The 129,318-nt window shown below is 40.6% G+C and overlaps 2 protein-coding genes and 2 pseudogenes across 2 annotated transcripts in view; 2 read left to right on the forward strand and 2 right to left on the reverse strand.

Moving 5' to 3' along the window:
* PCDHB1 (protocadherin beta 1) overlaps positions 1–2,156 on the reverse strand; it is a 2,457-nt gene extending 301 nt beyond the window's left edge. Inside the window, exon 1 of the mRNA XM_055431363.2 lies at positions 1–2,156. This exon is cut by the window's left edge and continues 301 nt beyond it. Within this exon, the coding sequence (XP_055287338.2) occupies positions 1–2,156 (2,156 nt within the window).
* A 44,521-nt stretch (positions 2,157–46,677) lies between these two features.
* LOC129558417 (eukaryotic translation initiation factor 4E pseudogene) lies at positions 46,678–48,308 on the forward strand (annotated as a pseudogene).
* Positions 48,309–53,304: 4,996 nt separating this feature from the next.
* Positions 53,305–103,008, reverse strand: PCDHAC2 (protocadherin alpha subfamily C, 2). Its single transcript, XM_088838612.1, has 4 exons — positions 100,188–103,008; positions 88,737–88,795; positions 84,999–85,087; positions 53,305–56,002 (listed from the first exon to the last, which is right to left on the reverse strand). Exons 1-4 carry the CDS (start codon positions 102,738–102,740, stop codon positions 55,692–55,694), a joined length of 3,012 nt encoding a protein of 1,003 aa, XP_088694738.1. The 5' UTR covers positions 102,741–103,008; the 3' UTR covers positions 53,305–55,691.
* A 9,218-nt stretch (positions 103,009–112,226) lies between these two features.
* On the forward strand, positions 112,227–113,499 carry LOC129558169 (histone-binding protein RBBP4 pseudogene; annotated as a pseudogene).
* Positions 113,500–129,318: the final 15,819 nt, after the last annotated feature.

A 129,318-nucleotide genomic window follows, 5' to 3' on the forward strand; every position in this document is an offset into this window, starting at 1 on the left:
TTAATCTTCTGGCAGATATGTATAATGAAGATCACTGTGACAGAGAGGAGAAAGAGAAAGGAAAGTACAGCCAGAGAAATGACTAAATATTTAGTGGATGGATTTACCCTTGTAGGATGCTTAAATGTATCCCGAAACTGCAGATAGGGCTCAGAAAAGCCATCTACCAGGAGAATGTTAAGTGACGCAGTAGTAGAAAGAGCTGGTTGGCCATGATCCTGAACAAGAATGACCAGTTTCTGCATCATGGAGTCTCTCTCAGATACCTGCCGCAATGTACGGATTTCCCCGTTTTGTTGCTGAACAGAGAATAACCCAAGGTCAGTGGCTTTAAATAGATGATATGAAAGCCAAGAATTCTGACCCGAGTCACCATCCACTGCCACTACCTTGGTCACCAGATAGCCTGCCTCTGCAGACCTGGGCACCAGGTCATTGCAGGGCAAAGTGCCATTTTGCAATGGGTACAAGATCATTGGACGGTTATCATTGTCATCCAGGACAACCACTTTGACAGTAACCTGGCTACTCAGTGACAGGAAGCCCCCATCAGTTGCCTTTACCACAAACTGAAAATCTTGAATGGCCTCATAATCCATCGTTCTCAGTGCATAGAGTTTCCCATTGTCTGAATTTATGGAGATGTAAGCAAAGACTGATAGATCTCCACTTTTTGGAGGCAACAGGGAATACGTTACTTTGGCATTCTCACCCAAATCTAGATCCTCAGCAAGGACTTTGCCAATAAAAACTGCAGGGCTGTTGTTTTCTCTAACAGTCAAGATGTAGGAATCTTCCTGAAATACTGGGGGGTTGTCATTAATGTCTGATATTAGCACCTCTATCACAGTCTCCGATGACAGAGTGGGTGGTCCAGTATCCATGGCAACAAGGGTGATATTATAGCCAGAGACCTCCTCCCGATCCAAGCCTCTGTCAGTGACCAGTGAGTAGGAGTTACGGAATGTAGGTTTGACTGCAAAGGGAAGGTCTTCTTTGAGGAAGCAGGTGATTTTTCCTCCCACTCGAATGTCCCGGTCCCGGATAGAGAAAAGGGCCACGACAGTATGTAGTGGAGAGTCCTCAGGGAGAGGGCTGGACACAGAGGAGACTGTAACTTCAGGAGGATTGTCATTAACATCCACCACTTCCACCAGGACTTTGCTGTGGGCAGAAAGGCCTCCTCCATCGGTAGCTTGAATGTCAATGTCATATGTTTCAATCGCTTCAAAATCTAGGGGCCCTCTTAGTCGAACCTCTCCAGTTTCAGAGTGAATCTGAAATGTCTGGAGAATTACTTCTGGGTTTTGAGCTAAAGAGTAAGTTATCTCCTTGTTGGAGCCCTCGTCCAGGTCGGTGGCAGTCACCGTAGCCACCAGGGACCCGTTGGCGCTATTTTCCGGTACCTGAGCCCGGTACACCAGTCGAGAGAATTGGGGCACGTGATCATTGACGTCCAGAACCTCCACCCGGATGTGGGCGGTGCCAGACTTGGGTGGAGACCCTCCATCCACAGCTGTAATTGTCATGTTGACTTCTGGCTGCTCCTCTCTGTCCAAGGGTTTATCCAGCACTAGTTCGGCATACTTGGGCCCGTTGCTGCGGAAGCGTGTGTGCAGGTGGAAATACTCATTGGCGCTTAGGGTGTAGTTTTGGAGACCGTTGAGGCCGACGTCCAGATCCTGGGCGCTTTGCAGAGGAAACCGTGAACCCAGCGGGGTGCTCTCCGGAATCCTTAAAAGAGGCTCCTTGTTTAGGAAAACCGGGGCATTGTCATTAATATCAAATACCCTGACCTCCACGCGAAAGGACTGCAGTGGGTCCACCAGGACTACTTCAAAGTGCAGAACGCATGGGTCGGCTTTGCCACAGAGTGACTCTCGGTCCAGTTTCTCCTTCACGAACAGATCCCCTGTCTTGCGGTGGAGCCGGAAATGCAGTTTATTGCCCTCGGAAACGAGCCGCGCCCCGCGCGCAGCCAGCTTCCCTACCTCCAACCCCAGGTCCTTAGCCACATTAGCTACAAAGGAACCGCTCTCCATCTCCTCTGCCACCGAATAGCGAATGGTTGCCGCACCCCCCACAGATAAGCACAGAAAAAGGAGAAGAGTTCCCACTTGCCTGCTTTGCAGGAGTTTTCTGCATGCAGTTGCCATTCTTTCTCACAAGCTCACTCTCAGCAGCAGCTGCCACCTGTTAGGGGTACACTTTAAACTTCTCTGCCAACAGGTTCCGCAACAGCTGCCCTCGGCTTTGCTAGCCTCTAACCGCAGCGCCTCCAAAGGCTAACCGAGCTGGGTGAGCTGTTTTGAACTTGGAAGAAAAATTACCTTGAGCAACTTAACTCCCCAGTCTCCAGTCTATCGAATGTATTAATAGATATGTTCTCATTCTGGAGAGTTAGGTAGAGGTTGAAATTTGTTGCCAAAGCAACACCTAGCTCACCTTTCATTTCCCTTTCAGGGAAAAAAAAAGCCCTCGGGAATTGAGAAGCCAATGAGGATACTGGTTAAGCGAGTTTAAGGCTGAAGTCATCGTATCTGTGAGCCGGCTGGGGACGCTGCAGCAACCAGCCAACTGCGAGGTGTTAAGGTACTTGGCTCACCCCACACACTGCGCCTGGAGACCAAGGGAAAAGCAGAAAGATCCCGCAGAGTCTTCAGAAGCCTGAACCAGCTGAGTGGGGGTAGGGGCTTGGAGGAAATGATCAGTAGGAAAAGAGGACAGACAGACATCCTTAAGGAAACGGGTCCAGTAGGTACATTGGATAGGGCAGCTGTTCAACTTGCCTCATGATATGCATAAATCCATTCTTTTCCCCGGAATCCTCAAATGCTCAAATCCTCAAAAACCAGCAACTGGTTTGTTACTCATGATTATGATGGAATTAGTACTTAATTGGGTATATTTCTAAATACTGGTATGTGTTAAGTAATTCACATGCATTATCTCATTTAACCCTTGCATCAACAACTCTATAGGGTTCACATTATTTCTTTTTTACAGATGCAGTTGAGAGATTATGTTATTCCCCTAGGGCCCTCTACCTAGTAAATATGAGATAATAAATTAATAAAACTTTATTATTATTATTGTTAAGACAATTTAGTTTTGTCTGACACAATTCATGCTCATAATTAGTATGTTAATCTGCTTCCCAAATAATATAGTAGATAAACGAAGAGAAGATAAATGTTTGGCTTTAGATTTTAGAGGAAATAAAATAATAGACTACTTACATATATTGAAAATGGCCCAATAGAAATTGTGCAAGGTATTTGTTCAGAGTTTCTTTAATAGTCATAAGATCATAGAATGTTTAAGAATGCACCTCAGAAAAATTAGGTCCATCTCCCCACCCCCTTTTTAAAAATATTTATTTGATTGTATCAGATCTTAGTTTCAGGATTCAAACTCTTAGATGCAGCATGTGGAATCTAGTTCCCTGACCGGGAATCTAACCTGGGCCCCCCTGTGTTGGGAGCACTGAGTCTGAGGCACTGGACCACCATGTAAGTCTCTCCCCTTTTTTAAATAGATGAAAAACTAAGCCCCAAATGATTAAATCACTTGCCCAGTCCATACAGCTACTCCTAGCAATATAAGAACTAGAACCTGTCTTCTGACACTGTCTGATGCTCATTATTCCATTTGTGAAAAAACAACTATATATAGTGTATAGAATGTTTTTTAAAAATGCAGTAGGTAATCTTCAGAATTTGGTCTCTTTCTATTGATACTTAGTTCAGGACTTGTGGTATTTAATCGTGTGAAAGGTGATTTGGGGGTGGTTTGAAGTAGGACTTGAAGTATGTCAAATATCAACAAATATAGACTTAGCTAAGGAGAAGCTGCTTTAAAAGACCATTGCAATAACACAACTCACTCTTCACAAAATCTGCAAATGTCTCAAACAGAAGAAAAATGTTTTTTAAAATAAAATTAGGAGTAACTCAAAGAATTTTATTGTTGGATATATTAATAATTCTCATGCAGAAAGTGAAAAATATGGGAGGAGGCTAAAAGTGTAGTTAGTAATTCATATTAGCAGGATAGAGAGATACTTGGTCATGTTTGTGGATTGGAATATGTTCCTTTATGCCTGTTTGTGGCATCTTCTTGTTTTTCTCTTAATCCATCACCATCACAGAGTAGCCATGTCTAATATTGTTGTTCTGTGAACCTGTTTTTGTTCAGCACGAGAACAACACAGCCTAGCTCTGAGTATCAGGCTAGCTCCTGTCACAGATGGCTTTTTGTCTTTTTCAGCATGAATACAGCAAAAACTCATTTACTCATTCTATTGTTCCACTGTTCATAGAAGTTTGTCATTATACATGTTACTTTGCACACAAGTGTATACATTTGAAGGAGGGGGCATATACCTAGAAGTGGCATTGGCGTCACAGGGTTTGCTCTCTTCAGCTTTATCTGATACTGACAAACTGCTTTCTAAGAACTTGTACCAATTACACTCATCAGCAGGATAACTTCCAGTTATTCTAATTATTACCAATACTTGTCATTACTAATCTTCTTAAATTTTAACCATTTTTGCTATCTCATTGTAGGCTTTATTTGCATTTCTCTGACTATTAATTAGTGATGTAGTAGGGCACTATTTAAGAATATTTTTGGTTATCTGGATAACCTTTGGTTGGGGTAGGGTTGTTCAATTCTCTTGCCCATTTTTTTAATATGGAATTTGTTGTAGTTCTTACTATAGTCTAACTATGAGTCCTGAGTATCTCTTTATAATTAAGAAAAAGAGACATGCTTATCCTTAGTTGATGTAGAGCTTATTTTTATATTTAATATATAGCTACAGAGTTTTTATTGAAAAAGGAGGTATTTCTCCCAGTGATTAACTAATTAAGCAGAAGCTTATTGCATCCTAAGAAATTTTTAATCAAGATATAATTGATACAACATTATGAGTTTAAGGTATACAACTTGATTCAATGTATATTGCTAAATGCTCAGCATAGTAAGTCTAGTTAACATTCATCACCATAGTTAAAAGTTCTCATCACATGAAAGAACAGACTTATAAGACCTTTTCTCTTAGCAGTTTTCAAATATACAATTCAATGTTATTAACTATAGTCACCACCTAGGAATCTTAATACAGTCAATTTCTAAGTAACTCGTTCAAGACTCATAAATTTTGAAAATACATTCTTACAACTTGAAATACAAGAATATGCTGCTCTTTAATTGGATTCCTCTGAATCTTAATTTGTTTAGTTAGTTCCCAGGGTATGTATTAATATCTGCTTGATGGGATTAAATTACAAACTACTTTCTTTTTCGTCTGGAAAAACTTTGGACCCTTTAAACATTGTGGTATTTTTTAAGAAAGTTTTTATTTTTTCCAGTGAAGGTAAAATTAGGACCAAATAAATCTACAGCCTACTAGGCTGTAATGTCAGGGTCTTTACTCAGTCTGGTTACTGGAAAGAGAGGCAAAGTACAGCTAGTAAAATATCATGATGTTTTGGGAGAATAAGAAATGAATTCCAAACCTGTAGCTAAATACTAATTCTTAAGCTTCTAAAAAATCTTATTTTGAAATAATTTAAGCAGAAGAGTTACAAGAGTATTGACAGTTACCCATTACTTAACCTATAATTAGGTTTGACTAAATTTTAGTTAGACTCCTCTTCTCCTCCTCAGCCCCTGAACTTTAACTCATCTCCAAACTCAAGTCCTGAAATGCAGACATCCCCTACTTAATGGCTCATTCAGAGAATTGACCAACCATAGAGGGAAAAATACTCCTGTTCCATCACCCTGGTTATACCATCTGCTTGCTGTATCCCCTTGCCATACTCCCACACAAAGTTACTGTTAGCCCTGCCTACCTCTCCCTTCCCAGGTGGCTTAGATGGTCAAAAATCTGCCCACAATGCAGGAGACCCGAGTTTGATCCCTGGGTCAGGAAGATCCCCTGGAGAAGGAAATGGCTACCCACTCCAGTGTTCTTGCCTGGAGCATTCCATGGATAGAGGAGCCTGGCGGGCTATAGTACATGGGGTCAAAAAGACTTGGACATGACTGAGCGACTAACATATACACACACCTCTTCCTAGTTTTATTTTTAAAAAAACTTTTTTTTTTCTGTTTGAGACATTTGCAGATTTTGTGATCAGTGAGTTCTGGTATTACAATAGTCTTTTAAAACAACTTCTCCTTCAGTTCAGTTCAGTTCAGTTCAGTCGCTCAGTCGTGTCCAACTCTCCGCGACCCCGTGAATTACAGCACGCCAGGCCTCCCTGTCCATCACCAACTCCCGGAGTACACTCAAACTTATGTCCACAGAGTCGGTGATGCCATCCAGCCATCTCATTCTCCGTCGTCCCCTTCTCCTCCCGCCCCCAACCTTTCCCAGCATCAGAGTCTTTTCCAGAGAGTCAACTCGTCGCATGAGGTGGCCAAAGTATTGCAGTTTCAGCTTCAGCATCAGTCCTTCCAATGAACACCCAGGATTGATCTCCATTAGAATGGACTGGTTGGATTACCTAAGTCCAAACTTGTTGATATTTGACATAATAAGCAATAATAAGTAACCACCTAGATTCACCAATTTAGCTCCATTTGTTCACTTTCTCTCATATATATATATATATACACACACACACGCACACACACACACACACATATACATATATATCAGTTCAGTTCAGTTGCTCAGTCGTGTTCGACTCTTTGCGACCCCGTGAATCACAGCACACCAGGCCTCCCTGTCCATCACCAACTCCCGGAGTTCACTCAGACTCATGTCCATTGAGTCGGTGATGCCATCCAGCCATCTCATTCTCTGTCGTCCCCTTCTCCTCCCGCCCCCAATCCCTCCCAGCATCAGAGTCTTTTTCCAGTGAGTCAACTCGTCGCATGAGGTGGCCAAAGTATTTCAGTTTCAGCTTTAGCATCAGTCTTTCCAATGAACACCCAGGATTGATCTCCTACAGAATGGACTGGTTGGATCTCCTTGCAGTCCAAGGGACTCTGAACAGTCTTCTCCAGCACCACAGTTCAAAAGCATCAATTCTTTGGCTATCAGCTTTCTTCACAGTCCAACTCTCACATCCATACATGACCACTGGAAAAACCACAGCCTTGACTAGATGGACCTTTGTTGACAAAGTAATGTCTCTGCCTTTTAATATACTATCTAGGTTGATCATAACTTTCCTCCCAAGGAGTAAGTGTCTTTTAATTTCATGGCTACAATCAGCATCTGCAGTGATTTTGTACATATACATATTATTATTCAAAATGTCACTCTCCCTGTTAAATTCTATGGGAAGAGTATACCTCTCTGCTCCATTGATGTTGAATTTGGCCATGTGAATTATACCAAACCCTCACAATGGGTTTAGTTTAATTTTCCATTTTGGGCTTGACCCTATGAGTTCCTTTGGCCAATGGGATATTAGCAGACAGCACTGAATTGTGTCCTTCAGAAAGCTGTGTTTAAATCCTAACCTCTAGTGTCTGTGAACGTAACCTTTTCAGATATCATCAAGTTAAGATAAACTTACATGGAATTAGGATAAACTCGAAGTCTGATGACTGATATCCTTATAGAGATTTAGAGGCATGCAGACACACACAGGGAAGAAGGCCATATAACGATGGAGCTAAGAGACTGGGCTGATGCTGCTATGAGCCAAAGCATGCCAAGGATCACTGGCAACAACCAGAAGCTAGGAAATGGTAAGGAAGGATCCTTCCCTGGTCTTCGGAGGGAGCAGGGTCTTACACCTCGATTTCAGACTTTCAGCCTCCAAACTGTGAGAGAATTTAGGTTTGCTTTTTTAAGCCACCCAGTTTGTGGTGATTTGTTGTAGCAATCCTAGGAAACTAATGCACACAGTAAAGTAACCTGTGGCTTGAAATGTACTGCTGCAATAACTGTCCTCTTGTTCTTCTGCCACGTCTGTAAGAACATTTTCTGGATAGCCCACTGATTCAAGGATGAGGATGGAACAGCACTGGACACAACCTGTATACTAAAGCCAAGCACAGCTCATCTCAGCCTAAGTTGTCTTACCTCCAGAGGTATGAGTGAGAAATCATGTTGTTTTGAGCTATTAAATTTTGTGCTGCATTATGAGAAGGAAAGGGAGGGGAGGAGGAGAAAGCAAAAAGAAAGCTGACAGAATGGCAACCCACTCTAGTATTCTTGCCTGGAAAATTCCATGGACTGAAGAGTCAGAGACAACAGACCACACACACACACAGAGTATGTAAACATTGAATTTTGTAGTGAGCTAGTTACACACATTTTAACATATCATCCCTAAATATCTCAACATGTATGTCTTACAAACAAGGGCATTCTGCCTCGTGATTTCAAATACAGTTATCACACTCAGCAAATTTAACATGAACACTATTACCCATATTGTATTCAATATTCTGATTTCTTCCATTGTTTCAGTAATGCCCTTTGGGGCTGTTTTTTTAATCTAGGATATAATCAAGCTTTGCATATTGTATTCAAATGTCATGTGTTTCTAGTTTCCTTTAAACTAGAACGGTTTAAAGAAAATATTTGACTTTTTTTTATGACATTGTCTTAAAGAGTCATCTTACAGCATATCTCTCAATTTGGACATTGTGTCTTCATTAAATTCAGATGAAATATTTTGAAATCAATACTGCCTTGGAGATGTTGTATTTTCTATGCATTACATCAGAAGGCATATACTGTCATTTCATCCCATTACTGATGATACTGCTGCTACTGCTACTGCTGCTAAGTCACTTCAGTCGTGTCCGACTCTGTGTGACCCCATAGATGGAAGCCCACCAGGCTCCCCCGTCCCTGGGATTCTCCAAGCAAGAACACTGGAGTGGGTTGCCATTTCCTTCTCCAATGTGTGAAAGTGAAAAGTGAAAGTGAAGTCATTCAGTCGTGTCCGACCCTTAGCGACCCCATGGACTGCAGCCTACCAGGCTGCTCCATCCATGGGATTTTCTAGGCAAGAGTACTGGAGTGGCTTGCCATTGTCTTCTCCGACTGATGATACTAAGTGTGACATAATTTTGTTATAAAACAGTGTTCAAAAACCTTTCAATTTGAAAGGTACCACCTTTTAACTTTTCATGATTATTTATCTTTGAAGTGATGCTTCAAAACTATGTGAATATCATGTGAAGCAAAGGGAACCCTTCTGCATTGTTGGTGGGAATGAAAATTGGTACAGCCACAATGAAAACAGTATGGAGGTTCTTCAAAAAATTAAGTTTTCATATGACCAGAAATTCCACTCCTAGGTATTTATCTAAACAGAAACACTAATTAGAAAAGATATATGCACTCCTATGTTCATTGCAGCTTATTTACGGTAGTCAAGATATGGAAGCAGCCTGGATAAAGAGGATATGGTGGGTGGCTGGCTGTAAGGGTGTGACTTAGAATATTGGGGCTTCCCTGGTGGCTCAGATAGTAAGGAATTCGCCTGCAATGCAGGAGACCCAGGTTCAGTCCCTGAGTCAGGACAATCCCCTGGAGAAGGGAATGGCTACCCACTCCAGTATTCTTGTCTTAGCCATAAAAAAGAACGAAATCTTGGCATTTGTGGCAACATAGATGGTCCTATAAGGTATTATGCTAAGTGAAAAAAGACTGAGAAAGACAAAAACTATATGATTTCACTTACATGTGGAATCTTAAAAGTTAACAAACATAACAAAGCAGGAACAAATAGGTGATTTCCAGGGGGAGGGCTGGGGGATGAAAGAAATAGGTGAGGAAGATTAAGGAGTACAGGGAGATTAAGAAGTATAAATTCCAGTTACAAAGTAAATGAGTCAAAAGGATGAAATGTACTGTGTGAGGAATACAGTCAATGTTGTTCAATTGCTAAGTCGTCTCCGACTCTTTGTGACCACATGGACAACAGCATGCCAGGCTTCCCTTTCCTTCACCAACTCCACTATGTAATATTAAATCACTATGTTGTTACCAAGAACTAACAGTGTTGTAGGTCAACTATACTTCAAAAAACCCAAAGTCACAGAAAAAAGAGATCAGATTTGTGGTTACCAGAGGGCTGGGGTGAGAGGGGGAACTGTATTAATCAGAAGGTTCAAAGTTAGAAGCTTCCAGTTATAAGTAAGTACTAGAGATGTAATATACAACATGATAAATATAATTTAGCACTGCCTTATATATGAGAGTTTAGAGTTCTCATCATATGGAATTTTTTTCCTGTTTCATTTTATACCTATATGAGATGATGAATGTTCAGTAAACTTTTTGTGATAATCATTTCATGATGTAAGTCAAGTCATTATGCTGTACACCTTGAACTTACATAGAACTATATGTTATAAGACTGGAAGGGAAAAACTGGGAATATTCTGTTTCCAAACAATTTTAGTACTCAGTGCTTTCCAGAATCCATGGATGATACTTGCCTATATTAATATATACTTGTATTTATACAAGTATCTGTGGTGTGTGTTTGTGTATAATCATGGTATTTATATTTTCAGTCCATTAAAACAGGTTTTTTTCCTTTCCATCCCCCAGTTCATATTTATATTAGCCTTATACCAAAGTGAGAATCTTTTATTCCTAACACCATCAATATATTTACTCATTATGTGTATACTGAAACATGTTATTTTTACAGTAAGATTTGGCAGTCATGATCCTTAGTATTTTGCCCTAAGTAGCTGAAAACTTATGTCCACACAAATGTTTATAGCAGCTTTATTCATAATTGCCAAAACTTGAAGCAACTAAGATGTCCTTCAGTAGGTGAATTAATAAATTGTGATATATCCAGATAGTGAATTAGTCTTTATTATTCAGCACTAAAACGAAATGAGTTATCAAGCCTTGAAAAAATATGGAGGAAAATTAAGTGCATCCTATTTAAATGCATCCTAATAAAGTGAAAGAAGCCAGTCTGAAAAGGCTGTATACTATATGATCCCAGCGGTAATTCTAAAAATGGCAAAACTACAGAAACAGTAAAAAAAAAAAAAAAATGGTTGCCAGGGCTTAGGGATGAGGGGGGAAGACTGGGTGGAGCACACAGCATTTTTTAAAATGAACTATATGACTACACATGTGTAACTGCAATTGACTAATATGCCCATTGGCTGTTTCTATTATTCAAACTTGAAATAGTCTTTTAATATTTGTTATAGTCATAAGTGTATCAGTATCTGGGATACCCTCTATTTTCTTCATATATACTCCATAAGTTAAAAACAAAAACTTTCTTAGAACATTTTAAAACACTGAGTTCACACCTGAAGTTTTAGACTTTATTGTTATTTTAGGGTTATCCTTTTATTGTTTATTTTCACGCATTTTAGGTTTCTTATTCCATTTGGCAGGAACAAGAGGCTTTAAGGGTATAGATATCTATCTTAGGCAGCTCAGCTTATTGCAGCTGCCTTTGATCCACCATCTGTTGCTTTAAATGACAATACCCCTTATGGTTTACCATGTGTATGTACGTATAATGTTTCTGTCTTCCACAGTAACATAAGCTTTAATATAAACCAATACCATTTATAGTCCAGATTTATATTACATTCTTACTTTAAACAAATGGCTTTCATATCCATGTTGACTCTGGTAGGAAAGATTATAGGTCTCTTTCCATGAAATCTGACAGGTGTTTGAGAAACTTCCCATTTTAACCAAATGAAGTCTAGGTTAGAATGTTAATTCTTAAACTCTGACCAGTTTATCTCCTTTATCAATGAAGATAATTCACGTAATTTTCCCCAAACTTAATACCTAAATTTTTATTGAAATCAGTATTTTTTAAAAATGTTTTATGTCTTAAAACACATGATACCTGTATTTTCTGTGTTAAGATCCATAGAAGAGTACATGAGAAAACATAACAATACTAAATATTAAGTGGGTTGGCTGACAAAGCCAAGTGTGCCTCTTGGATAGTTCTTTTTCTGAGGTTGCCAAGTTTAAGAAAGAAATTCATTTTTACCTAGTTTGCTAGAAGTGATTTTACACTGTAACCCACAGATCTGAAGATAAAGTAAGCCTCTGGTTATAAAGCAGTGACTTGTTTCAGAATTATGGGGAGAGTGATATGAAATTAATAGGGAAGAAGAGGTTACCATCAAAAACATAGAAATTTTAAAGTCAGTTGGGATTTTGACATTACAACCTCTTAAAAAATACCCACCTTTCCATAGTATTTTTATAAATATAACATTTGAAAGAAGCATACCATTAACCTCTTTCTCCTGTTTTATTCTCATTATCAAAAGAATACTTACTCAGCAACCTGATTAATTTCAGGGTCTCCCCATCTGAAGTTAAATGTACAAATTTCACAGTGACTGTAAAAGTACACAGAGTGAAAATATACAGGGTAAACATAAGCATGCCATAACTTTCCTATATTGCCAAATCTGATAGTTTATATACTAGTCCTGGAAGAAAATAAGAAACATGTGTTTTTCTTCTGGAATTCTTATGACCTCTTAACCACTTCCTAGTTATAATTACAGTTGTTTTTTTTCCTTCCAGAAACTGAAATCAGAGCAGTACTCTTGGCTAAACTTTCTTGAATGTATTTGGCCAATAAGATGCAGCTTCCAAAGCATTTCTTTGTGTAAAATGTACCCTGTGAGTACTTTAGTAACTACTTGTAAATGTCTATAAAAACAAATACTTTTCTAATAGCAAAATATACTGAAAGAAATGATTGGGAAATTTTAAACATATTTGCAAATTATTTGGGAGATGGTAGAAGTGCGAGATCACTCTCGGAATTCTCAATTCTCCTATACTTCTGTAACTTTTAAAAATAGCCAGATCGCCCCCAAACCACTTCCTGAGATTCAGTATTCCAAAACCTTAAGGGTCTCAATCCAAAGTCCTTTTTGAACTTTATCAAAAGCATTTATCTTATGTACCACCAGATGGCAGATGGAGCCACTATTTGGAGAGCGAACCTGACCCCGCCCTACCGGAAGTTGTCATGCAAAGGAACTCTCTGGCCACGCCTAGAGTTCAGCACCATCGACGCGGACAGCGACACCGCCCAATTTAGTCCCATGACTCGCTGCAGAGATCTTCACCTGACAAAGGAATTGGCCAATCCCAACTGGTTCCAAAGGCTGCGTGACTGACTAATTTACAATGCCAGATATGGAGGGGGGAAACTCTTGATTTGGGACATAAAGGCTGGCAGAGGAAGCAGTTAATTTTAAATAATATTTCATAATGCAAAACCCTGGGTTTTCTTTCTCACTGCCCATCAGATTCTAAGTGCATTCTTGTAAATGCTATCTTGTTGTGCGAGAGACAGTAGATTAACCAACCTTGGTGTGTTGGTTTATTCCGACACAACGCGTAAGACAAGGCGGTACAAAAGTCCGTGTGAGTTATGGCGGCCAATCCCTTTTCTTGCACAAAGCTGCGTGTCAGCTTCCCTAAGAATCCGGCATGGGGACAGACTGCTTTTTCTGCACAGTTTTCTAGTTAGTCTCAAGAACCTAAACAGCAGCTCTTTTTCTTCACATGAAATTACTATTTTAGAGAGGTTGGACTGAAACACGAATGTGCTCTAGAAGGTGACGGTTTAGGTGTCATTTTTCCAGTTGCCTAGCAACAAATGAAACAAAAAGAGCACATTTGCAGGTTTTAATTCACATCTTAGAACAGCAAAAACCCAAGGGCAAATGAAAATGGGCTCAGGACAGTGTAACATATTAACTAGGTCTAGTGTTTAGAACCACTCAAGTCTCAGTGTTGGGGCAGCATGTAGGGCTAATGGGGAAAAGTAGCTGTTGAAGATGAGCAAATAAGCTAAATGAAGCTGATTTATAGCTATACTTTATTGGTGTGGTATGGAATGCTTTCTCTTTTCCCACTGTTTAGGCAGCAATAATTCATACCTTGAACCAGCAGAGGGCGAATCGACTGCATTTTTTGCCCCTAAGACACTCCCTTCCTTCACCCGCACCTCCTGTAATCCCTTACCCAGGGGAAATTAATTTACTAGGTTCTTCAAATATAGACCAAGGAAGGAAGGTGTGGAAGAGGGAGAGCAGCAGTGCAGAACTCACCAGGGCGCCTGCCCTGTCAGCTTTGGATCAGTGGCTGCTCTCCTGTCCCCTTACTTGGAGCTGCAGAGGGAATTGCAGGTTTTCCCAGGAGGCGGCAGGGATAAAAAGCAGCCCACCCTCAGAAGGCATGGATATTTGTGATTACTAGCTTCAGAGAATTGGGAAAGTCAGAGGTAACTGGTTACACGACAAATATAATCTATGAAGGTTTGAAAGAGAAAAGAACCAGTACCCTTCTCAGGGCCAGTAATAGCTCAGTGTGCTGGAACATGAACAACAACAACAAAAATAGGCTCTGCTCTTGTTTCCATACTCTAGGGACAAAAATGGGGTGGGGGTAGGGAAAGGAAAAGATGAAAGACTAAGAGTCTGACTGAGTCGTCTTTAAAACGGAACAAGCAAAGCAAGCCACTCAGGGGGGAAGACAATGAGAAAAAGCCTGCCAGAATGCAGGGCAGAGCAATAAAGCCTGCTGTACAAAGTTAATTTATTGTCAGGCGGAGCCCTCTGCATTCTGGACAAGCATACCACTGGCTCCAGAGGGGTGTTTTACCTTGTTTTGTGAGACTTTACAGAATTTTCTTGGGCAGGCTGCCAGAAATCCCATTAATTGGACATGCCCTTTCTTCTCCACGTATTTATGTCTCAGTCTCAAACTAGTAAAATTAATTTTTTCTGGAGGCCATTAAAACTAAATTTTATGTGGCATTGTATTTTCTCTCCTTAAGTCATTAAATTTCTGTCAGGCTTGTTTTTAAAGGACCATTTCATTAATAAATTCAATTCATGAGGAAGTATACTCTGTTAAAGCTGATGACGGGTAAACCAAGAATAAGGTATTTTAGGATAGATTAACATTTTTTAGAAAGCATGATTTGATTCTATTTCATCATTAATCTTACAGGTAAATTCCACTTTAATGGAGTTGTATTGCACACCTTTGTTTCTGTAGCATTCCCTGTGTATTTAAGCACTTATAAATTTTCTGTGCATATACCAAACTTCATTCATGTTACACTAGGATGCAAACGAGTGCTTAAAACTGGCTAATATTATCTCTGTATAGAAACCATCCCTGGTGGCTCAGATGGTAAAGCGTCTGTCTACAATGCTGGAGACCCAGGTTCGATCCCTGGGTTGGGAAGATCCCCTGGAGAAGGAAATGCCAATCCACTCCAGTGGATTGGAAAATTCCATGGACAGAGGAGCCTGGTGGGCTACAGTCCATGGGGTCGCAAAGAGTCGGACACGACTGAGCGACTTCACTATAGAAACCAGAATTATCTCTTAAAAACTGAAGTAGTAAGTCATGAACAAGTACTTAGTAAAAGAGAATGTTTGAAAAGCCAATAAACATGATAAAAGGTTTCAACATCATTGATTATCAAAGAAATGGAATTTAAAACCACACTGAAAGACCTTTAACCATCCAAGAGCTGACATTTTCAAGTGTTGGACAAGCATGGGACAACTTCAGCTATCACACACTGCTGGTGGGGTGTAAGGTAGTACAGTCACTCCGTAAAACTGTCAGCATTTACTCAAGCTCAGTGTATGCATACCTTGCAACTCAGTAATTGCAGTCTTAGGTATATGCTCAATAGAAATATGTGCACCCAAAGACACATAAAAGAATGTTCAGTTCAGTTGCTCAGTCATGTCCAACTCTGTGAGACCCCATGGACTGCAGCATGCCAGACTTCCCTGTCCCATCACCAACTCCCAGAGCCTACTCAAACTCATGTCCATCGCGTCGGTGATGCCATCTCCATCACATCCTCTGTTGTCCCCTTCTCCTCCTGTCCTCAGTCTTTCCTAGCATCAGGGTCTTTTCCAGTGAGTTGGTTCTTCCCATCAGGTGGCCAAGGTATTGGAGTTTCAGCTTCAGTCCTTCCAATGAATATTCAGGACTGATTTCCTTTAGGATGGACTGGTTGGATCTCCTTGCAGTCCAAGGGACTCTCAAGAGTCTTCTCCAACACCACAGTTCAAAAACATAAATTCTTCAGCCCTCAGCTTTCTTTTTAGTCCAACTCTCACATCCCTACCTGACTACTGGAAAAACCATAGCTTTGACTAAATGACCTTTGTTGGTAATGTCTCTGCTTTTTAATATGTTGTTTAGGTTGGTCATATCTTTTCTTCCAAGGAGCAAGCATCTTTTAATTTCATGGCTGCAGTCACCATCTGCAGTGATTTTGGAGCCCCCAAAAATAAAGTCCCTCACTGTTTCCATTGTTTCCCCATCTGTCATGAAGTGATGGGACTGGATGCCAGGATCTTAGTTTTCTGAATGTTAAGTTTTAAGCCAGCTTTTCTGCTTTCCCCTTTCACTTTCATCAAGAGGCTCTTTAGTTCTTCTTCCCTTTCTGCCGTAAGGGTGGTGTCATCTGTGTATCTGAGGTTATTGATATTTCTCCCAGCAATCTTGATTCCAGCTTATACTTCATCCAGCTCAGCATTTCACATGATGTCCTCTGCATATAAATTAAATAAGTAGGGTGACAATATACAGCCTTGTCGTACTCCTTTCCCAATTTGGAACCAGTCTTATTGTTCCATGTCCAGTTCTAAATGTTGCTTCTTGACCTGTTCATTGTAATTCAAACTTGGAAGCAATCCAGATCTCAACAATAGAATAGTTAGATTGTTATTGCTATATCCAGAAACATATATAGCAATGACCTTTTCAAAACTACTGCTAAATGCAACAATATGTGTAAATCTCATAATATTCAGCAGGAGAAACTCAAACATTTTTTATGATTCTCCTTATATAAAGCTCAGTTCAGTTAGTTCAGTCGCTCAGTCGTGTCCGACTCTCCGCGACCCCATGAATCACAGCACGCCAGGCCTCCCTGTCCATCACCAACTCCCGGAGTTCAGTCAAACTCATGTCCACAGAGTCGGTGATGCCATCCAGCCATCTCATTCTCCGTCGTCCCCTTCTCCTCCCGCCCCCAACCTTTCCCAGCATCAGAGTCTTTTCCAGTGAGTCAACTCGTCGCATGAGGTGGCCAAAGTATTGCAGTTTCAGCTTTAGCATCAGTCCTTCCAATGAACATCCAGGATTGATCTCCTCTAGAATGGACTGGTTGGATCTCCTTGCAGTATAAGGGACTCTCAAGAGTCTTCTCCAACACCACAGTTCAAAAGCATCGATTCTTCGGCTGTCAGCCTTCTTCACAGTCCAACTCTCACATCCATACATGACCACGGGAAAAACCATTGCCTTGACTAGACGGACCTTGGTTGGCAAAGTAATGTCTCTGCTTTTTAATATACTATCAAGGTTGGTCATAACTTTCCTTCCAAGGAGCAAGCGTCTTTTAATTTCATGGCTGCAATCAGCATCTGGAGTGATTTTGGAGCCCAAAAAAACAAAGTCTGACACTGTTTCCACTGTTTTTCCATCTATTTCCCATGAAGTGATGGGACCAGATGCCATGATCTTTGTTTTCTGAATGTTGAGCTTCAAGCCAACCTTTTCACTCTCCTCTTTCACTTTCATCAAGAGGCTTTTGAGTTCCTCTTCACTTTCTGCCATAAGGGTAGTGTCATCTGCATATCTGAGGTTATTGATATTTCTCCCGGCAATCTTGATTCCAGCTTGTGCTTCTTCCAGCCCAGCGTTCCTCATGATGTACTCTGCATATAAGTTAAATAAGCAAGGTGACAATATACAACCTTGATGTACACCTTTTCCTATTTGGAACCAGTCTGTTGTTCCATGTCCAGTTCTGACTGTTGCTTCCTGACCTGCATACAGGTTTCTCAAGAGGCAGGTCAGGTGGTCTGGGATTCCCATCTCTTTCAGAATGTTCCACAGTCCTCAATTATTGGAAAAACTAAGTCAGAATAGTAGTTGCGTTTAGTGGAGATCAGCACTGGAAAGTGGTCAGAGGGAGGCCTCAGAGGGAATTGGTAATGTTTTGTTTCTTGATTTGAGTGGTGGTTACTCGGGTTTGTTCACCCTTTAAATATCTATTGAGCTATGTATTATTGTACATGTTAATTATGTTATACAATCTGAGTTCCTTAATGTAGCCTATAAGGCCCTGGAAAAACTAGTCTTACTTAAATTTCCAATTTCTTATTAACTATTTTCTCCCTCCATTATCACACTTGAATTAGTGAGCTTTCATCAGTTCTAGAACTTTTCTCTTTTAAATCTTAAGGCCCTTGGGCTTGCTACTCTCTCTGGAATGCATTATCACTAGCTCTTTTTGTATCATGTTTCTTCCAATCCTTCAACTCTTAGGTTAATGATACCTTTTTAGAGAAAGCTTTCATTGACTCTTCTATCTGAGGTCCCCATGTCATTGTTTTTATTTGCTGCTATAGTGAATAATCATGGGAAATAGATGGGGAAACAGTGGAAACAGTGTCAGACTTTATTTTTGGGGGCTCCAAAATCACTTCGGATGCTGATTGCAGCCATGAAATTAAAAGACACTTATTCCTTGGAAGGAAAGTTATGACCAACCTAGATAGCATATTAAAAAGCAGAGACATTACTTTGCCAACCAAGGTCCATCTAGTCAAGGCTATGGTTTTTCCAGTGGTCATGTATGGATGTGAGAGTTGGACTGTGAAGAAAGCTGATCCCCGAAGAATTGATGCTTTTGAACTGTGGTGCTGGAGAAGACTCTTGAGAGTCCCTCGGACTGCAAGGAGATCCAACCAGTCCATTCTAAAGGAGATCAGTCCTGGGTGTTCATTGGAAGAACTGATGCTAAAGCTGAAGCTCTAGTACTTTGGCCACCTCATGCGAAGAGTTGACTCATTGGAAAAGACTCTGATGCTGGGAGGGATTAGGGGCAGGAGGAGAAGGGGACGACAGAGAATGAGATGGCTGGATGGCATCACCGACTCGATGGAGGTGAGTTTGAGTGAACTCCGGGAGTTGGTGATGGACAGGGAGGCCTGGCGTGCTGTGATTCATGGGGTCGCAAAGAGTCAGACACGACTGAGCGACTGAAGTGAACTGAACTGATAGTGAATAATCACAAACTCAGTGACTTTAAACAATACAAACTTAGGATCTGAGACTTCTAGAGGTCACCAGTCTGAAATGGGTGTCCCTGGGCCAATATCAAGGCACCTGCAGGAGCATCGCCTTCTGGAGGCTCTAGGGGAGGATCCATTTCCTGGCTGTTTCCAGCTTTTAGAGGCTGGAGGAATTTCTGGACTTGTGGCTGTTTCCACCTTCACCATCAGTAGTGCAACATTTTCAAATCTCTCACATTCTGATCCTCTCTTCCCTCTTTTCCACTCTTTCAACATGGTTGGGTCCAGCCAGATATTTCAGTAAACTGTCCTGATCTCAATGTCAGCTGATTTAGCAACATTAATTCCCCTATAACATATTCACAACTTCTGAAAACTGGAATTGTGGACATCTTTGAGAGGGGCATTATTCTGCCTACCGCAGTCCACCTTTTTGGTAACACAAATATTAGGAGCAGTCATCACAATTCTTACTCATGTATTTCTCCGTCCATTCCGTCTAACTGCCTCTACTCTAAGGTAAATTCTATGAGAGCACAGACCCTATATCTGTCTTCTCTGCTATTTCCTTGTGCTTAGCATAATGCCTGACATACTACAGAAATTCATTAAGTATTTGTGAAAAGAATAAACAATTATCAGCTTAGATCTGTGTTTTGACACTTAACAACTCTGGTTTTTAACTTTTTTTATATTTTCCTTTCATATAAATAAATAGTGTCTTGGGAGGAAGGGGAACTTTTAGTGGAATCACAGTATAGATTTTTCAAGTTCTCTACTCACTCACTGTAAAAAATCATTCCCACAAATAGAGATCTATATATGTCACATACATATCTTCATTTTTGTCATACTTAAAAAGTAGAGTTTATGTTATTTCCTTCTAGAAAACAGTATATCACAGGGCTTATATTCTAAAGAAAGGATAATCCAAGGTGAAGAATTAGAATTCTTTATTACAGTCATGTAAAGTTTTTTGGGGGGCTCCAAAATCATTGCAGATGGTGACTGCAGCCATGAAATTAAAAGATGCTTGCTCCTTAGAAGAAAAGCTATGACCAACCTAGGCCACATATTAAAAAGCAGAGACATTACTTTGCCAACAAAGGTCCATCTAGTCAAAGCTATGTTTTTTCCAGTAGTCATGTATGGATGTGAGAGTTGGACTATAAAGAAAGCTGAGTGCTGAAGAATTGATGCTTTTGAACTGTGGTTTTGGAGAAGACTCTTGAGAGTCCCTTGGAGTGCAAGAAGATCAAATCTGTCAATCCTAAAGGAAATCAACCCTGAATAATCATTGGAAGAACTAATGCTGAAGCTCCAATACCTTGGCCACCTGATGCAAAGAGCTGACACACTGGAAAAGACCCTGATGCTGGGAAAGATTGAGGGCAGGAGGAGAAGGGGACAACAGAGAATAAAATGGTTGGATGGCATCACCAATTCGATGGACATGAGTTTGAGCAAGCTCCGGGAGTTGGTGATGGACAGGGAAGCCTGTTGTGCTGCAGTCCATGGAGTCACAAAGAGTCGGACATGATTGAGTGATTGAACTGATTACAGTCATGTGAGAAAAAATGGGGTGGATGAGGCTCTAAGTATGATCCTAGCATGTAGTTACAAAGACAGATGTCAGATAATCATTGTATCTTTGTTTTACCAGGTTATAATATCTGATACCAAAGTTTAAAAAAATACTTGGAAAAATATACTCTGATTCACCTATTTACTCAGCAGATACTTATTAATCATCTGTTAAGTGTCAGACCCTCTTCTAGGCTCTGGGTACACAGTACAGAGTCTCTGCCTATAGGGAGCCATTTGCAGCAACATGGATAGACCTAGAGATTGTCATGCTGAGTGAAATAAGTCAGATATCATATGATATTGCTTATATGTAGAATCTTAAAGAAAAAAAATGGTAGACGTGAACTTATCTACAAAACAGAAATAGAGGGACTTCTTTGGTGGTCCTGTGGTTAAAAATTCACCTGCCAGTGCAGGGGACACGGGTTCCATTCCTGGTCTGGGAAGATCCCACATGCCTGTGTGCCACAACTACTGTCCTACAAGCTTCAACTACTGAGATTCCCATGCCTAGAGCCTGTGCCCTGCAACGAGAAGCCACTGCAAAGAGAAGCCAATGCACCACAATGAAGAGTAGCCCCCACTTGCCACAACTAGAGAAAGCCCATACAGCAACGAAGACTCAGTGCAGCATGAATAAATAAATGAAATTTTTAAAAATAGTTACAGGTGTAGAAAACAAACTTATGCTTACAGGGAAAAGGGGAGTAGATAAATTAGAAGTTTGGGATTAAAATTCAAACTATATTAAATAGATGACTAATAATGACCTATTGTATAGCACAGGGAACTCTACTCAATACTCTGTAATGTTTTGTATGGGAAAAGAATCTTGAAAAAGGGGATAAATGTGTATGTATAACTGATTCACTTTGCTGTAGACCTTAAACTTAACACTGTAAATCAACTATACTCCAATAAAAAATGTAAAGATAAAAAGAAGGGGATGATGAGAAACCCAGAGGGTTTTGAATGGAGATCCGAATGAAATTTTTAAAAAAGATAAGTCTGGTTGTTGTATGGGTATAAGAAGGGATCCCAATTAGAAGGCCATTGCAGAAATATGGGCAGAATTGAGAGACACATGTACCCCAGTGTTCATTGCAGCACTGTTTACAATAGCCAGGACATGGAAGCAACATAGGTGTGCATTGGCAGTCGAATGTGTAAGGAAGTTGTGGTACCTATACACAATAGAATATTACTCAGCTATAAAAAAAGAATGCATATGAGTCAGTTCTAGTGAGGTGGATGAAACAGCCTATTATACAGAGTCAGAAAGAGAAACACTAATACAGCATATTAATGCATATATTTGGAATTTAGAATGGCAGTAAAGACGATGCAAGGTAGCAAAAGAAACACAGATGTAAAGAACAGACTTTTGGACTATGTGGGAGAATGTGAGGGTGAGATGATTTGAGAGAATAACATTAAAATATGTACATTACCATATGGAAAATAGATGACCAGTGCAAGTTTGATACCTGAAGGAGGGCACTCAAAGCCAGTGCTCTGGAACAACCCAGAGGGATGGGGTGGGAAGGGAGGTGGGAGAGGTGTTCAGGATGGGGGGTCATGTGCACCTGTGGCTGATTCATGTCAATGTATGGCAAAAACCACCATAATGCTGTAATTATCCTCCAATTAATTTTAAAAAATAGTGTGAATTAGGGTGATAGTGCTGGAGTTAACATAAATTGGTTGGATTTGATTCATATTTTAAAGATAAAATTTGACATGATTTGATAATGGTCTTACATATGGAATGTTACAGAATAATGGCCCTCTGTTTGGGGTATTTCGGTATTGGTGGTGCCATTTACTGTTATGGAAATTCAGGGTTAGTTTTAGTATGGAAAAGATTAAGAATTGTGGACATGCACAATTTGAAATGCTTGTTAAACATAAGGTATGTTGATTGAGCTACTAGTTATTTGGGTCTGTGGACTTATGGGGAGATATCACATCTAGAAAGACTTGAGAAAAGATTAGGAAAACAATAAAGCAATGAAATTTAATAAGATCACTTAGGGAATTAACTAAATTAGAAAAGATGGCCAGTGCTAGGGTACATCAGCCTTTTGAGGTCTAGGAAATGGAGAGAAGTCAGCAAAGGAGACTGAGGGGAGGGGTAGCCAGTTGGTCATAGAAAATCAGAAGAGAAAGTGTTCCGAGAGTCATGTGGGGAAATTGTGTGAAGAAGGCAATACAGCTGTGTTTAGTGAGATGAAACTTGAGGTTCAAAGATGGAGGTCCTTTGTGACCTTGGCAGAGTAGATTCAATGAAGTGATTAAAACTTGATTTAATATGACAACCTATTATGAAAATATGCGGCTTGGATTTCTTTTAAATACTACTACTTGAAGTAGAGATTACATGAACTTCCAGCTTTGATGGCCTGTATACATGTAATAAATTCTAAATTCAAAATTCTTTGATATTAGATCAAAGTATATAGGTACTTGGCTGTAATGGTGGCTGCCTGAAGGATATACTGAGGCAGTTTCTTTGTAGCTCTGTGGACAGTATTTAATCCTCTGCCTATGACTTCCCTAATTGGGAAACTCTTCCTCTTTTGAGGTAATTACAGATGCCTACTGTGCCTTATACTGCAAGGAGATCCAACCAGTCCATTCTAAAGGAGATCAATCCTGGGTGTTCATTGGAGGGACTGATGCTAAAGGTGAAACTGCAATACTTTGGCCACCTCATGCGACGAGTTGACTCACTGGAAAAGACTCTGATGCTGGGAAAGGTTGGGGGCGGGAGGAGAAGGGGACGACGGAGAATGAGATGGCTGGATGGCGTCACCGACTCTGTGGACATGAGTTTGAGTGTACTCCGGGAGTTGGTGATGGACAGGGAGGCCTGGCGTGCTGTGATTCATGGGGTCGCGGAGAGTCGGACACGACTGAGCGACTGAACTGAACTGAACTGAACTGTGCCTCAAAATAGAAACAAACTTCCTTGATGTAGAGATCCTCATTTGACCTTTCTATTTTATCTGAACCAGTGGCTTTCAAAGCATTTTCTAAGACCTAGTTCACAAACTAGTTTTTTATGTTCACTTGTTTATATGCCATGTTAAGCTGTTTCTGATCATTGCGATCATAATCACTAGGCTTCCTATTCTTGCAAATTGTCCATGCCACAGAATTTTTAAATCCTTCTCATCGGCCAAATAAAGGAGCTTTAGAATTCAATCACTAAAAAAAAAGCCTAAGCCACAAAAACAGAAATATAGACCAATGGAACAAGATAGAAAGCCCAGAAATAAACTCACACACCTATGAGCCCCTTATTTTTGACAAAGGAAGCAAGAATATACAATGGGGCAAATAGAGTCTCTTCAGTAAGTGCTGCTGGGAAAACTGGACAGCTACATGTCAAGAATAAAATTAGAATACTCTATAACACCATACACAAAGATAAACTCAAAATGGATTAAAGACCTAAATGTAAGGCCAGAATCTATAAAACTCTTAGAGGAAAACATAGGACACTCTGTTACATAAATCACAGCAAGATCCTCTATGACCCACCTCCTAGAGTTCAGTTTAGTCGCTCAGTCGTGTCTGACTCTGCGAGACCCCATGGACTGCAGCACTCCAGGCCTCCTTGTCCATCACCAACTCCTGGAGTTTACTCAAGCTCATGTCCATTGAGTCAGTCCAACCATCTCATCCTCTGTCATCCCCTTCTCTCACCTTCAATCTTTCCCAGCATCAGGGTCTTTTCAAATGAGTCAGTTTTTCGCATCAGGTGTTCAAAGTATTGAAGTTTCAGCTTCAGTATCAGTCTTTCCAATGAATATTCAGGACTGATTTCCTTTAGGATGGACTGGTTGGATCTCCTTGCAGTCCAAGGGACTCTGAAGAGAGTCTTCTCCAACACCACAGTTCAAAAGCACCAGTTCTTCAGCGCTCAGCTTTCTTTATAGTCCAACTCTAAACATCCATAACATGACTACTGAAAAAACCATAGCTTTGACTAGATGGACTTTTGTTGGCAAAGTAATGTCTCTGCTTTTTAATATGCTGTCTAGGTTGGTCATAACTTTTCTTCCAAGGATCAAGTGTCTCTTAATTTCATGACTGCAGTCCCCAGCTGTGGTGATGTTGTATTCCTCCTTAGAGTAATGGAAATAAAACCAAAAATAAGTAGGATCTGATTAAACTTAAAAGCTTTTGCACAGGAAAGGAAACCATAAACAAGGTGAAAAGACAACCCTCAGAATGGGAGAATATAATAGTAAATTTAACAACTGACAGAGGATTAATTTCCAAAATATACAAGCAGCTCATACAACTCAATACCAGAAAAACAAACAACCCAATCAGAAAGTAGGCAAAAGTCCTAAACAGACATTTCTCCAAAGAAGACATACAGATGGCTGATAAACACATGCAAAGATACTCAACACTTATTCAGTTCAGTTCAGTCGCTCAGTCGTGTCCGACTCTCCGCGACCCATGAACCACAGCACGCCAGGCCTCCCTGTCCATCACCAACTCCCGGAGTTCACTCAAACTCATGTCCACAGAGTCGGTGATGCCATCCAGCCATCTCATTCTCTGTCATCCCCTTCTCCTCCCGCCCCCAACCTTTCCCAGCATCAGAGTCTTTTCCAGTGAGTCAACTCGTCGCATGAGGTGGCCAAAGTATTGCAGCTTCAGCTTTAGCATCAGTCCTTCCAATGAACACCCAGGATTGATCTCCCTTTGAATGGACTGGTTGGATCTCCTGGCGGTACAAGGGACTCTCAAGAGTCTTCTCCAACACCACAGTCCAAAATCATCAATTCTTCGGCGATCAGCTTCCTTCACAGTCCAACTCTCACATCCATACATGACCACGGGAAAAACCATAGCCTTGACTAGACGGACCTTTGTTGGCAAAGTAATGTCTCTGCTTTTCAATATATTATCAAGGTTGGTCATAACTTTCCTTCCAAGGAGTAAGCGTCTTTTAATTTCATGGCTGCAACACTTATTAGAGGAATGCAAATCAAAACTACAATGAGATATCACCTCACACAGGTCAGAATGGCCATCATCAAAAAATCTACGAACAATGCTGGAGAGGGTGCGGCAAAAAGAGAACCCTCTTGCACTCTTGGAGGGAATGTAAATTGATACAGCCACTATGGAAGATGGTATGGAAATTCCTTAAAAAGCTAGGAATAAAACCACCATATGACCCAGCAATCCCACTCCTAGTCATATACCCTGGAAGGAAACCAAAATTTTAAAAGATTTGGTTTGTATCCCAAAGTTCACTGAAGCATTGTTTACAATAGCTAGAACATAGAAGCAACCTAGTTGTCCATCAACAGATAAATGAATAAAGAAACTCTAATCACTGCGGATGCTGATTGCAGCCATGAAATTAAAAGGCGCTTGCTCCTTGGAAGGAAAGTTATGACCAGCCTAGATAGCATATTAAAGAGCAGAGACATTACTTTGCCAACAAAGGTCCATCTAGTCAAGGCTATGGTTTTTCCCATGGTCATGTATGGATGTGAGAGTTGCACTGTGAAGAAAGCTGATCGCCAAAGAATTGATGCTTTTGAACTGTGGTGCTGGAGAATACTCTTGAGAGTCCCTTGGACTGCAAGGAGATTTAACCAGTCCATTCTGTAGGAGATCAATCCTGGGTGTTCATTGGAAGGACTTATGCTAAAGCTGAAACTCCAATACTTTGGCCACCTCATGCGACGAGTTGACTCACTGGAAAAGACTCTGATGCTGGGAGCGATTGGGGGTAAGAGGAGACGGGGACGACAGAGAATGAGGTGGCTGGATGGCATTACCGACTCGATGGTCATGAGTTTGAGTGAACTCCGGGAGTTGGTGATGGACAGGGAGGCCTGGCGTGCTGTGGTTCATGGGGTCGCGGAGAGTTGGACACGACTGAGCTACTGAACTGAACTGAACTGATACATCATACAATAGAATATTACTCAGCCATAAAAAAGAATGCATTTGAATCCATTTTAATGAGGTGGATGGACCTAGAGCCTATTACACAGTGAAGTAAGTCAGAAATAGAAAAACAAATGTTATATATTAACATGTATATGGAATCTAGAAAGATGGTACTGATGAACCTATTTGCAGGGCAACCATGGAGACACAGAGAACAGATTTATGGACGAGGGGGGATGTATGGAGAAAGTAACATGGAAACATATATATTATCATATGTAAAATAGATAGCCAGTGGAAATTTGCTTTGTGACTCAGAACTCAAACCAGGGCTCCGTAATAACCTAAAGGAGTGGGATGGTGGGGGAGGTTTAAGAGGGAGGGGACATAGGTACACCTATGGCTGATTCACGTTGGTGTTTGGCAGAAACCAACACAATATTGTACAGCAATTATCCTTCAACTAAAAATAAATTTATATATATATATATATATATATATAAAACGTAAGCTAGCTCTTTTTCATGGATGTGTTAAATCAAGGGACTTCTAAAGTTTCATTTCACCTAACACTCAATCGGCACTATAGCCTTTCAGTTACTAATTATTAAGTACCTTCTATGTGTTTGGCCTACTCAGGGCCAGAAAATATGATGAAATGGATACCATTTCAGCCTCAAAAAACTAGGGTCCTAAAGGTAAGATAGGCAATTAAATTGTTAACAGTAAATATGTTACAGATATCATAAAAAGAATACAGCATAATAGAACTCAAAATTCTAGGTGGAGGATGCAAGGTTATGAAAGACTGGACTCTGAAAGATGAGAAGTTATCCAGGAAGGGCAATAGTGACTTAGGAACAGGGAAGAGCATGTACACAGGTTTAGAGGCCATGGAAGAATGGAAGTCTAGTGCAATATTTAAGAACACTGTGAGAAAGGGAATAAACTTTATCGTTTTTTCTGTCTTTAGGATGATCTGTCTCAGTACTACTTACTGAATTTCAAACTTCCTTAGAAATTGATTATTCATTATTATGGATAAATGTCAAAAATTTTAAGTATTTTTATGTAATAATCAATATTCATTAGTTATATATAATAGCTAATACAGATTATTACTTCAAATTTTATTAATATTTTTGAAATTCTTTTCAGGTAATTTTAGATACATTTTACAATAGACTTGTTGCCAGCGGGGAGGGGATGGAATGGGAAGCTAGGGTTAGCAGATACCAACTATTATACAGAGAATGGATAAACAACAAGGTCCTGCGTATATTCAGTATGCACAGGGAGCTATATTCAATATCCTGTGATAAACCATAATGGAAAGGAACATTTTTGTGTGTGTGTGTATATATACATATATATGTATGTATAACTGAATCACCTTTGCTGTACAGCAGAAATTAACACAACATTGTAAATCAACTCTACTTCAGTTAAGAAATTAAAAGTGTTGTTCCCGAATCCTTCCAAGATTGCCTTACTATTCCGATTGTTCCTTAGTTCACTCTCATGAGGCTCTGGGGAATAGTTGTACATATTAAGCATTTCTGCTTACCCAAATTCCACAATAACAGTCATGAAAAATTAATAATATATTAATAAATATGTATTAAATGATGCCTCATTTCTGATATGCTCCAAATATGACGAAATTAATTTCTAAAATTTAATAAACTCAAGATAACATGTCACTGATGATTCATCCTCTTATTATTTCTGGACCTCTGGATATTGAAGAGGCAAATGAAAAGAGAATAGATATGGAGAGTGAAAAGTGTAGGTTTTTTCCTCCTGTGAGAAATTGAGACAATACCTAGCATAGGTTTCATCTTATATGTAAAGAAACTTGAGGCCCAGAGAAATAGGATGTCTTAACTCCAAATTAGAAACAAATTGTCGTAGAAATCAGATTCCTACTCCAAGTCTACTACTTTTCTTTAGACAAAGATCTTTGGTACTCATAAAAATTTTTCTGATCTTTAAAAGTTAGCAGGTCATTGCTTAATTCAGTCAATTAGCCAGTATTTATAGAGGTCCTATAATATTTTAGGACTGTTCTATGTTCCAGGGATACAGCACTGAATAGACAAAAATTGTTGCCTCTAGTAATCAGACCACCCATATCAGCTTACCCTGAGACATTCAGAGATGTAAGTACGTTTGACCTTTAGGGGTATGTGTGTACATGTCTATTTGTGTGTGAGTGTATAAGTAAGAAAGGGAGATGTTTCATTTAAAGTCGGTTTTATTGAGATATAACTGCCATGCAGTAAAATTCACTGTTTTAAAGTATACAGTTGGATGAGTGACAAACATACACAGTCACTTAACTACCAACAAAATCAAGGTATAGAATATTTCCATCATCCCTGAAAGTTTCCTCATGCCTATTTTTATTCAGTCTCTCACCCCACCCACAGCCCCTGGTAACCACACTGATCTGCTTCTTGTTCGTGTATAAGTAGAATCATCACGCAGTATGTGGCCTTTTGCATTGAGCATCCTTCATTTAGCATAATGCTTTGAAACTCATCCATGATATTGCATGTAACTGTAGTTTGTTCGTATCCATTTGTCTTTAGTAATTGAGCTTCAGTTTTCATAGCTTCTTAGCACAAGGACTAGGTGAAAAAGTTTTACAATCAACCAACATGAAAAGTCTCATGGGAGATTTATCCATCCCATCAAAGGAGAGACCCTGAAAGTGATACCCATCACCAGTTCAGGAGCTGCATGTAACTTCCACTCAGGGACTACAATAAAAACTGCCTGAAACACTAGCCCTGAGCCTGGAAGTAGGGCAAGGAGGGTGAGGGATAGGAATCACTACTAAGAATTTGGAACCACTTCTAACCCTCATTAAAGTTTGTATCTTGTGTGCACTGGACCTGGACACTTGGTAAAGCATGGTGGTGAAGGAATGAAACCGTCAGAGAATTATAACTTTATATTGATATCAAACTGGTAGTACCCCTGGAATGTGGTAAAAATAAATTATCTCTAGAATAACCCATCTTCATTCTAGGCTTCAAGTTATTTCCAAATATAGAATTCCAATGAAAGTGAGCAACTTAGCATTAAAAAGAAAAAAACAGTTCAACATACAGGGAAACAAGATACCAGAGTGAGAACCAGCAGAAATAAGAATAGCTCCAGTAGATGAAGCAGACATGCAGTGATGTCAGATAATGGAATTATCAAACACAAAATTTCAGCCATGAAATTAAAAGACGCTTACTGTGTGGATCACAATAAACTGTGGAAAATTCTGAAAGAGATGGGCATACCAGACCACCTGACCTGCCTCTTGAGAAACCTGTATGCAGGTCAGGAAGCAACAGTCAGAACTGGACGTGGAACAACAGACTGGTTCCAAATAGGAAAAGGACTACGTCAAGGCTGTATATTGTCACCCTGCTTATTTAACTTATATGCAGAGTACATCATGAGGAACGCTGGGCTGGAGGAAGCACAAGCTGGAATCAAGGTTGCCAGGAGAAATATCAATAACCTCAGATGTGCAGATGACACCACCCTTATGGCAGAAAGTGAAGAGGAACTAAAAAGCCTCTTGATGAAAGTGAAAGAGGAGAGTGAAAAGGTTGGCTTAAAGCTCAACATGAAGAAAACAAAGATCATGGCATCTGGTCCCATAACTTAATGGCAAATAGATGGGGAAACAGTGGAAACAATATCAGACTTTATTTTTTTGGGCTCCAAAATCACTGCAGATGGTGATTGCAGCCATGAAATTAAAAGACACTTACTCCTTGAAAGGAAAGTTATGACCAACCTAGATAGCATATTAAAAGGCAGAGACAGAGACATTACTTTGTCAACAAAGGTCCATCTAGTCAAGGCTATGGTTTTTCCAGTGGTCATGTATGGATGTGAGAGTTGGACTGTGAAGAAAGCTGATCGCCGAAGAATTGATGCTTTTGAACTGTGGTGCTGGAGAAGACTCTTGAGAGTCCCTTGGACTGCAAAGAGATCCAACCAGTCCATCCTAAAGGAGATCAGTCCTGGGTGTTCATTGGAAGGACTGATGTTGAAGGTGAAGCTGCAATACTTTGGCCACCTCATGCGAAGAGTTGACTCATTGGAAAAGACTCTGATGCTGGGAGGGATTGGGGGCAGGAGGAGAAGGGGATGACAGAGAATGAGATGGCTGGATGGCATCACCGACTCGATGGAGTTGAGTTTGAGTGAACTCCGGGAGTTGGTGATGGACAGGGAGGCCTGGTGTGCTGTGATTCATGGGGTCGCAAAGAGTCGGACACGACTGAGTGACTGAACTGAACTGACTCCTTGGAAGGAAAGTTATGACAAACCTAGAGGTGAAGTTGCTCAGTCGTGTCCGACTGAACTGACTCCTTGGAAGGAAAGTTATGACCAACCTAGAAGTGAAGTTGCTCAGTCGTGTCCGACTCTTTGCGACCCCATGGACTGTAGCCTACCAGGCTTCTCTGTCCATGGGATTTTCCAGGCAAGTGTACTGAAGTGGGTTGCCATTTCCTTCTCTATGGGATCTTCCCGACCCAGGGATCGAACCCAGGTCTCCCGCATTGCAGGCAGATGCTTTATCCTCTGACCCACCATGGAAGACCAACCTAGACAGCATATTAAAAAGTAGAGACATTACTTTGCCAACAAAGGTCTGTCTAGTCAAGGCTATGGTTTTTCCAGTGGTCATGTATGGATGTGAGAGTTGGACTATAAAGAAAGCTGAGTGCTGAAGAATTGATGCTTTTGAACTGTGGTGTTGGAGAAGACTCTTGAGAGTCCCTTGGACTGCAAGGAGATCCAACCAGTCCATTCTAAAGGAGATCAATCCTGGGTGTTCATTGGAAGGACTGAGGTTGAAGCTGAGACTCTAATTCTTTGGCCACCTGTATTGGAAAGAGCTGACTCATTTGAAAAGACCCTGATGCTGGGAAAGATGGAGGGCAGGAGGAGAAGGGGATGACAGAGGATGAGATGGTTGGATGGCATCACCGACTCAATGGACATGTGTTTGGGTGGACTCCAGGAGTTGGTGATGGACAGGGAGGCCTGGTGTGCTGTGGTTCATAGGGTCGCGAAGAGTCGGACACAACTGAGCAACTGAACTGAACTGAAGGAAATAAGTGTTTGAAAATAAGTGGAGGTAACAAAAATCATGAAGAATGAGCAAGTATAGTTGAGTAAAGAACAAACAGAACTTCTTGAAATCTAAAGTTGTAAAACATGAAAATTTAAAATTCAATGAATAGGTTTTATTTTTTAATGGGTAGTTTTAAGAACACATCAGCAGATGAAGACAAAAAAAATGTAGTAAAAAGGTAAATGACAGATCTAGACATACTGTTTCACTTTATTCTAACTGGAGTCCAAGAAAGATAAATAAGAAAGGATGAAAACAGTATTTAAGGAGATAATTAGAATTTTTCATAACACGAAGCCATTAATTCAAGAAGTGAAATGAATCTCATGTAAGATAAAATAGACACATATATAGATCATAGTGAGATGGCAGAATACTGAAGGTAAAAAGATTATAAGAGATTGATTTCTTTTTAAGTAATGGCAGAAAACTTATTTCCCGGAAGCAACAGTGAAAGACAAAATACAATGAAATGACATTGTCACTGTCTGATATAAAATTACAGTTAACTCAGTTATTTAAAATTCTAAGTCTAAAAAACAAGGGCCTACTGTATAGCACAGGGAATTATAACCAATCTCCTGGGATAAACCATAATGGAAAAGAATATAAAAAAGGATATATAAACTGGCAAAAAGGTTAATATTTTTTTAAAATGCATAGAAGTTTACAACTGAGTCAGTTTGCTGTACAGCAGAGGTTGACACATTGTAAATCAATTATACTTAAATAAAAAAATTCTAAGCCCAGCATAAATATCTCTCATGACCCAGTAGGACAAGAAGATCAAGATGGTAGAGTAGGAGAAGTTCACCTTCCTCCACAACACTTCAAAAACATGTGGAACAATTCTCATAAAAAACTAGCTAGAAACTGGCAGAATAACTCCTAAGCAATGGGATTCCCTGGTGGCTCAGAGAGTAAAGCGTCTGCCTGCAATGCAGGCAACCTGGGTTCAATCCCTGGATCAGGAAGATCTCCTGGAGAAGGAAATGGCAACCCACTCCAGTACTCTTGTCTGGAAAATCCCATGGACAGAGAAGCTTGGTAGACTACAGTCCATGGGATCGCAAAGAGTCAGACATGAAGAAAGCGACTTCACTTTCTTTCTTTAATGAAAACTGCAAGAAAGATCTCCAGGTAACTGGGTAAGATGGGGGAAAAAAGTTACCAGGTCAGAACTACACCCTGGGAGGGATCCATGATGAAGAGAAGGTCTACACAGGCAGATCCTTGTCCTGGGGAGCCACCAGGACATGCCACAGCCTGGGTACCCCAACCGTGGTGTCCTGTGCAGAGGGGTCAAGCCCTCTTCCCCACTGAGATAGAAGGGCTGCCAAAGCCTAGACCCTAGAAGTGCACACATGCTGGCTTGCCAACAATCAGGATGGAGAGAGCCATGCACTAGTGTCTGCATACTTGCTATGCGTCTCAATTCTAAGGGACTAACAGCCCAGTCCAGCTCGCTCCACACCCCATCCTGGCGCACGATCTGGGCAAAGACGGGGTCAAGCAGAGACAGACTGGGGTAGGGAGGTTGTGATCTGGCTGGAGCCTGGGAGGACGGTCACAGCATGCACAGGGCAGTGCCACAAGGGCATGAACACCGAATCTTGGGCAGATAGGCCCTGGAGAGGACGCGTTTTAGCCACGCTTCTGCATAGGGTGTGGTCCGGGCGGGATGGCTAGTGGCCTTGTCAGCGCTCTAGCGCTTTCAAAAGCAGCCCTCCCACCCCCCGGCTCCGCCCACTCCACAAGGCAGCCTCGCGCTACATCTGGGGTAGCCAGGTCCTGGGAGAAGACTGCCACAGAGACAGCCCAGGCCTGGGGGCAGTGCAACTGCCTCAGTTCCTGCAGTCACGACGCCCTAACCCCCAGCTTACTCCACACCACAGCCTTGCACTGGACCTGGGAGGAACGCAACACAGAAAGGGACATGACCTTGGGCTGCTTCTGGGGAAACCGCTGCGCCAACCCAGGCAGTGCACAGGCCTCACCTGCTTCGGCACACACCTCGGGGCGGGCACTCAAGACAATGGAGCCTGCCTGGACCCGAGCCTGAGGGCTTCTAATCCAACATCTAGGGAGCTAACTCCATCCCTGACAGGGAAGCCTCTGTCGTGGAGCAGAGGGGAAGCCTTGCCTCACACCCTGCACAGGCTCCTAGGTGCTAACCACTCCTTCCCTTGCCACCTGGGGGATAACAGCCAGGGAAAGGAAAGATGAGGAAAGATGAGGCTAGCGTCCATACCGAAACCAGCCCTCACACCAAAAACGCTGGACACACAGCCTACATGGGGATGCTTCCACATAAACACCCCTTCAAGACCACAGTAGATAACTGTTGTTTCTCCTAAATTCATAGAGACAGAGATTCCCTGAAAGAACGAATAATGAAACAGAGTTCAGTCTACCAGACCCCGAGTTCAAAAAGGTGGTAATATAGCTCCTTGAAATTAAAAGGACAAAGAGAAAGACTGGGTAGGCCTGGGGCACTGGCTTCCAGGATAAAGTTCCCCTCAGGGAAATACCTCCTTAATGATAAAAATACTAATGCAAATTCAATAAACTTGGGGAAAAAAAGGTGGTGGACTTCCTGGGTGGTGCTGTTGGTAAGAATCAGCCTGCCAGTGCAGGGGACATGAGTTCCCCTGGTCCAGGAAGATTCCACATGTTGCAGAGCAACTAAGCCAGTGCGCCACAGCTACTGACCCTGTGGGCTGCAACCGCTGAAGCCCGTATAACTAGAGCCAGTCCTCTCTGCAACAAGAGAAGCCAATGCAACGAGAAGCCCACAGACCACAGCTAGAGAAAGCCAGTGTGTAGCAACAAAGACTCAGAGCAACAAAAATAAAATGAATAAAATTTTTTAAATGCTCACTGATTTAAGAAAGTTTATGAAAAGAAATACAGATCACCCTAACAAGGAACTAAAAATTACAAAGATGAACCAATCAAAAATGGACAATTCAACTGCCAAGATAAAAACCAGTCTAGAAACAATGAATAGAATAAATGACACAGAAAAGCAAATAAATGATCTGGAAGGTAGAGTAATGGAAATCACCCCATCAGAACAGAAGACAGGAAGACAAATGGAAAAATAAATAAAAGCAACATTTGAGATATATGGAATAATATAAAGCATGCCAAACTATGCAAAACAGGGATTTCAGAAACTAACACATTGTAAATCAACTATACTCCATTAAAAAAAGAAATGAAAGGAGAACAAACAACTGATACCACAGAAACAAAAGAATCACAAAAATACTATTAACAGTTACAAGCCAACAAATTGGACAACATAGAAGAAATGGACCCTTTCTAGAAACTTACAGCCAGCTAAAACTTAATTAAGAAGCAGATAATTTGAACACAATAATCACTAGAAGTAAAGTAAAATCTGTAATTAAAAACAAACAAACAAAGACTCCTAGCAAAGAAAAGTCCAGTACTAATGGCTTCACTGGGGAGTTCTACCAAACACACAAAGAAGAACTTGTATCTATCTTTCTCAAGCTATTCCAAAAAACTGAAGAAGGAACACTCCCAAATTCATTCTATGAGGCCACCATCACCCTGATGCTAAAACCAGATAGGGATACTACAAAAAAAGAAAATTCAGGCCAGTATCTTTGATGAATAGCAATGCAGCAATCCTCAACAACATATTAACAAAATGAATTAAAAATACATAAAGAATCATATACCATGATCAAGTTAGATTCATTCCAGGGTTGCAAGGATTATTCAACATACACAAATCAGTGTGACACACTGGATTAAAGAAGGAAAGGCAAAAAGCCACAAGATCATCTCAATAGACATAGAAAAAGCATTTGACAAAACTGAACATCCATTGATGATTTAAAAAAAAAAATCTTTCACCAAAGTGAGTATAGTGGGAATATAGTCCAACATAATAAAAGCCACTTACAACAGAAAACTATTAGGACTAATAATGAATTCATCAAGGTAACAGGACACAATATACAGAAATTTGTTGCATTTCCTCATACTAACAAATATCAGCAAGAAAAGTTTTTAAAATCCTGTTTAAATTCGAGTCAAAACACCAAAATAATTAGGAACAAACCTAAGATACACTGAGGACTATTAAACACTGATAAAGGAAACTGAATATGATTCCAAGAAATGGGAAGATCCATGATCTTAGATTGGAAGAATTAATATTGTTCAAATGTCACCCAAAGCAATTTACACTTAGTCTTAATGCGATCCCTATCAAATTACCCATGACATTTTTCACAGAACTAGGGCAAATAATCCTAAAATTTATATGGAACCACGAATTGCCAAGCCAATCCTGATGGAAAAGAACAAAGCAGGAGGTGTAACACTTCCAAACTCCAAACTGTAATGGGAGTACTACAAGATACAGTAATCAAAACTATGTGGGACTTCCCTGGTGGTACAGTGGATAACAATCTGCCTGCCAATGCAGGAGGCATGAGTTTGATCCCTAGTCTGGGAAGATCCCACATGCTGCGGAGCAACTAAGCCCTTGCTCCACAACTACTGAAACCCATATGCCTAGAGCCTATGATCTGCAACAAGAGAAGCCACTGCAAGGAAGAGTAGCTCCTGCTCGCCACAACTAGAGAAAGACTGCACCCAGCAACGAAGACCCAGCTCAACCAAAAAAATAAAAGTTTAAAGGGATAATAAATCATGGAGACTGAAGACTATCTCCACATCTCATTCAGTTATGATTATCTTAAAGAAAAAAAACAACAATGTGGTGTTGGCACAAAAACAAGCATATAGATCAGTGGCACAGAACAGAGAGCCCAGAAATAAGCCCACACAGCTACATTGATCTATGACGAAGGAGGCAGGTATATACAATAGACAAAAGATAGTCTCTTCAGAAACTGATATTAGGAAAGCTGGACAGCCACATGTAAATCAATGAACTCATAACACTCCTTCCCACTATACACAAAAATAAACTCAAAATGGCTTAAAGACTTAAATATAAAAATGATACCATAAAACTCCTAGAAGAGAACAGCTGAGCTGAGTTGGTGATAGACAGGGAAGCCTGGCGTGCTGCAGTCCATGGGGTCGCAAAGAGTCAGATACAGACAGGGGTTCGATCCCTGGGTTGGGAAGATCCCCTGGAGAAAGGAAAGGCTACCCACTCCAGTATTCTGGCCTGGAGAATTCCATGGACTCTATAGTCCATGGGGTCGCAAAGAGTCAGACACAACTGAGCAACTTTCACTTTCACCTCTCTATTGGAAGGCAAAGTCTTAACCGTTGGACCTCCAGGGAAGTCCCAGGGTTCTCTGTTTAAAGAGAAGAGAAGAGAAAAAAAAAAAGAGAGAGAGAAAATAAATAAAGAGAAGAGAATTTAGGGGCTATAGCCTCTGTCACAAAATAGATGATTTTTAAAAAATCTTAAAATGGGGAAAGATTTTCTAAGTATGATAGAATACTAAGAAGACAGAAAAAATATTTTGTATAGGCAAATTTTTAAAAATACATTGTGAAAACCACTATGAACAAAATCAGAAGATATCTTTCCACTAATGTCATAGAAAAGGGCTAATTTCTATACATATAAATATCTCCTACACATTAATAGATAAGAACTCTCAAAGTTAATAGAAAACTGTGCAAAGGACATTTCACAGAAAAGGAAAATATAAGTGTTTTGGTTCAATAAAATCAAAATAGAACTCCAGTGAAATAACATTTTTTCACCTATTGAAGAAATGGTCAAGGCATTTAATGACACATTGTTGGTAAGGCTGCAAGTCCTGTGCCACGTTCAGATACATCTTGCGCCTCATCTCACAGATTCTAAACTTCACCTCTGATTCCAGCTGTTGCTACAGAAGAAAAAAATCCTCTGTAGGCTTAGACTCATTTCTAGCTGACAGTGTATTGCTTCAAGTATGCATCCAAGCCTTTTGCTTTCTTTCTTAGAGCTTTTTTGAAGTCTCATCATGGGTCTGTGTTGGTTGAAGGTACAGGTTTATTCTAGAAGTATGGGACTTAATACCTCTGGGCTAACCTTCAGTCCATGGAGAATGAGGACTGATGGACCTATGTTTCTCCTGTTGACGCTTGTGTGAACAATTACAAGAGGCATCTTACACCCTCCTCTGAAGTTCCTGGCTGGCTGTGGCCCCAGATCCCCACAGTGGTGTTCTAGATAATGCAGCCTTGCATTGGCTCTTCTCTATTTTGCTTTTCTTGGTCCTTCACTTCTGATCCTTTCGATCGCCTCTGTATGATCAGGCCACTCAAGATGGCTGTTCTCTTGCTCTTTCTGCATCCCCTGCTCAACCATTTCCTGGTTCACCTGCACCCTTCTCACATGACTGACCTTCCCTCTTAATTATAGAGCCTGATCAGTAACTGCCTGCGTGTTTGTCCCCTGCCCCGACTGGTGATTGTTCTAATCCTTAGACCAGAACAGCTCCACTCCAGGTTATCAAAGAGAAGAGCTTGCCCCTCATGATGATTGTTAACCTGAGGGGCTCTAAGGAACAGTCTCCTCAGCTGGTTTCCCTGGTAACCAAAGAGCCAAATTCACTAGAGGGACTTCAGTTCCCCCTATGAATGGTAAACCTCTTTCTTTTCCCCAGCAGCCATCTTTGTTGCCAAGTCCTGCCAGCCCATCTGCTACACATGGTGAGGTGTCACTACAGGACTTTGCTTCTGACTTGTAAGTTTCCCTTTTCAACAAATTGTTGATGTATCTCTGTCACTGCTTCTAGGCATGTTCTTCGGTCTTGTGGCTAAGCAAGTATAAGGTTTGCAGACCTTCAGGGTGCAGCCCTCAAACATCCCAAACTAGTTGCCTATACACAGCCCTGTTTCAGGGTTTGCTTTTGAAAGTAATTTGAGCTCAGACATATTGCTAATGGAATATAAATTAGTAAAAATAATTCGACAGTATTTACTAAAATTTTTGCAGAAACTAATTTGACAGTATTTACTACAACTCAAAAATATTGACCTAACAATTCCACTTTAGGAATTTATTTTAAAGATAGCATTCTAATGGTTTAGCAATGGGTGAAATGATGGTTGCAAAAGAATATGCATTGCAACATTGTATATCAGTCAGGAATTTTAAAAAACCCCACTAAATTCCCCCAAATATGGGCTTGTTAATGTATCTATATAATGGAATAGTATACAGCCAGTATATAAGGTACCTGAATATGAAAAGATCTTACCTGTCCACGTGTACATATATGCTGGTGTATGTAGAGACTATTCCTGAAAGGCATGAGGACTTGACATCAATGGGTTATTTCTGAAGAGGACATGGTGGCTTTGGTCAGTGCATGAGACAGAGGCTTATCTTCATTTTATGCAGTTTTATAGTTTTACAATATTGTGCCATGGGAATACATTACTTATTCAGTTTTTATGTCAAGCAATTTTGTTCTTTTGGTTATTAATATGACATGATTTATTGTTTTCTGTTTAGAATACTGGACCCTGTCTGGATGCCTGCCTGAAATATTTATTAATGTTTTTTAAAATTTCCCAAATCAGAACCACTCCTTGGAAGGAAAGTTATGACCAACCTTGATAGTATATTAAAAAGCAGAGACATTACTTTGCCAACAAAGGTCCGTCTAGTCAAGGCTATCGTTTTTCCTGTGGTCATGTATGGATGTGAGAGTTGGACTGTGAAGAAAGCTGATCGCCGAAGAATTGATGCTTTTGAACTATGGTGTTGGAGAAGACTCTTGAGAGTCCCTTATACTGCAAGGAGATCCAACCAGTCCATTCTAAAGGAGATCAATCCTGGGTGTTCATTGGAAGGACTGATGCTAAAGCTGAAACTGCAATACTTTGGCCACCTCATGCGACGAGTTGACTCACTGGAAAAGACTCTGATGCTGGGAAAGGTTGGGGGCGGGAGAAGGGGATGACAGAGAATGAGATGGCAGGATGGCATCACCGACTCTGTGGACATGAGTTTGAGTGAACTCCGGGAGTTGGTGATGGACAGGGAGGCCTGGCGTGCTGTGATTCATGGGGTCACGGAGAGTCGGACACGACTGAGCAACTGAACTGAACTGAACTGAATTCATAGCTAGGATTGAGAACCACTGCTCTGCTGCTGCTGCTGCTGCTGCTGCTAAGTCACTTCAGTCGTGTCCGACTCTATGTGACCCCATAGACGGAAGCCCACCAGGCTCCCCCATCCCTGGGATTCTCCAGGCAAGAACACTGGAGTCGGTTGCCATTTCCTTCTCCAATGTGTGAAAGTGAAAAGTGAAAGTGAAGTTGCTCAGTCGTGTCCGACCCCTAGCGACCCCACAGGCTGCAGCCTACCAGGCTCCCCGTCCATGGGATTCTCTAGGCAAGAGTACTGGAGTGGCTTGCCATTGCCTTCTCCAAACCACTGCTCTAGAAAATGCTAATTTATGGTGAATTAATTAGCAAATTGGTATCTGAAAATTTGATTGGAGGTGAAACGGTATGAGGTGAACTAACTCCCCATCATCACCTTTGCATGCTTCTTACAAAATATTGTACACCCTCCTTGGGCATTTTGTCCTTCTAAATATCTAATCCATTTTCTAGACATTACTCTCTGGGTCTCCTTTAAATTTGGCATCTGTTTCTGGCTCTCCTCTTTGCTTATGTGAGGTCTCTTCTGAGAAGAGCAGTTCCCATTCCTTGCCTATTAGTTAATAAGTTCTGGACCTGAAGATGTGAACATTCTCTCCAAATTTGAGGTTGGAACACCCTGGTCTCAAGTCAACAATGTTTCAGAAATCCCCTTTGACACTTTGGGACAGTTTTATTTTTCATTTGCAGACAAAGAAACTATAAGTAACTGCTAAGTGTTAGGGACATAACCAGAGGCTAACTCCAGTATCCAACTCAAGTTGATTTAAGAAAAAATGTCACAGTGAAAGTTTCCAATTTTGCTTAGTGTTGCTCAGAAAAACAGATCAGACGTGCACGTTTCCAGACTTTTTCTAAAACAGTCACCTGAAATCTTTGTCTTTGTAGCTAAGGTGCTATCTGTCTCCCTCATCAGCTCCCAATGACCTCTGTGGCAAAGAAGAATGGGCTGTTATTTGATGCCAAATTGAATCTGCAGAGATTCAGTGAATGAAGGCTAGAGAATTATTACAGTGACTCAGTATGGTGCGTCTATTTGTGATTTTTAACACTGATAGCAAGCAAGACTTACTTTTAATTTCCTCTTAAATATTAGGATATTTCAAAATGTCCACAGTTTCTGATTAGACCATTGTGTTTCTGATCTTAGTGATAGAAAGTAGCCAACTTTTAAACTTAAAAAGTCTTCTAGTAGGCTCTAGCTAAACTTCCCATGGCTCAAGAGTACCCATCTTGGGCACAGGGAAACATGACTACCCTTCAGCTTAAGTGTTACATTTTAGACATTCTTATCTCTTTTGGTTTTCACAATACCTAGTCCCATGTGCTTCAGCAATATGTGAACTGTGAACTTCCAGATGTTCAAGCAGGTTTTAGAAAAGGCAGAGGCACCAGAGATCAAATTGCAAACATCTGCTGGATCATGGAGAAAGCACGAGAATTCCAGAAAAGCATCTATTTCTGCTTCATTGACTATGCCAAAGCCTTTGACTGTGTGAATCACAATAAACTGTGGAACATTCTGAAAGAGATGGGCATACCAGACCACCTGACCTGCCTCTTGAGAAACCTGTATGCAGCTCAGGAAGCAACAGTTAGAACTGCACATGGAACAACAGACTGGTTCCAAATAGGAAAAGGAGTACGTCAAGGCTGTATATTGTCACCCTGTTTATTTAACTTATATGCAGAGTACATCATGAGGAACGCTGGGCTGGAGGAAGCACAAGCTGGAATCAAGATTGCCAGGAGAAATATCAATAACCTCAGATATGCAGATGACACCACCCTTATGGCAGAAAGTGAAGAGGAACTCAAAAGCCTCTTGATGAAAGTGAAAGAGGAGAGTGAAAAGGTTGGCTTGAAGCTCAACATGCAGAAAACAAAGATCATGGCATCTGGTCCCATCACTTCATGGGAAATAGATGGGGAAACAGTGGAAACAATATCAGACTTTATTTTTTTGGGCTCCAAAATCACTGCAGATGGTGATTGCAGCCATGAAATTAAAAGACGCTTACTCCTTGGAAGGAAAGTTATGACCAACCTACATATATATTCAAAAGCAGAGACATTACTTTGCCAACAAAGGTCCGTCTAGTCAAGGCTATGGTTTTTCCCGTGGTCATGTATGGATGTGAGAGTTGGACTGTGAAGAAAGCTGATCACCGAAGAATTGATGCTTTTGAACTGTGGTGTTGGAGAAGACTCTTGAGAGTCCCTTGGACTGCAAGGAGATCCAACCAGTCCATTCTAAAGGAGATCAATCCTGGGTGTTCATTGGAAGGACTGATTCTAAAGCTGAAACTTCAATACTTTGGCCACCTCATGCAACGAGTTGACTCACTGGAAAAGACTCTGATGCTGGGAGGGATTGGGGGCAGGAGGAGAAGGGGATGACAGAGAATGAGATGGCTGGATGGCATCACCGACTTGATGGACATGAGTTTGAGTGTACTCCGGGAGTTGGTGATGGACAGGGAGGCCTGGCGTGCTGTGATTCATGGGGTCGCAAAGCATCGGACACGACTGAGCAACTGAACTGGTGTCCCATGTGAGAACTGGCAGCATTAGCAGCACAATTGTCATCACTGTGTTCTGATCTCCTGAGAGGCATGGGCTTCAGGAGTGGGTTTGTCTTCAAAACAGGTAGAACGTCAGAACCTTGATTGCTCCTGCTGTGGATAATACCCAAGGCAGCTGAAGGAAGCTCTCATGCCAGATGGTACTGCCCTGGCCTCCAGCCTCCAAACCTGCACTGGCATGGGTCAGAGGGGTCTCTATGTGGCCCTGTGCTTAAAGAAAGAGATCAGTTGTAGCTAAATGAGAGCTCCAGAATTCTGAATGTTTTTAGATCACTGTTCAGTCATTAAGTCAGATCCAACTCTGCAATGCCATGGACTGCAGCACACCAGGCTTCTCTGACCTCCACCGTCTCCCAGAGTTTGCTCAAATTCATGTCCATTGAGTCGGTGATGCGATCCAAGCATCTCATTCTCTGTCATCCTCTTCTCCTCCCCGCTTCAATATTTCCAAGCATCAGGGACCCCATGTTACTCATCTGCATTTCTTGAAGATTTTAGCTGCTGGTATTTTGTCATCCTCTCCAGTGCTACTCCAGTCAAAATTCTGGGTGATTTCAATATCCAGTTTTGCTTATCACATTTGTTTTATTATTGACATTCAGTCTTTCAAGTTAGAATGACTCCCTTACGTTATCTGTTTTTCCACACAATTGACTTTTTTTTTAATTTTTAAAATTTTAATTAGAGGCTAATTACTTTACAATATTGTATTGGTTTTGCCATACATTGACATGAATCTGCCCCAGGTGTACATGTGTTCCTCATCTTGAACCCTCCTCCCACCTCCCTCCCCATATCATCCCTCTGGTTCATCCCAGTGCACCAGCCCCAAGCACCCTGTCTCATGCATCGAACCTGGACTGGCGATTTGTTTCACATATGATAATATACATGTTTCAATGCCATTCTCCCAAATCATCCCAACCTCACCCTCTCCCACAGAGTCCAAAAGACTGTTCTATACATCTGTGTCTCTTTTGCTGTCTCGCATACAAAGTTATCATTACCATCTTTCTAAATTCCATATATATGCGTGAGTATACTGTATTGGTGTTTTTCTTTCTGGCTTACTTCACTCTGTATAATAGGCTCCAGTTTCATCCACCTCATTAAAGCTGATTCAAATATATTCTTTTTAATGGCTGAGTAATGCTCCATTGTGTATATATACCACAGCTTTCTTATCCATTCATCTGCTGATGGACATCTAGGTTGCTTCCATGTCCTGGCTATTAAAAACAGTGCTGCGATGAACACTGGGGTACACGTGTCTCTTTCAATTCTGGTTTCCTCGGTGTGTATGCCCAGGAGTGGGATTGCTGGGTCGTATGGCAGTTCTATTTCCGGTTTTTTAAGGAATCTCCACACTGTTCTCCATAGTGGCTGTACTAGTTTGCATTCCCACCACCAGTGTAAGAGGGTTCTTCACACCCTCTCCAACATTTATTGTTTGTAGATTTTTGGATAGCAGCCATTCTGACCACTGTGAGATGGTACCTCACTGTGGTTTTGATTTGCATTTCCCTGATAATGAGTGATGTTGAGCATCTTTTCATGTGTTTGTTAGCCATCTGTATGTCTTCTTTGGAGAACTGTCTGTTTAGTTCTTTGGCCCATTTTTTGATTGGGTCATTTATTTTTCTGGAATTGAGCTGCAGGAGTCACTTATATATTTTTGAGATTAATTCTTTGTCAGTTGCTTCGTTTGCTATTATTTTCTCCCATTCTGAAGGCTGTCTTTTCACTTTGTTTATAGTTTCCTTCATTGTGCAAAAGCTTTTAAATTTAATTAGCCAGACTCATCAAGAAACAAAGGGAGAAGAATCAAATCAGCAAAATTAGAAATGAAAATGGAGAAATCACAACAGACTACACAGAAATACAAAGGATTGAGACTACTATCAGCAACTATATGCCAATAAAATGGACAACTTGGAAGAAATGGACAAATTCTTAGAAAAAGTATAACTTTCCAAAACTGAACCAGGAAGAAACAGAAAATCTTAATAGACCCATCACAAGCACAGAAATTGAAACTGTAATCAGAAATAAATCTTCCAGCAAACAAAATCCCAGGACCAGACGGCTTCACAGCTGAATTCTACCAAAAATTTAGAGAAAAGCTAACACCTATCTTACTCAAACTCTTCCAGAAAATTGCAAGGAAGGTAAACTTCCAAACTCATTCTATGAGGCCACCATCACCCTAATATCAAAACCAAAGATGCCACAAAAAAAGAAAACTACAGGCCAATATCACTGATGAACATAAATGCAAAAATCCTTAACAAAATTCTAGCAAACAGAATCCAACAATATATTAAAAAGATCATACATCATGACCAAGTGGGCTTTATCCCAGGAATGCAAGGATTCTTTAATAACCACAAATCAATCAATGTAATACACCACATTAACAAATTGAATGATAAAAATCATATGATTTATCTCAATAGATGCAGAGAAAGCCTTTGACAAAATTCAACATTCATTTATGATAAAAACTCCAGAAAGCAGGAATAGAAGAAACATACCTCAACATAATAAAAGCTATACATGACAAACCCACAGCAAACATTATCCTCAACGGTGAAAAATTGAAAGCATTTCCTTAAAGTCAGGAACAAGGCAAGGGTGCACACTCTCACCACTACTATTCAACATAGTTTTGAAAGTTTTGGCCACAGCAATCAGAGCAGAAAAAGAAATAAAAGGAATCTAGGTTGGAAAAGAAGTAAAACTCTCACTGTTTGCAGATGACTTGATCCTCTACATAGAAAACCCTAAAGGCACCACCAGAAAATTACTAGAGCTAATCAATGACTATAGTAAAGTTGCAGGATATAAAATTAACACATTGAAACTTCCCTTTAAAACCTCGTCCTCTAACCAGCAACTTGGAGATGATCTTAGGACATTAGTCCACCATCATCCCAGGTTGCTGGCTTCCCAAATAAAACTTCACCATTTCCACTAACACTTGTCTCTCGAGTATTGACCTTTCAAGATGAATAGTGAGCAGCTGAACTTGCGTTTGGTTACCAACCTCTTCCAGTTACACTAAAACCCATACAGAAAAAGGCTCCAAGTCTGCTTCTTGGGGAGTTAGTCAAACTTCTATCAATGTGCCCAGAAAATCAGGATCAATAACACGTGGGCTCCTTTTCAGAAAAATGGAAGATAAAATCTTGTGTGCTCTGGTTTGGCCTCCAGTCACTATGAGGACTGAAGGGTGGAGTTCTGAAAGCAAGGCATTCAGCCCACTGTTCTGGATGATTTCAAAGCTCCTGATCCATCAAGCCCTCTGGGACACAGGCCTAATGCACTATGTTCCTTCTATTGAATTGTCAAGTCTGCATTTATTACAGTAATTGTCCATCGCACAAATATATGGACTGAACATCGATTCTGAGATCACACATTGTAATCTACCTAATACATCTGCTGGGCCAAATAACACCATCAATTTTTCACTCTGTTTTGAAGCCAGATTTGCTGCTCAGATTCTTAAAGGCATCTCATATTCTGGTAAATAATTGACACCTGTTTCGTGCTAGTCTCCGCCTATCAATAACCACTGTTGTGGCTGGACCGGTCCTTATGGTACTTACTATGACTACAAGACACCCTCAGCAATAGTCACCAGGAAACCTTGAGGGGGAAAGGCTTAATACTTACAGATCCTGGAAATCACATAACTAGGGCCACAGTGAGGACAAGGGGAGAGAGAGAAAGCAAAAAACATATGTGCACCTTAGCATCCTGATTTTATTGGAGTCAAGGGTGGGGCCTAGGGTTTCTGAGCTTACTCATTATTGGTAAATTTAAAACGTAAGGAGGGAATTGAAAGCACAGAGGTGGAGAGGAAAACTAGGCCCAAAAGGTCATCTATCAAAATTGACCAAGATCTCAAAATCAAAAGAGGTAGGGGGCAGCCTGTCTCTATTGAGTCAAGTGGCTGGTGCTGTGCTTACTCGGGACAGGCATCTTCAAAATGGAGGCCCCTTTAAAGTGGATGCCTTTGCAGTCAAAGCTGAAGTCAGGCAACTGTCAGGGTTTATACCATAGTGCAGTAAATCAGGCCAGTCAAATCATCATCTTCTGATAGAAGAGATGGGGGAAAATTGCAACTTTATGGTAATCAAAGAAATACAGGTTAAACAACAATGTTTTGCTTATATTTTCAAAAAAACGGATCTAAGATGGCTACTGTGGAATCGGAAACCACCCCTACTCCGAATCCCCCGCCTACAGAAGAAGAGAAAACAGAATCTAATCAGGCGGTTGCTAACCCAGAACACTATATTAAACACCCTTTACAGAACAGATGGGCACTCTGGTTTTTTAAAAATGATAAAAGCAAAACTTGGCAAGCAAACCTTCGATTGATCTCGAAGTTTGATACTGTTGAAGACTTTTGGGCTCTGTACAACCATATCCAGTTGTCTAGTAATTTAATGCCTGGCTGTGACTACTCACTTTTTAAGGATGGTATTGAGCCTATGTGGGAAGATGAGAAAATCAAACGAGGAGGACGATGGCTAATTACACTGAACAAACAGCAGAGACGAAGTGACCTCGATTGTTTTTGGCTAGAGACACTGCTGTGCCTTATTGGAGAATCTTTTGATGACTACAGTGATGATGTATGTGGAGCTGTCGTTAATGTTAGAGCTAAAGGTGATAAAATAGCAATATGGACTACTGAATGTGAAAACAGAGAAGCTGTTACACATATAGGGAGGGTATACAAGGAAAGGTTAGGACTTCCTCCAAAGATAGTGATTGGTTATCAGTCCCATGCAGACACAGCTACTAAGAGTGGCTCCACCACTAAAAATAGGTTTGTTGTTTAAGAAGACACCTTCTGAGTATCCTTATAGGAGACTGCGTCAAGCAATCGAGATTTGGGAGCTGAACCAAAGCCTCTTCAAAAGCAGAGTGGACTGCATTTAAATTTGATTTCCATCTAAATGTTGCTAAGATATAAGAGAAGTCTCATTCGCCTTTGTCTTGTACTTCTGTGTTCATATTTTCTTTTTTTTTTTTGGCTAGAGTGTTCATTATCCCAATCAAAGAATTACAGTACACATCATCCCCAGAATCCATAAATGTGTTCCTGGCCCACTCTGTAATAGCTTAATAGAAATAACCATTACAAACACATTTGACCCATCTGCAATATTAAAAAAAAAAGAACTTGCATTTCTATACCTTACACGAAAATGATTTTGTTTACGTTCCATTGTATGCAGGAACATATTTTGCTGGTTTGAAAGAGTATGATGCATACAGTTTTCTGGCAATTTTCTTTGTTTCTTTTTACAGCATTATCTGTGCTGTACTCTTGCTGATGGCTGCTAGATTTTAATTTATTTGTTTCCCTACTTGATAACATTAGTGATTCTGATTTCAGTTTTTCATTTGTTTTGCTTTAGTTTTTCTTTCTCATGTAACATTGGTGAAGGATCCAGGAATATGACACAAAGGTGGAATAAACATTAATTTTGTGCATTCTTTGGTAATTTTTTTTTTTTGGTAACTTAAAACTACAACGCTTTGCTACAAATTTATGCATTTCATTCAAATCAGTGATCTATGTTTGTGTGATTTCCTAAACTTAATTGTGGATTATAAAAAATGTAACATCATAATTACATTCCTAATTAGAATTAGTATGTCTGTTTTTGTATCTTTATGCTGTATTTTAACACTTTGTATTACTTAGGTTATTTTGCTTTGGTTAAAAACTTGGCTCAAGTAGAAAAGCGGTCCCATTCATATTAAGACAGTGTACAAAACTGTAAATAAAATGTGTACAGTGAATTGTCTTTTAGACAAAAAAAAAAAACAAGGATGACTGATAATATTCAATGTTTACCAGGTGCAGAAATTCTTTTTATGTTAATTTTTAAAACTTTATTATTTTTTATACATGTTGTTGTTTAGTCACTAAGCTGTATCTGACTCTTTACAACCCCATGGACTGTTGCCTGCCAGGCTCCTCTGTCCATGGGATTTCTCAAAGAATACTAGAGTGGGTTGCCGTTTGCTTCTCCAGAGGATCTTCCCAACCCAGAGGCTGAACCTCCATCTCTTGTGTCTCCTGCACTGGCAGGCAGATTCTTTACCACTGAGCCACCAGGGAAGCCCCAGAAATTCTTATAACTGTTGGTGGGAGTATCCTGCAATTCTAAGAGCCAATTTTGTAAAATATATAAGAAGTTTCATGTGTATATTTTTTACTTAGTAATTCCACTTTTTGGAACTTGTCCTGAAGGAAAATTGGACAATATGCCAAATGTGGTAAAAGAATATTCATTAGAGCTCTGTTTACAGTAGTAAAACTGAAAAACATTTAATATCTATTAACAGAGACTGGTTAAATAAATTAGTGTAGTTATATCATAGAATATATGCAAATAACTTAAAAAATTTATATGTGGGAAAAAGCAAGCTACAGAAAGACTGGTATGACCCTCTAAAATATACATACATATTTATGGGAAAAAAATGCATCTTTCACTCTGAGTGTTCCCTTCTGTGCAAAGGGAACCTAGTTGCAGTCTTACCTCTCTATACTCCTGTATGTATGCTTCCTCGTCGAATTGCAGTGATTCACTTGATTGGCAATGTGGGGAAGTTAAAACTGACAGGAATCAAACTTTGGTCCGCTGATCAGTGAGCAGGAACGCCAGCCTACAGGCACCAGGTTGTAGTGAAGGAAAGAATGATGCTCAGCAAAGACACAGAGCAGTTAATGCTCAAAAGACGTTTCTGGAAAGAGTTTTTAAAGGCAAGGTAAGGGAGGGGAGCTGCAGGGTGCACGAACAGCTCGTGCACAGCTCTCTGATTGGTTGATAGTGAAGTTACAGGATGGTGTCATAGGTGTTTAACATTATCAATCTTTGGTTCCAGCCAGCCTAGGGGCCAGTGGTCATCAGGCAGTTAACCTCTCCCATCTGGTGAGGGTTTCAGTAGCTGTACAATAACTCAGGAATGTGCATCCAACTGTTTTCTGTGTCCTTCTGGGGCAACAAAAAGATCCTGTGACCGCTATTTGGCTGATTTAGTGTTTAAATGGTTACTCCTGACCCCACTGCTATTTTTTATTGTTACTATCTGTTCACATTCTTTCAATCATTAACTCTTGAGCCAGCCTCTTGTGACTCAGGGGAGGCCTGGGAAAGGAAAACTTTTTTACAAACAGGAGGCCGGCGGAGGACATGGTGGATCTGTCCTGAGAAGGCCCTGTAATGTCCAACTAAGACACAATACTTGACTCAGCTGTGCCCCTTTTCTTATTGGAACTGTGCTGCCTACTGGGAATACCACCTCATTTGCTCCTCCACGTTGTCTCTCCTGCCTGATACTGGTAGGGAAACCCTGAATAATTCCAGAATTCATTTAGCAGTCCCTACTCTGGCTCCCACACTAATCAACATCCTCTAATTCATCTTTACATGAAGAGAGTAACATTTTTGCCTTCTATTCATCTTATTTATAAGTTTATTCATTACTCTGGACAAGGAAGAAAGCCACTATTTATCAGGTACTTTCAAGCACCAATATGCATTGAAAAAAGTGTGGAAGAACAAACTTCAAATTGCTTAATGGTGCTCTCTGTTGATAATTTACTTTCTAAATTCTTGGCTTCTGCATATTTAAAAAATATATGTATATATAATTGTGTTCTATTTTCAGAACCAATAAAATCAGTATTAATGTTTCTACTTTGATTAAACAGAGGAATAAAACATATATAAGGATATACTACTCTCTATGTGAAATGAGCTTTCTATGAGCTTCCCAGGTGACTTAGTGGTAAAGAATCCACCTGCAATGCAGGAGACACAGGTAGAGTCAGGTTCGATCCCTGACCCGGAGAAGGAATTGGCAACCTACTCCGGTATTCTTGCCTGGCAAATACTGTGGACAGAGGAGCATGGCGGGCTACAGTTCATGCGTTGCAAAAGGGTTGGACATGATTTAGAGACTAAACACCAACAAAAGTGAAATAAACATGGCCTCCCTAAACTATACTACTTATGACTGTCAAGAATATAATGAAATAGATGTTATTCACTCCTGGAGGCCTCTGGTCTTGCAATCCATGGTAATAGAATAATGACTTTCCTTTGTTATTGACTTTTTGAAAGAGTCATTTCCCTTCTTCAATTTTCTCATTTATTAAATAAGTTCCCTTTAGGCTCTAAGATGCTATACACTGATGTTTAGTATACATTTGGGTAATTAATGTCAGCTATTAGCAAGCTATTAAAATTGTGTCTGAGTGTCTGACTCTTCATTATGGGGAACTATCTTTCCTATCCATAACACACTGGCCCATGACTGATGGGTCCAAAAGTGGCCACCTGACTGAAGGTGATCCAATCACGTTTTCTCACCATGAAGAATTTAGAAAGGGGATTTAGAAAGAGAAGGTAGATTTTTGTGGACCACTAGAATCAAGGGCAAATCAATTTAGAAGCTGTGGAAAAGAAGAAAAAACTGGTCTGTAGAGATAAGGAAGAATAAAACAGACTATGAAAAATAATTAAAGAAAGTTTAAAAATTTTTTTTAAATATTTCTTCTGACTTTCTAGTCTCTGGTCCCTTCTGGAGGTCCAGCTGCCTTCCTGTTCTTAGTTTCAGTGAGGCAAACTTGTAGCTTTATACTAGATAGTCCTTTTCAGCTTAAGTTATTAATAGAGCTAGTCTCTTTAACTTGCAATCAAAGAATCTTTCCTATAGTGTACATCTAGCCAGCAGAAACAGACCTGATCTTTAGCCTCTTGGCCCTAGCATCCCAAATTTATGCAAAGAAACTAAAATTACTATCAGATTTAAACTCAGTCTATAAAAACCCACCTCCTTGTCCTACAATCAACCCTAGGCTTGATCCAGTACTGCTCATTCCAGCTATACTGTGTGCTCAGTCGCTCAGTCATGTCCGACTCTTTGCAACCCTCTGGACTGTAGCCCACCAGGCTCCTCTGTCCATGGGGATTCTCCAGGCAAGAATACTGGAGTGGATTGCCATGCCCTCCTCCAGGGGATCTTCCTGACCCAGGGACTGAACCCACATCTCTTAATGTCTTCTGCATTGGCAGGTGGGTTCTTTACCACTAGCTTCATCTGGGTAGCCCCCATCCCAGCTACTGCTCCCTAACAAGCCCAATATCAATGTTTCACAACTGGTGCAGGGGACAAAATTTTCCATCCAGAATGCATCTCTTTGGCATGAGGATTAATTTATTTTTAAGAAACTGAAGACTCAGGAAGTCTCTCTTTTTACTTCCCACTTAGCTGCCTAAAGAGTTTAGATATAACACAACATTGTAAATCAACTACACTTCAATTTAAAAAAAAAGAATTTAGATAAAGGGCCTGTTTGCAGAATAGTGCTGTCATCAAACATATGCAAAGAAAAACTAGGGGGAAATTGGGCAGGGCCTAGATAGAGATTAGAGTCCATTCTGTGTCCCATTGTCTCTGCAGGCCCAGCAAACATTTATTTACCAAACATTTGCTTTTCTATCTCCATGTGAATTGCCTTCCTATCCTTTAAAGTCCCAAACCGCTACCCTCAACATCCTCTTTTGTCTTTAGCTGAAGATGGTGTTTAAGGTGAGGGTTCTGGACATTTTATTGAGTTACTCAGTTTTCCTGGGTCTCTCCCACATAGACCTGTTATTAAACTTCCCTTTGACTTTCTCCTGTTAACCAGTTTCATGTCGATTTCATTCTTTGATCAGCCAGCAGAATGTAGAAGGATAAAGGAAAATTTCTTCCTCCTGGACACATGCATCTCAATCTACAATTGGAAGAAGAAAAATCTTGGGGTGAAATGGAGCTCCTAGTAAATGATTTTGGATAAGTAAATGAAAACAAATCTTTCTCATTTCTGTCTTTCTTGTGAACATCTATTCTGTTTTTCATCAGTCATCTATATAAACAGAGCCATAATCGACTGCTCAGTGCTAAAAATAAGTGTATGTTCAGATAGAGGACTGCGGTTATTGCAGAAGGAGTCGCGTAACGTTCATAAAAGCCTTCCACATTTCCTCTTTGGGATACACCTAGACCAGGTTTTATAAAGTTCGGCAACTGAATTTATCATTGCATATAAGTGCTATTTGTTGTTTCTAGTAGCAAAAATCTGGATATAACACAACTGTCCATTAATAGAGAAAAAAATGAGTACATTATGACATTATGATCTGGCTATCATATGAGATTTGTACAGGAATTAAAAAGAATGACTTAAGAGTTGACCTGGAGGAATCTCCATGGTATTGTCAGTTATTTTTTTGTTTTCTTTTTAAAAAGCACATGCTCATAAAATTTTAACTACAGAAGGAAAATATCATCTATTTGTTACAGAACATGTACTATGAGCCTACCTATTACACGGGCTGGCATACACCTGTACTCAATAAAAGTTAATTTCTTAGGGGCATTATTTGATTTCCCAGTTGTGGAGAGATGCAAGGGCTAAACAAAATATGAACTAGATGACTGGAGGGCTCTAGTGATTAAAAGTGGTTTGTTGGAATTCTTATTAGAGAAGACTGAAATGGTGTACAGGGATGTGACCCAGAAATCTCCTGGCTGCCTGTTCTGGTGATATTGTGGAATTTGATTGTTGATTCCATTGGGTGTCGTGCCTTAGTAATGAACATAATAGCCAGGGAGACAGCCAGAGAGTGATACAGTAAGTTTCACACTGCAACCTTCTTCAATAATAGTAGCTAATGATAATCAGTGTTCTATTTGCTCCTACTTTTATACTTAGAAATGACCACCATTTCTTTCATACCACCATTTTCCATTTATTAGCAATACAGAAGAAATACCAATAGCACCAATCAAAAATGAATCCACATGATGTGTTTTATCCTTACAGCTGTAATAACTAGTAACTAACATGGATTGGAAAGCACTTTGCAAATGTAAAAAGTGCTGTACACATACATTATAATTATCATCATTAATAAATTAGCCCGATTCTCCTAGTATTCAAAAGGCACGTAAGGTCAGATACATGGGTTTCAGTGGGGCAAAATGATCACAACCTACAATGTAGCAATGATTCACATGTGTTAGCAAGAAGTTTTACCCCATGCAATCCTGCAGAGCTGAAGTTACACACCCTTCAAAAAATGGGAGAATGAAGCTAAAAGTAGATAAAACAGGTTTTTTTTTTTTAAGATTTAATGCTTTTGCTTTAATAACAGACTCCTACCTCTTTTATGTTAACTTTTAAAAGATAATATAGTTAATCAAACTTCTTAAACCGTACATTTAAACAAAATTAAAATTTCTTATTTAAGGTTGGCAGTAAATTTTATTATTTTCTATGAGCTGATATTCTAGGTATTGTTAGAATTTCAAAGCATTCTGCAACTTCAAAGAGGTTCAATTGGTAAATTTTGTGCTTGCACACACCCTCAAGGAATATCTTCAGTATGTATTCCAGAATTGTTACTAGAAAAAAACAGCTTTATCCATTCCCTTGCCAGCCAGAGTCTTGGCAAGAGATGGCTCTTGGCTGACCATAAATAAAATTCCTTGAATCACCAGTATCTTGATTTAAGAAAGAAATTTTACTGTGTCTTTCATACACAAAAGCTGATTAACAATGGTTAAAAAAACACTACTCCACTTTTTCACAGGTGTACAAAAGGAAATATAATGGAATTACATTCAACAATAAAGCTTAAAGTTCACTCCAGGGAATAGTTGCAATAACATTCACATACACAAGCACAGAGTAAATACATTTCAGGAGTCTTATAATAGCATACAGCATACATATGGGAGACTGAGTTCAGGTAATATCATAGGTGTTAGCAAGATTAGCAATTCAGAGTGTTATAGAAAAGGAAAACTAAACCAAAGAGAAGGTGTTGGCTAGCACTCCAAGACAAATCACAGAATTCGAGGATTGAAAAGTCTGCTCACTGTTATGTACGAGAAAACAATATTTTTCTTCAATTTCTGGGTCTTGATAGAGTTGGCTAGAGAAGGTTGTGTATTCAAAGTGCACATAATTGTTTTTTAGAAAAGAGAGAGAGAGAAAGATCCTTTTATTTAGTAATTAATACATGCAAGAGGCAGCCCCAGAGTGACCTGAAAGAGTAAAGCTGTGATTGGCAGGTGGCCGGTATAATACAGATGTTTCAGGCAATTCTCTTAAAGCACTTCTGTAGCAGCAATGATCATTTAAATGGCTGTAGACGGAATTCTCTTTCAAGGATAGTTTAGGAGAGTTGTATTAATCATATTTCTCTTTAAAGATTTATAGTTATAGATTTGCTCTTTTTTAAATAAATCTATCAAACAACAAACAGCATAAAGTGAGGTGTTGGGGTTTTCTTTTGCTTTTGCATATGTGTTGTTGGAAAAGGATCTGACCTTTTCATAACATTGTGTGCAAAAGAATTTTTAATAAAGTGAGCACAAGGACATATACAGGAAACACATCAGATCTGCTTCTGTTGCCCTGGTTGGCCCCTCATGGAACACTCAACTACAGGCTTGAAGGTAAAAATGCAGGTTTTAGGTATAATGACACCACAGCCAAGAGACTTAGGGATTCCTAAAGCCTTGTCACTGGAGGGAATTTTGTCTGCTAGAGGGTGGCCACCACCTCTTGAGTTGTAAAGATTTAGAAAGTCTGGTCCTTTTTCATTTCATACTTCCCATTGTTGATTTGCCTTTGTTTCCCAACCCTGCTACTCTAACCTGGCCCATCCCAGCCAACATCTGACACTCACCTATCCCCGGTGGCCACACATACCCAGTAGCCACAGACACTCAAGCTGCTCAATCTCAAAACCTTTCAGCCTGCCCTGCAAGTGTCATCAAGACAGGATCCCCGGAGCACAGGGCAGAGAGTCCAACCTCTCACTGGCGGGGCTGGGAAGCCTCTCCTTTGCGGCGGAGGAGAAAGGAAACTTGGGTCTGCTTTTTAGGTTCTGCAAACAAGCCAGAGTGGAGAGAAAGAGTTAACACCAGACTTAGCAAAGCTTTTAAGACAAAAACCTGTTAAATGTGATCTAGACAGACACAGGGAACTTTCTGCAGATTTCTGAGGTCTATAAGAGAGGGTCTGTGTGGAAAGGAGAAAGGAGTAGGGAGTTGCTACATGGGAGAGATCTGCCATTATTACAAAAATTGGCTAAGTGGCTTGTTTCCATTAGATGACCTCACTGGTCACTGTTGTCAGTCGTGCTGTTCCCTTTCTCTTTTTTCTCCTGGGTCTTGTTACCCTTCTTCTTTTTCTTCTTTTTCTTGGTCTCCTCCTTTTTGCCGAAGGTTATGAAGTCACTTTTGTCAATTTGGCTGTTAGTAGGCTCCTGCCGGATGGAGATGATTGCAGGAGATCCTGGGATAATGAATTTGTCTGGCAACTCACCGGGACCAGATTGTTTGGGGTTGCCTGGTCCATATTTAAAGGTCCAGCTGTTGCTGTTGACACCAGCCCCGACTGGAGGGGACACCTCTCCTGCCTCTGGTTCTGCAAGACAAAACACTGCAAGTCAGTCACAGAGTCAACATATGTCTTACATGTGCCACACTGAACACAGGAGAGGCTGCACAGACAGGCACAGCACCCGAAATCATGGGTTATTTCTTCAAGCCTAGGGCAAGGCCAGTGTTTGGAAACAAGCAGGAAAGCAGATTTTTTTTCACCACAGGGTCTATAAATCTAAGTTTCTAATAACATATTTTTGGTTCTTTGTGAAGAATTCCCTAAAGGATATCTGTTTGTGATTACCCTGCCTGTGAGTGGGGCAGGAAATGTACTGAATTAAAGTAGAATATGCAATAAAATAGCTAGGAATAAACTTAACCAAGAAGATTAAAGACTGGTACACCGGAAACTTTACAACATTTATGAACTAAGTTGAAGAAGACAGAAACAAGTGGAAAGATATTCCATGCTCATGGATTAGAAAAATTAATATTGCTAAAATGCCCATACTACTCAAAGCAATCTATAGATTCAAAGCAATTCTTATCAAAATTCCAATGGCATTTTTCACAGAAATAGAAAAAACAATCCTAAGATTTGTATGGAACCACAAAAGAACCCAGTAGCCAAATTCTTTGTCTTTGTTTGTATTGTATTGTTTGTATTGTTTTTTGCATTGCGTGGCATGCAGAATCTTAGTTCCCTGACCACAGATCAAATTCGTGCCCCCCTGAAGTAGAAGTACAGAGTCTTAACCACTGGACTGCCAGGGAAATCCCAGCCAAAGCATTCTTGAGAAAAAGAACAAAGCTGGAGGCATGAAGCTTCTAAACTATATTATGAAGCTAATTAATCAAAACAGTATGACATAAAAAGACACATAGATAAATGGAAGAGAATACAAAGCCCAAAAATAAACTCAGGCAAAAATGGTCAATTAATGACAAACAAGCCAAGAATATACAATGGGAAAAAAAACCCAGCATCTTCAATAAACAATGCTGGAAAAAATGGATAGCCACATACAAAAGAATGAAAATACAAAAATTAACTCAAAATGGATTACAAATTTGAACATAAGACCTGAAACCATAAAACTCCTAGAAGAAAATATAAACAGTAAGCTTAATGATTTTTTGAATCTGATAATAAAAGTAAAAGCAACAAAGTAAAAACAAACAAGTTACGTTACATCAAACTAAAAACTTCTACACAAAGAAGGAAGCCAACAAAATGAAAAAGGCAACCTATGGAATGGGAGAAAAAAATTGCAAATTCTACATCTGATAAGGGGTTAGTATCCAAAATATATAAAGAAGTCATAGAATTCAATATCAAAATAATCCCAAACTATCTGATTAAAAAGTAGAAAGAAGATCTGAATAGACATTTTTCCAAAGAAGACATACAGATGGCCAGCAGGCACATGAAAAGGTGCCCAATGTCACTACTCATCAGAGAATTACAAATCAAAACCACAATAAGCTATTGCCTCACACCTGTTAGAATGGCTGTTACAAAAAAAAAAAAAACAAAACAAACTAGAAATAGTGAGTGTCAGTGAGGTTATGGAGAAAAGGGATCCCCTGTGTACTGTTGGTGGGAATGTAAAAAATTAAAAACAGAGCCAGCATATGACCCAGCAATTCTACTTCTGGGTATGTATCTGAAGAAAGCATAAACACTATCTTGAAAGTATATATGTACCCCATGTTCATTGCAGCATTATTTACAGTAGGCAAGATATGGAAGCAATTTAAGTATCTACTGGTTCATGAATAAAGAAAATGTGATGGACATATATAAAGTTCAGCCATAAAAAAGAATAACATCCTACCCTTTGTGACAACATGAATGAACCTCAAGGGCATTATGCTAAGTGAAATAAATCAATATTTAAATATTTGACAAAATAACACAGAGAAAGACAAATACATATGATCTCAAATACATGGCATATAAAAAAAAACAAAACAACTAACTTACAGATACAGAAGACAGACTGGTGGTTGCTAGAGGTGGGGTGTAGTGATGGTGGTGATGGTGAGGGTGCCCAAAGGTACAAACTTACAGTTATAGTATCAGTTAGTCGTGGGGATGTATGTACACTAACTATAGTTACTAACACTGTATTGCATATTTGAAAGCTGCTAAAAGATGATATCTTAAAAGTTCTCATCATAATAAAAGTGTTTTTGTAACTATGTGTACTGACAGAGGTTAACTAGTCTTATTGTGATCATTTTCCTACATATACAAGTAGTAATCCATATTGTACACCTGAAACTGATACAATATTATGTGTCAATTATATCTCAATTAAAAATAAAAGATATACATGGGTGCTGTGCTTAGTCACTCAGGTGTGTCCGACTTTTTGTGACCCCATGGACTGTAGCCTGCCAGGCTACTCTGTCCATGTATGTTCTCCAGGCAAGAATGCTGAAGTGGGTTGCCATGCCCTCCTCCAGGTGATCTTCCCAGCCCAGGGATCGAACCCAGGTCTCCCACATTGAAGGTGGATTCTTTACCAACTGAGCCATAAGGGAAGCCCCAAAGTATTATTGGACTGAGAGGAAATCATTAATCACACTTGAGAAACTCAAACAAGATTCCAGAAGAGAAGTGAAATTTGCACTGAGATTTGAGGGAAAAGATTATGCATCCACAGGGGTTCCCAATGCAAGAACTTCCCAAGAGTCTTCTAATGGAAAACACACCTAAAGTATACCAAAGACATCTAGAAGAGTAGAAGTCAGAGCTGGAGAAGAAGAGTAATGGTCTGTCTTGGCAAAGTGATCCCAAGGGCCACGACACTGGAACCCTTTGGCATCACAGAAGGCACATGTATCTGACACTGCTCCTTTGGAGGAGCCATGAAAATTTCTGCCAGACAAATGGTTTATGTTTGACTGTAGTTTGGGATTCTCTACATGTGCTATCTCCATCTCCCTACCTCCCATCACATGTCAATCTCCTCTAATTTGGCATCCTTGAGCACTGCTTTTCTAACACTGCTCACAGCAAGCTCACTAATTGTATTATTTCCAAAGCCAGTGATCACATTTTAGTCACATCTTATTGAACTTCTTGGCAGCATTAGTATCAAACCTTCTTGAAATATTTATTTATTTATTGGCCAAGGTGTATGGTATCCAGGATCTCTGTTCCTTGACTGGGGTTCAAACCCGTGTCCCCTGCATTGGGAACAGAGACTAACCACTTTCCCACCAGGGAAGTCCTGAAAGACTTATGTTTAATGAGTTGCTGGTAAAACTATTCTCCTGACCCTTCTCTCTGGCTGTTAGTTTCCTCACAAGATCCTGTTCATCTAATGCATTGAAGCTTCCTTGGGTTTGGCCCTAGAATTTTTCTGCTTCTTTCTCTTCACTCTCTCCTTTTGGGATCTCAGCCTGTCCATGGGTATACACACCATCTAAATATGCTGATGAGATACAAATTTAAAGTCCACAGGTCTCTCCAATCTCATGTATCCAACTTCCTGTCTGGTATCTCCTCTTGGCAGTCTCATAGGCATCTCAGACAGAAGCAGTCTGAAATCAAACTCATGATTCCTCTCCTCTGTTCTCTTCTAAATCTCTCATCTCAGTCGATGATACTCCATGCACTCCAATGCTCAAGGCAGAAACGCCAGAATCACTATTCATTTGTCTCTAGTCTTCATTCTTCATTTATAACATACCAACACTTGTCATGTCAGCCTCCTAAATGTAACCAGTGTCCTCTCCTCCCCATCGTCACTCTGCTGCCTTTTTTCACGATACCACTACTATATCTTGTTTGTGAATTACAACGATTACAGCCTCTTCCTTGCTCAAACTGCTTCTACTTCTGCCTCTCTCTAACCTTCCACACAGCCGGAGTTACCTTTATTCCTTTAAGTCTTTCTCCCTTTTAAAAGTACTGAAGTATATAATATACACACAGTAAAATCCTTTAAAAATAGACATTATTTTATATCACTTCCCTTACTTAAAATTATTTGAATGTTTTCTATTGCCTTGAGAAAAAAAAATCAAACTCCTTAACATGGTATATAAGGCCCTTCAATAACCTGTTATTTTTTTATTCTCCAATTTCATCTACAAGTCTCCCTCTTACCACTATCTTCCGGCCACACAAGTTTTCTTTCAATTCCTCAATACCCCTTGGGATTGTTTTTGCCTCAAGGCCTGTACACATATGGTCTCTTTTTGCCTGAATGATCTCCCCTTCATGCTTAGACTCTCATTCTTCAAGGCTGCGCTTAATTGGAACCTCTTCAGACAGGCACTCTACAGTCATCCTAGCCAAGCAGCACCTCTCTTCACCTCTATCTCTATCGCTGTAAAGTCCAGAGAAGCAGAAAATATGTCTGTTTTATTCACCAGTGTGTAGCCAGTGTCTAGCACAATTCCTGGCCCATAACAGGTATTTGATAAATACTTGCTAGATGGATGAGTGAAAGGACTGATGTGAGAAATGGAAGTGGTGCCAGTTCCTCAGTAGCTCAAACAACTTCCCTCTGCCGCACTTCGGAGTCCCTAAAGACAATCAGGAAATGCATGTGAAGTGCCGAGGCTATCTCCAGCCCAATGTAAGAGCCCAACAAATGGAATCACACACAGGCAATACACAAGGCACAGTTCTCAGGGCTAGAAGGGCAGGGTAAGGAACTGCAGATTTAGTCCAAATACCAGCAGACAGTAGGGAAAGGGGATAGAAGAGTTTCTTCTCTCCCATGAACTCCTGTGCCTCACCATGCTTCCCTGACAGAGCTAACAATACAGCTCTTTGGAAGAGGGCATGTGTGTCTGTGCAAAGTCACTTCAGTCATATCCGACTCTTTGCCACCCCATGGACTGCAGCCCACCAGACTCCTCTGTCCATGGGACTCTCCAGGCAAGAATACTTTAGTGGGCTACCATTTCCTCCTCCAGGGGATCTTTCTGACCAAGGGATCGAACTTGTGTCTCTTATACTGGCAGGCAGGTTCTTTACCACTACTGCCACCTGAGAAGCCCGTTGGAGAGAGAGCAATAGATATTTTGTCCCCAAGACTGATTTCTTTGATTCACCTAAGATAATCAGATCTGCAATTGTGCTCAGCCAGAATCTGCCTGTTGACCTCTCAATTACAGGCCTACCTCTGAGAGACTGAGACAGAAGTGGGAAATGTATTTAAAAGCCCCCGACTTACTGTTTAGGAGAACTGGGTTTCAACACCACTTCACAGTCCTTCAGTTGTTCTCAAAGCCTAGGATGGAAATTTTTTCTGACCACAGCCAGGACCCTGCATGAGGTCTTCAGGATGGTCATCTGGAGAAGCCAAGCTCAGAGATATTTTTATGTTGTAGAGTTAAGCGACCTGAATGACCATGCCTATTGGCAGAGACAGCCCCTCATAGATGGACTGCTAAGAGTTAATGAGCTTCTTTTATATGTCACTGAGCTTCTGCACCTGTGCTAGGAGTCTTGGTTGGGTCTGACTCAGCCCCCACTCTAAGACGCAAACAGAGACCCATTCAGGTACATCCTCCCCACATTCAACTTCTGCAGAGCAGAACAGGATCTGGTTTCTCCAGCGTTGCCCAGATCCTTGTACTCAACCTGTTCAGGCCAATGTATGCACAAACATCTCTGAGGATTCATTTGGATGAAATAACAGCTTAAAGGATCTGACAAACAACATTTACTGACCTCTTCATTTGAGTCCCTTTTGACCAAGAGCACTGAAACCCTTGGCTGACTTTGTTTATAAAATACTGTGACTTTGGGGGCAGAATCAAGGAGATACTTGAGGAGAGTATCTCATGAGACAGATGAGAAAGGAAGAAGAGTAAAATATGAGGAAGGAAAACACACCTTTTCTGCCCCTAACCCAACTCAGGGTCAGTCCCAGGTCAGTCAAAGGAATGTTTCCTCTTTCTGTACTATCTCCCTTCCCCTTCCCGGGACCTCCCACAGGTCCCCTCCCCACTGCTCCCAGGAACCCAGCACACTGGCTGGCAAAGACAAGACTGAGACAAGCCACAAACCAAATTAATGGATCTACTAGAGTCTTAAAATTCTTAAAGAGATGGGAATACCAGACCACCTTACCTTCCTCCTGAGAAATCTGTATGCAGGTCAAGAAGCAACAGTTAGAACTGTACATGGAACAGATTGGTTCCAAATTGGGAAAGGAGTATGTCAAGGCTGTATATTGTCATCCTGCTTATTTAACTTATATGCACAGTACATCATGCAAAATGCCAGGCTGGATGAAGCACAAGCTGGAATCAAGATTTGTGGGAGAAATATCAATGACCTCAGATATGCAGATGACACCACCCTTATGGCAGAGAACGAAGAGGAACTAAAGAGCCTCTTGATGAAAGTGAAAGAGCAGAGTGAAAAAGCTGGCTTAAAGTTCAACATTCAAATAACTAAGATCATGGCATCCAGTCCCATCACTTTATGGGAAACAGATGGGGAAACAAAGGAAACAGTGACAGACTTTCTTTTCTTGGGTTCCAAAATCACTGCAGATGGTGACTGCAGCCATGAATTTAAAAGACGCTTGCTCTGTGGAAGAAAAGCTATGACCAACCTAGACAGCAGGAGACAGGAGAAGAAGGGGACAACAGAGTATGAGATGGTTGGATGGCAACACCGACTCAATAGACATGAGTTTGAACAAGCTCCTGGAGCTGGTGATGGACAGGGAAGCCTGGTGTGCTGCAGTCCATGGGGTCACAAAGAGTCAGACATGAGTGAGTGACTGAACTGAACTGAGTCCTCTAAAAAGGGCTTCTGACAGACATCAGCCATTCCCTAACATTCAGATTACAACCTAATGGAATTTAAAAGTTTAATAGTGAAAGTGAAAGTGTTAGTCCACTCAGTTGTGTCCAACTCTTTGCAACCCCCATGGACTATAGCCTGCTAGACTCCTACTGTCCATGGAATTCTCCAGGCAAGAAGACTGGAATGGGTTGCCATTTCCTTCTCCAGGGGATCTTCCCAACCCAGGGATTGAACTCCAGTTTCCTGCGTTGCAGGCAGATTCTTTACTGCCTGAGTCACCAGGGAAGCCCCCAAAGTTTAACAGAGTATGATCATAATTATACATTAAATATAGGTTTTGCTTTTTTTTAAATTGACTGATTTATCCACAATAGGTAGAGATACTTTAAAAAATCCAAACAACACACTTTTTTTTTTTTTTACACAAAGACATATAGATCTGCAACTTTTAAAAAACTGCCTTCTAGGGGTAGCTGACCACTTCATTTAATTCAATAATCCATGTTAGACACTCCCCTTAGGCAAGCATTCCCAACTTTCTTCTTTCATGCTAAACTAACTCTGACTGGAGTTTAGCCTCAGTGACTAGGAACGAACGATTAAGCTGGAGGCTTTGCCAATGCAGATGCCAGGGAAGGTCCTAAAGATTGTGAAGCAAATGCCAGACTTGTAAACTCACCCCCGACTCCCATTCTAATCTGTTTATACAATCAATTAAGGCCAGGAGCAGTTTATCTAATTTATACTGACTTTCAGTTCAACTCAGTTCAGTTCAGTTCAGTCGCTCAGTCATGTCCGACTCTTTGTGACCCCATGAATCACAGCACGTCAGGCCTCCCTGTCCATCACCAACTCCCAGAGTTCACTCAAACTCATGTCCATCGAGTCGGTGATGCCATCCAGCCATCTCATCCTCAGTCATCCCCTTTTCTTCCTGCCCTCAATCTTTCCCAGCATCAGGGTCTTTTCAAATGAGTCAGCTCTTCGCATCAGGTGGCCAAAGTATTGGAGTTTCAGCTTTAACATCAGTCCTTCCAATGAACACCCAGGACTGATCTCCTTTAGGATGGACTGGTTGGATCTCCTTGCAGTCCAAGGGACTCTACTTAACAGAACCACCCAGTCATTTTGACTAAGGATATTACTTTCAGGAAAGTTCTTAGAAGGGCAAACCTGGAAAATGTTGGAGGGATTTTAGTTCTCTTTTCCTCTCTTCCTCTTGTTTTGCTCTTCTGAACTTGAGGACTTGCCCTGGTTCTATCACTTAAGGGTACGTGTGTGTGTGTGTGTGTGTGTGTGTGTGTGTATCACTCAGTCGTGTCTGACTCTTTGCAACTCCATGGCTTATAGCCCGCTAGGCTCCTCTGTCCATGGAATTCTCCAGGCAAGAATACTGGAGTGGGTAGCCATTCCCTTCTCCAGGGGATCTTCTCAACCCAGGGACGGAACCCAGGCTCCTGCATTGCAGGCAGATTTCTTTACCATCTAAGCCACCAGAGAAACCCTTAAGGGAACCTGCTGCTGCTGCTGCTGCTAAGTCGCTTCAGTCGTATCCGACTCTGTGCGACCCCATAGACGGCAGCCCACCAGGCTCAGCCATCCCTGGGATTCTCCAGGCAAGAAGTCCTAGGCAATTTATAGAAATAACTCTGAGCCTCAGTTGCCTCAGGCATAAAATGGAGGTGATCATCTTTCTGTCTCCATCAGAGTCATGAATTAGTTAACATTTACTCTGCCTTCCTCTGTGTGTGGCACCCGGCTAAGCATATTTGCATGCAATATAATTTCTACTCTTCACAAGAATCACACGAAGTAGATACGACCAATATCTATGTCTGCTTTATAAAAATGTCGGTTTTATAAATGAAGATACTGAAAATCAATCAAGAGTTACTAACCGTGGAGCCTGGGACTCAAATCTAGGGAGTCTCACTCCAGTCATGAGACCCACATCCTGAGCTGTATACGAAGGCTCTGTGAAAACCCTAAGGCATTATACAAGTATAGCAATTTCTACGGCTGTATCTGTTTAGTCACCCGCTTGGGAGATGGCGATGCAGGCAGGAGCTTCTCTCTCTAAGCGAGCATCGGAGGAAAGACTTGTGCAGTTGGGGGGAGGGGTGCCTGGGGCAGGGAGTGCTCAGCTCAGGAAAATCACCGCCCAGCCTGCAGCTTTCAGCCCCACCCCCCGCGCCCCATTCATCCTTTTGTTACCATCTCTGGGATTCTGGTGCTGAGGTTAATAAAGAGCTTCCAGGAAACCCATCATTTTGATTAAAGCCAGGGACTATCTTGCCAGACAGCACTCTGGAGCTTGCCTACCGCCCACTCCGTTCTGCCGGTGCAGCCAGCAAAGGCTATTAGATGATTACAGGCGTTTCCGGCTCCGCTAGACAGCTCCCCTGGATTGTTTGTTCTCCCGCGGGCTCAGGCTGCTGCTGCTGCCTCTGGCTGCCCAGGGAAGGGTTGGGGCACAGAAGGCTGCGCAGATGCTGGGTTTGCAAGTGAACATCCAGGCTTTCTGCAGCACAGCGACATCTCACTTCTCCTGGACTTCTTTCCCACCCTGCCAGCCACTGAGGCCTTTCAAGCAGCTCCAATTTCATTGGAGCCTTTTGCAGCTTTGAGCAACCATTCCATCTCCCTCTCTGTGTGTGCCTGTCTTTCTGTGTGTGCGTGTGTGTGTGTGTGTGTGTGTGTGTGTGAGAGAGAGAGAGAGAGAGAGAGAGAGTCGGCTTGTCTGTCTGTCTCTCACTCTACCAGAACTTGGCAGATTGCAGAGTTATACACGCCCGGCCTGAATACATGCTCAGACCAAAAGTCAAAAAGTATCTGCCAGCAAACCCACTGGAAGATTGGGACGTAAAACATCTCCAGCTCCCTCCCCATCCCCTACTCCACCGTCAGTGGGGTCTATGAATTGCTTAGACAAGCTCCACCTCCTCTCCCTTGTTGGATCCTTTATGAATTGGACAAAGTAAATCCGAGTAATTACAGCCCACAAAACACAGGAGAATGACGGTTGGAAACTCAAATCCTGTCCAGGTTCATAGAGAGGGGAAGAAAGCTGAAACCACCTGGGCTAGCACTAACAGCATTTCCCTGCAGCTTCTTCGTCCTTCAGTTGACAGTGGAAAGGATTTTCCATGGAAACTGGAGAATGTAAAAATATTCTTCCCTCTTCTCTTTAAGACTTTAGGCTCTATAATCAGAGTCCTAGGTCTAAATCTGGCTACATCATGTAAATTATGTGATGTTTAGCAAATTACTTAATTACCTCTGGGCTTCAGTTTTCACGTGTAAAGGAGTAATAGCATCTACCTCATAGGGCTGTTATAGGATTAAATGTAATTATCCTTGTATGTGTGTTTAGTTGCTCAGTCAAGTCTGACTCTTTGTGACTCCATGGACTATATACCCTACCAGGCTCCTCTGTTCATGGGATTTTTCAGGCAAGAATACTGGAGTAGGTTTCCATTTCCTTCTCCAGGGGATCTTCCTGACCCCAGGATCAAACCCTCATCTCCTGTGTCTCCTGTGCAGGCAGATTCTTTATCTGCAGAGTCATCAGTTATCCTTAGCACATAATACAGTGCCTGACACAAACTAAAAGTTCATCACCATTTTACCTGTTAGTAAGACCAGAGTAACAGAAGATTGATGCGTTTCAGGAATATCAATTGATTGCTTATTATGGGCCAAGTACTTTATTAAGTACTTTGCATATATATATATATATATATATATATATATATATGGGCTTCCCTGGTGGCTCAGAGGTTAAAGCGTCTGCCTCCAATGCGGGAGACCCGGGTTCGATCCCTGGGTCGGGAAGATCCCCTGGAGAAGGAAACGGTAACCCACTCCAGTATTCTTGCCTGGAGAATCCCATAGACGGAGAAGCCTGGTAGGCTACAGTCCACAGGGCCGCATAGAGTCGGACACGACTGAGCAACGGAACGGAATATATATATATATTTAAGATTCCCAATTTATAGATAAGGAAACTGAAGGCTTAAATTACAGCAAGATTATTTGCCTTAACTCAAACAGCAATTGGGTAACAAAGCTGAAAAATTATTCTTGTACTGATTCCCCAGCTCAATAATAGAATTATTAATGTTTTTACTTCTATTAAAGCCTTGGGGATGGGGGAGAAGACAGAGCTGAGCTGATTCACAGGTCTAGCATCCTGATCCCCACAGCAGCTGGCAAAGGATGGTGCGCTTGGTGATGGAGAACTAATCTGATAGCCACTCCCCAGAGGCTGCCACTTCTGGGTGTTTCAGCTGCTTTGGGTGGATTGAGTGATCTGGAAGAAGACTGTGTGGCTGTTTGGTGCCTCAGGCCACAGCTGGGCTAATTTTCAGTAATCTTGAAGCGGAAGAGATAAATACAGTGGCATATTTTTAAAGCCACAGCTCTTGCTTTGTGCCCAAAATAACTCTGCCATTTCTAGGTTATGACTATAAAGACATCACGTGCTGAGAACCCAGATTCAAAAATTGGAGTGGCTGGTCTCAAATCTCCCTAGCTCTCCACAGTCAGCTAAAAAATAAATAAATAACATTTCTTCTGTGACCCCCCCCTCACCTAAGAGGGCTCAGACTACATGGTTTTCTCTACCTTATTTTCTCATCACTAATGTCCTCCAGGTTCTTGGGAGAGCAATTTCTTCTTAAAATGCCCCCTGCTTCAGCTTCTCTTATGACCAAGGCTAGCAGAATGCTTGAAATGAATGTTTGGGGGTCACACATTTTGAGTTGAATCCTAGTTTTAGCACTTATTTGTTGTATAACCTTGAGTAAGCCACTTGGCTTCTCAGTATTCTTTCACATGTAAAACAAAGATAACAATATCCATCTAATGGGACTGTGATCATTAAAGAGACACTGCTCATAAATCACACAGAATAATATTTAGCACACAGAAACTGAAATAAAGGATACATATTATCACTACATGGTAGTCCTCTAAGGAACCTGACTCTTCTAACAACTGATTCCCGGATTCAGGGCTTCCTGAAACTCTTTTCCAAGGGCCTTCCTCTCATCAGGCTCTGCCCCTTCCAGGGATCATTAAAACCAGCTAGCTGTGAAGTCTTCCAGCTTAGAAACGGTTGCTAGGTAGGGAACCATTCTCCAGAGCCCTCTGAAACAGGCAGAATGGAAGCAGCTTAGACAAGGTGGATGGCACCTTGGATTCGGTATCAAAAGCCTTGGGTTCACATTGCAGCTCCGCTATTCTGCTTCTTACTATTTTCTACTACACTATGTGGGTGAAACTGACTTGTAATTTCATCTATAAAATGGAAATAGCAGAGACCTCCCAGAGGCACTGTTATCCATTCAACTAAATGTATTTATTACATACAATAAAGAAGATGTGGTGCTAGACATTAGGGTATAGGGTTATGAATAATACTTGCACAGGTACCCTCCCCTCAGAGAGTTACAGTGTAAAACAAGACAAGTAAATGAAAAAAATACAATATTGTTTTAAGGAAAAAACAGTGTAGAGAAACTCTGACATTGTTACAGCATTAAACTCTCTAGAGAGAGTGTGTGTAGAGGTTAAGCGCACAGGCTGAGAAGTCAAACAGCCTTGCTTTAGATCTCGGCATTTACTAGGCAGATGTGTGACCTTAATTAACGCTAGGTGTCTCAGTTTCCTAAGTATTAAAATAGGTGTAATCTGCTATATTTAAAATCGATAATCAACAATGTCCTACTGTATAGCACAGAACTCTGCTCAGTGTTACCTGGCAGCCTGGATAGGAAAGGTGTTTGGGAGAGAATGGATACATGTATATGTATGACTGAGTCCCTTTGCTGTGCGCCTGAAACCAACATAACATTGGTAATCGGCTATACTCCGATATAAAACAAAAGGCTTTTAAAAAACAAAATAAAATGGGTATCATAACAGACTTATCTCCGAGGTAGTTATACAGATTAACAGATGTAATACATATAAAGTGTTTCCTGGTAGCTCAGCTGGTAAAGAATCACCTGCAATGCAGGAGACCCCGGTTTGACTCCTGGGCTGGGAAGATCCTCTGCAGGAGGGATAGGCTCCAGTACTCTCAGGCTTGCCTGGTGGCTCAGACATTAAAGAATCCACCTACAATGCAAGAGACCTGGGTTCAATCCCTGAGTTGGGAAGATTCCCTGGAGGGGGGCATGGCAATTCACTCAAATATTCTTGCCTGGAGAATCTCCATGGACAGAGGAGCCTGGCAGTCCATGGCGTAGCAAAGAGTTGGACACAACTGAGTGACTAAGCACAGCACCAAATATTTAGAACACTACGTGGCTTGAGTGCATAAAACATGGTTGAAGTGCTCAATACAGGTGAGCTGTTACTATTATTAGTAAATAATAATAAATATTTAATAAATAAATTCTCTTCTTTCTCTGCTCCAGGAATCTCAACCCTGAGGGCTAAGTTCCTGGAAGATGGTACCAGGGAGTTAAGTGACATAGAGGTAGGGGTTAGATGGAGTGTATAACAAGTGCAGTCAACCCCAGATATGAGAGTGCCAATTTGATGTGTTCATACCCTATCCTATATATACTAGGAGCACAAAAAATATGCATAAGAAAGTGCCCTCTCAAGAGGGAGAGGATATATGTATACATACACATATGTGTGTGTGTGTGTGTGTGTGTATAGCTGATTCACAATGCTGTACAGCAGAAACTAACACACCATTGTGAAGCAATATCTCCAATTAACAAAATATTCTTAAACTTAAAAAATAGAATGTGTACTGCATTGTTTGAAAACATATATACCAAAGGGAAATTTGATAAATAACTCGTAATATAGACATACAACACAGTATGCTCTTATTAAAGAAGAAGGAGACAGGTCTATATGTAGTGACTTGGAAAAGCATTTGTTAAAAAATAAAAACAAGCTACATACTCATATGCATAAAATTATCCCAGTTTGCTTTCTGAAAGCCTACCTATTTTTAATAAACATAGAAAACACATTCATACATCAATTATGTAACTAAAAATTGATTTGAAAAATATTTGGAAGACTGAACTCTAGTATTAATATAAACTATGGACTCTGGGTGGTGACAATGACCTGTCAGTATAGGTGTGACAATGCACGGCTCTGGGTCTGGTTGTCAATAGTGGAGGAGGCTGTGCAGTGCGGGGACAGAAGCATTTGGAAACCTTCTGTACTTTCCACTCAGTTTTTCTAGGAACCTAAAATATCTCTAAAGAAATAAAGTTTATTCAAAAAATATATCTGGAGCATACAGACAAAACTGTTAATGGTGGTTGCCTCACTGAAGGGGAGTGGGTCTGAGGGAAACTTGAATATTTTCACATAAATGATGCTGTGTTGTTTAATATTTACATCAACAATGTAAATGCATATTGTTTTATAACATAGTACTTTATAGTTAACAAAAAACATGGGGGATACACACTAAAGCATTTTTAGTGGTTATTTCTGGGGAGAAAAGGAGTGAGGTGCTACTCATTTTATTTCAGTTTTTACAGGTTTAATTTGTTATCATTTTTGTCCTTTTATAATTAGAGAGAGAGAGATTAAACAGAATACTAGGGCTTCCCTGGTGGCCCAGTGGTAAAGAATCTGCCTGCGAATGCGGGAGACACGGGTTCAATCCCTGACCTAGGAAGAGCCCACATGCTGCAGAACAGCTAAACCCCTGCACCACAACTACTGAAGCCTGAGGGCCCTAGAGCCCGTGATCCGCAACCAGAGAAGCCACTGTAATGAGAAGCCTATGCACCGCAACTAGAGAGTAGCCCCCACTCGCTGCAACTAGAGAAAAGCCCATTCAACAACAAAGACCTAGCATGGCCAAACATAAGTAAATAAGTAAAAAAAATTTTAAACAGAATACTAACCCAGCCTACTTGATCAGTTGCAAGTTCAAAAACTAGCTCAAAAAACTAGCTGAGACACAATGTCCCTGCCCCAGGTAGCCTGGACCCAGGACCAGCTACATAACTTGCAGGGTTCACTGCAAAATGAAAATGGGGGCCCCTTTTTAAAAAAAGATTAAGAACTTCAAGATGGCAAAAGCAGAGTATTAAACCCAACAGGGCTTTTTCCAAGTGCAGGGTCCCATGCAGCAGCCTTGCCTGGACCCGAGTCCCTTACTGGGTTCCTCCTTCAGCACCACCACCTGACAGTGACCCCTCACAGTGCGTGTCCCACCTGAAATTGTGTGAGCCATCATCGTGTCACTCAGCAAGAACGCTGCTTCTGGTTTTCAGATTTTTCTTCTCTGCCTCCCTCCCTCCCTTACTTTGTCACAATCTGCGCTTCTTAAAACTTGGCATCTATCCCAGGCTCTATGTTGCTGTGTCACTTTGCAGCCTTGAGCAACCATTTCTAGACAAGCCGTGGTCTCTCTGCACTGAGGGTGTAAAATGGAGGTGCTGTCAGAACACTGCAGGGAGGAGAGCAGGGGGATGACTGTCATCGGCGAGAACCCTCTCCTCTATCACCATCTCTTATTCTGTGCACTCCAAGACCATTCCCTTTCCTCTAGCAAAGACACTGGGAATCCTGTTACCTGTGCTAAGTGCCAGGAGTATTAAAACTGAGAAAATGGTAACACTTTTGAGTGCTTACCATGAACTAGGCACTGTGTGAAGCATTTCACAGGCATCATCTCATTTAATCCTTACAGCAGCCTACTGTTCTGTTCCGTCGCTCAGTCGTGTCCGACTCTTTGTGACCCCGTGGACTGTAGCCTACCAGGCTTCTCCGTCCATGGGATTTTCCAGGCAAGAATACTGGAGTGGGTTACCATTTCCTTCTCCAGGGGATCTTCCCGACCCAGGGATCGAACCCGGGTCTCCCACATTGTTTAACTTTAACCTCTGAGCCACCAGGGTTTATTACACATTAATACATCTGAAGCAGAATGACGAAGTGGTCCCACAGGGAGCAGAGGGACTATGCAATGCCACACTGCCTCCCTTAAAAAGCTAACACAAGGCAAAATTTAAATTAGCCTTCCCTTCATTACACATTTTCTTAGACATGATTAAACCAAGTCCAGGAGAATTACCTAAGAACATTTCCAAGGCCAGTCCCCTTTACAAAAATGCTGCATTCGTTACCCTCTTGGTCCCACATTTCTAGACACTCAAGAGTTCCTAACTCCTGGTTTAGGTGGAGAAAAACATTAAGTTGATAGCTCATGAGTTTGTCTTGACGTATTACAGGATGGTTTTTGCAGATTCAGCAGAACTAAGAGGCTCAATAGAGACTCTGTTCTTCAAAAGAAAAAAACAGACCTTGAGGCGGCTCTCCACTGCTAGCAACTGAATGAAAGTTCTCTTTCTTTAGCAGGATTGTGGAAGCCCAAGAAAAGCTGACTCTAGTCTTTCTGATCTCATTTCCCAACAGTCTTCCATACCACCCTTCCCATCAAATGTATTCATTCTGTTCACCAATGTTATGCATTCTGGTTTGGGGGCACATGTATTATTTCCTTTGTCTGGAATTTTCTCCCCACAATCTATGTACCATCCTTCAATACAGTGTTGAATGTCACACACTCTCTGACCTGGTCCCCTAAATTCCCAATTCCAGCTTCTGGGCTCCACAACTTATCTGCTATTCATGGTTGCTGAGGGAGTGTTTGGGCCCTGTTAAACAATTAGGAGGTCCCTCTCAGGAAACAAGAACCAGCTGACCATGTTTACATAGGGTTTGTATGGATTACAACACAGGCAGACTCGGTCCCATCCTGGACTGACAGGCCCTGGTGGTTTGTCCCAGCTTCCTTCCCCTCATTGGACCTGCCTATACAAGGCACTATTACGGTCCTGACACTGTAATATTTCCATTTTATTTCTTTACATTTCTGTCTCCCCCACGAGATCATGAGAACAGGGCTGTTATGTTTAGCACTGTATCTACATTACCTAGCACAGAGACTGGCCTTAAGTAGGTACTTAACAAATGGTTGTTTAGTGACAATATAGGAGGTTCCAACCAAATTCTATATTAAAGCCAAGCCAAGGAAAGTTTCACTGGACATGATAGTCTAATACTTCTTTACGTGTGTGTGTGAGAGAGAGAGAGAGAGAGAGGGGAAGAGAAAATATGAATGCAGGAATGGATGAATGAAAGAATGGGCATTTTAAAAGAGAATGCCGATAGTGGTGGTGGTCAATGGTAAAGTTCTAGGGACCTGTCAGGTGGGTTTTGTAAGGACCTTCCTAGTGCCCTTCAAATCACAACCATTTAGAACATTAGTACCCTGGAGGAAAGGTTGTGACCTTGAGTGAGAAAAGACCAAGGAAGCTAATTTATACCTCTAAGTGCCTAGAATTAGAGAGAGCACACCGAAAAGCTCATCTTCCCTACAGAGATTTCCCCCAGGCAGATATTTAGAATGAATTTACACTTGGTTCAACAGAGGGAAACTGACAGGACACTGATCATTGACTAAACACAACCCCACTGGCTGCAGATTGAGGGACAGCAGTCAGATCAATGGCAACCCACTCCAGTATTCTTGCCTGGAGAATCCCAGGGACAGAGGAGCCTAGTGGGCTGCTGTCTATGGGGTCGCACAGAGTCGGACACGACTGAAGCGACTTAGCAGCAGCAGCAGCAGCAGTCAGATCAACATCTTAGTGACACAAGGAGCCTCCAGGGGATGCTGGCCTCCAAGGAGGCTCCTCCATGGGTCTCCTGGATAATCACTGTCAGAGGCAAGAGGCTGATTTATTCTCCAGTCAGAGCTGCTAAGGGTGCTGGGACACTATACTTTGGAAGTGCTTAGCCTGTTAGGCTCTCAAGGAGGTAGCTAGTGTGAGAATAGATTTGTTATGCAAAATGCTCTTAAAAAACAAACAAATCCTGAGTGCTTGTGTATCCATAGAATTGGCCTACAATCACCCTGACCCCTGTTCCTGACACAGGAGGCATCCCTGAGGAAAGGTGACATTTAGAAATAGTGACTAAGGTACCCCTTCCCGCCCACAACCCCCAACACGTACATATACACGGATCAGGCTCTACACGTTCTTCAAGAAAGTCCTAGATATATATTTTAATCTGCTTTCACCTAGACACAGATGCTAGACCCATACAGGACATGTGATGGGCAGTGCCCTGCCTCCTGGCATCACCCTGGGGACAGTGACTTTTCTGCCAGGCCTTTAACTGACTCTTTCCTGTGAATGACCCAAAGAGGCCTGTCTTCTGCTGACTGCTCCACGACTCTTGGGAAAATACTCTTAAGCCTGGGACAAAACAGTACATCAAATCCCTTCATATAACAATGGAGTGGGTACTTTCCTCCTCTCTCCACATTTCCAGCTCTTCCCACAGAGAGGGAAACACCCACCAACCATCCTTCCAACCTCACAGCAATGTGCTAGAAGGGACTTTTCACGTTTAGCTCTACTTCCTTACTTACTCTTCTCAGAAAAGTTGTCTCATTGGGGAGATTATCATAAGCCAAAGTTTAAATGCATTATATTTCCTTTTTTTTTTTCGGTTGTGCCGCAGGCCTCAATGCAGGATCTTAGTTCCCCAAACAGGGATCAAATCAGGCAATGAAAGTACCAAGTCCTAACCACAGAATTTCTGGGGAATTCCTCAGATTGTGTTTCCTGATTGGGCCAAGTTAACAGTTATTGTTCTTTCATGACATAGTGAAGTGAAGTGAAAGTTGCTCAGTTGTATCCAACTCTTTGGGACCCCATGGATAGATAGTTCATGGAATTCTCCAGGCCAGAATACTGGAGTGGGTAGCCTTTCCCTTCTCCAGAATCTTCCCAACTCAGGGACTGAACCCAGGTCTCCTGCATTGCAGGCAGATTCTTTACCAACTGAGCTATCAAGGAAGCCCTCTTTCATGACATAGCTCTTACCTAATTCTTTATCTGCTCCAGCTCAGCCTCTGTTTGGTAATCAAACCAGGACAGGTGCCCATTCTCACCAAGGGACAGTTCTTCCATTCTTGACCTTCTTCCCTTGCACTCAGGAGCTTGGAAGCCCTGTCACAGTCTCCAGAACTTCTTTACCAATAATATACCTGATTCTGAACTTTGATTCTCTCGGTTGGTCCCATGCATCTATTCCTAATTAGCTAAGATTTGGAGAGGGAGGGGGTGATAAATTCATCTCCAGCACACTGTTGACAACTGACATCTTTCAAAAGGCCTTTAAAGTCTAGTTCACACTGACTACACCCTCTTCAGGGTCCTAATTTGCACCTAACTCTACCTTCACCTACACTGAAATTTACACACACACAGACACACAGAGCCACCTCTGCCTGCACATGGAAGATCCTGAGATAGGCAGGATAATGTTTCCCCAAAGATGTTCACAGGCTTCCTCAGTGGCTCAGCAGTAAAGAACCTGCCTGCAATGCAGGAGACATGGGTAGGAGATGAGGGTTCGATCTCTGAGTCAGGAAGAGTTCCCTGGAGGAGGAAATGGCAACACACTCCAGTATTCTTGCCTAGGAAATCCCAATCCATGGGGTCAAAAATGAATTGGACATGACTGGGCAACTAAACAACAACAAAGATGCCCTCATCCTAATTCCTGGAACCTATGACTGTGTTATGTTACATGGTTAAAAAAAAAAGAAAGAAAAGCACTTTGCAGATGTGATTAAATTAAGGATCTTGAGCAAGAGTGGTTATCCTGGATTATCTAGGTGAGTCCAGTGTAGTCACAAGGGTCCTCACGAGGGAAAGAGCAAGGTAGGAGAGTCAGAGAGTGAGGTTTGCAGATGCTCTGCAGTGGTCATGAATATGGCAGAAGGAGCCACTTAGCCTGGAAATGCAGGCAGCCTCTGAGAGCTGGAAAAGACAAGGAAACATATCCTCCTTTAGTGCCTCTGGAAGGAATGCAGCCTTACAAATCCATTGGTTTTAACCCAAGGAAACCCATTGTGGACTTCTGGTTTCCAGAACTATAAGGTAATAAATTTGTACTGTTTTAAGTGACCTAGTTTGTGGTCATTCGCTATGACAGCCATAGAAACTAATACAGATTTTGGGATCTGGAAGTGGGGTGTTGCTGTGAAAATTACTAACAATGTAAAAGTGGCTTTGGAACTGGGAAACAGAGATTTGAGGATTTTGAGGAGCATGGAGAAACTGTCTTGATTACCTTGAAAAGGCTATTAGTAGAAATATGGACATTAATGACTCTGCTAGAGAGGACTCAGAAGTGAGGACGATGGTAGGGAAAACATACATTGTCTTGGGGAATGCCTAAGTGTCACTAACAGACTGCTGTGGAAATATGGTCTTGAAAGATGCTGCCAGTGAGGGCTCAGGTGGAAATGAGGAACATGTTATTGGAAACTAAAGAAAGTAGATCCTTGTTGCATAGTGCAGGAACCCACCTACATTGTGGCATGGTAAAACCCATTTTGTATGTCTGACCTCTGGAACTGTAACATAATAAATTTGTATTGTTTTAAGTCACAAAGTTTTTGGGAACTTATTACAGCAGAAATGGGAAAGTAATTCAGACTCCTACAGTTTGCCTGGAGCTCAGACAGTGAACAGTTTTCTCCAAATTACCAAACTATTTCCTTTATCTGGCATGTGGGACAAAGTAACTGTAGTGTGTCATTTAAATGCATAGAGTTCAGCAGCAGGCAGACATGGGTTCAAATACTGCCTTAGCCATTGTTATTCACTGATGAGTTCAACAAACATTTAGTAAGCAGCATCATGTACTAGACAGCTAGCTCAACACTGGGAATATAATAGTGAGCAAAAAACATTAGATGTAAGAAAGGATGAATATAAGGAAGTCATTTAATTCCTACGAGCCTCAATTTTCCTAATCTAGAACAAGGGAATAATAATTTCTGTCTTGTTTAAGTAGGCAAGGCATATAAAGTGCTTATCACAGTTCTCAATAAATAACAGCTATCATATCAAATCTTCCTTTCTCTTGTTCTAAAATACTATTTCCACAACACAAGGGGGCAACAGGATGGGATTTAAAGACTTTGAAACTTCAACGACAAAGACCCTCCAAATGACCCTCCACATCTCCTTACAAATAGGCATTAGTTGAGGGAAGGGGACTTCTCCTTGGCTTATCAAACATGGAGCCAAGCTCCCAGGCTCAAGGGCATCACCTCAGTCTGTTTACACACCCAGTGATGCCCTTCTCCCCACAAAACTCTGATGTGGAGCTTGGTGTGCATCTAACATAAGTCAATTACACTGAAGCTTCTAGCCTTGTCACAGACCTTTGGGTAACAGCAGGTGATCAAGGGAACATATATACCATATGTGTGCTTGGGTAAGACAGGATCTATGATGAAGAGTCAAAGAAAATAAGAGCGGGAATGTCACTGGACTGCTCAGTGTGGCCCATGATGTCGCCCTAGAGCAACAGCTCTGGACACGGGGCTGGTCCGATGTTGGAAGTAGACCCAAGCTGGCGGGCTTTCTTGGACCATCAACAACAAACTTGTTTGTTCAGATCTTCCGTACAGGACAGGCTGTACTTACTTTTGAAGTTTGTTTGGTTGTTTTTCACATGCAATTGCAGCTATAATCTGGAGGCTTAGGGTACTCTGTTTGGTATTCAGTACTTAAAGGACACAACTCTAGTAACAACAGACTTCTCATTATTCCTGTCATGTTATGGATTCGAATTTGGTTTCATGAAAGTTACCTTTTCCTACCCTAACCTTCTATAGTGAACCTCTTGAATCTGACTTCTACAAAGCTCTCTATTTCCTTTTTTAATACTAAGCACAAGCACCTTTTCCCCCTTTATCTCCTTTAGTATTGCTATCACGACTGCCTTCTCCCATCCTTCACCTAGCCCACTGCCTTGGAGTCAGACCCTTCTAGCAGGGAGCTGCCGAGGAAGCTCCTGGTCTCACTGAGCTGGGAGTGACACGGCATCCATCTCTGCTCCTTGTCCTTTCTCTGACTGTGGGTAACAAGCTCTGAGGGCTGAGGCAGAGAGGGGCTCCTCTCCAACCCACAGGCTTACTTCCAGGTCTCCTGGCACTGAACTCTATTATGACCTTCCGCTAGAGGCCCCTGGTCTCCAGCCAGTGCTTGACCTGAATGTGTTTCTCCAGATTAGGCAGTGACCTTCTCAACTGCAAAGTTGACTGCCTCTGAGAAAATGAACTTTTCAAGTTCTTTTGGAATCTGGGCTGAGTTGCTCTGAAAATATTTGTCATTAAAGATCCATGCTGTGCTGGGGACTGGCTTTCATTTCTAGTTCACTAGAATCAGTGAGGCTGAGGGCAATGCCTGCTAGAACTGCAAAGCTGAAAGGCATTACAAGTTATTGCTACCCATCTGCTCTCAACCCTGGCCGTAAATAGGTCTTTCTTGTCCAAGCACCTCCCAGGGAGAAGCTCCAAGCCCACCAGTTACATATAATCCAAGAAATCTGTCCCACAGAATGAAGTGTGGACTCTTACGCAACACTTCTGCTTCCCCACAAAGCTCTCAAACACACAGGTGGCCTGTCATCTTTGAGCCAAGTCAGGCAGCGGAGTTGGTGACATCCCCCTTCCTTGTGGTCTTCTGATATCTCCCCAGTAGAAACTTGAATTTCCCTTTTGAAAAGGGACTTAAAAGTTCAGCCACCAAGGACAGTGTGTAGGAAAAGCTAGAAGGGAAGGTTACTCAGAAACTCTCCCGTTCCATGCAACACTCAAATAAAAGAAGAATGAAGTGTATTATTTTCTAAAGACATATGCAAAAATTGTTTCTCATGATGAAGTTTGCAGGGACTCCTCCTGAGGCTCGTTAGATGGATCGATGATAACCAAGGGAGCTGTCATGAGTCTCCATTTCCTGGCCCTGCATTAGCTGCTTCTCCACATCTGTGGGGCTGAAGGAAACTGTGGCCTAAGGCAACAGTTCCTGCTGCTCCTCCCTCCTCACCACTCTCTCCCTCTCCAAAATACATGCTCAGGAGCACACATCTCAGTGCACAAGGGATTCCATTTTCAGGAGGCACAGGATCTGTTGTGGGCCTCTGACATGGAAGAAATTCTTTTACTATGTATCACGGCCCCAACCCTAACTGTATACTGCCTACTGAGCCTGGAAGAATGGATGTAGGAAAAATGAGAGAGGTGTGGGGAATACAGAGTGGAGAGAAAGAACTATCTCAGAATCTATTTATTCAACAGAAACTTTTCAGAAAAAGCAGGAAGTCCTCCTTCTAGTTTTTTTTTTACATGACCATTAAAAATAGAAGGTGCCAAGTACGGTGCCAAGTGCTCTTTAAGAAAGAGTTGAAGAAAGTCCCAGACAGATGGAGCTAGCAAAGACAAACTTCCTGGCTTCTCCTGGGTAGAGGATTCTAATTCCCCTTCTCACAACACTTTGCTCTGGCCCTCCAGGCCAGGTCAGAACACACAAGATAAGCTACACAGAGAACTCCAACAGACCTGATGAGCGCCATACCACCAAGAGAGTAAAAGTGTATCTTATACAAGGACTTATTTCTCTACTAGACACCCTAAGGCAATCTGGCACTCCTGGGCTGTGAGATGCAAGGTGAGGGTGGAGGATACTGATGGGAGGGAGCTGCCCCACCCACATAGATCTCATTTTTTTTCCCTCCCTGATAAAGATATGCACACATCTCCCAGGACTATCGTTGCCATGACAACAGCAGAGGTTGAGGGTGAGCAGGTTAGTGGAACAGCATGCTTTTTAAATTCTCGGACAAGGCCTGAGGCTGCAGTCACTTATGAAGTGGAAAAATTCATGCTGGCTGTGCTCCTAAATGGATTCCCCCAAATTTAAGGATCATGACTTCTTTCTGGGGAAGAATCAAAGATGAAGTCTCTGTAGAGACCCTCCGTGGGGAGTTGATTTTGTCAGGGAGGTGGGAATCCCTAAGATAAATAAGAGCATGAATCTCCCTATGAAACTAGGGCACGTTAACTGTCCATTTTCCACAGAGTAAAGAGATGCAGCAAACCAGGGCAAAAACAATCCCCCAAGGGCACAAAATGGTGCTTTTTAAAAAGTCTGCTCTATAATAAAGCCTTCCCACAGAGACTACTCAGAACAACTCAGACCTAAATTCAGATGTTGAAAGGTAGATTCATACCTTGAAAAATCCTAAAAATAACCATTGTTTACTAAACATTGCTCTCCAGGCTCTGCAAATGTGTGTACTGTCTCATTTAATTCATGCATCAACCCTATAAGGTAGACACTATTATCTCCATTTCAAAAAGAAAGAAACTGTGACTCAGAAAAATAATGGTCCTAGGAACATACAACCTCTGAGTGGAAGACTGAGATTTCAAATAGGGTTACTCTGACCCAGAGCCTGAGCTCTTAGTTATTGTCTCTTTGATATGCGGAAGGCTTCCTGTTTCTAGTAAGAATCATAAACAGACGCATAAACAGAGGCCTTCAGTGCATGGTTTCTGAGCCTCCAAAGGTATGAGACAACCTCAGGAATATTTACCCTCAACTCTCGACCAGTCCTCAACCTTGGAGGGTTCATCAGGGTCACTTAGCTGCTACTGCTGCTAAGTCACTTCAGTCGTGTCCGACTCTGTGTGACCCCACAGACGGAAGCCCACCAGGCTCCCCCTTCCCTGGGATTCTCCAGGCAAGAACACTGGAGTGGGTTGCCACTTCCTTCTCCAATGTGTGAAAGTGAAAAGTGAAAGTGAAGTCGCTCAGTCGTGTCCAACCCTTAGTGACCTCACGGACTGCAGCCCACCAGGCTCCTCCATCCATGGGATTTTCTAGGCAAGAGTACTGGAGTGGCTTGTCATTGCCTTCTCTGAGGGTCACTTAGAGGGCCCCTTAAAACACAGATGGCTGGGCCTCCACCCAAGATTTTCGGATTTGATGGGTGTTGTCAGTGTGGCTCTGGGAACCATCCTTGGAAAAGCCCTGTGCAGTCACTCTAAACTAAGCTTGTCTAAAGAAGCCTCAGGGCCTGAGCTGCCTCACCTACCTAATTAACCTTTCACTGTTCAGCCCCAGGTCCCCGGGGGGATGTTGTTTGAAAAGCTATACTGCTATCTTTGGCAGTGCTGTGCCTTTTGGAATTCCCTGAGCTCTTTTGGAAAACAGTGAACATCTCCCACTCCAAAACCAATGTACTGTTGTTGCCTTGAGTAAGTCCTGAGATCCCATGAAATGTGGAAAGAGGAGCCTGGAAGCACCAGTGTGAGAGCAAAGCAGCCAGGGACCCTGAAGGCAGACTGGCTCTCTGGAAGGTACAGACAGTCTTTTCATAATCTCTTGGGATTCCCTCTAGGACCTGTCACAAGAGGGCACTCATTAAAACCTCTTCAGAGACTGCACACTAAGAACCTTAAAAGAGTGGAAAGTGTGAGTGGCTGGCCCTTCAATGCCCCTCCCGCAACACACTCCATCTGAAGAGGAATTGAGAGCTGTGCGCTCCCCACCTCAGCTCCTTTTCTTTCCCTCATCAGTCTCACTGAGCCGCTAAGGAAATAAGAAGCCTATGGTCCAGGTCTGCCCACACAGAGGTGAGGCTGGAGAAGGCGGCCAGGAATTGGGATTAGCAGATTTAATGCCTGGCTTGTTTATCCTGTGGGAAACATCACCTGGTGATGTCCCCACTGACCCTTTTAGAGTGTGGCATTTTAGCCTCAGCTTCTGGGGACTGTGACAATAAATGAACAGCTTGATGACAAGGCCAAAGAATTCATCAGTGGAGGAAAAACAACTACAAAGAACATAGGCAAAGGAGGACTGGGTCACAGCAGGCCTCTCTCTATTCCCATGGCTGTTGCCGGGATTGGTGTGAGAGGGTGCTATTTCCAGAGAAGTTCTCAGACGCAAGTGTGAGGGGACTCGGGCACCAGGAGGAAGCCTTTCAGAAGCAACTACACCATCATCATGAAGCACTAAGGGCAGCAGAATCCGTGAAAGGCAAGCTCTACTTAGGAGTGAAAACAACCAAGTGTTTTGGAGCATGTTGATGAATTCTCCAGGAGGGTGGCTGGGGTTGGGGGGCGAGGTGTAACGGGACTGTACAGATATCAGGATGATCCAGACTACCTTAGAGGGTCTGTATCTGGGCTCAGAAGTGAGAACTACTGAATGCTGACCACCATGCTACCTACCATCTAAGGCCACAACAAAGACTGCAGGAAACAAAAGTATGCCAGAAAAAAAAAAAAGAGTGAAAAGATTAGACATTTATTAATACCACATGTCAAGCGCTATATTCAGCTCTTTCTTCTTCAGTTATCACGGCAACTGGATAAAATTAGTGTTATTATTATACCCAATTTACAGATAGGGTAACAAAGAAAACATTAATTTAACCGATTTGTTTACGCTCACCCAGCAAGTAAGTCTGGAATTGGAATTCAATTCAGATCTGACTTTAAACCATAATCTTAAATCTTTATCCCGTATTCCCTCCAAACAGTGCAGAACATATTTTGTGTCCTAAAACTCTAAAATACCAAAAGAACAGAGCAGAACACAGAGGAGCATCTCTCTAATGTCCCATCACTGGTGTAGAGGTATGCTGAAAAGTATGGGGAGGTCACCCATGGAAGATGGAAGCTCTCTCCAGCTCAGTCCATGAAAACTGTGACTCATGAGTCAACAGCCAGGGATAGCCCTGAAGAGAAGGGATTATACAAGAGGAGTCAGGACAGCAGGGAAGGGGAGCCATGGTGACTCCTTCTCTATCTTCTGTGAAGAAGATGGGTTCCTTCCTCCTACACTGCTGGTGGGAATATAAATTGGTGCAGTAAGGCAGTTCTTCAAAAAACTTAAAATAGAGTTACCATGTGATCCAGCAATCCCACTCCTCGGCATACACCCAGATAAAACTATAATTTGAAAATATACATGCACCCTTGTGTTCACAGCAGCATGGTTTACAATAGTCAAGACATGGAAGCAACCTAAATGTCCATCAACAGATGAATGGATCAAGATGTGGTATATATATACAATAGAGTACTACTCAGCCATAAAAACAAATGAAATAATGCCATTTGCAGCAGCATGGTTGGACCTAGAGATTATCATACTAGGAGAAGGAAGTCAGAAAGAGAAAGACAAATACCATATGATCTCACTTATATGTGAAATCTAAAATATGACACAAATGAACTTACCTATAAAACAGAAACAGATTCACACACAAAAAGAACAGACCTGTGGTTGCAAGGGGGAACAGGGCTAGGGGAGGAATGGATTGGGAGTGTGGGGTTAGCAGATGCATACTATTATATAGAGAATGGATAAACAACAAGGTCCTACTGTACAGCACAGGGAACTATATTCAATATCCTGTGATAAACCATAATGGAAAAGAAAATAAAATAGAACGTATGTATGTGTATAACTGAATCACTTTGCTATACAGCAGAAACAACATTGTAAATCAACAATACTTCAATAATTTTTTTTAAAAGATGGGTTATTAAGATTGTTTTGAATTTGAAGGAGAGTCCTGGGCCAGATGCAGATAAAATAATCTATAAACAGTTCCTATTTCCCACTTGCCTAGGAATATATACCAACTAGCATCATCAATGAAAGGGAGAATGTATTCAAAGTTAGTTCTGGACTCACCAGCCTGATCTGCAAAGTCTCTATGAGAACAAGAAAAACCCTGAAATGGAGGCAGGATGCTAGGGCGTGATTTCATGGCACTGCTTTGATTGAACAGTTCTCACCTCTCAGATGCCTCCCATCCTGCAATGCTTGGCAGTCTAAAACCACTTCCTCCTCCACCATGTTATGCCATCACTGGCACTGGGGTTGCAAATTTGTCAATGAACTATTTTATGTTCTCCCCCTTGCCATCTGGAATATTAGCTCTCTAATGAATTGCTTTAACTTAGGCATTTGTTTTTTTTGACAAATGTGACTTTTAGTTGAATTATACAACATTTATAAATAGCAAATGCTGGCTGATTAGAATCAAAGAAAACTCTTAAAAACTGCCAGCAAAAATGGGCCCTTAGCTGCACATGTTACTTGCACAGCCAAATCATTTGAAAGGCACCAGATTATTTTTGGAAAGAATTTTTTACACATACACTTATATAATCTGTTATGTATGTGAATATATATATATATATATTTATTTATATATATGTTCGAATTTGGGTGGATTCTTGCAAACCAGCCATGCTATGAAGAGAAGAACTAGATACACTTGGATTTGAAGTTAGACACACTTAGGTTTGAAACCTACCTCTGCAACAAACTACGTGAACTTGGGTATGTTTCTTAACCTCTCTGTGTCTCTAGTTCCCCTTATGTATGACAGAGATAATAAATCCCACGCAAGACTGCCTCAGGGAGTAAATGAGATCATGCACAGCACAGTGTCTGGATACAGTGTGTCTCAAAAATTAGTAACTATTATCACCACAATGATGTTCTATTTATAGAGGATTATGCTAGACAACATTTATAAACTCTATACTTGTTCCTTTCTGGAAATTGCCACCAGAATGGGTCTCCAAAGCCATATTTACATTATATGACAGTGATTTAGTGACTGGGCAAGATAAGGAAAATAAGGAAATGTGAATTTCGGAAATTTTTTAATGCTCACCCAGCCACTGGGTTCTTGATGTCATCTGGCAGTTTCTCTTTCCTGAAAGTTTGAATTAGGAATCAGTTTCCACTGGTCCTCTGCACTAAGAAACTGCAAGACTGGTCACATTTGGGAACGTGCATGTCAAGGCAATAAAAGTCAGTCTACTGAATGATGCAGATGTCGGGAAAGGAGGCCTGACTGTGACTTGAAGTCAGACAGAGTGGTGCCTTGGTTCTGACAAGTTTTCCACTTCCACAAGAAACTCCATTTCATCAGTCTATCTATTAATCAATCTATCAGTCTCCCTTTTGTTTACTACTTGGAGTGGATTTCCAACATCTTTAACCAAAAGATCTTTGCTAACAGTGTCATCTTTTTACATGAGGCCACTAGATCTTGTCTGTGTAGCTCAGATAGACTAAGTATTTGACATGTACCTGGTTATTACAGAAAAGAAGTTTATGCACACACACGCCCTTATGTTACCTGTTTCCAACCATTGAGGTACATTAAGAAGAAAATTAAAATACTTGTGTATAATCATGTACATAAGGAAGTCACGCATGTAAGGAAAAGAAGAAAGAATTAAAAGAGAGCCACTGATATTCCTGGTCTTACCAAAACAGGTCATCTGATGACTTTCCAGAACTCAAACAAGAAAGGAGAGACCCTGGGTCTTTACCTGGTGTCGCACTGGATACTGTTGGCCACTGCTGATCAGGTCCCCCTGGACCAGCCCGTAGAATGCCAGCCTCCTCCAGGTGCACAGAGCTGAGTAAACACATAGACCCAAATAAAAGTTAGACCATAAATGTCTTTCCAGCTCTCCTTCCACCCTCAGAAAGTGCTTATATCTCTGGAGGCAGGATTGCAGCTAACAATTTCTGCTGCTGCTGCTGCTAAGTCGCTACAGTCGTGTCCGACTCTGTGCGACCCCATAGACGGCAGCCGACTAGGCTCCACCATCCCTGGGATTCTCCAGGCAAGAACACTGGAGTGGGTTGCCATTTCCTTCTCCGATAAGTGAAAAGTGAAAGTGAAGTTGCTCAGTCGTGTCTGACTAGTAGCAACCCCATGGACTGCAGCCCACCAGGCTCCTCTGTCCATGCGATTTTCTAGGCAAGAGTACTGGAGTGGCTTGCCATTGCCTTCTCCGAACAATTTCTACTCGTGCCTAAACTGAAGCAATTACTATTGAGCAGTCACCTTGCATAAAATGCAAAAGCGTGGCTGACTTACTGCCTGCTACACCATGCAGGAGATAAACGTGTTTTATCTTTATAGCAATTTTGGTTTTCATTAATGCCATGTGGTGTTCATTAAATCTAACAGGAAGCCCATCAGAGGGCTAAAAAATGCCATTTTATCATCTTAATGCTGAAGCAGATAAAGAGAGCTTATTTTCAAAAGCTCCAAGTTTCTTTTGCTGGTTCTCTGATTTCTGGGTTTTCTGTAGGACAGAGGAAAGAACAAACATTATTTGCTGGTAACTATAGTATCATTCCAGTTTTGCCTAATTATTTCCTAACTTTATTTTCTGTTTCATCACTCTTTATTTTTTCCTCAAAGAAAACCCACCCAACATATCCTGGGACTAGAGAAAGTTTATCATCACCATTCATGGACCCCAATTCAGAAGAGATTAACTCCACATGAAATACTGCAAAGGAGTGAGACGTGCCCTGGGAGACCCTTAGAGGCAAGCGGAGATAGAATGCAGACGGCTCATGCGCAGAGAGAACATCATAGTCATTTATGTATGTGTGGATGTGAGAGTTGGACTGCGAAGAAAGCTGATCGCCGAAGAATTGATGCTTTTGAACTGTGGTGTTGGAGAAGACTCTTGAGAGTCCCTTATACTGCAAGGAGATCCAACCAGTCCATTCTAAAGGAGATCAATCCTGGGTGTTCATTGGAAGGACTGATGCTAAAGCTGAAACTGCAATACTTTGGCCACCTCATGCGACGAGTTGACTCACTGAAAAAGACTCTGATGCTGGGAAAGGTTGGGGGCGGGAGGAGAAGGGGATGACAGAGAATGAGATGGCTGGATGGCATCACCGACTCTGTGGACATGAGTTTGAGTGTACTCCGGGAGTTGGTGATGGACAGGGAGGCCTGGCGTGCTGTGATTCATGGGGTCGCGGAGAGTCGGACACGACTGAGCGACTGAACTGAACTGAACTGAACTGAATGTAAGCACATATGAAACTCCCAAATATTTTTTGGATGAAGAAAGGAATGAATGGGACCCTAGGAATAAAGATCACCCAAGAAAACCCTCAGCAAAATAAGAGAACTCTCTGAAACTAGACATTGATTCACCTTGGAAATTAAGTTACTGAAGTAAAACTTAAAGGACGACTGCCTGAAGGGGTCATGTGACTCAACAGAGAAGGCAAACTTGAAATATTATGGGGGAAGTTCTCTAAATTCAACATTTTTTTCCATTTTTTTTTTCCCCACATCATGTGGCCTGTGGGATCTTAGTTCCCTGACCAGGGATTCATGCGCCCTTGGCAGTGAAAGATTGGAGTCCTAACTACAGGACCACCAGGGAATTCCAATATCCTCTCACTCTTTGACTTCAAACAACATATCTGGTGGAAATTCACTCGATAAGCTCTACTCTATTGCTGTTCTTCCCTTCATCTATATCCTAGAATCTTCTCTTTTTTCCAAATATTAATATCGTTCAGGTACTGCTGAAGGTGTTGCTGGAGCCTACCAACAAATTATACGGATTCAATTAGATTCTCTCTGAAGATATAACTACCCTTGGAACCAGCTCAGCTCAAGCAGAATTTTCAAAGGACAGGGACACATTATCTGAGGCTAGAAAGGTCAGGAAGCTAAGCATATGCATGAAAAAGATGAGTATTACTTAAGTTCACAACTTAACATATGTTCCATGTACTACACTGTGAGGAATAAATAACTTTTAGTTTTAATTTTTATTTCCTTTCTTATCCTACTTGAATCTTATGACATCTTAGTTGAAACCTGAATAGAAGCACATATGGCTTTTTTCATTTGAAAATGGAATAAGGAAGTGATATGTTTTAGCATTTTATTTTAATATAGTTTTAAAGGTGAATCTTATAGCTTTGGTACTTTTCAAATAAAGTACTAATTCAACTGGGAGATAAAGAGTTGGTAACACAAGCCATAGTTTTTCCTATCATATAGTCTACCACAATAGCTCAGATGCAGGAAAAAGCATAAGATAGCTTCTAAAAAGTAGAGAGAGTATTTATGAAACCTAGTATGCTGGCATCTGCCTGAGTGCTTCTGGCTTAAAATTATGACCAGATTCTAGTGCAATGTCTCACCAAGCCAAGTACTGATCTTCAGTTTTCAACTGATCACTTCTTGTTCAGAAAAAGCACCTAATATAATGATTTCTGCTCAATTGATTTCTGCTCAATGTGAAATAAAATGGTTGGGAATATACTGGCTTATTTGAATTTAATACATTTTTAATGGGTTAAAACCAATTTTTCATTAACTCAACACATACTTTGTAAACTCTCTCTTTAGAAATTGATCAAGGTTTGGTTAAAGATCTACTCAAAAGTTGCCCAGATATTTTGAGGGGCTTAACTCTGGAGTTTATTTCCTCTTTAAAACTAAATTATTCTGGTGGTAGTGAACATTAGTTGCTTGGTGCTCTCCATTTGGTTTCCCAAAGACACTCACAAATAATGAATCTTTTATTTGGCCCTGTAGCATGAATACTAGATCAGGTCTGGGAATAATGGTAGCTAATCAATTACTGTCAAAGAGACAAAGTAGAGAAGGCAAAATTATATTTAATCTGAGTCTTAGAGTAATGCTATTACTCTAGGTTAATTGAAAAGTAAGCTTGATTTGGTCTCCAGATATTCAATAAAGGCCCTTCACATGGCTCATCCTCTGGAGTCCATGCCACTGAGGGCAGGCAGTAAGACAGCAACAAGATGGAAAAGATAAGGAGATGATAATAGGGGTGAACACGGACAAGAATAACAATTATGTGGCTAATAGGATACAGCAGTCAATGTGTGGACAACACGAGCATATATCGTACGATATACTCAAGTCCCAAAGCATCAGTATTAGCTATCATTTTATGGGTGGCTCAGAAGGTATAGATGGAAAAAGGATAAAAGAAGTTGAAACTACTTCCTTATAGAAATTTTCATGAGAGAAAGTACACAGCCGCCTGTCTGTGACTTTACAGAGCACTCTTATTTGGCAGCACTTGATAAGCATTTGGCACTGGCCACTTCCAGATACGGAGACAAAAATAAGTGCATTCCCCTGGCAAAGTATTTAGGCACCTAAGTTTTGACAGCTGCTTCCGGTCTGTGAAGACAAGAGTTTATCTGAGTCACACAGTTACAGTAACTTCCGACAAAAGGAGGAGGGAAAGACATACCTGTGCATTCCTGCTCTCAGGGAGGCAGAGTAACGCCAGTCAGGGTTGGGCTGTCGTGGCTGCAAAATCACAAAGGGAGTTTCTGTTAATATGGCAAAACAATGATCTCCTAGTGATGATGATCATCGGTAAGTTGGTTCTTAAATATCTCCATGCATCTATTGAAAATATTGAAGTTGCCAGTTCATATGCAACTCTAAGATAATATCCATACAGCACTTCAGAAGAAAATTGAACTAGCTCATCAGGGTCCATGCACAGATTAAATATCATGGAAAACTGAATTTAATGATGCTGTGAGGATCAGCTTTGGCTTTGCCTTGCTCCAAACAGGTCTGTGTATTAACAAATACAGACTACTGTGTATATATAAAATAGATAAATAACAAGGACTTACTATATACTACAGGGAACTCTATTTAATATCTTGTAATAACCTAAAACGAAAAAGAATCTGAAAGAGAATACATATGTATAACTGAATCACAGTAACTTGAAACTAATACAATATTGTAAATAAAGTATTCTTCCATTAAAAAACAAAACACAGGTCTATGTTCCGAAGGCAGCACTTATGGAGGGACAGTTTGTTCTGAAACAGGAAAAGCTTTCATTGCTTTTGCCCTCAAATGCCCCATTAAGGCAACATCCCCAATTTGGTATTCTAGTTTATAACAGGGCACACGACTACACAAGTTCTGCTGGTCTGGCTGGACTGCAGAGCACTGCAATCTGCTGCTGGCTTTGCAGACTGCAGCATGTTTGACCCTAGACGGATGTGCCTAGTCATAATGCCAACAACTGATAACAGCCTCTTCTGCTGATCGAAGAGGAATACAAGGGAGAGGAAAACAAACCGTGGCAGGGTTTGACCTTGTTGTGCTGCATAATCCTTTTCATAAAATTGTACTTGTTTCCTGCTCCTCTGAGTGCTTTGCCTTCTCATTCAATTACTGTTTGCTAAGCTCTGCTTAACAGGGAGAAGCTGAGACCTAAGAAGAACCTGACTCACTCTGCACCACCTATGTGTTGGAAAGATGTATTGCCCTGTGTCTACAAACTGTCAATTCAGAGCAAAGGGGACACAGAGGAAAATGTGGGTATCAGAAGACTGTTCTGGGAGTTATGTGCTGAGTTGGAGCTACTCAGGAGTCACTCAGGACAAAATCAATCACCACCACTATTCTGGTAACAATTAGCAAAATTTGTATTAAGTAAAACCTGTGACAGATGTTCCTCTTGATGTGTTTTCATAAACAGAGATTAAAGTACTCCTGTCAATCTATAAACAGAGATTAAAGTACTCCTGATGAACCTGTTTGCAGGGCAGGAATAGAGATGCAGATGTAGAGAAAGGACTTATGGACATGGCAGGGGAAGAAGAAGGTGGGACAAATTGAGAGAGTGGCACCAACATGTATACACTACCATGTGTAAAACAGAAGGCTGGCGGGAGGCTGCTGTACAGCACAGGGAGCCCAGCCTGGTGCTCCGTGACGACCTAGAGGGGTGGGATGTGAGAGGGGAGGGAGGCTAAAGAGGGAGGAGATATACATAGATGTATACATATAATTAGGGCTAATTCACGGTTTACAGTAGAAACCAACACAACATTGTAAAACAATTCTCCTTCAATTAAAAGTAAATTTTTTAAAAAATATTTGGAAAAAAATAATAAAGAGGTCCTGTCACTGAATACTGAAGTTTATTTGAGTGAAAAGATGAAGAGATAGAGGTTGTATTTTGTATTTTCCTCTGGATTATAATTATCATATTTGGTAGACACAAGGCCACAGTAATGCCAATGAACTATTTCAAAATGTCAGTAAGTCTTGATCCTGTCATTCTTATAGTTCATTCAAGGGATACACAATTTTTCATAAACATATTTCTTCACAACATCCAGCAAAGAATGATCAGAATCTCAACTTCCAGGCAGACTTTGGGATGGTCAGATGATATTCTGAGATTTAGCCAAGTCAAGGCCGGGAAAAAGCTACAACTCTAGGATATTTTTTCCTCAAATGTCCCCAAACACTAACTGCCCTCTCTGGTCCCTTCCATTCTGTTGGCAAGATACAAACATACAAGCAGCTTCACCCTTGGTACTTGAGTTCACAAACTGCTATTGATGTTCCTCATAAAGTAGCATAAAACTATCTACAGATGAAATGAAGGGTTCACATTTTCTATCAGTGGTAGTAGAGGGAGCAACAGAGAAAATAATTGCAACCATTTGGTAAACCTGAAAAATGATCAAAATACTTTTTATTAATCATGTCATCACCAGCTTTTGTCTGACAATCGGTAGCACAGGTGTCAGCTTGTCAGCTATGAGACCCTTCCTTGAAGAAAGACTTGACATCTGTTGAGTAAATGCTGCCAATTTTTCTATGACCGGTAACATCCATGATGAAAATTGCTGATCTTGGAAACAAAATCACCAACTTCATTTTGCTGAAAGGCACAGTTCTAGCAAGATTGACCAGGAAACTCAGTCCATTATATAATCTCACTTCCTCAGCAACGTGTAATTTGTCATGCTGCTATTTTCTATACTAATTCTTCAGTGACACGATGCTTCTGAGATTTATTTGCCAGAATCATAGTTATGACACATCTTACAGCAATGAGATCAGGCAGGGAAAGGGTAAGGAAGAAAGTGCTTAATATATTTTATGTATCCACACAATACTAGGCAATGGGATAAGCACTTCATACATATTACTGCATTTATCCTAATACCTTTGTTAGACCATAATCTCTATGAAAGGAATTATATCTTTGTTTATAAAACATACAGATAGTCTCAAATATTCATAATAGCTATATCCTCAAAAACTAGCAAGGTTCAGATATTGGATAGGCTTTTAAAATTCTTTCAAATAAATTAACTACCAAGCAATGGCAACGTTATCATGCTTAAATTACAAAAATTAGAAACCTGTAATTTTAGAGAGATAAAATTGCCTGCCTCATAAGTAGGTCTGGCTGATAGTCATGTTTAGGTACCCCTAATGTGAAAGTCATTATACATTATATTATACAGTGGAAGTGACAAATTTCAAGATTTAGATCTGATAGAGTGCCTGAAGAACCATAGACGGAGGTTTGTGACTTTGTACAGGAGGCAGTGATCAAGATCATCCCCAAGAAAAAGAAATGCAAAAAGGCAAAATGGTTGTCTGAGGAGGCCTTACAAGTAGCTGTGAAAAGAAGAGAAGCAAAAGGCAAAGGAGAAAAGAGAAGATATACCCATTTGAATGCAGACTTCCAAAGAATAGCATGGAGAAATAAGAAAGACTTCCTCAGTGATCAATGCAAAGACACAGAGGAAAACAATAGAATGGGAAAGACGAGAAATCTCTTCAAGAAAATTAGAGATACCCAGGGAACACTTCACGCAAAGATGTGCACAGTAAAGGACAGAAATGGTATGCACCTAACAGAAGCAGAAGACATCAAGAAGTGACAAGAATGTACAGAAAAACTACACAAAAAAGATCCTCACAACCCAGATGATCATGATGGTGTGATCATTCACCTAGAGCCAGACACCCGGGAAAGCGAAGTCAAGTGGGCCTTAGAAAGCATCATTACGAACAAAGCTAGTGGAGGTGATGGAATTCCAGTTGAGCTATTTCAAATCCTAAAAGATGATACTGTGAAAGTGATGCACTCAATATGCCAGCAAATTTGGAAAACTCAGCAGTGGCCACAGGACTGGAAAAGGTCAGTTTTCATTCCAATCCCAAAGAAAGGCAATGCCAAAGAATGCTCAAACTACCGCAAAATTGCATTCATCTCACACACTAGCAAAGTATTGCTCAAAATTCTCCAGGCCAGGCTTCAACACTATGTGAACCGTGAACTTCCAGATGTTCAAGCTGGATTTAGCAAAGGCAGAGGAACCAGAGATCAAATTGCCAACATCCGCTGGATCATCGAAAAAGCAAGAGAGTTCCAGAAAAGCATCTACTACTGCTTTATTGACTTGCCAAAACCTTTGACTGTGTGTATCACGATAAACTGTGGAAAATTCTGAAAGAGATGGGAATACCAGACCACCTGACCTGCCTCCTGAAAAATCTGTATGCAGGTCAAGAACCAACAGTTAGAACTGGGCATGGAGCAACATACTGGTTTCAAATTGGGAAAGGAGTACATCAAGGCTGTATATTGTCACCCTGCTTATTTAACTTATATGCAGAGTACATCATGACAAATGCTGGGCTGGAAGAAGCACAAGCTGGAATCAAGATTGCTGGGAGAAATATCAACAACCTCAGATATGCAGATTGCACCAACCTTATGGCAGAAAATGAAGAAGAAATAAAGAGCCTCTTGATGAAGGTGAAAGAGGAGAGTGAAAAAGGTGGCTTAAAACTCAACATTCAGGAAACTAAGATCATGACATCGGGTCCCATTACTTCATGGCAAATAGATGGGGAAACAGTGGTAGACTTTCTTTTTGGGGGCTCCAAAATCACTGCAGATGGTGATTTCAGCCATGAAATTAAAAGACACTTGCTCCTTGAAAGGAAAGTTATGACCAACCTAGACAGCATATTAAAAAACAGAGACATTACTTTGCCAACAAAGGTCCATCTAGTCTAAGCTATGGTTTTTCCAGTAGTCATGTATGGATGTGAGAGTTGGACTATAAAGAAAGCTGAGAGCTGAAGAATTGATGCTTTTGAACTGTGGTATTGGAGAAGACTCTTGAGAGTCTCTTGGACTGCAAGGAGATCCAACCAGTCCATCCTAAAGGAAATCAGTTCTGAATATTCACTTGAAGGACTGATGTTGAAGCTGAAACTCCAATACTTTGGCCATCTGATGCCAAGAACTAACTCATTTGAAAAGACCCTGATGCTGGGAAAGATTGAAGGCGGGAGAAAAAGGATACAACAGAGGATGAGATGGTTGGATGGTATCACCGACTTGATGGACATGAGTTTGAGCAAGCTCCGGGAGTTGGTGATGGACAGGGAAGCCTGGCGTGCTGCAGTCCATGTGGTCACAAAGAGTTGGACATGACTGAGCAACTGAACTGAACTGAATGTGAAAGTCTGTGTTTTAAATAAATTTGCATGGAATGACAGATATACTTTTTTCTCTTTTTTACTACTGACTTCCCCCAATATTGATTAATTTTAAAATGATATGAAATTAAAAGTTAAAAAATGTACATGGGTTTCATCTGAACTTGGTTAAGCTTGGAAAAATTGAAGCTGAGTGGCTGACTACTGATACACCTGATACAATGAGACATTTGTTTAGTTCTCTAATACTCAGATGGCACATCCCTGGACTTCGCTTAAGTTCTATAGGTAAAAAGCCCCAGTATGTTGTTTCAAAGAGTAGTCCTTCAGTAGAATAAGTCACAAAATTCCAGAAGTGGAAAAGTTGAATTAAGTAGTTCATTCAGGTGATGCAGTATTGAAGAACAAGAATCCATTTAAATTTCTATCAAAATTTTAGCTGAGATTTGATTTATCCTGTAGTGGTATTATTTATTATTTATACTATGGAATATTTGAGCTACAAAAGGGTGAATCACCTCTTCCAGGACAGATACTCTATGCCATTCATAAAATCACAGGACTACTCAGTGAAGTAAATGCTATCTTCTTATCATGGAAATCCATGAAGGTATCAATAAATGGTTGTCTGAGAAACAAGTCTACATGTAGCATCTCCTTTTCCTTCCTAGTAGGAATCTATTAAAGATGAATCCACTGCAAATTTTTCAGTGATATTTTACGAAGGTTGGGGGTGGGAGGAGAAGGGGACGACGGAGAATGAGATGGCTGGATGGCATCACTGACTCTGTGGACATGAGTTTGAGTGAACTCCGGGAGTTGGTGATGGACAGGGAGGCCTGGCGTGCTGTGATTCATGGGGTCGCGGAGAGTCGGACACGACTGAGCGACTGAACTGAACTGAACTGAACTGAACATAAATTATGATAGGCAAAACCCAAAAATGGCCTCCAGGACCCCTACACCCTGTGTGAATGCCCCGTATAATCTCCAAGACTGAATATGACAGGCCTTACTCCATGATTAAGTCATACTATATGGCACAGTTGGCTTTGAAAAAGGGAGATAATATAGGTGGGGATGATCTAATCATTCCAGTCTTTTAAATCTGGGTGTAGAGATCAGAGACAGAAATCAAAGACATCTGAAGCATGAGAGGGAGTCCACAAGAGAAAATATTTTCCACTGTCAAAATATTCTCCAGCTCTGAAGATGGAGGGGGCCGTGGAGCAGGGACCTAAAGAAACCTGTAGGAACTGAGAGTGACCTCCAGCCAACAGAAATTAAGAAAACAGGGAGCTCAGTCCTCAAGGAACTGCATGCTGCCCAACAACCTGAATGAACTTGGAAGCAGATTCTTCCTTGGAGTCTCCAAGAGAGAACTCACCCTGGCAGACATGTTGCTTTCAGCCTTGTGAAAACCTGATCAGAGAAGCCAGCCACAATGGGCAGGTAATAATTGAGTATTAGTTTTAACCACTAATCTGTGGTGACTTGTTACAGAGCAATAGGAAATGAATACATAAAACTGTTGGTATTCAAGGCAAAAAGAAATCTAACATTTAAAAATAATCATTGTTATGTTGCATATTAGTCTTCTCATAAATCAAAATTAAAAGATGATAAGTATGAGATTTCTAGGTGAATTGTGATCATGCTCAGTGGCTCAGTCATGTCTGATTCTGCAACCCCATGGACCATAGCCCGCCAGGCTTCTCTGACCATGGGATTCTCCAGGCAAGGATACTGGAGTGGGTTGCCATGCCCTCCTCCAGGGGATCTTCCTGATCCAGGGATTGAACCCTCCACTAGTGCCTCCTGGGAAGCCCCTCTAGGTGAATAGTTACTTCTAAAAACAGTCATTTATAACCTTAATCCACAGAGCAGGAAAATAAAGTACACTTAACTTTAAAACATACATAATGGTTCCAGTACAACAGAAAATGCTAGGTCTGCTTAACTCTGGATGCACAGCCTGCGAGCACAGCAGTTACTTTTTCACTCACAGTTTCACTTCACTGGAGCCCAGAGTTTTGACCCTGCAAGGCCAGAAAGGAACCAGTGTTGCTTATGAGCCAAGGAACTAATATTCTTCTTCAATTTTTGCAATTTTGGAGATTTCTTCGCATTTGTCAATTCAAATCCTCGAAAGAAAAAAAGCTGCATAATTTTTAGGCTAGCATATTTAAAACACTGCAGAGGAATTCTCTTGACCTTTGATTTTTGAAATCATGCTTTCAGATTAAAATACTCAAAATATTATCATACGAATAAGCTGAATTTATATTCATACTATAATATGCACAGGAACATGGAGCCAGGTGAAATTTACAAAAGTCACATTCGAAGACATCTGTAAATCCCCACAGTTCATCTAAACCTCTGGCTTGCTGGTGGTAATTTTTCCTCAAACATTTGCAAACCGACATCATCCTGACCTCTCACTGAGAGTAAAACTTGGTGGCCAACCAAGGCAAGTATCCAGAACCGACTCTGCTATTCTGTCAAACAGACAGCATGCCAATAGACAATTTATAATATGCCAGGCTGTGTCCCTGCAGAGTGTTCTGAGTTAGACCAGATGCCCGTGTGCAGGCTCACTCCTGGGTCAGTACAAAGGGTAGGCCAATGACATTCAAGCTACAGTAAACAGATATCTTCAACAATCAGAATATGTGCAAGATAAAAAGACAGAGAGGAGCTCAGCCATAATTCCATCTGGCTCAGCTGATCTGTAGAAAAGGGGAGGAAGGGCATAATGTGAATAAATTATTGTTTTCTTAGACCAAAGAAACCTTTTCTCAGAACAGCCCTATAAGCAAAACAGAAATAGCAAAACAAAACAGCCCCACCCATTCAAAAGTGACCATATGAGGATGAGACATTGAAATGAAGCTCAGATACAATTTCTTTGCCTATTTTGACCATTGTGCAGTTTTTAATGAATTCACTAAAATGGCACTTTACATGAAGTGTACATTCTGATCCAGGGCAGAGTCAGTCACCAGCTAGAAGAGTCAGTCCTGTGGGAAATAAATTAGGTGCCACTGAAAGGAGGATTACTTTCCAGGTTACTACATCTGGAATTAGAGTGAATGTACACACAGCAGCAAAAATAACTGAAGATTTGGTTACCCCAAATTGCTTTAAAATAAGTGAAAGTGAATGTAAACATACCTTGTTTCCGCTACTATCTTGTGATTTCTACATCTTGGGCCAACTAGTCCCAGTGAGGCCCAGCTGGACAATTCTGACCAGAGCACTCAAAGTGACTCATCAGCAGTCACAAGTGCAAGGACCACAAGTGCACAGAATCCACCATAAGCTTTGGTTTCTTTTCTTGATGATTCTGAAGAGGGTGCCAACTACATTCAATACTAGGTTTTCAGATCTCTCCAAAGAAAAATTCTGCCCCATTGTCAAACAGTTACTCCAAAATCCTCACTGCACAAGTGGCTCATGAAATAAACTCACTGGGGGATAAAATCTACCAAAAGATTAGTCTGATGTTAAGTCCTGATATTTAATAAGCAACAAGAGAAACTAGAGAAAGAATGAAGATAAAAGATCTGTTGAACAGGTTGGGGGCGGGAGGAGAAGGGGACGACAGAGAATGAGATGGCTGGATGGCATCACCGACTCTGTGGACATGAGTTTGAGTGTACTCCGGGAGTTGGTGATGGACAGGGAGGCCTGGCGTGCTGTGATTCATGGGGTCGCGGAGAGTCGGACGCGACTGAGCGACTGAACTGAACTGAACTGAAAACAAATAAAAAAATGCTAGTTTGGTAGTAACATTTTTTACTCACTGATCCTCCCATTGGTGACCTACTTTTATGCAAAGAATTCCTCTTTTTCCAGAGCAGTTAAGTGACACTACTAGGTGAATCAGCAGTAGCCTAAATGCCTGAGTATCCCATATCAACAGGAATATAAACAATGAGACTTCTATCTATAACATTTCAAACAGCACAGTCTTTGGAGTTAGACAGATATGACTTAAAATACCACTAGTAGAGTGACTGTGTATGTTACTTAACCTCTGTTTCCTCATATGCTACATGTTGATAAGTATTTGTTTAATGTATGACTTACAGGTAATGAAACCATACATATATTGCAGTGCAGAATATTTTTATATATAATGAGGTGGTCAGTGAGCACAAATTCCTTACTCATCTTTTCCAGTCCCCAACTAATTTTAGGCACATGGAATGAATTGCACCCCAGGACTCTCCTGCCATCTGAAGGACTGGATAGAGAAGACAGAAAGCCTAACATAAGAATTTAACAGGTTGATGAGGTGATGACTTTCAGAGTTGAGTGGTTTCTGTCCCCATGACAGAAACCACTGAAAACCTAGTATTGACATGCTATGACAACATGACTCACTCTCTCTGTGTAACTGCAAGTATTCCAGGAGCTGCAGATAGGCACTGAATTTCCAAAAATGTCTGGCAAAAATTTGCCATTATTAAAATCAAGCACTCTCCTGGCAAAATCCCACAGGAGTAAGCACTTTTCTGACATAATTTTCTCCCTAGATTAAAGGTTTGTGAACCAAAGCACATATTAACACACAGGTCAGTGTGAGACAGAAATAGTTCACATATCAAATTGTCCCAAGCTTTGAGTCAGGAGAGGGAGGGTAACAGTTCACTCCCCTCACTTCTGGCTCACAGCTGGTAGTACAGCTCTCCTGCCCTGCTCTCTGTAGAGAGGCCCATGAGGACTTCTCAGGAATTTGTTCAGCAAATGTCTACAGCATCCTTATTTAAAATTAAGCCCTTCTTCTGCTGCTGCTAAGTTGCTTCAGTCATGTCCGACTCTGTGCGACCCCATAGACAGCAGCCCACCAGCCAAAAGCTATGATCTAAAGAATTCTAGAAACTCCTTGACTCCCCACCCCCTGTTCTTAATCTGCAATCTGCCTCCAGTGACTGCTCAGCATTGACTAACACCAGGCTCTTCAGATAAATCTACCTTCAATGTACATGGAAATTCTCTCAATCCATCTCTGTTCTGTTCTGTGCTTATGTATTCATTTCCTGAAGATGAGCATGAATTTAGAATGTGAAACTATGGACGATAATAAAAAGACAGCACCTGGCCACAAAGTAGTTGTTTGGGAAGAAACAATTTATCACTATTTATGAGATAAAATTTTGACTTTTGAAATCCTATTTAAAGTGTCACAGAAAATGAACGTGGAGACAAAAACACTACACAAAACACATGTGCTATCCAACATAGACATCCTTCACATAATGAGCAAACTAGCCTGACACCTACTTAAAACTTAAAACCAGTGTATCTACTAACACCTGTCCTTTGTGTACAGTAAGTCCCACTTTCCAAGGCTTTTGTAGCTAGATTCAGAAAATGAACGTGTGCTTTGGAACATACTGAAGTATTATTTAAAGTATTATCATTTAAGTTAAAGACAGGATGGCCTTGAAGAGGCTGCTTCACATCTCATCAAAACCTTAGAAACTGTTAAGAGGGAATCAAACCACACTTACTCTACATGCAGGGAAATCCTCTTACAATGAGTTCACACAATGCCAAGAAAGGTGACTAAGGGCAGGATTCTTCCCCCCTTTCTTTCTCCCCAACCCCAGCTTGTCCCAGGCTTCACCATACCCTCACATCCCTCCACTCATTCTAACATCTCCATGGCCCAACCAGACAAACTGGTTCCCAGCCTTACCATCATTCTGACAGCCCCTACAGAAGAGTTACCACAGCAAACAGCCATTCTATGGTCTCATCAACTCTGATAAGAGTTTCTAGCAGATCATATCACATTAGTACAATGCAAAACTAATATTAGAAATATTAACTGGATTAACTAATATGAACTAATATCCAGAAATATTAACTAGATACTTTATACTGTAGATAGTCCAAGGTATAAATAGTATGGAAAACATACAGAGGTGACCACCATAACCCTGAAGTCTAAGAACTTTGAAAAAACAACACTCCTCTAGGGTTTCAAAAGAGAACTTTCCCTGTAGATGACATGGCACAAGCCCTTCCTCCTTGAGTCTCATAACATCACCCCTTATAGCACCATCTTATTCTCGGGCCTATTCTATTTCTCTACAAAGCTATGCTTGAACATCACACACTTAAGACAAACCCTCATTTCTCAAACAATTTTATAGTCAAGTCTTCAGATATCTGAAAAGAAGAGGGAAACTGAAACAATTCTCTAGTGCTATTTTTCTAGAGAGGAAAACACTGGGTTAGATTATAACCCAGTCACAGGTACTACATATACTCAGTTGACCAGATAACCCTTGTTATTGTTAATAATTCAACAAAGCCAACCACATGACACATGGTGGAGGGGGGTGAAAAATGCATGACTTTGTGGAAGACCCCTTGACTACCATCTCACCTCATTTTGAGAAACAGCTTCATTTTTTAGTATAATCAGGTTCCCAGCACTCTGCCCACTTTGGCCTGTGAGATGCCTGCTGTCACCTGCCGCTGCTTGAGCTCCCCCAGGTCCCGGTCCTGTCTGTGCCCCCGTGTTGTAAAACATGAAGGTATCGCTCCCTGAGCCTGCTGTCAGACAGGCCTTGTAGCAGTAGGTCTTGGTGAGGGACCCGTTCCCTCGCACTTCGATGAAGTGAGGCTGCACTTTGAGGCCAGGAGGTATCCTGGCGTCAATGTTGTTGTTGGCCTGCTTGTAGAGTTCTGCGGGGCACCTCTCCCTCACTCCACAGAAGCCTCCACAGCACGTGGTGCCATAAGCAGTGTAGCGGTAGCACTTGATGATGCTCAAAACAATGATTGTCAAAAGAAATATAAAAGACACTGTGCTTAGTGCTATTATGAGATAAAGTGTAATTTCAGAGTATGTCCGAGGACTTTTCACGTGTCTCTGAGTGTCAGGGAGGATTCTGGAAACCCTATCCACCACGGCTACTGTAATGGCCACGGAGGCTGACAGCGATGGCTCTCCATTATCTCGGACCACCACGGTCAGGTTGAAAGTGGTTCCAGTCTCATCTCCCATCTTCCTGGTAGTCCTAATTTCTCCTGTGTGGAGCTCTACTTTAAAGAGGTCCAGGTCAGAAATCTGGGACAGATGGTAAAAGAGCCAAGCATTTTGCCCAGAATCTGAGTCCATGGCTATGACTTTAGTGACCAGGTAGCCAGCAGGGGCAGTTCGAGGCACCATTTCAATGGCTACTGATGAATTGGTTGAGGTAGGGTACAGGATGTGAGGGGCATGGTCATTCACGTCCACTACATAAACATTGACAGTCACAGTGCTGCTCAGTGGTGGGCTCCCACTGTCTCGGGCCTCCACAGTCACAAAAAACTCCCGAAACTTCTCATAATCAAAGGAGTTGACGGCATAAAGGCTGCCACTGGCACTGTTAATGGAGACATAGGAGGTGACTGGCAGCCCTTGAACCTCCCTCTCCAGGAGGGAGTAGGTCACCTCCGCATTCTCCTTTTCATCTGGGTCTGTGGCTTGCACAGTGCAGAGCAACACCCCTGGCAGATTGTTCTCCTCAATGTAGATGGAGTAGGAGTCCTTTGGGAAGCTGGGGGGATTGTCATTGATGTCAGAGATCTCAACCTGCAGTGTCCGCTGGGACGTGAGCTGTGGTACTCCCCCATCAGTGGCAGTCACTGTGATGTTGTAGGCAGCTACCCGCTCCCGGTCCAGGGGTCCACTCACCACCAGTGTGTAGGAGTTTCCAAAACCATTCAGTCGGAAAGGCAGTGCGGCCTCCAGGCCCAGGCTCACTTTCCGGTTGGGACCCGAGTCTTGGTCATTGACACTGAGAAGGGCCACAACAGTGTTGGGGGCAGCATCCTCGGGCACCGGGCTGTACAGGTCCGTGAGCACCACCTCTGGTGCGTTATCATTCACATCCACGATATCCACCAGCACCTTGCAGTGACCCACCATGGGCACCGGGCCCCGGTCAGTTGCCTGCACATAGATCTGGTAGGAGGAGGCCTCCTCGTAATCCAGCGCTCCGCTGACCCTCACTTCCCCCGTGCTGGCGTCGATGCTGAAGAGCTGTCGCTCCCGGTCCGACGTGTAGCTGCTCAAGGAGTACGTGAGCTCGCCATTAGAGCCCTCATCCGGGTCGGTGGCATTCAGCTTCACCACTAGCGTGCCTGGGGGCGAGTCCTCTCGAAGGTGGACGCGGTAAGTGGACTGGTCGAAGGCGGGAGAATTGTCGTTAGTGTCCAGGACTCGCACCGAGATCTGCGCCGTGCCGGAGCGGGCTGGGCTGCCCCCGTCCACAGCGGTGAGAACCAGGTGGTGCAAGACTGCCTGCTCGCGGTCTAGGCCCTTGCGCAGCAGCAGCTCCAGCACCTTACTGTTCTCTTGCAGGGGTTTCAGGTCCAGCTCGAAGTGCTCATTGGGGCTGAGCTCGTAGGTCTGCACCGAGTTGGTGCCCACGTCGGGGTCCTGCGCGCTCTCTATGTGAAAGCGCGCTCCAGGGGCCACCGATTCGCTTACCTGCAGCTGGTAGTCGGGCCGCGGGAAGCGGGGCGAGTTGTCGTTGATGTCCAGTACCTCCACCTCCACGGCGCTCACCGCCACCGGGCTGTGCGCCAGCACTTCCAGGCTGAGCAGGCAGCGAGGCCGCTGCTCGCACAGCGCCTCCCGGTCAATGCGCTCGTTGACGAAGAGCGCTCCATTGGTCAGGTCCAGCTCCAGGTAGCGCGGGCTGGGCGCACCCAGGTGGTGGATGCGCAGGCAGCCCGGCCCCAAGCGCCGCAGCTCCAGCCCCAGCGCACGAGCCACGTTGCCCACAGGCGCGCCGGGTGCCTGCTCCTCCGGCACCGAGTATCGCAGCTGGGAGGCCGCTGGGCCCGGCAGCAGCAGGAGAAGCTGCAACAGCGACAGCCAGGACATGGGCGGCTGAAGTCGCGGATGCACTGTCGCCCCGGGTCTGATGCCCGCCAGCTCCATAGCCACCGGCCACGGCGGAGGCAGCCGGGCAGGGCCGGAGGCAGCAGCTTCCCCAGCCTTGCTCCACGCCCCGGCCGCGCCTCCGCCTCCGCTTGTGCCGCCCAGCGCCCGCTCCCCCACACCTCACGTGCCAGCAAACGCTAGCAAACGCCGGGGGCCGCTCCCCTCGTGGGCCCTCCGGAGGGCTCCTGGCCCCGCCGCCAGCCCGGACTCCCCATATCCCAGCTCATCCGCTCGCCGCCGAGTCGCTCTGCCCGGCTTCGCTTCCTTGCCGCCGCCGCCGCTGGTCCAGGGGGAGGGAAGAGGAAGCAGAAGGGGAGGGGGAGGAGTGCTCAGCAAGTCCGGCTCCGATTCCGCACCGAGGTGGCGGACGGCGACCGACCCGGTCAGCCCAGTCGCTCCAACCACTCCAGCCCCAGCTCCTTCACCGGGACCCGCCGGATCCCGGCAGACCGCGGGAACACGGCCACTCCCTTTCTCCCTGCCCCCACGGTCCTGTTCAGCCCGTCTCCGCGGTCCCTTGGCTGCTGCACGGATCTTGTAAGCAGATTCTAGGAAAGGCTGCTAAATCTCTAGGACTCGAGCTATCAGCTCCCAGGAAAAGATTTCCAAGCGCAATTCAAGAAAATACACCGAGGGCCTCAGCTAAGTACTGGTATCTGGGCGGCGGCTTCACGTTCAACGAAACAGACGCGAGAGAGGCACTCTGGAGGACGACGGGGATTATTTCTCTGACCCCAGCATTTTCCCTGAATACTCTTAAATACTGCAGAAAGTGCTCAACTTCTAGAGCAGAGGGAGGGGGTGGGAAGTGCTGTCCTCTTTCGCGGAGCAGACCTAAAACTAGCATCCTGGGATCCAACACTCAATTCTGCTCCTAGCCGAATGGCCTTTACTTTCAGTGTGTGCCTTGGCAAATAACCAATATTTCAGGTTTTAAAATTCTTTAAAATATTGGTTCCATGAGGCTGCAGGCTAAGCTCTTACTTGACCACTTTTGATCACAGTGGGGGAGAATCTGGTAAAATTTTAGAGTTTCTTCCTTCAAGCTTTTCCTCATTTTACTTCAAATCTTTTTCATTTATCACCCAAAACATTTTCTTTGTTCTTTCAACTGATTTAATTTTTTTTCTTTAATGGATGACAATGTCAAGAGCCTGCAAAACCATTACATCAAGATTGTTATTCTTGATTTCCCAAGCCTGTCCAGAAGTTGGAATCCATTAATGCTTTGCAGTGAAAAGTCTGCTGTTATTAAGCAAAATGTGGGAGCTTAGGATTTATCTTACACTACCAGGCAGCAATTTCAATGGCTGCAGCTCATATTCCATAAATATAAGGCTCCTCTACACCTGCTGGTCTCTGCAGGTGTAATGTACCCCTTGTATTGCTACAGAGGTAACAAAAGGATAACCAATTGCCTTCAGTGAACAGAAAGGCAGAAGGATCAGAAGAAGCCTTTCTGTGCTGTGTCATTGCCTCTTCTTCTCTGTTCTGAGCATCCACTTTCCCCAGACCTTCTCATCTATTCTACAAGAGTTTAAAACTCATTGCCCCACTTGTTTAAAAAAAAAAAAACCCACTCACTCCTTCTCTTCTTTCAGCATCCTCTCACTCCTTGATCTTCTGCTGTGGGTCATTTCCTAGCTATGAACTGCAACAAAACTAGAACAAGACCTGACATTTGACATGCTTTGCTCCTTCAGCGGGTGAAGGGGCCAAGGCACCCAGGTTTCAAAGGCCTGGACTAGGGCATCTCTTCTTCCCACACACCAAGTACACCCTCTGACAACTTCACAACCTAACTCATTTTATTCCAGAGAAGCTCCCAGCTTCCCTCTATCTCTTCCTTCTATGTCTTCTATGTGCTGCTTCTTATTTGCCCTCTTTGTTCCCTCAAGGGTGCAGAGAGGGAAGCAATTTCCATCGCATTCTATCTCCTTCCTAGGCCTCTGGCTTCTCCCCCTGTCAGCTTCCTTCCAAAATGTCCCTATAGTAACTCTGTCTCTGTTTGCTGTGGTAATTTGATCTCAGAAAGCCTTAAACTTTCAAGTGCATGAATTGTAGGTCTGGCCTATGTCTTCACCCATTACTTATTTGTGAAAATAAATGGCTTATAAGTGGAATCAAGTTATAAGTTGTCAGGAAGAATGACCTTTTCTTCCCTCATCTCCTCCCAGGCTTTCATAGCCACTGCCACCTCTGCCCACAACTCGGAAACCTGGTCACTAGGCATTGACCATGCATGGATGTCATGTGCCCCTGACAAGATCACAGGCTCTTAAGGAAGAGATGAAAATGACAGAGGCTTGGTAATGTTTTTAATGGAAGCCCCCAAGTGTCAAATCAGGAGAAAAATCAGGCCTCTTCTCTTAGTAATCTTGTCATCTTTCAGCAAGGACATCTGCCAGGTTGTCCATCTTGATGTGTCAGGATCATAAGCTTCAAATAGTGCTTACTCCCTCAATGGCTGAGAAGGCAAACAGCACCAGTGCAAATCAGCCACCTTTTCAAAGATATACTGAAGAGATGGTGTACTCTGTATTTGGCACTACAATGATTTAGTTCCTCATATAGTGTACATGTCTCATACCAACCTTACTAGTTGGTGGAATGGGATTGTTTAGACTGCTGGCAGGTGCCCTGTCCATGAATATTAGTACTAATGCCTCGGCCACACCACTATGCACTCCTTCCTTTCCTCAGACCTTCAAGAACCTCTACAGAAAAGCAGAGAAGCACAGTGATTAGTAATACAGATTTTGAAGTCAGTCACACCCCTGCCAGTGACTAACCACGTGGCCTTGGTCATGTTATATAACTTAAACTTTAGCTTACTCATTATAATTGGGGAAGACAATTTTAAGTAAACTCATAGAATCATTACAATTACATGAAATGATGTATATAAAACAATCTTGGGGAGATTAAAGAGGTACAAACTTCCTCTTATAAAATAAATCACAGGTATGAAACGTACAACATGGGAATATAGTCAATAATACTGTGATATCTCAGTATAGTGACAAATGCTAACTAGACTTATTGTGGCGATCATTTTGTAACACACAGAAATATTGAATCACTATGTTGTGCACCAGAAATTAACATAGTGCTGTAGGTCAATTATACTTCACAAACACACAAACTCATAGAAGAAGAAATCAGATTTATGGTTACCAGAGGTGAGGGGGTAGGAGAAGGGGAGTTAGATGAAGCCAGTTAGAAGATGGGCTTCATACAAACTGCCAGTTATAAGGTAAGTACTAGGGATATAATTGATACTGCTATACATTATATATGAAAGCTGCTAAGAGAGTAAATCCTAAGAATTCTCATCATGAGGAAAGAAATTTGCTTTTTTTTCATTTTCTATCTATATGAGAAAATGGATGTTCATTAAACATTGTAGCAATTATTTCATGATGTATATAACTTAAATCATCATGCTGTACACCCTAAACTTATACAATGCTGTATGTCAGTTATATCTCAATAAAACTGGAAAGAGAAAAACAACCTACATAGTAATTGACAAATTTATTATTATCATTATTATTGTTATTATCAAAATGCAACAACTTATCATCAGATAACCTCCTTAGTTGACAATCTGTATATAGCATGGCCCTTTAAAGTATTGAACAAAGATTAGCACCTGTAACTATGCCAGACAGGAAGTCAGTGATGATGGGGAAGATGAATGTGTACCAAAGTTAAGCTTATCCTATATTCTGAAAACAAAAACCAGTCCTTTTCTATATAACCAAAGAAAAGGGACTTGTGTCATAAGAATTCCTTCAAGGGATTTCTTTCCTCACAAGAGATTCACCTTTTTTAAGAAATGTGAAAATACCTTAGCAACAGAGTACAGAACTGTTGCCAAACATGCTGTAATCTCTAACACCCAGTGTAGAGACTGGCACAGAGGTATTAATGTTTCTTGAACAGAACTAAATTTACAACTTCACTGTACAATTATCCCAAATAAAAATAGCTTCATCTTTTCTCTCCCCCTTTCCAAATCTTATCTATATTTCAAGATCCATCTTAAAACCTATCTAATCCATGAAACATTGTCTATTCTAAACATAGGTCTTTTTATCTCTTTCACAGTATACATCTCTCTAAATGCTGACATTCAGAATTCTAAATGTGTCATTTTTTAATTCATCCAAATGCTTTCATATTCTTTCTTTATCTTAATTATAACCAACCTAAAGCAGAAGCCATGTTGTATGTGTCTGTATCTTCTTCACAGTGTAGGAAACCTCTCAATAAATAAGTGATGGGTGTTTCCTCTTCTTCAGATCCTTTTTTAGCAGATATAAGAAGAGCTATTATTTGCTTTTTTTCCCCCCCAGATCTCATGGTGAGAGGGTTCAACAGTCCGCAATGATTTAATTTCCTTTAAAATTTGAAATTCAAAATATTTCAAACCTGGAACTAATTCTAAAGTTGCTGGACTCTTTAAGAAAGGATCTGCTCAGAATTATTATATTATCACTCTTTCTACTTTATAATTATAAATTATTAAAAAAAGATAGTCCCTGCTCATAACTAACAAAGAAAGTGACATGATATGAGAAGCACCACACACACACAAAAAAAAAAACCATGATTTTGTTTACCCCCATGTTAGCCAAGAACTCTGAAATAGTCTCCCTTAATTATATCCCTTGATTGTATCTGTAAAATGCATCTGTTGTGAGGTCATTGGACACAGGTGCAAAACCAATCAGAACACAACCCAAGTAAGCCTCTGAGAAAATACTGGTGCTCAGTGAACTCTCCTAATTCACATAAAATTTCCTTTCTTTATTATTAGTGTCATTACAAATCATTTTACTTTGGGGAAACCAAACAATCTAGAGTCTTTTGACCACAAGGTGTTCTCATTAGCTGGATCAGGCTTTGGGCTGACCATCATGGGAATATCTGTCAAATAGGGAAGGTTATAATTTTCAGTTTTAAGGTGTGTATTTATGTTGTTCCACCAACTGAGCACATGACATATAATTTAAAAACAGAGACAAATGAACATCCCAATGTTTAGTGTGGTCCAGAATAGTTTAAAAATTCCATCTTGTTATAAAGGAACTGCACTTCTGATCTTTACACATCTTGAAAAGGAAAATGTTTACAAATAAGATTATAGCATTCTTTACAGGTACAGCATCCAATGGTTGGAGAGATAAAAAAAGATTTTTCATTTAACATGATGGTTGAATTTTTTCCACAGTCCCTTTCCTCCAGAGGGAATGCATTAGCTTTTAGGGAAAGATCCTTTAAGTCTTTAGTTCTAAGAAATTAATATACTGTTGATTTGAGACTGAGGCATCTGAAAATTGCTTAGAATAAACAAAGGAACTCAAACTATCTTTGGATAAAAAATAAAAAGGGAGAAATACACTAAGGGCTTGGTGACAGATAGTGTACTATAACAGATAAAATCAAACTATTCAATTATTTGAGAGCTTTGCTTCTCTATCACTATTTTCAATTGAGATGGCCTACCAAAAATCAGAGAATGTTAAAGGTTGAGAGAAATTTAGAAAGTATCTCACCCAAATTCTTTATTTTTCATTGAGCAAAATGTTCAAGTGGAACTTGAACCTCAAGATCAGTGAGGAGATAGGAAACATAAAAGTGCTATAAGTAAGCCAAGTAACAAATGACCTTCCAGAGTGCTAGAGGAACTTACAGATGTGACTAGAGTACCAAATTTCCTATTTTTAAAAAAGTGCCATTGAGTCTGATATAAATTCCTTCAAAACCATTGTTACTAAAGTAACTGTTTTTGAGCACTTAGAGACAAAGACATTCATACTAGGGACCACTTTGGCTTAACTGAAAACTGGTAACATCAAACCAACCACATAAACTTTTAAAAAAATTCCACATGGGCATTTTAGATTTTCAGTTGCTAGAATAATTGACAAGGAAAATTCTACAGGCACAGACTATTTGGAATTCATGAAGACATTAAATAAAGTCCCCTAATATATCCTTACAGACAAAAGGAAGGAAGAAAGGCTATGGACAGTATAATTAGATGACTTCATAATTATTTGGATAACAGTGACAAAAAGTGTTTATTAATGGAATGTTTCAGCCTGAAAGAATTCTTGTAGGTGACTGCAGAGATTCACCATTGGTCTTCAGTTCAGTACAGTTCAGTTGCTCAGTCATGTCCGACTCTTTGTGATCCCATGAATCACAGCACGCCAGGCCTCCCTGTCCATCACCAACTCCCGGAGTTCACTCAAACTCATGTCCATCAAGTCGGTGATGCCATCCAGCCATCTCATTCTCTGTCGTCCCCTTCTCCTGCCCCAAGCCCTCCCAACAACAGAGTCTTTTCCAGTGAGTCAACTCTCCGCATGAAGTGGCCAAAGTATTGGAGTTTCAGCTTTAGCATCAGTCCTTCCAACGAACACCCAGGATTGATCTCCTTTAGAATGGACTGGTTGGATCTCTTTGCAATCCAAGGGATTCTCAAGAGTCTTCTCCAGCACCACAGTTCAAAAGCATCAATTCTTCGGCAATCAGCTTTCTTCACAGTCCAACTCTCACATCCATACATGACCACTGGAAAAACCATAGCCTTGACTAGATGGACCTTTGTTGGCAAAGTAATGTCTCTGCTTTTTAATATGCTATCTAAGTTGGTCATAACTTTCCTTCTAAGGAGTAAGCATCTTTTAATTTCATGGCTGCAATCAACATCCGCAGTGATTTTGGAGCCCAAAAAAATAGAGTCAGTCACTGTTTCCACTGTTTCCCCATCTATTTCCCATGAAGTGATGGGACCAGATGCCATGATCTTTGTTTTCTGAATGTTAAGCTTAGCAGTTAGTTATTCAACATTTTATCAATGACTCAAAGCAAGGAAGCATCAATTGTCCAGGCCAATCCAGCAACAAGTTGAGCTTTCTGGAATGAGAATACCAACTGCCTGGAGTAAGACATGTTTCTGATTCACTAAAATTAGAATCAATATTCTATTTGAGACTCAATGCATGCCCGAAATTGGTAAGTCTGTATTTAAGTTAATTTCTGGCTTCTGGTATTGCCATTAAAACCTGTTCCAAGTTTCCATTCATCACTCAAGGCCTTTTACTTTAATAGAAAAACTTGTTTTGGCCCTGTTTCTCCTCTTCAATTCTTGGGGTTTTAGCCATAGAATAAAATAAGACGGTAATTTGGCACTAAAAAAATACCCTTGTTTCCAAGTGGGTTTTAGCCAAAGCAGTCATCGATTTGTACACATTATTTTTTAATTTCAAAAAATGTAGATATTGGTGTGGTACCTGGAATTGGAACTGTTTTCCAGGATTGACCTAAGCTTGGTCTAAATGAAGGTCACGGCGTCTTCTTTCAATACCCATTGTGTTTGCTGCTTGGAGAAAACAAACATACGCCTCCACCTAAACAGGATGAATTCTCAAAATCCATATATACAGGGTGTCAAGTAATTATTGGCTTTTTGGTTCCTTCTTGCCATGTTGATGCCTTAGCACTACGTTTACATTATTGTTTCTATACATATTATTTCATTTAATGCTCACAAGAGCACAGTCCCCAATCAGATTGGTACTGATGAAGAAACTAGATACCCAAAAGGTAAAGAAATTTAACAGAATCTTCAGGAAGCTCTTTTCCATGCCCTTTTTTCTTGAGCTAGAAATACCACCTCTGACCACTACACGTGCACTCTTAATTAAGAATTATGTTACTGCCTCCAGCAAAAAGTTCCAAGCATTTTATACAAGCTCCTATCCAATTCCTTTTACGACTATAATTTTTTTTATCTTTTAGAGACTTCAGTTGGAATATATATATATACACACACGTGTGTGTGTGATAAGTTGTTTCAGTAGTGTCCAACTCTGTGCGACCCTATGGACTGTAGACTGCCAGGTTCCTCTATCTATGGGATTCTCCAGGCAAAAATATTGGAGTGGGTTGTCATGCCCTCCTCCAGGGGATCTTCCCAACCCAGGGATCAAACCTGTGTCTCTTATGTCTCCTGCATTGGCAGGCAGGTTATTTACCACTAGTGCCACCTGGGGCTGCAGTCCATGGGGTCGCTAAGGGTCGGACACGAGTGAGCAACTTCACTTTCACTTTTCCCTTTCCACTTTCACACACTGGAGAAGGAAATGGCAACCCACTCCAGTGTTCTTGCCTGGAGAATCCCAGGGGTGGGGGAGCCTGGTGGGCTTCCGTCTATGGGGTCACACAGAGTCGGACACAACTGAAGTGACTTAGCAGCAGCAGCAGCAGCCACCTGGGAAGCCTACATACACACACACACACACACACACACAGTGCTTGGCCTTAGCAAAACTGCGATACAAAACAGATTTGTTTCATTTCTTCTTTCAGTACCATCTTCCCACCTACAATATTGTGCCTAAGTAATTCAGTTTTACAAATGAACCTTTTTTTTGGCCATACTACATGGTTTGCAGGATCTCATCTACAATATTCTGCCTAAGTAATGGGGTTTTACAAATAAATTGGCTTAGGGATCTTAGTTCCCTGACCAGGGGATGAACCTGGGACCCCTGAAATGGAAGCACAGCATCCTAACCACTGGACCACTAGGGAATTCCCAGACTTTTCTAATATCTCATTTGTGTATTTGTTTGATAGATTTTGTTACATAAATTCTTCAGCAGTTATGTGTACATTATAAGGTGGGTAAAATATAAATTCTCTCAATTAGCCAAGTTAATATGTACCATATATCCTGTGATATGAAAAGATCTTTAAGGTATTTTGATGAGCAATTACTGTTATCTAAAAGTTTTATCAAAGTTAGAAACCTCTCAGAGTTACGAGAGACTTATAGAGTCTTCATTTTTGTGATATCCTCAGAACTTTTTACAATGCATCTTTTAGGTAGTAAGATTCTAAGATTAAATTCCACTAGCAATTATAGACCCAACTTCACTTGGAGGTTTTTAATCACATCATATGCTTAGGTCATGCACCTAGGGAGGGTCCTCTTATGATAATCCTGCTTAATGTAAAACCAGACTCTTAAGATTCAAGATCTGGCTCTACTGTTTATTATGTATCCTTGGGAAAGGTTTTTGCACACACTCTCTGTATATATAGATCTCAGCTTAGTAAAACAGGGGAAAACAGTACTTACTACCAACAATTTCTGCTAGGCATTTATTGAGATAAAGCATGTAAAATTTTCATTTTATGCATTTTCAATGATTATTAGCCAGAAAAAAAGAGGGCACAGCATAGGGATAGAAGTCTCATAAAATTATCAAAATAACCTGAGGAGAAAGGAGGGATGAGTGAAAAGAGCAAAACCCCAAGTTTCTGCATTCTTTTTTTGCACTCCCGACTGATGGAATTGAGAAGAAAAATCTAGTACTGGTTCTATTTATATAGCATCTCTGATCTAATGGTCTCAAAGATCTTAAAATCACAGGATCCCCACCGGCTTGCCTACCCTCTATGGCCGACAAGGAAGCAGCCTTTGATGACGTGGTAGAAGAATGTGTGATCAATGAAGAATATAAAATATGGAAAAAGAACACTCCTTTTCTTTATGATTTAGTGATGACCCATGCTCTTGAGTGGCCTGGCCTAACTGCACAGTGGTTTCCAGATGTAACCAGACCAGAAGTGAAAGATTTCAGTATTCATCTACTTGTCCTGGGGACACACACACATCAGATGAACAAAACCACCTTGTGATAGCCAGCGTACAGCTCCCTAATGATGATGCTCAGAATGATGCTTCACACTACAACAGTGAAAAAGGAGAATTTGGAGGTTTAGGCTCAGTTAGTGGAAAAATTGTATTAGAAATCAAGATCAACCTTGAAGGAGAGGCAAACAGGACACACTATATGCCCCAGAACCCTTGCATCATTGCAACAAAGACTCCATCCAGTGATGTTCTTGGTTTTGACTATACAAAACATCCTTCTAAACCAGACCCTTCTGGAGAGTGCAACCCAGACTGGCATCTCTGTGGACATCAGAAGGAAGGCTACAGGTTTTCTTGGAACCCAAATCTCAATGGGCACCTACTGAGTGCTTCAGATGATCACACCATCTGCCTGTGGGACATCAGTGCTGTTTCAAAGAAAGGGAAAGTTGTGGATGCAAAGACCATCTTCACAGGGCACACGGCAGTAGTAGAGGATGTCTCCTGGCATCTGCTCCATGAGTCCTATTTGGGTCGGTTGCTGATGATCAGAAACTCATGATCTGGGATACTGGTTCTAACAATACTTCTAAGCCAAGCCACTCAGTTGATGCTCACACTGCTGAAGTGAACTGCCTTTCTTTCGATCCTTATAGTGAGTTCATTCTTGCCACAGGATCAGCTGACAAGACTGTTGCTCTGTGGGAGCTGAGAAATCTGAAATTTAAGTTGCATTCCTTTGAATCACATAAGGATGAAATATTCCAGGTTCAGTAGTTGCCTCACAATGAGATTATTTTGGCTTCCAGTGGTACTGATCATAGACTGAATGTCTGGGATTTAAGCAAAATTAGAGAGGGACAATCCCCAGAAGATGGGCCACCAGAATTGTTTATTTATGATGGTCACAAGATATCTCCCAAGATACCCGATTTCTCCTGGAATCCCAACGAACCTTGGGTAATTTGTTCTGTATCAGAAGACAATATCATGCAAGTGTGGCAAATGGCAGAGAACATTTATAATTATGAAGACCCTGAAGAAAGTGTGGTTCCAGAAGGACAAGGATCTTAGATCATGTCTGCACTTCTTGTGATTTTTGGACTCCCCTGTTCTTTCTCTCAACTCTGAGATTGATTTTACACTGGTTTTGAGACACAGACTTTGTTTGGTTATCCCTCTATAATAAATTTTATCAACAATGTTGTTAATCCAAACAGAAGGTGTTTTCTAAATATTAACTGGTGGCTTCTTGATTCAGCAGAGCCACAGACTTGTATTTAAATTTTAGGAATATTCTAGTAACAGAGGTCTAAAAGTAGCCACAAAAAAGGGGGAATATCGTGTGTGGTTATTTTTCTTCTTATGCTATATCCCCAAGTTTTTCAAAGTCATTTAAGTAAAGGCTAGAGTGAGTAAGAAATAGAGCCAAGTAAGGTAGGTGTCTGAGCCATGAAGTATAAATATTACAAGATGTTGTTTTTATTCAGGAAATAGAGGAGATTCAAGTCATACAAATTCCTACACGCCGAACTTTCCAGGATGCACATTTTCTTACATAGACCAGTCTCCTCTCAGTTTCTTCAGTTAAGTCAAAACAATGTGTTCCTCCTTCCCCACATATTTTTGCTTGTTAGTGTATTTCTTGAGCTGTTTTAATATTATTTCTTTACTTTCTGTGAAATGGTTTTTTAAAAAAAACTTGGGACTACCAAGTTGTAAAGATGTATATTTTTACCTGACAGTTATACCACAGGTAGACTGTCCAGTTAAGTTGAGAAGAGTGAATCAATAGCTTGTATTTGTTTTTAAAATTAAATTAATCCTGGATAAGAATTGCTTTTTTTTTTTTCAAGGAGTTAGTCCTTGACCACTAGTTTGATACCATCTCAATTTTGGGTAACCTGTTTCACCAGCAGACCTGTTACTCTCTATGACTAACTGTGTAAGTGCTTATAATGGAAAAAATTGCTTTTCTACATTAAAAAAAATCTTAATATCATTTAATTTATACATCTACAACTTGAAGTGGGTTGATGCCTACTTCAGCCTTCCAGCCCTGAACAGAAAAATATGTGTACACACATGCATACCAAACTTTCCAATTAGTTAACACTTTAACTTGAAACTTTTTCTTTATCCAAATCTATTGAGGAATTTTTCAATAAACTCAGTAAACCAAAGACAATAAGGTGGTAACTTTAATGAAGGTATAAAACTGAAGTACAGAACAGTTTGATAATTTACTAGAAATAAAAGTTGGTTTCAAGCAGATCTAGGCGGAAAAAAATCTCACTTTCTCCCTTTCCAATTCAACGTTACATCTATTATAACAGAACTGTCACCCTAAGATATTCAATATCCTTTATAATTAAAATTTCATCATGGCCTCCTATGATTGGTTTTCTGCTATACTCTCAAGCTAGACTAGTATTCCTCTGATCCAATTATCATAAGCTCATTTGAAATCTCAACTGTATATGAAACATTTATTGGTTCATAAATCAATGTATACATAGGGTATACTAGACAGATATGCCTCCTAGGATATGTAGATTCAATGCTCCTTAAGCTAGCAGGAGTTGAAGAATAAAGAGGACTTTCAAATTACAAAATGTCCTTCTTTTCAAGTGTCAACAATGATGTGTTAAGAAAGCAGGTGCAACCCTGAAAAAATCAGACCGTGAGTTTCCTGAGTACACATCCCGGGATGAGAAACTAGATATAATTCTGAGAACTTGGCAATTTTAGGTTGGGGGTAGGGACAGAAAATTAAATTATCATGGATTATTCCCTATGCTTATTCTCCCCCCAATATACTTTTTTTAAAAATCACGGAGATATTCAATAATGTTACAATACATAGTCAAATTAAATTATCAAATTTAATTCTCATTAAAGAATTTGTATATGCATTAAGGTTATTGAGCTAACATTAAAAAACAAAAGGAATAAACCCTATACTTAAGCAGGAGCACTTTACAATCCTCCATCAATTCTCATTCATCATTTATCTTAATGGCAGAAAAGTCTGAATATCCAGATAAAAAATTTTCTTTTGTTGCCTGATTTAGATGAGTTTAGTAATTCTTAAACTTTAGCATACATAAGAATTTCTTTTAAAGTGGTACCAATACAACTAGGGAAAATGTACTTGGAAAGATTAATGTGATTTGCAAGTTTTTATTAATTAAACATGCTATTCACCACACACATGCACTTTGGACCCTAACCCTAGAGTAATATGTGATTGCACTGTATTTCCATTTATTTTATCTCTATGCTATTTTACTATTAAGGCTCAGAATTTGTAAACAAGAAAATTGCCTTATGTTAGGGTGTCAGAATCTTATTTGAAGAAATAATTCAAAGCTGAACAATTTCACTCATTCTTATTAAAAGAAAAATTCTTTTTTCTGATATTGGGAACCTTTTCATTGATTCAACATTTATTGAAAATTTACTTTGTGACAAGAACTAAACACTAAACTTCTGATGCCCTTTCCTAGTATCTCGTATACACTTTTAATTTATTTATTATATTAAAATTATATTATAATCAACTAAGGAAAAAACATCTGGGGATCACTAGCAAGTAAAAGTATATTTGTTTATACTGCTGTAAAAAGCTTTTATTGTATATGTATGTGCTTTTTGAATAAGTGAATATAGTATGTCCATATATTTTAGGTTTTAAAAAGATGTAAATTTTGGTTTTATTTCCTGAAATATTTTTATTTTTTTCTTGGTCTTCTATTTATTTAGGTTCAATATCATTAAAAACTACATGCTGCTTGTACAAAACTCAATTCATCCAGAAAAGGCAAAAAAAGTGAAAGTCCTTTCAAATCCCATTCTCCTGTACACTACATCATTAATAGATAATTGTATATTCCTCCAGACTTTTACGTATACATAAATATGTACAATACATATATTACCCAAGTGTAACCACATTCTACATACTACTGTGTTTTTTTATTTTTACTTAACATTTATGATGTCACTGCAGATAACTCTGGGGGATTTTGTTTGTTTGTTTTGTTTTTTGGCCCTGTGGTGCTACCTGTGAAATCCCAGTTCTCTAATCTGAATTGAACCCGGGTCCTTGGCAGTGAAAGCACAGAGTCCCAACCACTGGACAGCCAGGGAATTCCCCAGATAACTCTGTTTTACTCCTGGTAATGGCCGCATAATATTCAGCCATTATGAATATTTCATAATTTATTTTTACTATATGATTGAATATTTAGGTCTATTTCTGAAAGTCTGTGCATGTATGTATGTGCTTATGTGTTTATTCTGAGAGGTGCTTAGTTAAAAGTATGCACATATAAATTTTAATCAGACATGGCAAAATACTTTCCTAAATTTCTGTGCCAATTTACACTCACAATCAATGGTAAAAGTGCCAGTTCACTTACTTCTAATTTGTTTTAAAATTTTAGTTCATAATACAGTAAAGAAACACAGAATCATGTTCACAGCAATATTTCGTTTTCCTTAATAAAAGGTCTCATAATTATTTCATAATACTCCTATAAATTCCACCTAAATTCTCACTGAGAAAGTCAGTTTACTTCTTTGAATTTATTTCACTTAAACTGACTTGTTTCACCATACTGTTTTTACTTATTTATTTTTATCTTTTGGTCTCACTGCATGGCATGTGGAATCTTAGTTCCCCAACCAGAACCTGTGCCTTCTGCATTGGCAGTGTGAAGTCTTAACCACTGGACCACAAGGGAAGTCCCCACATCACTGTTTTTATGTCATTTTTACCCTATATCCAGTAGGATTAAAAGTTGTTCCTTTAAGAATATACATTCCTTAACTATATAAATCTTAATTATACTGAATTGGTTAATAGTGCTTTCAGGTCTACGATATCCTTCTACTTTTCTGTCTGTTCATTCTGTTAATTCTTGAGAGCGTGATATTGAAACTCCAACTAAAAATCTTAATTTGTCTACTGAAAAAATAATTATAATATATACTGGAACTATATGTAACTTTGTTCTGTATTTTCCAAGTCTCTTATAAATGTGTTATCATACTTTCATAATTTAAAACATAAAGAATACTAAGAAAAGAAAATATATTTCTTATATCTAACTCAAACATTCATTCAACCCTTTATCTGGAGATAAATAAATTATTAAATTTAATTCTTGGATTAATGTGATATTTAAGCAAAATCTTTAAAGAAAAGGACTAAAGCTGAATCCAGTATACCTAACTAAGCTCATAATAGGCCTTCTGAACAAATACATCTAGTAACTTTCTGAGGGCTCCTGAGAGTAAACAAAAGCAAGGAGATCTGGTGGGGAGCCAAAATTTGGAGAAAGGGTTTAGCATGGTGTGAGCTTCCTGTGTTTGTTGCTTTGCTCTGAGGACAGGCCATGGTTGTGACACATGAGGAAGCTAAAGCTCTGACAGATAGAGCTCATTTTCTCATGCATGAGGAATAATGAGGAGTCGGTAGCAACCACAACAACTGGAGGAGAGAAAGATCCTTAAATGGAGAGAGCCAGATAAAGTGAATTCTTCATACATCTCTGTAGACCCCTGAACCACATATAGAAAACCAAGGCTAGGGCTAAAAGAACTAAACTTAAATTTGAACTACTGCCCATCACAAGCCAGAGAAGTTTTGTATTTTTAGTCTAATCATTTATTCTCTCCTAAAACAAAAACATGAACACCCTTCAGAAAAATGTTACACAGTACAGAGTCTCCAGAACACTTATAATATCCAGGATACAATTCAAAATTACTTAGCATACAAACAACTAGTAAAATGTGATGTGTTTTCAAGGGTAAAGACCACCAGGAAACCAAACCTGAGATGATACAGGAGTTGGAATTAGCAGACCATGACTTTAAGGTAGCTACTTTGGAGATGACTCTTGAGAGTCCCTTGGACTGCAAGGAGATCCAACCAGTCCATTCTAAAGGAGATCAGTCCTAGGTGTTCATTGGAAGGACTGATGCTGAAGCTGCAACTCCAATACTTTGGCCACCTCATGCGATGAGTTGACTCACTGGAAAAGTCTCTGATGCTGGGAGGGTTTGGGGGTGGGAGGAGAAGGGGACGACAGAGAATGAGATGGCTGGAGGGCATCACTGACTCAATGGACATGAGTTTGAGTGAGCTCCGGGAGTTGGTGATGGACAGGGAGGCCTGGTGTGCTGTGATTCATGGGGTCGCAAAGAGTTGGACACGACTGAGCGACTGAACTGAACTGAACTCTATTTAATAACATGAAGAACACTATGCTAGTAATGAATGAAAATAAAGAAAATCTGAGCATAGAAAATACAAAAAAAAGAACCAAGTGGAAATACTAGTACTAAAATATCATGTCTGAAATAAAAATTCATTGAGTAGGCTTAATAGAAGAGTGGAGATAATAGAAGCAAAAGTCAGTGAACCTGAAATTAGAGTAAGAAATGATCAAATCTGAAGGAGAGAGAGAAAGAATTGAAATCAAATAAACAGAGCCTTACAGACCTACAGGACAATGTAAGAATATTCTAGAATAGAATATAGGATATATAGAGAATATAGGACATATATTCCTATATATGAGGATATAAAAATATGACTATTAAGGACAAAAGTTAATCTCTACAATGATAAAACCAGAAAATATTTAAAAGTTTCATATGTAGGTGATAGAGTTCAGAAAGAGAGAAAACAGAGAATAGAGCCAAAAAATATTTGGCTCTGTTAGGAATTAAGACCAAAAATTTTTCCAGATTTTGTGAAAGAACATAAATTTACAAAAAACTCAGGTAATCCCAAACAGGATAAATATGAAGAAAACCACAAGCTAGCACATCATAGTCAAATTTCTGAATCAAAGATAAGTAGAAAACCTTGAAATCAGTACACCTCACCCAAAAAAAAGGTAACAAAAACAACTGTATCATAGAAAGGTAACAATGACTTAAATGATTGTAGACTACTCATCAGAAAACACAGAGGTTAAGGACTTCCCTGGTGGCACAGTGGATAAGAATCCACCTGCCAATGCAGGAGACACAGGTTCAATCCCTGATCTAGGAAGATTCCACATGCTGCAGAACAACTACGCCCGTGTGTCACAACTACTAGCCAGCACTCTAGAGCCTGTGCTCTGCAACAAGAGTAGTCACCACAATGCAAAGCCCTTGCACCGCAATGAAGAGTAGCCCTGCTCTCCACAACTAGAGAAAACTCATGCAAAGCAAAGAACCAGCGCAGCTAAAAATAAATAAAAGGAAACACAGAGGTTAAAAGACAGTGGAATAAAATCTTTAAAATGCTGAAAGAAAGAAAAAACTATCAATTCAGAACTCTTTATCAGTCAAAAATGCAATAGAAATAAATAAATTTTCCAATAAAGAAAACTAAGAGAAATCACTGCAGCAGATACACGTTAAAAGATGCTAAATAAACATTTTCAGGATGAAGTGAAAAGATACTACAGGGAAATTAGACTCTTTGGAAACAAATAACTGCACTGAAAATGGTAAATGTCTCGATGAATAAAAATGACTTTTTATCTTCTTTACTTCTCTAAAGCACATAATGACTAAACAAAAATTATAACTGTATCTTGTGTCTTGGGTAAATATTGCACAAGTTTAATACAAATGAAACTATAGTGTAAGCAATGACATGAGAGGAGGTGAACAGTTTTCTATGGTTACAGGTTGCTATGTTACTATGTCTTATGAAAGTAGAACACAAGTAACTCTAAGTAGACTGATAAAATTTAAGATACATACTATAATCCTTAGAGCAACAACTAAAATATGCAAATAGATTTAACTAAAAATATGTATATCCAAAAATTAAACAGAATTCTAAAGAATATTCAAATAATTCAAAAGAGACAAGGAAGACCAGAAGAACAAATTCAGAGTGGAAAATGAAAGACAATATATTAGAGAACACAAATTCAAACATATCAATAATCACACAAATTAATTTCAATCAAAAGATAACAGTTACCAAGATGAATAAAAGAATAAGACCAAAACATATTCTTTGTACAAGGGCACATTTTAAATGTAAAGAAACAGAAAGTAAATGGATGAAAAGATATATGCCATGCACACAGTAAACATGAGACTGGAATGGCCACTTTAATATCTGATAAAATATACTTCAAAAAAAGAGTATTCAGTTCAGTTGCTCAGTCGTGTCCGACTCTTTGTGACCCCATGAACCGCAGCACATCAGGCCTCCCTGTCCATCACCAATACCCGAAGTTTACTCAAACTCATGTCCATCGAGTCAGTGATGCCATCCAACCATCTCATCCTCTGTTGTCCCCTTCTCCTCCCACCCCCAATCCCTCCTAGCATCAGTGTCTTTTAAAATGAGTCAGCTCTTCGCATCAGGTGACCAAAGTATCAGAGCTTCGGATTCAACATCAGTCCTTCCAATGAACACCCAGGACTGATCTCCTTTAGGATGAACTGGTTGGATCTCCTTGCAGTCCAAGGGACTCTCAAGAGTCTTCTCCAGCATCACAGTTCAAAAGCATCAATTCTTCAGTGCTCAGCTTTCTTTATAGTCCAACTCTCACATCCATACACGACCACTGGAAAAACCATAGCCTTGACTAGACAGACCTTTGTGAACAAAGTAATGTCTCTGCTTTTTAATATGCTATCTAGGTTTCCTTCCAAAGAGAAAGCGTCTTTTAATTTCATGGCTGCAATCACCATCTGCAGTGATTCTGGAGCCCAGAAAACTAAAGTCAGCCACTGTTTTCACTGTTTCCCCATGTATTTGCCATGAAGTGATGGGACCAGATGCCATGATCTTAGTTTTCTGAATGTTGAGCTTCAAGCCAACTTTTTCACTCTCCTCTTTCACTTTCCTCAAGAGGCTCTTTACTTCTTCACTTTCTGCCATAAGGGTGGTGTCATCTGCATATCTGAGGTTGTTGATATTTCTCCCAGCAATCTTGATTCCAGTTTGTGCTTCCTCCAGCCCAGTGTTTCTGATGATGTACTCTGCATATAAGTTAAATAAGCAGGGTAACAATACACAGCCTTGACGTATTCCTTTTCCTATTTGGAGCCAGTCTGTTGTTTCATGTCCAGTTCTAACTGTTGCTTCCTACCTGCATACAGGTTTCTCAAGAGTCAGGTCAGATGGTCTGGTATTCCCATCTCTTTCAGAATTTTCCACAGTTTATTGTGATCCACACAGTCAAAGGCTTTGGTGTAGTCAATAAAGCAGAAATAGATGTTTTTCTGGAGCTCTCTTGCTTTTTCGATGATCCAGTGGATGTTGGCAATTTGATCTCTGGTTCCTCTGCCTTTTCTAAAACAGCTTGAACCTCTGGAAGTTCATGGTTCATGTATTGCTCAAGCCTGGCTTGGAGAATTTTGAGCATTCCTTTACTAGCATGTGAGATGAGTGCAATTGTGCGGTAGTTTGAGTATTCTTTGGCATTGCCTTTCTTTGGGATTGGAATGAAAACTGACCTTTTCCAGTCCTGTGGCCACTGCTGAGTTTTCCAAATTTGTTGACATATTGAGTGCAGCACTTTCACAGCATCATCTTTTAGGATTTGAAATAGCTCAACTGGAATTCCATCACCTCCACTAGCTTTGTTTGTAGTGATGCTTCCTAAGGCCCAATGGACTTCACATTCCAGGATGTCTGGCTCTAGATGAATGATCACACCATTGTGATTATCTGGGTCATGAAGATCTTTTCTGTACAGTTCTTCTGTGTATTCTTATCACCTCTTCTTAATATCTTCTGCTTCTGTTAAGTCCATACCATTTCTGTCCTTTATTGAGCCCATCTTTGCATGAAATGTTCCTTTGGTATCTCCAATTTTCTTGAAGAGTTCTCTAGCCTTTCCCATTCTATTGTTTTCCTGCATTTCTTTGTATTGATCGCTGAGGAAGGCTTTCTTATCTCTTCTTGCTCTTTGTTGGAAGTCTGCATTCAAATGGGTATCTTTCCTTTTCTCCTTTGCTTTTTGCTTCTCTTCTTTTCACAGCTATTTGTAAGGCCTGCTCAGACAGCCATTTTGCTTTTTTGCATTTCTTTCTCTTGGGGATGGTCTTGATCCCTGTCTTCTGTACAATGTCACAAACCTCCATCCATAGTTCATCAGGCACTCTGTCTATCAGATCTAGCCCTTTAAATCTATTTCTCATTTCCACTGTATAATCATAAGGGTTTGATTGAGGTCATACCTGAATGGTCTAGTGGTTTTCCCCACTTTCTTCAATTTAAGTCTGAATTTGGCAATAAGGAGTTCATGATCTGAGCAACAAAGAGATATTTCATAAAAATAGAAGGATCAGTAAATCAGGAAGATTGTAATAATCATAAATGTGTACATATGCCTAATAGTAGTGCCTCACAATGCATGAAGCAAAAATGGACACAATTAAAGGGAGAACTATAATACTAATAAATAACACTGCTCTCAGAGCAACTGATAGAACTATGCAAAAATATCAGTGAAGACCTAAATAATTACTTATAAATCACTACACCTGACAACTGCAGAATACACATTCTTTTAAAGGGTACATTTACCTTTAAATGTACATTCACCAAGAATGTACATTTGGTACATTCACCAAGATAGACTGTATACTGAGACATAAAAAGAAAGTGAAATCGCTCAGTCATGTACAACTCTTTGTAATCCCATGGACTGTAGCCCACCAGGCTCCTCAGTCCAAGGAATTTTCCAGGCAAGAGTACTAGAAGTGGGTTGCCATTTCCTTCTCCATGGGATCTTCCCGACCCAGGGATCGAAGCCTGGTCTCACGCATTGCGGTCAAACACTTTACCATCTGAGCCACCAGGGAATAAAAATAAACCTCAAAAGACTGAAATTGGGCAGATCTTCTTTGATCAAAACAGAATTAAATAGAAATCAAAAGTAATAAGATAGCTAGGAAAACCACAAATATTTGTAAACTTAAAGACACTCCTAAGTAATCAATGGGCAAAAGAATAAATCAGAGGAAAACTGAACATATTTTAAAATGAGCAAAAATAAAAATATATCAAAATTTGTTGAATGCAAATAAACAGTTTTTAGAGGAGAATTTGTAGCCTTAATTTTTTCTATTAGAATTTTAAAATTAGATATAGAATATACCCAAAGAATATAGAAAAACGCACCCCAAAAATGTAAAAAGTATCAAAGTAAACCCTAAGTCATAGAAGAATGCAAATAATAAAGATGAAATTAATAAAACAGAAAGCAGAAAAATATAGAAAATGTATCAGAAAAGTCAAAAGCTGGCTCTTTGAAAAGATCAACAAAATTGATAAGCTTCAAGCTAGACTGATCAGGAAAAAAACAGAACACAAATCATCAATATCAGGAATAAAAGGAATGCTATCACTATAGCCCACACAGACATTAAAAGATGAGAGAATACTATTAATAATTTTGTGTTAACAAACATAACAAATTGGAAGGAACAGACAAATTCTTTGAAAAATACATCTTAAGACTAACTCAAGCTGAAACAAATATATGAATAGTTTTTCCATTTTTAATAAAAATCTATCAAAGAAATTGAAGTCTTTTTATTGAGTCAGATAATAGCACAGCCTGACAAAGATATCACAACAGAAAGAATAGAAAAGAAAAAAATGAGAAAATCACATAAAGATGTCTTGTACAAACACAGGTGTAAAAATAACAAAATATTAGCAAATCTAATCCAACAATATGCTTAAAGACAATAACCATGTCTAGGTTTATCCCAGGAATGAAAGGTTGTTTCAACATTCAAAAACAATCAGTATAATTTACCATATTTGTAGGTTAAAGAAGAAAACTTTATTTTCACTTCAATTGATGTGGGAAAAAATTTTTTTGACAAAATTCAGTAACTACTCATGATAAAATTCTGAACAATCCAGAGAGAGGAATTTCCTCAATTTGATAAAGCATTTATTAAAAATCTATGAATTCCATAATACTTAATGGTGAAATATTGAATACTTATGCCCTAAAGTTGGAAATAAAGCAAGGATGCCTGCTCTTATCACTTCTATTCACTATTGTACTATAGGTCCTCAGTTCAGTTCAGTTCAGTTGCTCAGTCGTGTCTGACTCTTTGCGACCCCATGAATCACAGCACGCCAGGCCTCCCTGTCCATCACCAACTCCCGGAGTTCACTCAAACTCATGTCCACAGAGTCGGTGATGCCATCCAGCCATCTCATTCTCTGTCATCCCCTTCTCCTCCCGCCCCCAATCCTTCCCAGCATCAGAGTCTTTTCCAGTGAGTCAACTCATCGCATGAGGTGGCCAAAGTATTGGAGTTTCAGCTTTAGCATCAGTCCTTCCAATGAACACCCAGGATTGATCTCCTTTAGAATGGACTGGTTGGATCTCCTTGAACCCATTGCTATTAAGTAATAAATAAAAAATATTAAATGTAATCCTGGAAGAAAGAAGTAAGAGTCTGTATTTCCAGATGATACAATTAGAAAATCCTAAGGAATCTTATACAGCTCATTTCCAAACTTATAAAATTACAACATCAAAACAATTTACTACTGGTGAAAGAAAAAACATACAGATCAAGGGATAAAATAGAGTTCAGAATAAGGTCAACAAAATATGGTCCATTGATTTTTTATAAACATGCCATGATAATTGAAAAGAGTAGGTCTTTTCAATAAATGGTCTTTGAATGGAGAGAAATAAATCTACATTACCTCATACCATCCACAGAAATTAGCTTGAATGGCTCACAGAACTAAATCTAAAAGCTTCTAGAAGAAAACACAGAGAAAATTCTTTGTCAACTTGGAATAAGCAAGCTTTCTAAGGAAAACACAAAAGACACAAATCATAAAACGAAAAATAATTTACCTCCTCAAAATTTAAAACTTTGGTCTTCAGAGGACACTATTAAGAAAATGAATGGGTAAGACACAGAATGGGAGAGAGTATTTGCAATACATATATCTGATATAGGACTTGTATATAGATTTTTACAACTCAGTAATAATGAGGCACACAAACCAATAAAAAAGGGGGAAATAATTTTAACATACTCCATAGGAGAAGACATACAAGTGGATGCACATTTTTTTAAATGCACAAAATCATTAGGGAAATGCTAATTGAAACCACAATTGAATAACGGTTCACACTGATTAGGATGGTTGTGATAAAGGACCTTTTTTAAAAAGACTGACCAAACATTTGTGAAGATGTGGAGCAACTGTAACTCCCATATGGTTGCTAGTGAACATATGAAATAGTGCACACTTTGACAAACAATGTGTCGGTTTCTTAAAACATACAGCTACCATAGAATGTAACCAGTCTACACAGAAGTCTTTTTCTTAATAGCTAAAAATTAGGAAAAACATTCCATTGACAGGTGATTAGGCAATAAAAATGTGATATATCCATACAATGGAATACTACTCAATGATGAAAAGAAAGAAACTACTGAAAATACCCAACAATATGAATGAATCTCAAAATCATTATGCTGAGCTAAAGAAGATAGATACAAAAACTTCTTACTGAACAATTCCATTTATATATTATTCTAGAAAATGCAATCAATTTATAGTAACTGAAAGGAGATCAGTGGTTCTTTGAGGCCTGAGTTGGAGGGAGATATAACTGCAAAAGAACCACAGAACACTTTTGGGAGTGGTGAAAATATTCTATACCTTTAGGTTAGTGGTAATTTCAAGAATGTACACAATCACTAAAATGCACTGAATCATGGAATCTAAAAAATAAATTAGTGACTATAATTAAAAAAAACAGGCTCACAGATGTAGAGAACAAATTAGTGGTTAGCAGTGGGGAGAGGGGAGAAGGGAAGGGCAAAGTAGGGACAGGTGATTAAGAGGGAGAAATTCGTATGTATAAAACAAATAAGCTACAAGGATACACAGTATAACACAGGAAATAGAGCCAATATTTTATAATAATTATAAATGGAACAAATCCTTTAAAAATTTTAAATCACTATGTTGTACACCTGAAAATTATATAATATTGCATTGTAATAAACCTCAATTTTTAAAAACAAAACTCACAGAATCAAATACTTTAAATGGATATAGTCTACTAAGATATAGCTATATCTATACTATACATTATAGCTATACATTATAGTTATTAAGATAACTATAATAAGTTGATAAAAAATAAAGCCATAAAATATCACTATAAAATTTTAAGGTACTTAAACAAGCGTGGAAACTGGCCTAATGTTTTCATCCTGACCAAATTATCTAGAATACTGGAGTGGGCACTATCCCTTCTCCAGTGGATCTTCCCAACCCAGGGATCGAACCCAGGTCTCCTGCATTGCAGGGAGATTCTTTACCAACTGAGCTACTAGGTAAGCCTGGAAGTACTTGATAACAATCTTTAAAGAAAAAAAGGAATTATTCCCTTTCCTTAAGGGCTTCCCAGGCAGCACTAGTGGTAAAGAACCCATATAAAATTAACTGCTTGTCTAAATTTAGATTAATATCTTGGGGGATCCTGGTGATTTTAGAGTTTTCATGTAATATTTTTTAATGTTAGTTTAGCTGTAAAACAACATCTATATAAGGAGAGAATAAAATTTTCAAACACAAAAATGTGATTCAAGTTTCTTCTGGTCTTGTATTTCCAAAAACCCTCAAAGAAGCTGTTAAACAGGAGAATATTCAGCCATCCCATGGACCAAAAGAAAAAGCTCTTAAAGTAAATTCCATCAAACCACTCTAGGGCACAACCTTCAATAGGGCATTTCAAGAGAACTATAGATAGAATATTAACTTACAAATGAATCACAGAAGGAATAAACAGTGGATTTCAGAGGAGAGGCAAGTTTAAGTGAGGCAGATGGCAGTTGATATGTACATAAACTATAGATTAAATTTTTACAATTATTCCTTTGTTCATCTAAATAGGTAGAATAATATCATAGCTACAAATATTAATGTGAACTACTATCAACTCCTCACTATATGGACTTATGTAAATCTTCTTGCTTGGTGATAAAATCTCATATATGAACAAAATTTTTGTGAGCCCAAGGGTCATAGATTATGAAAGACACCATAAAAGAGGCAAACACTAGTGCCATGTCCTCAAAATTATAAGGTTCTTTGCTCTCCACAGAGGTAAAAAGAGTGCCATGACAATTCAGACCTATTTGATTTTCAGTTGAATGAAAGTTGAAAGGCATTACAAGTCAGCAATGGTGATTCAGAATGAATCCAAATGCATGGCTATAATCTTCTGAGATTATAACCATAATCCTTAGTAGTAGAGGACAGGTTCTTGGGAGGAACATTTAATCTTACACACATTAATAATTAACAATCTTGCTCAGGCTACTATCATTCATCTAAAGAAGATATCCTTTAAAGGTTTTGACAGAGATATAGAATATGCCCTCCTTTCTAAGAGAAGAAGCCAAATGTAAAATCTTTTATCTATTACATGACATTTTTCTAGTCAAAAAAGCAGGGATGGGAAACTATTAACAGTTATGTTATTTACATCCTGGGTCTCTGTGTTATTTCTAGTTACTGATCCGGGGACTAGACAAAATCTGGCTCAGCTAATTAATTAACTTGCAGTTATTATTGGACATGACTGAACAGTATTTTCCAAAATAGTCCCAAATGTATCTAGAAATAGGGACAAAAAATAATATGTCTGAGTAAGAATAATTCATGACCCACAACTAGTACAGAAATAGATCCAGCAAAAAGAGCTAAAAGTACTAATTAATAATTAGGCTTTGAGAAGCCAAGGATTATGTTGTAACACCTCAGATAACCACCAAAATGATAATAAAAAGAATTGTTAAAGTTTAAAAAGCACAAAAAATGTCAACTTTCAAGCTAATAGCAGGATGTCTTCTATGTCTCTTCCTAAGGAATTTATCTGAAAATCAAGCAAAGATCAATGTACAAACTTGTTCACAGCAGTGACATTTATAATAAACACTAGAATCAAATGTTCAGCATAGGAAAATTATCTGTGATGAACTATCATCCAGTCATCTAAAATGTTGACCTCTATAACAAGAAAGATTCATAGAGAACAAGCTAGTGGTTACCAGCAGGAAGAGAGAAGAGGAGAGGGGCAAGATATGGGTAGGGGATTAAGGGCTACAGACTATATAAAACAGATAAGCTACAAGAATATGTTGTACAACACAGAGAATATAGCAAATATTTTATAATAACTATAAATGGAATACAACATTTAAAAACTGTGAATTACTATATCATTCATCTGAAACATACATTATTGTATATCAACTATATCTCAATAAAAACATAATCATTTAAAAGTGCCTATACTTTCCTAAATTTTACTATATTCTATAAGTGAAGAGGGACTAAAAAGCCTCTTGATGAAAGTGAAACAGGAGAATGAAAAGGTTGGCTTGAAGCTCAACATTCAGAAAACAAAGATCATGGCATCTGGTCCCATCACTTCATGGCAAATACATGGGGAAACAGTGGAAACAGTGTCAGACTTTATTTTTTGGGGCTCCAAAATCACTGCAGATGCTGACTGCAGCCATGAAATTAAAAGACGCTTACTCCTTGGAAGGAAAGTTATGACTAACCTAGATAGTATATTAAAAAGCAGAGACATTACTTTGCCAACAAAGGTCCGTCTAGTCAAGGCTATGGTTTTTCCAGTGGTCATGTATGGATGTGAGAGTTGGACTGTGAAGAAAGCTGAGTGTCAAAGAATTGATGCTTTTGAACTGTGGTGCTGGAGAAGACTCTTGAGAGTCCCTTGGACTGCAAGGAGATCCAACCAGTCCATTCTAAAGGAGATCAATCCTGGGTGTTCGTTGGAAGGACTGATGCTAAAGCTGAAACTCCAATACTTTGGC

This window comes from Moschus berezovskii, chromosome 8 (genome assembly GCF_049115385.1).
Source record: "Moschus berezovskii isolate FMDL1 chromosome 8, NW_MosBer_1.0, whole genome shotgun sequence".
NCBI lineage: Eukaryota > Metazoa > Chordata > Mammalia > Artiodactyla > Moschidae > Moschus > Moschus berezovskii.

Bases quoted from the DNA above. Each gene is read 5' to 3' on its own strand.
- PCDHAC2 (XM_088838612.1), bottom strand. From the start codon at position 102,740: ATGGAGCTGGCGGGCATCAGACCCGGGGCGACAGTGCATCCGCGACTT. The intron at 88,796-100,187 runs GTGAGATGGTAG...GTGATTTTGCAG, and splicing joins AAGCTGTTTCTCAAAATGAG to CCACGACAGCCCAACCCTGA. The intron at 56,003-84,998 runs GTAAAGACCCAG...TTTGTCTTGCAG, and splicing joins AGTATCCAGTGCGACACCAG to AACCAGAGGCAGGAGAGGTG.